Below are 144,179 nucleotides of genomic sequence, written 5' to 3'. Positions count from 1 at the left end.
GTTTTTAATAATATTAAAATTTTATTTTAATTAATAATTCAGATAATTTTATTATTGTATAGGTGAACAATTAAAATTTTCATTTTTTCAATTAATTCTGTTAAATAAAAAATTATGACAAGAAATTATTTGTAATTTTCCTAACCATAGGGGCAATTCGTATTTTAAGCAAATCTCAGGGGATGTATTTATAATTTACCCTTTAATATATATATATATATATATATATGTATATATATATCATATAAAATAATTATATGATAATTCAATTACAACAAATTTATATTTAATTTTTTCAATAAATTTTATATAGTTTCTATTTCTACATATTTTTATTTTCTAAATGAATATAAAAGAAAATTCAATAATTAGAATTACTTTTAATTTTATGTTACTAATCTTTCTTCTAATTTAACTATTATTTTTAATATCAAAATGAGTATATATATCATACAAAATTATTATATGATAATTACACTTTTATAATACGATAAAACTAAAATTATCAAAATATACAAATAATTTAACTAAAATTAATATATATATATATAAATATTCAAGTAATACTTTTGTACAACGATAGCACTAATATTATTAAAATAAATAATTAAAATCATACTTTAATTTTACTTTTAATTTAAAATTAAAATTATTCTTTTACAATATGCATTATATCTTCAAAACAAAAAAAAATTATAAAAAAATAACACGTGTATTGCACGGATTATCTGCTATTGTATAATTAGGGCTAGTTTGGCATATACTAAATAAGTCAAAAAGTCAAAAAGTCACTATCTTATTTAAGTCACACCATCTTATTTAAATCACATCACCTCTCTAACATATCACATCAAACCCAACCCAAACCCAACCCAAACCCACCAATAAGTCAAAAAGTGCACTTTTTTAGGACATCCCAAACCAACCCTTAGTTTCAACGGCAGTAGGATTATATAACATGATATACTTTAGTTGTTCAACAATTAATGATTAATGTGATTGCTTGCGAGGTCTCTCCACCAATCTTGGTACCAGTTACTGTGGAAATTGCTCTGTTAGTGCCCACAATAAAATATAACCTTGTTAAATTATGAATTTGTGCAAATATTTTAAAATATTAATACACCAATAGTTAGATTTAACTCTGTCTAAAATTATTATTTCATGTTGAAAATTGCTCATTTAATCAACAAATGTAAGTATGATAATATTAAATTATTAAGCTGTGTATAGGTTAATTAGATGAGGACCTTCGCTCAAAAAAAAAAAAAAAACAGACTACTGACAAATATTAGTTTGAGAAAAATGTCATTTTACCCCTAAAATATCACTCAAAAATTAATTCAACTTTTATTCTTTTAATAATATCAATTATGTATTTAAATTATTCGATTTTGCATCAATTTTACCCATACCTTCAATTGCCGTTTATAATTAAAAAAAGTTGCTAATGTAACACCCAAATTTTATTTAAAATTTTATTTTACCTTCCAAATTATCTCCAAAATATCAATTAAACCCCTAAATAAAGTGAATTTTGGGGTCTAATTGATATTTTAGACATAGTTTGGGAGTAAGATGAAATTTCAAATAAAATTTATATGTCACGTCAGCAACTTCCGTTTGATTATAAATAGGAGCTAAGGACATGGATAAAATTGATTCAAAATTAAATAGTTTATGTATAAATTGATATTATTAAATTATAGGGGTTAAATTGATTTTTGAGTAATAATTTAGAGGGCATCCATTAGTTTACCCCATTAATTATAAAAGTCGTACAGAAGGTTCTTTATAGAGAAAGTAAAAGTGATACATTTTTATAATTGAATTAATCAAAATATATATGTTCATAATTGATGCTGTCAATTGATACTCACTAATAGTTAGATAATTTGATGTAAATTGTAATTAACCTTAAACTGACTAATATAATTTTTAGAAGATGATAAAATAAAGAGTTAGATCTAATTTTTTTCAAAAATTCATAACCTAGGGCAATACTACATTTACTTAAAATCTAACTAGCAACCTACTAAAAATATCCATATCCAAATATCTTTGGATATTTAATTTTTTTTTTTTTACAACCAATAACATTTGATCACTTGTATTTTTGGTTAGTATGTGCATAATTATTCTTAGATATTACTTGAAAGATCTTAGAAAAATGAATCGAGTAATGCTAGGAGCCTCCACCACATGCAACCTACACCTATGTAATTGTTTAATAAAATATTTGATAATTCATTTAAAAATCTTTAACATTTTCTAAATGAATCCAACTGCCACAAGCTCAAATTTGATAATAAATAATCAACTGCTACATATAACTCCTTTCTATAATAAGAGATAAATAAATATCATATAATTATCAAACTTCACTTCATAACAATTGAATTTGGAAATCTTATACTACCTAGAAAGTGGAGCAACACAACTACTAGACCTAGTGTCCTAATTCTTGACAATTGAAACACATCTCCTTGATAAATGTATAGTACAAAACCTATATCTTTAATGAATTATTACAAAAGACAATCTTGGTTGTATTTACACAATAAAAACAACTCATTACACTCCAAAATTTTTTATTCTTTTATTTCAATTATATCCCTATCAAAAGTTACCAAATGTACTCAAAATCCCAATCAAAAGTTACCAAATGTACTCAAACTTTTAAATGTTAAAACCTTAATTTATTTTTTTTCCATCTCCTTTTTTTCCATCTCCTTTTTTTTTTTTAACATTTCCATTGGACCACCATTATTGTTACTCATTGTTAACACCCACTTCCCTCACTGTTGGCCCATTCGCCACCCCTTTCTATTGCTGTCTTAGCTACATGAGAGGGTAATTTATATATAAATTGGGCCGAGCTATGTAATGGGCCGTTCATTGGGCCACGGTAAGAAGGGCTGAGTAAAAAGGCCATAAAGTTATTCCGGTCCCAAAGAGCTTACGGCAAACTCGATCGTCACACACAAAGTTATCCCGGTTGGGACCACGTATCAGTTATCCCGGTCAAGACATACCATGGTTAGCACTGGGAGAAACCGGGGTAAGAGCAGTGAATGGAAGAGCCGAGCTAAATTTAGCTCGATCTAGTCTGCGGCTTAGCATAGCCATGCTTACCTCGGTCATATTGGAGTCGACCATGGTAAAACCATCTCACTTGGTTTAAGCAGTGATGAGGGTGTTGAAGGATAAGCATTATCTTTCAGGAGTATGACTCCTAGGAGGACTCTACATGGAGAAGTAGGAGTCCTACTAGGATTGTGCCATGTGAAACCCATAAAAGCTCACAACATCACCTGCAGAGAGGTAACACAACTTTGATTCTCGAATACATAGAGCTTTTGTCTATTTGTCTATTTTGCTAACTTAGGCATCGGAAAGGTATCCGACACACACCCGCCGGCTAGCTTACGTTTGTGTTTTCAGGGAGTAAAGCGACGTCGTACGGAGGAGCGCAGACTTGATCAACAAGATTATACGAGAAGGTTTATTTCTTTCCCGTACAATTGGCGCCGTCTGTGGGAACATCAGGACGAACAAAACCTCTTGATCAAGTTTTCCTCATTGAATGGCGCATAACGAAGATTTGCCACAGTCCGCCATCGACGGACAAACCCCAGAGGGGGGTGGGAGGCGAGAAGGATTGCCTTCTATCCCTCCTATGGCGGACTTAGAGCCCCAACGACAGAATCCCTAGAGGGATACAAGGGGGAGGCGAAACAACAGCCCCCGTCGCTCTCGCTTACAAAGTCCTGAAAGGCAAAGGCGAAGAATCGACCCTCAAGCTTTGGAGGATCGCGTAAAAGAGCAAGACGAACTGATAAGGAAGATGGCGGTGGACATGGAGGCCATGAAGCGCCAGATCAAGAGAAAAGAGGTGGCGACGAGAGAGGGGCGCAAAGGCAATACACCGCCTCGCCACTCTAAAGATCATGGTAGGCATATCACGCCATCGCAAGCAGAGAGTAGAAGCCTCAGGACAGGCAACACTCAATCAAGGACTTCCAGAACTCATTACTCCAGATCTGAGAGAACGAGATCATTGAGGTCTTACACAGAGGGAAGTACATATCGGCCCTCACACACGCACCATACATCATCCAGGCAAACGGAGTTGCCTAGATCGTCCGACTTACGGACTATGCTTGAAGAAAGGACCCGACAGAAGGAGGATGCTAGGACACGCGACCCACATAGAGTTTCATTCCTTCAGCGGTTGGCTCCTCGGACGCATGGAAATGTCAAGGTTGGGATACCAATACCGCACCTTGCCTACGAACCAACAGATAAAGCGTTGGCAAGACTCCATAGCTCGCCATTCGTTCCGGCAATTGAAAACGTACCATTACCCTCAGGCTTCATCCAGCCTAAATTTACCACATACGAAGGGAAGACAGACCCTTACATACACCTAAGCCACTTTCGTCAGGTTATGGCAGTATACCGGCGGAACGAAGCTTTAATGTGCATCCTCTTCCCATCAAGCCTTGGTGACCTAGGCTTGACTTGGTTCGAAAAACTTCCAGAAGGCAGCATAGCCTCCTGGGCGCAATTGGCGGAGGCATTCGTGACTAGGTTCAGAACGAACACCAAAACCCCGGTAGAAATTGATCAACTGCTCTCCATCGATATGGGCGAAAAATAGTCATTAAAATCCTACAATAGCCGCTACTGGGAGACCTTCAACCAGATTGGGGACTGCCCCACCAATCTCGCCATTGCACAGTACAAAAGAGGCCTTCCAGTCCGGAACAGACTAAGTGACTCAATCACTATGACACCGCCTCTCACGATGGAGGCCTTAATGGAGAGAGTGCACCAACACATTCGGGTAGAAGAAGATGGCGCCCATGCTAAAGCAAAGTATAGCACGACCTCAGTACCAGATAAAAAGACCGCGGCAAAGGTCAACGCGGTAGAATGTCCGAACAAAAACAGACGAGGCAGGCGGGACAACGGAGAAGACCAGGATAAAAGATGGTTGAGAGTCCGCACTGCCATTACCATGGTATTCAAAAAGCCAATCTACCGGATTCTAAGCGAGATATGCGATGAACCTTTCGTCAGATGGCCTGCCAAGCTAGGAGAGGCTCAGAAGGACTACGACGAAAGATCACGGTGCACCTTCCATAAAGAAAAAGGGCACCGCACTGAAAATTGTACACCATTGAGACAACATCTAGAGAAGTTGGTGGCGGCCGGTCACCTGGACAAATACATTGAAGGAGGGACGCAGCCAGCCCCCCAGAATGACAACCACCCGAACGGAATGCCAATCGATGCCCCACCTCAAGGCGTGATAAACGTAATACATGGGGTATTCGAGCCTGAGCGCGTATGTGAGCTCAGGGGCATGATAAAGAAAGCTGAGCACTTAAGGGAGGTATTAAGTGCCCAGCCCACCATTAAAAATGGGAAAATAGAAACCACGAACGTCATATCTTTTTCAGATAGAGACTTGGCAAGGATATACTGCCCTCACAATGATGCACTGGTCGTCACTCTCTAAGTCAAGGATTTCGACGTCAAGCGGATTTTGATTGACCAAGGGAGCTCATGTGAGATAATGTACCATGACATCTTCAAACAACTGAAATTGGAGGACAAAGACTTGGTACCAGCTGTATCCCCCCTGATCGGATTCAACTCAATGCTAGAGTGGCCAGTCGGCAAGATCATCTTTCCAGTCAGGGCAGGAAGCGTGACAAAACAAGTGGAATTTTGGGTGTTAAAAGTCCCTTCCACTTACAACATAATCTTGGGAAGAACATGGCTGCATGCTATGCGAGCGGTAGCTTCATCCTACCATCAAGTAATGCGATTCCCCAACGAAACCGAGGTAATTGAAGAGGTCTTTGGAGACCAAATTATGTCCAAGCAATGCTTTGTCACGGTTAATGGCAGCCGCACTGCCAAGGGATATGTTCATTCGGTGGAAGAACCTGAGAGCAATGAACTATTCGCAGATGTCGGCAAAGCAGCTGATCAAAAAATGGTGGAAGACTTGGTAGAGGTAAGAATAGACGAAAAGAACCTGGATAAATTCTTTTTGCTCGGTTCATCGTTGTCCAACACTGAGAGATTAGAGGTTTTGGAATTCTTAACCTTTAACATCAAAGTGTTCGCCTGGACACCCTACGACATGCCAGGCATTGATCCAAACTTCATCTGTCACCAACTTAATGTCCACCCATCCGCCAGACCAATCATTCAGCGCACTCGCAGATTGACACTCCACCACGCCGAGATAGTGACGGAAGAAGTGGGAAATTTGCTAGAGGCAAGAGCTATCAGAGAGGTGCACTACCCCAGATGGATTTCCAACACAGTCGTGGTGCCAAAGAAGACTAGCAAATGGTGTGTCTGCGTCGACTATAAGACAGTCAACAAAGCATGCCCAAAGGACAGCTTCCCCCCACCACGGATAGATCAACTGGTAGACCTAACGGCAGGGCACAACCGACTTAGCTTTCTTGATGCGTACAGAGGCTACCATCAGATCGCCATGTACGAACCAGACCAGGAGGTCATGTCCTTTACGACTCCAATAGGACTGTATTGCTACAAGGTCATGCTCTTTGGCCTAAAGAATGCAGGGGCAACATTTCAGAGAATGGTCACCAAGATGTTTGAGCCGTTGTTAGGCAGAACAATGAAGGCTTACATCGACGACATGGAGGTCAAAAGCAAGGATGAGAATGACCATCTAAGGGACCTAGGTGAGATGTTCCAGATTCTGAAGAGGCACAAGTTGCGCCTTAATGCATCTAAGTGCGCGTTCGGTGTAGGATCTGGCAAATTCCTGGTGACCAACGAAGGTATTGAGGCAGACCCCTCCCAGATCAAAGCTATTCAAGATCTGGAGAGGCCTAACTCAGTAAAAGAAGTGCAGCATCTCACCGGCATGGCAGCTGCATTCAACCGATTCATTAGCCGGTCGTCAGACAGACTACGACCATTTTTTCTAGCATTGAAAGCCAAGTTCGAGTGGGACGAAGAATGCGACCGTGCTCTGGAAAACTTGAAGGAATACATGTCTTGTCTACCACTGCTTGTCACCCCAATACCTGGAGAAGAACTCTTCCTGGACCTAGCAGTCTCTCAACATGCAATTAGCGCAGTGTTGGTCCGTGCGGAAGGAATCCAACATCTGCCCATCTATTATGTCAGCAAGACATTGCTGAGCGCCGAAACGAGGTACTTGCCACTGGAATAACTGGCCTTGGCCTTAATGATGGCCTCAAGGAAGTTGTCGCACTACTTTGATGCCCACACCATAGTCGTCCTCACAGCTTTCCCATTAAAAGCTTTGTTTGAGAGGGCGAACTTTTCTGGGCTAATCTTGAAGTGGGCAGTAGAGTTGGGACAATTCGACATCAAGTTCCAACCCAGAACCGCGATAAAGGCCCAAGCTTTGACAGACTTTGTCGTAGAATTTACCCTGGGAAGTCATCATATCTGCCCAGTCGACCTGACTAACGCAACCGAACTAGGGATGGAAGTTGACGCCAGAATAGCGCAACCCCTGGTGAAGGATACTCAGTCGGACCCCAAGGCAGACCAGGGTAAAGAGAGCAAGGCAGAAGCGAATCATGCTACACCAAGCCAAGACTCACCAACAAATAAAGACTTGGTTCAATCAGATAGCGAGGGGCAGACAGCAAGTATGGACCTTGAAGAAAACACCAGCAACATTCTTGATCCCACGGCATCATCTGATCCCTTCACTTGCTGAAAATTGTTCGTTTGAGAGATGTGGAAGCTCTTTATGGACGGAGCATCCAACCGGCATGGTGTAGGACTTGGCATAGTCCTCATCTCACCAGACGGCCTGGTTGTGGAGCAAGTAGTCAACCTTGGATTCCCAGCATCAAACAACAAAGCGGAGTATGAAGCGCTTCTTGCAGGTCTCAAATTAGCATTTTACATGAAGGCCACCGAGCTAATGGTCTACAGCGACTCGCAGCTGGTGGTAAACCAAATTTCTGGTGACTACGAAACGAAGGATGACAGGATGGCCAAGTACCAAGAATTGGTCAGAACAGAGATCAAGAAATTTGAAGTAGTAAGGATAGAACAGATTGGCAGGGAGAAAAACAACAGAGCAGACGAACTAGCAGGCTTTGCTTCAATAGCAGATACATCCATCCCTCGCCCACTGCTAATTGACTACCTACCAAGACCAAGCATTGAAGACCCCAAAATAGAAGAGGTATGTTGTGCCGAACTAGGCCCCTCATGGATGGATCCCATCATACTGTTCTTAAAAGACGGCGTCTTACCGGAAGAAAAGAAAGAAGCCAACAAAATTAGAGCAAAGTCGCAGCGATTTTGGCTCTCCTCATCTATGGCATTATACAAAAGGTCATTCTCAAGACCTTACCTAAAGTGTGTCCACCCCAGCAAAGTGGAAGCGTTCTTGTTCGAGATACACGAAGACGTGTACAGAAGCCACAAAGGAGGAAGATCGTTAGCCTACAGAGCCATTTCACAAGGATACTGGTGGCCATACATGCAAGCAGACTCGGAGAAGTATGTGAAGAAGTGCGAGATGTCAGAAGTTCGCACACCAAATACGTCAGCTAGCTAGAGAACTCCTACCATTGACCAGCCCATGGCCCTTCGCAATGTGGGGCTTGGACATAGTAGGACCACTTCCAACAGCACTCGGTAACAGGAAGTTCTTTCTCGCAGCAACAGACTACTTCACAAAGTGAGTGGAAGCAGAAGCATTGGCATCAATCAAGGAAAAAGATGTGAATAAGTTCGTCTGGCAGAATATCATTACTCGATTCGGCGTACCTAAAGCCCTAATATCAGACAACGGCACTCAGTTTGATGGCAGAATCTTTAGAGGCTTTTGTGAAGAATACAAAATAGAGTTCTATAATTCTGCATCGGCATATCCCCAAGCCAACGGCCAGGCGGAAGCATCAAACAAGGTCATCTTGGATGGACTGAAGAAAAGGTTAGAAAGAGCAAAAGGTAAATGGGTTGAGGAACTTCCACATGTTTTATGGGCCTAACACACCACACCTCGACGATCAACATGACAAACACCATTCTCCTTAGCCTATGGCATGGAAGCAGTAATCCCGCTGGAAGTTGGCCTCCCCACAATTAGAAGCAAAAATTTTGATCCAGACTTGAATGGAGAAGCCATAGCATTGGAGCTCGACCTCGCCGAAGAAAGAAGAGAAAAAGTATTGGTTCACATTGCCTCATACCAACAAGAGTTATCCAGGAAATACAACAAGACAGTACATCCAAGGCAATTCAAAATCGGAGATTGGGTACTGCGCAAAGTGATGGGAAACACCTTGGTACCAGGAGATGGCAAATTAGGGCCTAATTAGGAAGGACCTTACAAAGTGGTCGGATTAGCAGGAAAATGTGCTTACCACTTGGAAGACGAAGACAGTAAAGCAATTCCCAGACCATGGAACACTGCCAATCTCAAACTATTTTATTTTTAGCTTTTCTTTAGAATACTTGTAATTTTTCTTTTCCCTAATAAAACAAGTAGTTTTCTTTTCAGCATAAGCGTTTTTATTCTGTAAAAGTTGTTTTAGTAGACTAGGGGCATTGAAAGCATAGTTGGCCGAAAAAACTAACTTAGAGGTTGGCTAGAAAAACCAACACCCTTCCTAAGCCCAGGATAAGGATCCAGGCTGCAGGGCGTTTGGTCGGAATAACCAAACATTTTACTTTAGCATGGCTGGAAAAACCAATCTAAAGGTTGGCTGGAAAAACCAACACCCTTCCTAAGCCCAGGATAAGGATTTAGGCTGCAGGACGTTTGATCGGAATAACCAAACACTTTTCTCTGGGTTGGCTGGAAAAACCAATCTAGAAGTTGGCCGGATTAAACCAACTCTTGGTACTCTTCAGCCAAAGTAAGGATCTCGGCTAAAGGGTGGTTGGCTGGATTAAACCAACTCTTAGTACTCGTCAGCCGAGGTAAGGATCTCGGCTAAAGAGTGGTTGGCTGGATTAAACCAACTCTTGATACTCTTCAGCCGAAAGTAAGGATCTCGGCTAAAGAGTAGTTAGCTGGATTAAACCAATTCTTGATACTCTACAGCCGAGGTAAGGATCTCGGCTAAAGAGTGGTTGGCCGAATTAAACCAACTCTTAGTACTCTTCAGCCGAAGTAAGAATCTCGGCTAAAGAGTGGTTGGCCGGATTAAGCCAACTCTTAGTACTCTTCAGGTATACTTATAGTTGCAATGATTAAGACCGGAATAAAGTATCTCGGCAAGAGAATGTTGTACCTCATCCAAGACTTCAGCTAGAGAGTAAAATACAAGCATAGAGATCAACCGAAATAAGTGTTGAAACAAAAGAAGCACTCATTCAAAGTTCACAAGTACAGAAGGATGTTACTTCAACCCGGTTACAATTGTCCAAAGGTTAAAAAAAAGAAGAAAAAAAAAAGAAGAGAAGATCAAGCAAAAAGGTCGTCTATTTCTGCGTCAAGTACAACTCGGAGTCCGGTCTCATCTGGTATCTCGGTCGGCAGATCCTTAACCGATGGCTCCAAATCAGCTGACTGAACAGCAGGTTCATTAACGATCGGGGTATTATTTGGAACGACCGGGGCATTATTTAGAACAACCGGAGCATTGTCTGGCTCGGTTTCTTCTTCATCATCCTCAGACTGAAGAAACTGTTGCTGAACGGACGTAGCGTACTCCGTCATCGAACCCGGGATAAAATACGACAGAGGATTGAAAACCTCGATCTCTGGTCCATGACCGAGCTGGGCCACGGCCGCCCTCCATCCGCATTTAAAGAACAAGTCTTTGGCTGCCTCGCATTGCTTAATGTAAAGAGCCTCCCCCTTCTTGAAACCTTGAGCATCCATGTCATCTGCCTTCTTTTGCAGCTTGGCGATCTTAGCGTTCTTCTTGCCTTCAAGCTTGGCCAGCTCACGCAGGTATTTATCTTTCATCGCGGTCAGGGACCTTTGTTTGTCAACGTTAGCTGAGGTAATTAGTCCGATCAGACGGGTTACCTCGGCCTCTAGCTCGACCGTCTTCTGTTGAGATGCTTTTAGCTCGATCGTTTTGGCTTCAGCTTCTGCCATGGCCTGCCTTGTTGTCTTCCTAAGTTCCAACACTCGCTTGTGAGCAATATGGTTCTTTTGCATGGCCTGAAAAAGAATGGGAAGAGACTTGCAGTAAAACCGAGCAGAAAGTTAGAAAAATCAGCAAAGGAAGCTACTTACAAGCACCATGGATTTTGTGGCCGAGCGGATGGCCTTTAGCTCGGTCAAATGGTTGTGGTGCTCCATGTCTGCTGGAGGGCAAACACTCTTGGCAAGGTTGAATGCCATTAAGTGATCTTTTTCAGCGACCACTGAATCAGTGTCCTGAATAGCCCAGTTTTGGAAAAAAATCTTTGGAGCCCACTTAGAAGAGCTAGCTCGGTCCGAACGCTCCGGCTGTGGGCTCGATGGAGAAGTTGATAGAGTGGTTTGAGGGACCACGGTTTCATCTTCATCAACCAGACGTTGCTCGGTTGGAGTAGTCCGGGCACGCTTCCTTTGGCGGGATGATGAGGGTTGATGAGATGAAAGGGCCACCACGGTCTCTTGAGGTTAACCGGCTGGAGGTACCTCGGTTGGGTTTGTTTCGGTGAGAAGGGCTCGCACGGCTCTCTTTTTGGCCATTTCTTGTTCGGCAGTAAGTGGGATAAGGTTGATTTGAGGCAAGGATGGGTCCGGTTCAGGAGAGGCTTCTAGCAGGAAGTCAGTTACCTTGGTCCTTTGTTTTCCACTGTATCGGTAGGTCGGGTCAGTCCAACTCCGGTCTGGATATCGCAACGCAGTGCGAATCACGTTCAAGTTGGGGTAGCTATATTGGGACTTAAGAAAGTTCCTATCTGCAAAAAAGAAGACAACATTCAGTACAGTTCACAATTAGAAAACCGAAATAACGAGAAGAATGCAGTAAAGCCGAGGTAACCCTACCGACTACACCCTTGTTCCAGTTTATTCTGTGGCCTGGGATCTGTGCTTGGTGGTCTTCAAAATTCCCAGATACCCAAAAAAAATCGTCATCGTTCAAGTCTTTGTCTGGTGTGTCTTTTATTATTTTTTCACGCCGGTGCTTTATTTGTAAATAGTAAACCCAGCCATCTTCGGCTGATCCTATGGAGTATTGATGAAAGAGCTCAGCCAGGCCCAGGTTAAGGCCAGCCCGGTGGTTTAACGCAGCAATGCCGTTTATTATACGGTAAGAATTTGTGGATAGTTGGGTAGGACAAAGTTTGGTTTGCCTAAAGAATTCACAGAGTAGGGGCTGTACAGGGAAACGTAGACCGCACTCTACAATTGAAATAATGTTAAAGGGGACAAAACCTTGTTTTCCCCAGGGGACGGTGTCTAGCTCGGCCAGTGAAAGGTGGACATCATCTGGGATTTGGTAGTCCTTGCGAAATTCAGCCATTGCACCAGGTGAGTTAACTAAAAACCTATACTTTCCCATTTGTGGTTTAAGTTATGAATAAATTATACGTGGGTGTTAGCTCAGTTGAAGAATGGTGCTGAGTAACTCGGTTGAGCGCTCAAAGGAGTGCCTGGGCAACCTATGTCTGCAAAGTGAAAAACAAAGGTGTTAAGCACAGATCGTGAGACCGTGCTAAAAGAAACACAGGCAAGATAAATAAAGTCCTAGCTCGGCTATATGAAGTGCTTCGTGTCTTGGCTCGATTTGAGCAAGGGGACTGTTAACTCGGTTTTAGCAAGGGATTTGTTAGTCCGATTGAGCCTCTAGGGGCAACATTCTTAGTTCGGTTTGAGCTAAGAAGGCTGGTTTAGCCCCAAGTTGTAGCTCGGTCGTGGTTTAGGCTTTCAGGCATACTATTGCGCAAACCTAGTACGGATCGATAGCTCTGCTAAATTAAGTGAAAAGATGGTTTGACTTGTTGAAACTACTTGTAAAGCATGAAGAGTTAGTTCAGTTGGTTAGTCCGGCTAGATTGACGTTGGCTGCAAACAACTTCTTAGTTCGGTTACATGTTGATTTTGAATCAAAACCAGTGTTTCTCAGATTATTTCGTGAATTCGAGTGGGTTCTATTACAAGGTTTTTTTTCTTCAGAAAACAAAAGGCAGAATGAAAAATGGAAGCAAAAGTGGAAAATATGTTTTGAAAAGCAAAACAAGAGCTATATAACATGATTAAATCAACAGAAAGTAAGCGTCAAGTCCCTTACCAGACTAAAGAAAGGAAATTGAAGATGGGAGCAATGGCCGCAAAACCACGAAGTTTCCTTAGTTGCAGAACAATGGAGGCTCGAATAGTGGTGTGAGTGATTCAAAAGAGAACGAAAGGGTTTGTTTTGATGGAAGGCCCAAAATTTGGGCGGGACTGTTCAAAAAACAGGAGGTATGAAGACGGCGTGACAGCTACCTTCAGCCAATGAGAGTATGCCATGTGTCCTTGGGATAAGAAGCGATTCAGTTGCAGTGATTGAAGAGACACTTTGACCGGACAGATAGAACCCGGTGTAAATTTAGCTCGGCTGGAAAAGCTAAAGAGTTTTTGTTCGGCTAGAAAGGCTAAAGGGTTTTTAAGCTTGGCTGGAAAGACTAAAGAGTTTAGCTCGATCGTAAGGATAAAGTTTTTAGCTCGGTTGGTAACAGGTAATCCCTGTCATGCTATGCAGATGGAATTAAGGGGCAATTGAGAGAGTAATTTATATATAAATTGGGCCGAGCTAGGTAATGGGCCGTTCATTAGGCCACGGTAAGAAGGGCTGAGTAAAAAAGCCATAAAGTTACTCCGGTCTAAAAAAGGCTTGAAGTTACTCTGGTCCCAAAGAGCTTACGGTAAGCTCGGTCGTCACACACAAAGTTATCCCGGTTGGGACTACGTATCAGTTATCCCGGTCGAGACATCCCATGGTTAGCACTGGGAGAAACTGGGGTAAGAGCAGTGAATGGAAGAGCCGAGCTAAATTTAGCTTAGTCTAGTCTGCGACTTAGGGTTGGTTTGGGATGTTCTAAAAAAGTGCACTTTTTGACTTATTGGCTTATATGGGTTGGGTTTGGGTTGGGTTTGATGTGATGTGTTAGAGAAGTGATGTGATTTAAATAAGATGATGTGACTTAAATAGGATAATGACTTTTTGACTTTTTGTATTATTTAGTAGATGTCAAACTTGGCCTTAGCATAGCCATGCTTACCTCGATCATATTGGAGTCCGACCATGGTAAAACCATCTCACTTTGTTTAAGCAGTGATGAGGGTGTTGAAGGATAAGCATTATCTTTCAGGAGTATGACTCCTAGGAGGACTCTACGTGGAGGAGTAAGAGTCCTATTAGGATTGTGCCACGCGAAACTTATAAAAGCTCACAACATCACCTATAGAGAGGTAACACAACTTTGATTCTCGAATACACAGAGCTTTTATCTATTTGTCTATTTTGCTGACTTAGGCATCGGAGAGGTATCCGGCACACACCCACCGGCTAGCTCACGTTTGTATTTTCAGGGAGTAAAGCGACGTCATACGGATGAGCGCAGACTTGATCAACAGGATTATACGAGAAGGTTTATTTCTTTCCCATACACTACATATTTTTCTTCAAACCCTAAACCTAAAAACTTAAAGAGGAAAATATTATTTTACTTTCCAAACTTTTACATGTTTTTCAATTTGATCACCAAACTTCGATTAATATTAATTTTACACCTAAAGTTCTGAAATTTTGATCAATTTAGCACATGCTATCACATTCTATCTATAATTGAACGGAATGTATTGACGTGGCATTAAAATTCATTTGAAATTTTATTTTACCCCAAAATATTCCTTAAAAATCAAATTGCCTCTCATGTCAGCACATTCCGTGCAATTGTCGATAGAATGTAATGGCAGGGGTCAAATTGATCAAAATTTTAAAAATTTGAATGTAAAATTAATATTAATTAAAGTCTGGAATCAAATTAAAAAACATGCGAAAGTTTAAAAAGTAAAATAATATTTTTTCAAACCTAAAACTCTATCTCCTAGCTCTTTTATATTTTTTTGTTTTCTCGTTACGAGGTGGGTTTTACGGGAGTGGCATGTTGTGGAAGGTATAAGAGCTGGCATGTTGTGGAAGGTATATGAGCTGTGAAAGAGTAATCACAAGGTGAGGGAAGACCACTGGGAGGAATTAAAGTCTTGTTTGGTAAGTGATTTTTTTAGTTAAAAGGTTATTAAAAATATAAAAAAGTCAATAATTTATATCAAAAAGTTAAAGATTTTAATTTTTTTTTATTTTTTTATATATTTTTTCGTAAAAAGTTAAAAAATTATCTCAAAATATTTTTTTTTATATTATATTTTAATTAAAAAACTAAAAAATTACTAAAAATGTTTATTCCCAAACAAGTCCTAAATTGTGGTTACAAAAGGAGGGGTGTAGCCGGTGTAGTGGTCAGAAGATTAGGATTTGAAATGTTGGAGATATAAGAGCATCTCCAACGGTGTACCAAATTTTTCACCAAATCTGAGTGAAAAATGAGTCATTTCTTTAATTTGATACTTCGCGCTCCAACAGTTCAACATCAAATCCGTTTCATCAAATTTGCACTGGGCAACCGGTTGGTTGACCGGCCGGTCGACCGGCCGGTCAACCGGTAATGGCAAATTTTTTTTTTTTTTTTTTTTTTTTTACCGGTTTGAACCTTTTTTTTTGAACTTTTTCAACTTTTGGTGGTCGACCGGGTGGTCAACCAGCCGGTCGACCGGGTGGTCGACCACCTAGGCAAAAATTTTTTTTTTTTTTTTTTTGAGTCGTTTGAACCTTTTTTTGAACGGTCTGAACTTTCTCCGGGGCGACCGGTTGGTTAACCGGTTGGTCAACCGGATGGTCGACCCGCACCTTTCATCCCAACGGTTAGGAACAGTGATTTGGTTAAACGCTTCGCCTGCACTCAGTTTGGTACCATTTTTGCTGAATTCTAGATTTGATATCGATCTGATGAAACCGTTGGAGCTTAAAAAAGTGACTTTTTCACCAAATTTTAAATTTGATGCCAAATTTGGTTCACCGTTGGAGATGGTCTAACCGGAGGGTAGATTTTAAGGATGATGATCTGTTTGGAATTATAAAAAAAATCATGAGACAAAATTTTATAATTTTTTTTTCTTCTATGTAGAAATATGGTTGTCAAACGATTAGCTTGACTCATATTTAATTCATTAAAAATTTGTTAAACATAATTTTAAATTCAATAAATTGTCAAGCTTAGTTTGAACTACTACTTAATTTGATAAATTTATATTATATATTATACAAAAAAAAATTAAGTTACGCTAGGATTGATTTGAGATATTTTAAAAAAGTACACTTTTTGATTTATTGGCTTATATGAGTTGGGTTTGGGTTGGGTTTGATGTGATGTGTTAGAAAGATAATGTGATTTAAATAAGATGATGTGACTTAAATAGGATAGTAACTTTTTGACTTTTTGTATTATTTAGTTTATGCCAAACCAACCTTACTTGACTCATATTTGAAAATTAGTTTACTATGTAAATAAATCAAATTTAAACATAAATTTAAACTTAATAAATTTTCAAGTCAAACTCGAACGACTACTTAACTCAATAAATATCATATGTATTATAAAAAAAATCAAGTTACTCTAATTTGACTAATATTTCACTCGTTCAAAATTAGTTTAGAGGGTACAATTGGGTTTGTGGGGGCTCATCACGGGTTTCGTTTCGATAATCTGAACCGTTCAATTTGTAAAACTCATCAAGTACTATATTTCTTTAAAAAATCACGTTGATCGAATATCGATTACTATGTGATCAAATCAGATTTTTTTAAGTTGTTTATTTTTCATCATCCGTTATTTTCATTCAAAATTGATTTGATCACATAACTATCAAAATCCGATTAAAGTGATTTTTTATAGACATATAGTAATCGACGAGTTGTACATATTAAACAGTTTAGATTATTGAAACAGAACACGTGGTGGACTCTCACAAACCTAACAGTACCCTCCAATCTGTGATTAGACTAAAAAAAACTCATTCCTTTAAATAAACAAGTCAAATTTAAATATAATTTTAAACTCATCAAATCAAATCAAATCAAGTTAGAGCAAACATCAGCTCATTACAACCTTATTTAGAAAAGTTCGTCACGGTGGCCATTACTAAAATAAAAAATTGAATTAAAAGGTGAAAGACTTTTCAAAATGGATTTATTGGTAATTATTTAATTTTAAATATATAATATAATACATGAAAATTACTATAAATATACTAAGTGAAATAAAATGATGTAAAATGATAAAATAAAAATTAGATGACAAGAAGAGTTATAATTTATAAAGAGATATCTACTGTGACCCATCAATGTATTTGATTTCAATTTTTTGAATTTAATTTTTAAAAAATTAATTTTTTAATTTTTTTTTAAATTTTTTTATTATTAGTGAATATTTGTAAAGTTTTAAGTAATTTTTTATTTTTTTAGATGCACATTACATAAATGAATCTAAAAAATAAAATATTTTGTAAAAAAATATTTTAAAAAATCAATAAATACACAAGAATGCAAAAAATATATTGAATTTTTATATATATATTTTTTATATTTTTGATAGTTAGTGAATTTTTTAAAATTTACAAATATTATACCTTTTTAGTATATTTATGTTAGGTGTATTTAAATTTTTTAAAAATTACTTAAAATATTAAAAAAATTCAATAAAAATAAAAAAAATATGAAAAATAAAAAATTTTAATTTTCTAAAAATATAAATTCTGAAAATCTAAACCAGTTAAATAATTTTTATTTTTGTTTATTTTATAATTTAATAATTCAATGGAAATCGATCTTTTTTGGAAAAACCCTAATTCGGTCGATTCAGTTTTAGCCTCGTAATACCTATCTCTCTCTCTCTATCTCTCTGCCCCTTCTCTTCTCTTCTCTTCTCTCTCATTTCTTCAATCGCCTTTCCAACGAATTCACGATCTCTCTTGATCGCTCCGTCCTCTCTCTTCTCCGTTTCAGGTAAATCCTCTCTCTTCCCCCATTTTTGCATGGCTTTCTCTTTTCCGATTGATTATCATCATCATCTTTATTTGATTTGATATGATGTTTACGGATAACCATATTTGATTTGTGCGTTTCGTTGTTCGTGTTGTAGATAAAAGGAACCGAAATTGGTATTCTGAATTAGGGTTCTGTTGTTTTCTGAATTGAATTGGCTTTTAGGATGGATCTTGATGTTTTGTGATCTCTGTTGGTGGTTCAATTGTTTCCATGTTTATGGGGTTTTAATGGCCAATAAGAGTTCAATTAGGATTTTACAGAAAATGTTGGTTCAGTGTGACAACCAAATGGGTTTTCTTTGATAGGAGATTTATGGGTTGTATTATTTTTTTGTATCTCTGTGCTCGCAAGAAGCATTTTCCTACATGAATTAGAACGGAAAACCAACTTTCTTTTTTCTTGAAACAAAATGATTTTTATGGTAATTTATGAAAGAACAGTTTACTACATGTTACAACTAGTGTGGGTTTGGTGGGAATTTTTCCTTATGTAAGATTTACTGGTTCAACTTTCTTCAGTTGACCCACATGTAAAAACCCTGGCTTAGAATTTCACTTGATGTAATCATGTGTTTGTTTGGGTGCGTTCAGTTTTAAACCGATTGTGAAATTTATGAAATAAATTCTTATTGTGAAATCTAAGTGGGCAAAAATTATTTACACTTGGACTTGTGTATGTGGGGGATTCATGTTTAACTTTCATATGACCATATATAAATGCCTTAATGTTAGTTTAAATTCTTTGTAATGAACAATCAAGTATGACAATACACCAAGTGGGGTATCCCTATTATTCTATCTTAAAATGGGAAAGTTTAGTATTGCAGCACTGTAGATGTGAGAAAGTAATATTAAACTCTGTGTGTGTGTGTGAGAGAGAGAGAGAGATTGGGGGTGCGGGCTGTTATTTTAGTTTTATGTTAGGAATTAGTCGTAAGATTGTAAGATTTTTTATTTTGTAGTTGTATAAATTCTTTAGAAATATGGAATTTGAATCCTCCATTGTACTTTCCGTGGCATTTTAAGGTAACATTGTTGATCATGAATGGGGCTAGGAAAAAATTTGGTGTTGCTACCACTATTGAATATTGATCCTAATGTCTTTTAGGTTTTCTTTAAATCACATGCTTTTAGTTTTTGTAGGTGTTTGCATCTGTATTGTCCAGGTTAGGGAAGGTTCCACGGTTTTGAGTGCTACTGAACCCAATCTCAATGCATTATAACCACGACAACGAAATACTACAGGTTGAATATTTGGGTAGGATTTATTGGATAGATTGATAATCACACTCCTGGTGACACCACTTCTCAGGATATTTTCTATGCAAGTATAGCAGGCTACATTTTTGAACTTCTAAGAGCCTACTTCTTTCTTTTCTCGTCTTTTCTTTTGGATTTCTTCAGTGGAAGTTTAGTGAAAGTATGAAAGGGATCCTCCTTACAAAGATCACCTTGTAAAACCATATGATAGGAAGAAAAATTTGGACCTCTTTATTCAGGAGAACATTTGAGAAGTTTTCATGAATGTCGGTCCTATAAACCCTATAAATCCTTAGTTCCACTTGACAGATTGTCATTGAGTCAATTTTGTAGAGAGTTTAGAGTTTTGATTGGAATGGAGCAACTAAGGCCTCGTTTGAGAATAAGCTAATTTAGTAACTTTTTGGCTATTTGGCTAAAATACAAGCTAAAAAAAAACTAGTATGTTTGGGATGACTTTTTGATTTTTTACGAAAAGATGTACAAAAAATAAAGAGAAAAGAGTATCTTTGACTTTTTGGTATGGATTGTTGGCTTTTTGACTAATTTAGTAACGTTTTGGCATTTTAACTAAAAGGGAAGGTTCCCAAACGAGGCCTAAGTCTATTTGGTATCTAGAAAGATATCTTTAATATGAAGTTGGAAAGATAAAGGATCAGAAAAGGCAGTTTTATTTGCAAATTTTCTGTTCCTGTCCAGAATGTGGATAGATTGAGACATATTTTGTAGATAAAATACTAAAATGGTGAAAAGAGAATCTGGCCTTGTAGTGTGTCAAGGTTTCTGTGTTCTTTTCGGCTATTATCACACCAGTATGACTTATTGGAGTTTCCAAGATATATATATATATATATGTATATTTAGAACTTCAGTCTCCAGTATGACTTCTTGACTTGTGTTATCTTTTCATCATATTGTAATGTAATCGGAGCATCTTAGATTTGTTTACACGTGTTGGATTAGGAAAGTCATATAAGAATTTTATTATTCGGATTCTAAATTCTGAAAGTAAGAAGGAAGAACACAAGATTAGTTTTCTTGAAATGTGGCTGTGGGAAGATTGATCAAGTACATGGCGGGTACCCCCTTGGTGTCTATCATTTACTAGCTGCCCACATACGAATTTCTGTCAGGAAAAAATAGATTTAAGTTGAAATTTTTCTTTCACTAATATTGTGTTACAATGTTGTCAAATTCGTTTTGTACACGGAAAGCCTCCCCTTTTATGCTTTTTTAATACACTTTACTTGTTAAAAAAGCTAATAATGCATACAATGCCCAAAATTTTTTTGATTATCAATGATATATAAGAATCCTTATCTCATAACTTCTTTCACTATTTGAATCCTTTATCTCTATAAATCGCAGTTTCTAATTGCACTAAGGCTGGTAATAACTTAGTATTAACTATTATGTAGGGCAAACCTATAAAAAACAATTAACTAGTAAGTAGGGAGAAACACAAGCAAAATCATGGCGAGCAGATGATATCTATTAGATGAAAATAATCACATCCAAAAACAACAAAATGTTTGAGAAAAATACAAGAATAATTAATTATTTCTGTCATTTATATCAACATCACTTAGAGAACTGCTGATAAAAATAAAAAAAAATTAAAAAATGGAGAACTGGTTTTGCATGTTGAGTTATATCAGCTTTTCTTTTTATATGCGTAATTCTTTAAATTAACATTGTTACCAAGTCAGCTAGTCACTTCATTGATTAGGTATGATTTTCACGCTGATGAGAGATTACATGAAAAATATGAAGGAATTCCATTTGTATGGAGCCATATAATTGTTGCAGGATGATTGAACAAGTGGAATTGGGTTTTAAAAGTTTTTAGTGGGACCCAGATGACATGTGAGAGCAGGAAAAGAACGGTATTGTTAAAAGATTTGATAAAAAAATTTCAATGCATGTCTTTCAATGAGGAAGTTGACATTTAAAAAAATTAATTGATGGATGCCAAGCATACTGCTGTTCACATTTCCAGTTTTAATATATTATATATTAGGGGCAAATTACAAACACCCCCCTCGAGGTTTGATAAAAATACAGATTCCCCCTGCGGTTTGAGAAATTACAAATTGCCCCCTGAGGGTCAAATTTTCATAACAAATTAGGGGAAATTAGGGGGAATCTATATGAAAATAAAAACCTTAGGGGGCAATTTGTTATGGAAATATAAACCTCAGGGGGCGGGATGTAATTTCTCAAACCTCAGGGGGAATCTGTATTTTCACCAAACCTCGAGAGGGTGTTTGTAATTTGCCCTTTATAGTAGAAGATTTTTTTTGGGAAATTTTGATTAAAATGCCGCCAACCTTACTGGCAGTATTTGCTATATGGTACTTCCACAAATGTCATTTGAAATGAAAAGTTGTCTTATGAGCTTTCCTTTTAATTTACTTGCATATCTGAAGAATGTTAAGCGATTGAATATGATGACAGTTCCCTTCCCCTTGCCCATTTGCATAATTATGTAGATGTTATGGTACCGCAGTAGAAATTAGCATGTATGAAAGTATCTTAAATTGTTGATTGAAGCAAGAATGAATTATTGGTATGTGGGGGGCCATTCTTGCTTGCAAGTGGGTGTGCTCCTCCAAATGGCCCTGCCCAGGGCGAGTTTTTGGTCATAAAACAGAAGACTTTATGTTTGAGCACTTGAATGAATATCCTCCCTCATCATTTCTATGTTTATTCCCCCGCTCTCCCTACAATTTTCAGTAGATTGTATTTAATTGTTGGTAAAGTGGACATCGGGATTCACGACCTCATGCAGTTCATTCAATTTAGTTAGATTTTTCCCTTCATGGTTTTGTTATATGCTATGGTTTTTGAAAAGTATTGTTTCCAAGAAACTGGAGAATTTTTAATGGCCTTGAACCTAACATCTATTAACAAGAATGTTGACATCAACTTGCATTTTGTAGATTTACATGTTTCAAATTTCTAACTTTTTTGGTTGGATCTTCTTGTGTTGCTTTCTCATATCCGATATTTTTGTACTCGTTAATCCTTTCTTAGCACTTGTTTTCGTTTGATAAAATAAATTACATTTGGCAGGAATAAGATGATCAATCGCAACACTGGTTGTACATTTTCCCTATTTTTGCTGGTTTAACAAACTGGAAACATTTCATTAGTGAGCTCATAATTGGGTTTCTCTGAAGCGTTTTTTCTTTCTTTCTCTTTCCTTTTTTTTTTTTTTTTAAATTGTTTTTATTTGAATCTTTTCTGGGTGTGTGCTTATTCTTTCCATTTGACATCTTACGTGGTGTTTGATAAAGCATAAAGCTGAAAGCTATAGATTGAAAATTAAGTATTGAAAACTTAATGCTAAATTTTTCAAGCTGAAAAGTTGTTCGATAAAAATTTAAGTGTTGAATTAAAAAAATTTGTTTAATATGTATGAGATAAAATTTAAAATTTATTATTTTCAAATTGTATATTTTAATTTTTTATATTGTAATAGTGGTGGTGATGGTATGATGATGATGATGGTGGTGGTGGTGGCGGCGGTGGCGGTGGTGGTGGCGGTGGCATTGTCATGGTGGTAGCGGTAGCGTTGATGATGGTGGCAGTGGTGGTGGCAGTGGCAGTGATAGTGATAGTAGTAGCGGTAGCAATGATAGTGATAGTAAAATAATTATGGTGCTTACGACAACAATGACAATGGTGATGGTGGAGGTGGCATGGTGGTGGTGGTAGTGGTAGTGGTAGCAATAACGGTGGTGGTAATGCGTTTATAATACTGAGTTTAGTATTTATAAATTCAGTCAAAATAAGTAAGTTTCATATGACTTTTCTTTTTTTTTGAGTTTTAGTCAATATCAATTATGGTTATCAAACTGGCTTAATTGATTATCACTTAATACATTCAGTTTTAAGTACTGAATCAGGTTATCAAACACTTTATGGGTTGGTTACTTAACAAAATGCCTTGTGGAAGAAAAACTATTACCTTTTCTGAGTTTTTAATGTTTGGTCCAACCTGTTTGTCCTGTATAAGTTGTTTCATAGTAGTTCCGCCTAAGTCCTGATTGGCCCATTCTACCACAAGTGCATCCTTATTCGTCTGAGTAGGATTGAACAATGGGTTCGAGTCGGTGATTGAAAATTTCACTCGGCTTGAAGGGAAAAAATAAAATTGGGCAATGATTTAAGTATACTTTAGGTACTCCTTAGTTTCTGGCTGTAGAGAAAGTTCTATTTGGAAGAATAATTCTTACTGGAGAGTGTTTTATGGTTGCCGTATAGCTCATGTTCATTAATGGATCCTGTCAGTTTTGTTTGCGAGTATCCATGTACTTGAAAAGAAACAATCTTTTTACCAATTCATAATTGTGCGCTCTCATTTGTTGACACTTGTTGATATAGATGGCACGACTTTCACTCTATTACTCTCTTTCTCCCTCACACACACATTCAATTTTTTTTTTATTTTTTTTTTTACCTCCCATTAACATTACAAAGCGAGTGTACATGTATGGTTCATCATGGTTGAAGCTGTGAATAACTGTGTAGTTATTTTTTTTAGTTTGTACCACACGTGTTGCTCTGATGGTCCTATTTGTCCATAACTAAGAAAAAAATATCACTTTGAACATTGCAGATAACAATTTTCTATCAAGCAGATGTCTCCAGCATCCAAATCGAAGTCCAAGGACAAAAAGGCTGTCAAGGAACCTCAGAAGGCTTCTCCGAAGCCTTCAGTACATGCTAATGCAGCTAGTGGTATCCCAGTCAGTGGTTACAACCCGCATTTGGGAAAATTCCACACACTTGAGACGGCACCATTGTCTTCCGCTTCACCTTTGCACATAAATGGCCGTTTCCGGAATATAGATGACTCAGACGACCATTCTGGGAACTCAGTTGGAACTGGGATGGAATATGATACTGTTTCCAACAATGGTAGTTGGTCTGGTGAGTCAGAAGATCATAAAGAGAAAACATCTCAGCATCCTCTCCGTCAGGAGGTAATACCAGGAGCGGACAACGACAAAAGAGAGAAAATCCGCCAAAAGAACGAGAAGAAGCATCAGCGTCAAAAAGAGAAGCGAGCCCAGGAATTGCACGAGCGGTGTCGTGGCTTTCTCATGTCAAGAAAGCTGGAATCACTCGCCCAACAGCTTGTCTCAATGGGATTTTCTTCTGAACGGGCAACATTGGCTCTCATTTTAAATGAAGGGAAAATAGAGGAATCAGTGGCATGGCTATTTGAAGGGGGTGAAGAAGCTGATGACCACAATGAACACAAGCTTGATGGGGGTAATCTTAAAATTGACATATCAGAGGAACTAGCTCGAATTGCTGACATGGAGATTAGGTACAACTGCTTAAAGCAGGAGGTTGAAAGAGCTATTGTTGCCTGCGAAGGTGATCTTGATAGGACAGCAGAAACATTGAGAGCACAGAAGCAGGACCCACCACCCTCTGCCCCACCGAAGCTAGAAGAAACTGGTGATCCACCAATCATCAGCAACGGCAAACTTTCAGTATCTTGTAGTCAGAATTCATTGAGGCCTCAACCAAAGCCTAATTCATCTGCTATCATACAACAGAGGAGAGATGACAGAGATTTTAATTATACCAAAACAGTAGCTACAGTTGGAGTACCTGTGGAATCGGGAAGCAAAAATTCACAGGTGTTGAGGAAAATTCAGCCTAAATTGGAGTGGGCAAAACCACAACAACAGATTGCAATGTCTGCTGATAAAAGGTGGCCCCCAAGTGCTGCATCAAATCCTTCGGCCTCCTATTCTATGGCATCACCTTTGCAGGCAACATCTCCACCAGCCAAGACAGAAACCCGATACATGGCTCTCGGAAGCGAATTGAAGAATCTTCAACTGGGATCAGTTAAGGAACCAGTTGTAGTGATGCAACGACCCCAATCAGCGAATGTGAAGCAAGCCCCAACCACAAGCATGAGTTCATCTCCGTCCGGAACAGTCTCTGGTTGGTATCCAAACAATGTAGAAGTAGTAAAGCAGCCTAATGGATTATCACCGCATATTCCTAGTAGTACAAGAAGCCTTACTCCTAACAATTTGAATCAGTTGTACAACCAGTTTCATTATCAACAACACCCTCAATTCGTGTCGAGCAACGGTCCAGTGGATTCTCCTGGAGCGGCAGCACGGGGAAATGGTTTGTGGAATAGAATGAGTACATCTCCGACACTTGCAGCTGCATCCTCTCTCGGACTATTCTCCGGATTGGGCTCGAATGGGTCATCTGGGTCGTTATCTCCTGTAGACTGGAACACAGGTGGCTCAACACAGCAGTTTGATTATACTAACATAGATTGGACTTTGGACCGGAGTTCATCTAGGTCAAGTGGAATGTGGCAGGGAATGATGAAAAACAACAATCATGTACATGATTCGTATACTTCTGGACTGAATGCTAGGACAGCCATGAGACCGCCTTTGGCCAATGGTGGGCTAGCAGGATTGCAAGATGGCGGAGTAGTAGCTTCTGGGGAAACGTCAACGACTGGTGGTGGTTCTTCGCTTGAGTGGTCGTCTCCTTTTGAGGAGAAAGATCTGTTTAGTTTACCCAGACAGTTTGTTTCTTCGCCTTCCCTGTAGGATGAGCAGTGCCAACTCGGAGAAGGGTTTAAAAAAAGAATAAAAAAGAAAAGAAAAAAAAAGACCAGAAATTGTGCTTGGATTTATGTTGGTGTTGGTTCTTATGATGCTGCTGTTCAATGATTGTCATCGTCAATCTTTAGTGCAAAAAGCATCCAAGAGTCATTTTATTTCTGCTGCTCTTCTTCTTTTATTTATATTTATTTTATTTTCAGTTTGCTTGATTTATCATCCATTGGTTTATCATCCAGAGCGAGGTGATCTTTTTAGTTGTGTTTGGATCATTAATTTTGGTTAAGGAAAAGATCAAAAAAACGTGAATGAAATATGAACTTTAAATTCATAACCCAAACACAGCTTAGTATTGCTCAGACATCTGCTGAGCAACTTCAGTTTTGACCTAGCTAGCTTGTTTGTAACCCAAACAGGCTGAGCTCAAACTGTTTTTGAGTGATTGAATTGAATTTTTTAAAAACTTTCATTGAAAATAATACAAAATAAAAGGAAAATGGAATGGGATGGGAAGTTAAAAAATAACGACATTAAACTTTTTGAGAGAGAAGAAAGAAGAGAACCTTTGCCCTCAAAAGACAAAGCACACAAAGGTTGAGAAATTCAAACTGCAATTTCTCATTTCAGTGTATCTTTATACCCTGTACTCAGTGGTCTTCTTCCTGTTAATTCCATAGCACTCACACCCTGATCAAAATCAAATCTTTCTAAAATATTGTAAACATTTGATAAAAGAAAGATGAGACATGAATGGATATGAGGCAATTAACATATCTGTCTGTTGTTTTTATTTTTACAACAAGAAGGGACTACTCAAACTGGCAGCGAATGATCCACGGCTGTGCCAGCACTTGTTGAAATTGGTTCTTCTGTATACCATTGATTTGCAGCACGAGTGATGAAGCTGGCTTCTGCCAAAACAATATATTTGGTCAACATATCATATACAAATAATCATATATATATATATATATATATATAATATTTGGGATATATAGACTGCAAGGGTGGAATCAGAACTCTTCCATCGGAGGGCCCAAAAGGAAGGTTGATGATATTTGGTGGAGATTACTTTATGCTAAAAGTTGATAATCAGAAAATAAAAACTAAAAGCACTCCTCTCCTAGCTTTTGAAAGATCAGTTTTTTTAAGCTTATTTAAGCTATTTCTGTCTGATAAGTTATAAGCAGAAATTGCACCAAACAGTCTACTACAACTCCCAAATTAAAATAGGTTATAAGCTGCTTTTTTAATCCCTACCAAACACCCCCATAGACTGCAGGGGGAGGAGCCAAAACTCCTCCATTTGGAGGGCCAGAAGGAAAGTCTGGGGCGGATTCTGTCAGACAGATGGTGGATCAGGCTGCGTTACTTAATAGGCCAATTAGTCTGATAAAAAACTAAATAGAAGACTAGTCTCAATTTACACATGCTACTCACTACTCATATGCCTATGTAATTATTTCAAAATTATTCAATATTTTTAGGCTCATAAAGCTTCACTAGTGGTCCAATCAAAGAACTATAGGAACCCACATAAGAAACTAATCTCTTTTCACTAACAAAATTCAACAGCTTTTAGAAAGGGGAAAAAAATGTTCAATATGATGTCACACCATCAAATAGACTATACTTTTAATTACCAAAAAAAAGAAAAGAAAGTAGACTATATTTCTTGTTTATTGGAAGATTTTAATTAGGGTTCAATTCCGTAGATCTACTAGTCAGAAAATTTAATTACCAAAAAACAAAAGAGTAGACTATATTTCTTGTTTATTGCAAGATTTTAATTAGGGTTCAATTCCATAGATAGATCTACTAGTCAGAAAACTATGGCTGATATGTTATTTGCTCACAAGATGATTTTTAAAAGCTCTCAATAAACAGGCCTAATTTTCATGATTATAAGATCACTTATACTTCCACATAGTTGTTTTTCTAATCTATTCCAGAGTGATTTTTCCTAGGGACAGAGATCAGAGACCTGATATTTGAAACAGACCTTGGAGGGCAGATCATGACCTTCGTTCCTACGTGACCCGGGATTGTAAGCTTGACACTAATTCACGGATATTGTGATTATATTTGGTTGTATTATTGAGAAAATGAAAAACTATTTATTTGCAAGAAGCAAATTGGATGAAAAACAAGAAAGAACACAGGCTTGTAACTTACCTGAAAAAAACACTTCTTTGTATTCATCATCATCGTAAACAAATTGTGGGGGATCTGGAGAACCAATCCCGACTATAGTGCTTCCACTGCATCAAAGACATTGAGAAGACAGAGTCACAAAACAAAAGATTGTAAAATAAAATTGCAGTATAACTGCTCTATTGATGAAAGATCTAAAACTATTATCTTCTTTAGTTTGAGCAGTAACTCGCTGAAATATATTTGTGCAAACATATATTTGTGTGTACACATATAGATGAGAAGAAAAAAGTAAAAATAAGAAAATATTCAACACCTCAGGACAGGTTAAACAGTATTTTTCTATTCATTCATGATATAAAAATAAAATAAAAAAATAAAAAACAGCGCCCAATTAGTATACATTAACGTGTATTTGTGAGGGGAAAACTTAGATACACACCTAACCTTTGACATAATGCACAAAGTGGTTGTCCCGAGACTTGATCCTAGAACCCCAAGGTTATTAGGCCAAGGTTCTATTCATTCATTCATGATATATATATATATATATATATATGTTAAAATCCACCTACTCTCCACCTACTTCACCCACTTAAACCTACTCCACTAAACCTAACCCACTACACCACTACCACCTCACCTACTCCACTAAACCTAACCCACTACACCACTACCACCTCCACTTCACCTACTCCTTACCTACTACACACTCACCCTCTTCTATATATAGGAATCATGAATCATTGTAATAGAAATTAATATATTAATCAATAATAATACATACAATTTATTCTCTCTCTTTCTCTATACATTATTTCTTACATGGTATCAGAGCTGGTTTAAAACCTAGTATTTTCGCTTCCCCGGCGGGCGGCAACCTCACCTTAGCCGCCCGCCGGACCTCAACCTATTCCGCTGATAAAATCAACAAAGATTTGTGCAACTGTAGTCATGTGTGAGGCTGATGGAGAAGAATTCTTCACCTCATATGACGAGACAGTCTGGAACTGGAAACACTGCAACATTCTGCTCTGGAATTCTGCAGCAGCTAGATTATAGCTTGGTTGAGTGCCAAGCTTTGGTTCTTCCACCCACTCTTGAACTTGCCCAGCAAAGTGTGAAGGTTCATGCTTGTGTTGGAGGGACTAGTGTGCGCGAAGATCAGCGCATTCTCTCCAGTGGGGTTCATGTTGTTGTTGGTACTCCTGGTCGTGTGTTTGACATGTTGCGGAGACAATCACTTCGCCCTGTTTACATCAAAATGTTTGTCTTGGATGAAGCTGATGAAATGCTGTCACGAGGTTTTTAAAAATCAGATCTATGATATTTTCCAGTTGCTGCCACCCAAAATCCAGGTTGGGGTGTTCTCTGCCACAATGCCACCAGAGGCTCTTGAAATCACCAGGAAATTCATGAATAAGCCTGGAAAGAGAAAAAGCTCATGCTAGGATTTGCGAAGTGATTCGCTGCAGGAATTTTGGCTTTGGATGAAACCCTTACCATACTCCACTCATTCTCTCCAACTGTTCTAACTTTTTATTTTTATTATTATTATTATTATATCAAATAATCAATGCACTCATGTTCCCCACTAACAGTGTCCACTTTTGACCCAAACCATTTTCAATCCATCATTTCTCCTTCACCTTTTGCACCCCACTCACCGACTCTCTCTCCACTTTATCACATGGGTTTGTCCCTCTCTCTCCTCCATTTGATTTCAAAAATCACTTATTTTTATTTATTTTTTCCAAGTCACTTTTCCTCTTTTTTAAATACCCCACTTTATTTTGAAACAATCGCACTGATGTTTTTCATATAATCCATCTATAAATATTTTTTATCTATTTTCTTTCTCCCTTGTTTTCTTTCATTTTATTTTTATTTTTTCAACAAAACACTCCAAAAAAAAAAAAAAAAAAAAAAAAAACATTTTACAAACTTGTCATTTCTTCATGCCGGGGATCAACCCCGATCAGCATTTTACACCATAAAAAAAAAAAATAAAAAAAAATAAAAATAAAAAAACACAAAACAAAACAAAACACAACCAACACAAATCGGAACAGTGGGATTTTTCTTCTCGCCTATTCCGCCGGTCTTTTCTTCTTGCCACCGTCTTGGGCGGCCCTTGCCGGTGTTGCCTCCGTGTTTCCCACTCCACTGGGCATGATCACTACTCCCTGCTCCTCCACTGTAGCATATGGCGGCCCTCCAAATCGGAACATAAAACTGGCCTTCCGCTTCAGCTCCTTGTTTTCCGCCTTTAGCACACTTATCTCTGCTCGCGCATCCTTATACATGCGTTGGAGCAGAGCCAGTTGGGCGTTTAACTGCTGCACCTCATTTGTCCTACTCTGCAGCCGGTTCGACAAATTTGTAACCGCAGTCATGGTTTCCACACATGACTTCAAGGTATACTGATTGGCCTCCACATCCGACTGCACTGCCATTTTTTGCTCCACCGACCGCATCGGAAAGTTCAACGGAGCAAAACCAGAGGTGTTTGGTTGAGGTTCACTGGCCACCGCACCAGTTATTTCTCTTGTGGACTCGTTCAGTTCTGGAAAGAGCGTGAGCAGACCACGGGAAGAGGAGGCCATGTTCTGGGTAGCTGGACGGGAAGAAGAGGCCATGTTGCTGAGTGTTTCAGAGACGGGTTGGTTACAGAGTATTACAGAGTTTCTTTCTCAGCAAAGGAAGAGTTGTTTTCAGAGGATTTTCAGAAGTTTTTTTGTCTGCCTCAGCCTCAGCATCAACCTTGGTTAAATAGCGAGGCAGCCACGCGTATCGCGCGCCACTTGACGCCAGACGACAAACGGGCGCGCCAGTCAAGGCACTCACGTGCCTCGCCATCATGTCCGGCACATCTTTTTATGACTTGGGCTCGCTTTTTGATGGCACGCCTTTTGAAAGATTGGGCACACCTTTTGAGGGTGCGACTTTTTAGGGGTCCGACAAGACTCTGTAAACTGTCCCGACATTTGATTCCGGTTAGCTTTTCCAAGGGTCCGACAAGACTCTGTAAACTGTCCCGACATTGATTCCGGTTAGCTCCTTCATGGGTCCGACAAGACTCTGTAAACTGTCCCGACATTGATTTCGGTTAGTTTCTACAAGGGTCCAGCAAGACCCCGTAAACTGTCCTGCTACAACGGTCCGACATGACCTCATAAACTGCCTTCTACAACGGTCTGACACGACCACACAGTGTCTGCTACAACGGTCCGACATGACCCCGTAAACTGTCTGCTACAACGGTCCGACATGACCCCATAAACTGTCTTCTACATCGGTCTGACACCGCCATCCAGTGTCCTCTACACCGTTATGACACCACCATACAGTGTCCTCTACATGGTTATGACACCCCCATACAGTGTCCTCTACAACGTTATGACACCACCATCCAGTGTCTTCACCAATGGTCTGACACGACCATACAGTGTCTCTTATCCTCTTTTATTTTTATGTATTTTCTTGTTTTGTTACTCTCTCCAAACTCAAGTTGGTTAGTTCCTATCCCCCTTGAGTTTGCGGGGGGCTGTTAAAATCCACCTACTCTCCACCTACTTCACCCACTTAAACCTACTCCACTAAACCTAACCCACTACACCACTACCACCTCACCTACTCCACTAAACCTAACCCACTACACCACTACCACCTCACCTACTCCACTAAACCTAACCCACTACACCACTACCACCTCCACTTCACCTACTCCTTACCTACTACACACTCACCCTCTTCTATATATAGGAATCATGAATCATTGTAATAGAAATTAATATATTAATCAATAATAATACATACAATTTATTCTCTCTCTTTCTCTATACATTATTTCTTACAATATATATAATGTCACTTGGTAGCTCAAAGAAGAATACCTAAGGACTTGAAAAATCCAGCTGTTAAAACCGTGAATGTGAGATAACAGAATGTGAAATTCAATTTGAGCTCTGGTTGGCAATGGCTTAAATAACCTTTTTTTGGCTGTTCGAGCCAAAACGTGTTTGCCTGTTTGGCAATAGCTGACTTAGCCGACAATAAAGAAGAAAATAATTTCCCCACTCAATTTTCCTAATAACAAAAAATTAACTCTTTTAGTATGTGCCAAAAACATCAGTTTTTTAACAGCTGTTTTTTTCCCCCCAAAGAGTAAAAAACCAAAAAAACTAATAGAAAAGTATTTGCCAAACCACTTAGGCTGTCTTATTTCCGCTATTTCCCCCCCCCTTCTATCTTCTTTAGGCAGGCATAGAAAAGCCACCTTTCATGGTATGGATTCTTTCACAGACCCATAACTGTAGAGAACATGCTTTTTTAGATGCAAGCTAAAGCATTTTCATAGCAAGATTGACTTCTACGGATAACTGTTCCGGATTTAATAATCAAGATTATCAAATAATTAATCAATTATCACAAAGTAATAAAACAACTAAAAGCATGGATTATGAAAACAATGAACAAAAATAACAATGTAAATAAAATGGAAGATGGGAAAGAAAATAGTTTGTGAGACAGTGAGGCACAAGAAGTCATTGTTCTATAGACTACAGTCGTATTAGCCTCCCTTCATGTAGGTACTGAGGGACAAATATTGCTACAAGATACAACCCAAAAGTCTCAGTGTTTGACATGTTGCACCATCGGTGACAAACAGACGTGCCAAGTCTTTCTCATGTTGCCCAGAAAATCACCGTGTATTAAAGTAAAAAATAATATAGCAGTAATATGGATGAGAACAGTGGTCCTACATTATACGCCTCTAGGTACCTTTCACAAGAGACATGTCCCTTGGTACATGACTCTTACATTAATAGACATGCCTGTACATTTAAAACTAATAGTTGCCCTATTTATTATAAAACAACAACTTAAAATGAAGGACTGAATCTTAATTTCCGACAATTCGCTACAAGATTCAAGACTTAAATAATCAAATAATGTATAGTTATATAATTATGAAAGAAGACCACAAATGGACAACATAATGCCCTACAATGGGGTGTAGGTGTCTTACAATTACGTTCTTGAATCTCACTTAGTGTTGATTGTTTTCTTCTGAAGGAATTTCAGTGAACTGTGTCTCCATCTGGATCCCTTTGACCAAATAAACTTTAAAACCTGGGGAGAGGGCATTGGTCCCACTTCGCACCAAGGTAGGTCTGACCCTGTATTGTTTTCAACTTCTACTACTTCTATTACATTAAACAGGTATTTGACTAGGGGATGTGAATCACATGTTTGTCATTAATAGAGAAACCTCATCAACCTATGTTGTTAACCTTTAAATGGTGCAGGAAAAAATTACATAATTAATTCCTAAAATCAAGCCTAAATAAAAAATTAATTATGATCCTTCCACCCCCGTGTCACGTGATCACCATCACTACACCAGCATAATACTTTCAAAACGCACCACTTACCTTACAAAAAAATTGAAAAAAGAAAGAAAAGAAAAGGTTACATATGAAAACACGATGCTTAATGGCTTCCTTTGAAGAGAAAATTCCCCCACAATCAAAGGAAGCAAACCAAACAGCAAACATGAACCAGATATGGCTGAAAATACAATAAATTAAGGGATTCTCGAACAGCCCCTTGGGTTCCAAAAGCTAAAGAGAAGTTATCAATACTTGTTAAAAGATAAGACTTTTTCAGCATTCATCTCTTAGTTTCAATTCTGACTAATGCTAGGTCAAAATAAGGGCTGCATGGCCAGTAAAGTAACTGTAATACCGTTTGTTGAGTTCAGTACTTGAGAAAATTGGGTTCAAAATTTTATCTTGGATATTAACAGCTGCACCTTTTTCTAGGGTGTCAACACATAGTACAAGATTTTAATAGATTTGTTCGTTGTCTGAGATGTTTTGGGTGACAACTGACAATCATATTCAAATCTAAGATAATGCAGAATATTATGATATGCAACTAAGGTTTACTAGCTCATGAACTCTAACATTCATCAAAATCACTTTGAGTGTGAAGAGTCTGAAGACTAGGATTTTCTTGAACTTTGTACTAAATAAAGACACAGATTAACATTTTTAAACAGGCCTTCCCAAAATGTCTTTTTACCTTCCAGACATAAAAACAGCATCAAATTGTCCACGGCCTGCAGCAATGATGCGTTGTTTTAATCTTTTTAGAGATGGAAGCACTTCAAATGCAGGAGGTTCTGCAAGAGCACATGAAAACGTGTCAGATGACAGTACCCTGGACTTCGAAGTAACATGGCATTGCCATAGTGCCAGACCTATTTTAATAGTAATAGAACTCAAATCATTCTAACTCTTCCCCAGTTTCAAACAGGTTTGAAAGGTGTTATAGCAAATTTAAGCTATGGACACAGAATGGGTTGTTCTGATTGTCCTGAAAATATTAAAGAATTGTAAAACTGATCCCACACTTAACCCAGATTACCAGCGTAACTAGAACCAAGCCTGTTTATAAATCTACCAAACACAGCCAAAAGGGTCAATATTGGGTAAGCTACTCGATTAATCTGCCCTTTTACCTCCCTAACCTAATCAAACACCAAAATAAATAAATATCATATCCACAAGGCATGCTGAATATTTGTTGTGAATTCATACCCAGATCATTGACACAAACATCTTGAGATATTCCATTTCTTGAGATCTTCTCCAGTAAGGTTAAAGGATCAATCTTACTAGTTTGATCCAATTGAAGACGCTGACAAATCAAAAATTCGTACTTAGTGAGATGGTTTTAGGAAATGGTAATTGCTAGTGTTTTATTTGTTTACTGACTTTAAATCAGTATTACCTTGTAAACTTCAGCTGTGGAGCATGCCTGCTGAGGCTTTATAAGAACCATTGGAATGTCAAAAGGAATTGGTGAGGGAATATCTCGAACAACCTGGATAAACCAAAACATGATTCTAATTAGACCTTTCTGAAGGTGCAATACCATTTAAAAAATTATGAATAGTATACAAGTAACAGTTGCTAGTCTTTTCACTGACAAGTGTGAATGTGCATATTTTGGTTTTAGGTGCACTCTTTTCATCCAATAAGCATGTAGTTGTGTATACACAGACTCTTGTGGTAAAAAACACTATGACAAAGTCACTTCCGAGAAAATCATAGGAAAATAGCAAGAATAAGATATGCGGTAAGTAAAGTCAACCTTAATTATGTGAATGCTCTCACAAATACGAACTTCATGTCTACAAATTCAAAACATGTGGTGCATATGCATCCATATGACATAAATGTTTGACTTCAGCATGGAAGATTTATCATAATGCAGAACAAGAGGCATATAGGCATGAATATGAATGTGTCTACCTCTACTTTCATTCAAAAGTTCACCACATGGACATAATTAATTTGTTCACTCGTATGAAAGTTGATAACATGTTCAAGGTATGTGATCTATGTAAGTCAATCCCCGGTAACACAGTTTATGCAGTGTATGACATTCTCTTTCCTTTTCCTGATTCTTGAATCAAATAGATCCAGATCTAATTTGTAATTGAGTTACAAATATGAGAACTTACAACCATAAAATAAATGTATCGGTTCATAATAGAAAGATTTGTATGAACTATTTAGATTGAGGAGAGGAGGTCCAAACATTTACCTAGCAAATAAACCAAAATAATTTAAAAGCCAAACATGTAATGTTCTAATGAATACCAACAACAACAGAGGTGTCTCTTAAAGGCAAATAGAAAGGCATAAGCCTGTAGAGGCAAGGGTAAACAATGAAGGCTATAACATGATAGTGAGAATCCCAAATTAAAACAGTTTTCCAGAGTTTTTATCAGCACTTCCAGCTAGGATATCTGCCTTCTCATTTGCCAATCTAGGACAACATGAAAGAAGAACAAGCAAATCCCCGGAAGCATAAAGAATTAAGAAGAAAAAAAAAGAAGCCCCATGGGCCATTTTGCAATACTACTTCCCTGTTTTCATAAATGATTAATCAAAATCAAATATGCCAACTCATATATCCAACCGACCAAAATCTCTAGGTTTGGCAGATGCCTTTTTGGGTTGCCTTTTTTCAAATTTTCATCTTTAGTCAACTTTTTAAAATTTTATAAAAAATTTGTAATTTTTCAGGGCCCTAAAAGAATTTTAAAAAACTTGGATTGAATTTTTAAAAAGTCCACTAAAGACACCCAAAAAAAAAAAAAAGAGCGCCAATTTTCTGGGAATTTGTTGCCTTTTTCTTGTCTTTCATTTTTTCTTTTTCTTTTTCTTTGGTGAACTTTTTTCAAATTTCATCCTTTTTTTCTTAAATATCATTAGCAATCTGACAAAGTAACTCTCTTACTCTGATGAGCTCCAAAACATCATCCCTGATAGGGACTTTATTATTAAATGCAATGTCATTCCTAGTTTTCCAGAACATCCAGATTACAGCCATAGAATAGCTTCCTGATATTTTAAAATCTGAAATGAAACCATCATTCAAACAAATCCTTCACTTATCCACTCCATACCACACCAACCCAAGCAGACGGACCAATTACTTCATGCTTTTTCGACATAATAGCAACATATGATGCATTCAAATCATTGGACAATTTGCCTTTATTATTATATGCAATGTCATTCCTAGTTTTCCACAGCATCCAGATTACAGCCATAGGAATAGCTTCCTCATATTTTAAACTCTGAAATGAAACCACCATTCAAACAAATCCTTCACTTACCCACTCCATACCACACCAACACAAGAAGACGGACCAATTACTCCATGCTTTTTTGACATAATAACATCATATGATGCATTCAAAATCATTGGACAATTTGCCTTTGTACACAATGTAATGCTTACTCTTGATACAGTCTTGTACCTAAAAAGAATCACATCTCCAGATACACAGTGAACCCCCTGCAGAACCTTCTGCACCCACAGCAGCAAAATCACTATTCTTGAATGGCTACAGTGCCCTTATCAAACCCTAATGTTGAGTTTGGTTAAGTGGAATGAAAGTAGAATAGAGTGAAATAATCACTATTCCTTAGTCTCCATGTGGAATGACCATTCCCTTATAATGGTTAATAATAATTCCATTTGCAATATATTTTTCATCTTTTTTTAGTGAACCAAACTAAAATGGATATTCTAATGGAATGATCATTCCATTCCACCTTCATTCCAACGAACCAAACACTATGCTAGTGATAATCTCCTTCTTTGTTTCTTGTAATAGCAGAATTTCAATCTATCTATCCCCGACCAGTATCCTTCTCTTTTCATTTCATTGTTCCAAAACATCGATTCAGTGATGTTGGCTCCACATCTGCAGCAAGTAAGTACATGACAAAACCATACTTGTCAAAGGGTATCTCATATCTCTCCATACTTGTATTTCTTACCAACCATCTTACCTCGCTCACAAAAGCTTAGCTCAACCTGAATACATCCTCTTGGTTGCTCAACTATTTTAATTTAGAAATATCGTAAGCAGCAATGGTATCTTATGAAGATTGCACTTGTGCTTCCTTGCCCCCTAAGTGCACCAACCACCATTACAGTGAAAGAAATAAGGAATCAATTAGCAATCAGACTTCTTTTCCTTTGTTCTTTGGCTGCATTATTTCAATATCACCTAGTGTTACTTGAAAATGCTAATACCATAGTGATTTACATTTTGGAAAGCACATTCTAAAACATGGTACACTTTCATTCCGAAACCAAAAATTTAGTGATCCAAAGCGATGCCAAAATGTTTCCTATATATTAGCTTAAAAGTTTCCTATAGGAGGAAAAAAATCAAATATAATGAACAATATCTTAAAAAATAGAGTTCTTGCATGACCAAATATAAAACAAATGGGCCATAATGCTTCTAGAATTGTGTTTGACACTATATTCTATTGCACATCTAACTATTAAATTATAATTGCCATCTTATGTAGGAATTAGGAGTCTTTGAAATTCTAGTAGTGTAATCTATACAACTCTACCCTTATCATACCACATTTTAAAGCATGTGGCATATCATGTTCTCATTCCCATTTCTCGTATTGGAATGATCCCCATTCCAGATAATATAGGTATTACCCCCAATGCTCTCAGTTATAAACCAATATTTTCCTACACTGCATAATTACCACACTAGCTAACCCTTAGGAAGAACATCTTACGTCCTACTGACACTGAGAAACAGACCCATATGTCCACTCATGAAAGAATCAAAGCACAGTATCCCATACCCATTTTAGCATCAATAAAAGGGAAAAGATGCAGTCTTATAGAACTTAGAGAAAAGACAATTGTTATTTAAAGCATTAAAGAATGGTTAGAAGATGTAGAGGTCTACAATAAGGCATTCAAGAAATACACCCCTTCTTCATATACTTATGCTGAACTGAACAAATGTTAGCAGTCCAACTGATAGACAGCCTTGAACAAATCAGGTGAATGCTAGTCAACTCCAAAGTAATGATTTTAAGAAAGATCTCAAGCAAGTTAGGCTGATATACTAATAGATATGTACAGATAGCAAGCAATGAGAACAGAAGTCAAGGCCTGACAATTTTGAGCTGCATTTGTGTACTAAGATTTAAGCCATACCTCACCTCTACCGGTGCAATAGGCTGCTCCCTGGGAGAAAAAGAACGGAACATCCGAGCCAATCTCACTCGACCATTCTTGGAGTTCCTTTTCTGTAGCAAGACAACCACTGAACTGATTTGCAGCCCATAGAGCAGTTGCTGCATTGCTGCTTCCACCACCAAGTCCAGCACCAGTAGGAACCTTTTTTTCAAGATGAATCTGTCCACATATTTAGATGGAGAATAAACAAAAAACCAAGTCCAATATATAATGTTCTCTTGATTAAAAAATTTATCTATAATATTCTTAGGTTTTACCCAAAAGAAGTTGTCAGCTCCAGTCTTTTTTCTGTAAAGATTAAGGGCCTTGACGATCTGCAAGATACATATGTTACAAAAGTATGAACCAAATAACAAAAAGAACATAAATAAAACAACAAATAGAATTCAACTAAGCAAGTTAATGCCTGTACCAAATTTCTATCATCAATGGGAACTCCAGGCACATTGGTTGACAACCGATCCTTAGATTTTGAAGGGGACAAAGAGAACTTAATCCTGTCTCCTAGGCTGATTACCTGGAGGTGCAAAGGGTTACAATAGTATCATTTGAAGACAATAAGACATAAATTAAAAACACCAAGTAAATTCAATAATAAAGATAATACTGGATCACTGATTAAAAAATTCATCATGAGTAACAAACATATGGGTTATAGTATTTACATCCTTAAAACATATGTATCATATGCCGTAGTTACAAAGCCATATGGTCTTGGTTATGAATCATATGTTACTTGTGGTGGTTGGTTATGAACTTGGTATGGTAATAAGGTTTAGTGGTGGTTAGTTATGAGTCAAAGTGGGCCTTGGTTACCAGACTTTGTGGTGTTGTTGGTTATGAACCAAATTGGTCTTGGTTATGAGACTTTTGTGCTACTTTTGGTTATGACCTAATGTGATCTTGACCATGACCCAAAGCGGCAGAAGTTATGAAGCATTTTATCTAAAATTTTGGATGCATATGTTTGGCATGAGCGATTTTGGCTAAAGTAATCAATAAAGACAAAAAAGGCTAAAATAACCAATAAGGCAAATGGGATGTTTGGGAAGCCAAAAATTGACTTTTTTTGGCTAAAATTCACAAAAAGACAAAATAGGCTAAAATAGCCAATAATAAGAGAAAATATCATATCAAACCCATAACCATTTCACTTTTTCTCTCACAAACATCACATCCAACTGCAAAAAAAAAATCCAACTCTCTTCCCAAATACAAATATTTTAGCCTACTAAAATAGCTAAAAAATAAGCCTACTAAAATAGCCAACTTCCCAAACGAGGCCAAAATGTCACATCCATATCAATCAATCACTTGTCATCCCAAACACAACTTTTTTTCATCTCATAAAATAGCCAAAAAGTCAACTAAAGTAGGCAAGTTCCCAAAGGAGGCCACAATATGAAAATTACCATAAATTTGATAATGGTACTTGGAAGAAGAATTTGAAGCTGAAAACTACAATTGGAAGAACTTACATGAAAGAGTGATGCCAAGTCATGAAACCCATCTTCCCTCTTGCCAGTTATTCTCAGAAAGACATTTATCTGCACCTCACAGGATATCATATTCCACACAAATTAAAAAACACCACACACACACACACACACACACACAAAAGTATAATCAAAGTTTAATATTCGAAGCAATAGATGTTGATTATCTTACCTTGCAAGGTGAAAATAGTGTGAGCCTTGAAAGTCCAGCATTATCATCCACCTCATCAGCTAATTTATTCAACTTCTCATCAATATCATACACTATCTAACAGATACAACAAAATACCCACACACAACAAATAAAATAAGCAAAGTGAAAGATAAAATTTTCAATTTAAACGATAAATAACACAAGGAAAGAGAAAGAGAAAGAGAATTAAAACCTCGGCTTGTGTTTTCCCAGATTTGGAATCAGAAGACACTGCTCTGACAAATTGGGTTCTTTGAAATTGGAATTTCTTGTGAGATAAAGATGACCCATGTGGCCTGTATGAAGAAGTATAAGAAGAAGAAGAAGATAGAGTAGCTTTTCTGAGAAAATGGGTGTGGTGGTTTTTGGAATTGGAACAAGTGTAGAAGTGGTGACTGCAGAGGAAATGGGTGGAAGCCATAGCTGGGATGACTCTGGTCTTGTGGACTATCTTGAGTATATATACATATATGTATGCTGTCACTGCTTTTAAAGAGAGTCAAATTGAAGGAGTAGGAAGAGAATCAAATTGAAGGAAGAAAAGGGAGGAAGAGGAAGAAGCCAAATCTAAGAATCAAAGCTCAACTGCTCAAACAAATGCTTTTCATGTGCACAAATTTTCTATCTGGGTAGGTACATCTGAAAGCGCCAACACCCATGTAGATATATGGGAAAATTTTAGGGCAAATTACATATACACCCCTCGAGGTTTGGCTAAATTACAGATGCCCCTGAGGTTTGAGAAATTACGAATTCCCCCCTGAATGCTATATTTGCATAAGAAATTAGGGGGTAATTTGTTATGAAATATAAACCTCAGGGGGCAAATTGTTATGAAAATACAAACCTCAGGGGGCGGGATGTAATTTCTGAAACCTCAGGGGTATCTGTAATTTAGCCAAATCTCGAGGGGTGTATATGTAATTTGCCCAAAATTTTAATTGCGGTGAGTAGTTTAGTTAATTTTTAATTTTTTATTAAAAAATATATATATATATATATATAAAAAAGTGATGTAATAATTTTTAATTATTTTTTTAGTTCAAATCTTAAGTACCTGACTGAGGCCACGTGGATTTTAAAATATAGTTAGCGGTTGCCACACGGAATGCGTGTGCAATTCAAATAAATAAAAATAAAATAAAATATTTATTATATATTATGTATTAATTAGGTGGTAAAAGTCTTACTCATTTGACATAAGTCTAATGTTCAAATCTCCTCCTCTCATCTATCTAATTTTTTTTTTATTTCAAATAAAAAAGTAGACACATTGCAGGATAAGAAACAAAGGCTTCAAGACACCATAAGAGGGGTTTACTTTATAATATATATTAACGGTTGCCACACGCAATGCGTGTGCTATTCAAATAAATATAAATAAAATAAAAAATTTATTATATATTGTGTGCTAGTCAAGTGATAAGAGTCTTATTCATTGACTATAAGTTTAAGGTTCAAGTCCTCTCCACTCATCTATCTAATTTTTTTTTTTTAATTTTAAATAAAAAAAATGAACACGTGGCAGCATAAGAAACAAAACTTCAGGACACCATAAGTGTTCACTTTATAATAGATAGATAGATATGTATATAAATATGAATGAATAATAAATATTATACCCATTAATAATTAAAATTATAGTAAAATTTTTTCATGAGTATGTAATAATTGTCTAATTCGTCTCCAAGATGTATCAGCTCGAAATGTTATGGACTCTAAATAAATTCTTAAATTTTTTACTAAAACTCTCACATAGAGATGAGACTCACACAAATTACATATGTGCGAGAGATTTGATAAAAAAATTGATAATTTATTTAGAGTCCTTAGCATAACTCTATCAACTAAGCATAAAAAATAAGAAAATTAACAAATCAGTTCTAAAAATAAATTATAAATTAATGATAAATTTTATTTATATTAATATTAAAGAATTTAATTTTTTTTCATATATTTGTAATATTTTTTTAAAAAAAGTACCACTGAATAGTAATTTTCTTCCAGAAATAATAGGGCAATAAACAATTATAAAACAGAGGGATTTTAACAATTATTTACGGCAGGGCAGGGAACATAAATAAATAAATAAATAATTGGGTGTTTCATAAAGGCAATTTTTTTTTAGGATCTCTGTATTAAAATTTTATAATTTAAAGGATATTTAATATTTTCATAATATTTAAAATCTCTTAATATTGATCTAGAGAAATTTTAATTCAGAGAAATTCTGGACTTTCCAAAGAATTTCTCTGAATTCAAACCAAAGAAAATTTAAATTTCTCTGAGTTCAAATCAAAGAAAATTGAACAACACAAAGAAAATTAAATAGGGTAGAGAAAATTGAAATTTCTCTGAATTCAAACCAAAGAAATTTAGAGAAAATTGATGGTTGCGTTTGGTAGAGTTTTAAAATTATGATTTGAGAATAGAGTTCTATTTTGCGTTTGTGAGTTTTGAAATTATGATTTGAGTGTGAAAAATTTGTTTAATAATGAGTTTTGAAAATAATTTTGAATTAAGTAATGTGACATATGATATTTGATTCAAAAATTCACAACTCATAACAAAACACACAACTCAAAAAAAAATTTTTTTAAAAATTCCCAATTTTTTTTTTTAAAATATAAAAATAACAGGTGAAAAAAAAAAAAAAACCAAACACTGTTCCGGTCAACCGGCTGGACATCCGGGGAACATCCGAGAGGATGACCGGATAAATGTGTTTTGAAAAGCGAGTGTGAAATAAATTTTTGAAAACTGTAAACAAACACTAAACTGAAACCAAATGGTGGAATCACACTTTGAATGTCTAACCAAACACAATCGAAATTTCTCTAGTTTTATTCATAAATTTATTTAATTTTGTTCAGAGAAAATTGAAATTTCTTTGAGTTTCTTCGTAAATTTCTCTGTGAAAAAATGTGAAGAAAGCAACTAAAAAAAAATCTAAAAAATCAACTTTCCCACTAAAAAAAACCCACATTGTTTGGAAACAATGAAAGCAACAATTTATAGATTCTATAATATATATATATATATATAAACTAAAAAAAGTGCAGATAAAATTTGACAAAAGCCAGTGAAATACATCGTATGAATTCCAAGATAAACATTAGGGCGATGAGTTCCCCAATACAAGCTCTGTTTGTGATTACCTTGAAATTACAACAATTGATTCATCCAAATCTCAATAACACATACAACATCATACACATACGTACATATATACATATATATGTATATATATATATATATATATTGTATGAGTTCATTCAAATTGTAGATGAAAGTTTCACCTGAGAAAGATCCATGATCTTTGGGTTAGGAAATAGGGTCATGACCCTGGGTTCTGAGGATGTTCAACGGCAATTATAAGTCGATGAATCATGAAAAGGTCAATCAAGAACGCGATGATACCAAACCCTAGAAGAACTTTGAGATCAACATCTAGGAGGTGAATGAGATTGTGGTCTCTGCTTGCGTGCTTTCGGAGTTTGGGATTGCGAAGAGCGGTTCGATCTTCGTCAGCGTCTATATGGAGTTTGATTTTGCTTCTCGCACTTCATCACCCACTTCCAGCCATTTTCAAATTAGTAAGCCAAATTTCTATGTGATATATAAGTGTGGGGTTGAGGGACCTTAGACATCACAAAATAATATTATTGAACTTTTTCATTACTAAAAATGGGAGATGGACATTAGACTATTTTTCTCTTTCACAAAACTAACTCATTACATCTAATTTCTAATTAGACTGCACCACCAAAATAAATAACAATAACAATAACAATAATAATAATCAAATTTTAATTCTATATCCTTACACCCATTATAATACCAAATATACTCTCATTTTTACATTTCTTGTTTTTTAAACCCTAACTCTACAACCACCATTGCAACTACTATCGCAACTTCTAAGCACTAACCTCCAATCCTTCTCAACCTTCTCTTTTCTCACTGCAACTCCTTTTCACATTGTGAAACCCTCATTATTCATTGGTGAGCCATTCTTCCATTGTGACCTTTTTTCTAGCCCTCTACCACTTTCTACATTTGGGGTTTTAAAGAAGAATGAGAAGAACAAGATTAAGAAAATGATGCATGAGGATTTTAAAGATATGGGGTTTGAAGATGCAACAAGTAGGGTTTTCAGTTGGTGGTAGGGAGAAAGGAAAACAGTTGCGGGAAAAAGAGGGACTAGGAGGAGAGAGATGAAGAGGGGTGTAGACACCCCATTTTTGACCATCCTCAAGACTTAGACGTCATCGTTTGAACACTCGATGATCATCCATGCTCGTGTTCGTTTTGAATTCTCGGAGGTCTCGGCTACGCACCTTGCCTCATCTTAACTTGTTTGTTTTGTGCTTGGTTGTGAACCAGACACTTGTGTTTTCACTTCTAAGGGAAGAGGGTGGCTTTTTTGCCATGCCTTCAACCCACCAGCCAAGGCTTGAGGCCACCGGCCCTTTTTTCTTTCCATCGGCCAACTGTGTTGGCCGATCGGCACTGTTTTTGGTCAGCCGGCCATTGTGTTGGTCGATCGGCCATTTTTGCTGGCCGAACCCTGTTCATCTGCTTTATGCAGATATTTTGTGCCAGCTGACACCGCTGGCATCCACAATTACCCCCTTCTATACACGTGTATAGAGGGATTTGCACCATTTGCTTAGCTTCTCTTAGAAGCTTTGGATTGAACTTCTATAAAGAGGGAGCTCCTCCTCCCTCCTCAGAGGTTCAGAAAAATGAGGAAAGGAGAGTTAGATATAGTTTTGTATCTATACTCCCTTGTTTGATCCTCTTTTGTGCTCAAAAGTGTAGTATTATCTTACTATTGTACACAAACACACACTAGAACACCATCCTCTTGGAGCTGAGGTCTCTTGAGGTTGATTTCAGAGTTCTTGGGTTGGTTTGAACTCAGAAAACTTGCTGGAGCTTTGTTCTTGAAGAGGTTCTACAAAGGTGAGTTCCTTACTTTAGATACCCCTTTCTTGCTTAAGCTCTTAGCCCTTCTTCCTTATTGTTTTAAGCTTAGTTTATAACTGACAAAAATTCTAATTTTGTGTGCTTTAGATCTTTGTTTAAGGTCATTTTGAGGTTTGGATTTGTTTACCCCCCTCCAAGGCCTTGTTAGGCCTTGTTTTAGGCCATCCCTTTTGGCCCTTGCTTTGAACTTTGCATGACCCTTCCACCACTAAATCCAGAGGATTTTCAGTGGTGGAGAGGTGATTTTGGTGTCCTAAATAGGAGAGGGTCATTCTCTCTCCTTGTTGTCTTGAAAGCTTGCATAAATGGCCTATGTTTGTAGCATGTGTGCTTAGCTTGTTTTAGCTTCATTTCAATATATATTAGGCTTTGTTTTGTCATGATATAGCACTATTTTGACTTGGTTTAGACATAGCATGCATGCTTCATGTACTTGTCTTGTAATCCCATGATTTGCCTTGACATGCATCATGCTTTAAGCCATGTTTCTAGCATGATTTTGGCTCGACTCCATAAAGCTTTTAGTCTTGTTGTAACATGCTTAAGCTCTGATTTGAGTTGTTTTGACCATATATGCCATGCTTTGTATAGCCGCCATGCATTTTAGCATGCTATCTTTGAGTGTCCAAGTCACTAGCATGCTTTACTTGGCTCATTTCAGTGATTTGGAATCACTTGCTATGTTATTTCAGTCTATATAGTATGCTCATATACTTACATTTGTTACTCCTTTATTGTTTTGAAGGGTTTGTGTTTTATGCCTCATGAATGTGCCGTTGTGTATGCTATCATGCTTAGGTCTTCGGGATGCCATCTAAGTGGGTTTTTGGGCTTACTTTGACATGCCATGACTCTGATTTTGGCTGCTTAAGTCATGACATGTTTGGTTGTGTTAGGTGTAGTGTAACACCTCTTTCGTGGCCTTGCATGCCTCATGTTTTGGCATTGTGTTCTAGCTTGTGTTGGCTAGTTTTGAGCTCACTTTTGGTCTTGTTTAGACCTGCCTTGGGACTGTTTTAGGTCCCCTTGGCCCTTTGGGGCTTGCTTCATGTAGCATTGGTTTGAGTCCCTTGGCTAGTTTCAAGTTTTGAGCTTTATTGCATGCCTTACTTGCATTATTTGGTTGATTGGGCATCATCCCTAACATGATTTCAGAGCTTACCATGTTTATCATATGTCCATATTTGTCCCCTTTTAGGTGCGCTTAAGAGTCGCCCTTTTATGCCTAAGTGTTAAGTTAATTAGCATGCGTGTTTGTATGTGTATTTCATGCCTTTGTCGCATCATTTTGGCCATTGATTTGGGCCTATTTGAGAGCTGTCCATTTTGGTTTAAGTTCATCCTTCGCATGTTGTTGCATGCTTGCCTTGCATGTTATCGTATGCTTGTTGCATATTTAGTATCTTGCATGTTGTTGCATGCTAGTGTGTTGTATGTGTAGACACCCCATTTTTGACCGTTCTTAAGACTTGGACGTCATCGTTTGAACACTTGATGATTACCCTTGTTTGTGTTTGTGTTTGTCTTGAGTTCTCGGAGGTTTCGGCTACGCGCCTTACCTCAAGACCTCTCGACTTGTTTGTTTTGTGTTTGGTTTTGCATCAAACACTTGTTATTTTGCTTCTAAGGGTGGAAAATAGCTTGTAGGCCATCCCCACACCTCACCGGCCATGGCTTGAGGCCACTGGTCTTGTTTCCTTGCCACCGGCCATTGGTGATGGCCGGTCAGCACTATTGATGGTCGGTCGGCATTGTGTTTGGTCGACCGGCCACTGATTTTGGTCAATCGGCCACTTTTTCTGGCCAAGACCTTTTTTTGAGGGGGTTTGAACCTTTTGAACCCTTGGTTCTAGCTTCTTGAGGAAGCTTGAACCTTTTGAACCCTTGGTTTTAGCTTTTTGAGGAAGCTTGAACCTCTTGAACCCTTTGTCTAGCTTCTCCAAGAAGCTTAGCCCTTTTGTCTAGCTTCTCTAAGAAGCTTGGCCTTCTTGGCCCTTTCGCTCCAAGCTTCTAAGAGAAGCTTGGACCCTTCTTCCTCTATAAAAGAAGAGCTCCCCTTCTATTGCAAGGGTTCCAACACTTTTGTCTAAGACAAAACATATATCTCTCTTCATATCTCTACATCCAAGCCTGCAAAGTGCTTGGTTCTTGACCCCTTTGCGCCACAACTCCTAAGCACACACCTCCACCACTCATCTAAGGTTCTTGGAGGGTCTTGTGGGGACTCAAGACTTGGTTTTGACTCAAAAAAATCTGTTGGAGTGCTGGTTTTGAAGAAGGTCTTCAAGGGTGAGCTTCTAAGCCTTAAATCCCTCTTTCTTGCACAAGCTTTTAGCCTATCGTGCATGCTGTTTTGGGCTTTGTCATAAACTGAAAAAAGTTTTTTTTTTTAGTGCTTTAAATAGTTGTTTAAGGTCACTTTGTTGTTTGGGGTTGTTTGACCCCTCTTAGGCCTTGTTTGGCCCCCATTTTGTGTTATTTTGGTGAGCTCCGAGACCACCTTGTTTGGGCCTCCTCACCACTGAAATCTTGAGGGATTTCAGTGGTGGGGATGGTGCTTTAAGGTCCTAAGAAGGAGAGGGCCATCCCCTCTCCTTATTGTCTTCAAAATGTGTCATTTTAGCCTCATGTGTGAGCACCATTCTTGAGTTCATGTTGGCCATGTCTTAAGTGTTATTTGTGCTTATTTTTCCATGATATAGCACTTTTTTAAGTTGGTTTAGACACACCATGCTTGCTTTGCATACTTGTCTTGTAATGCTATGAAATTGCCTTAACATGTATCTAGCATTTAGACCACTATGCTTACTTGTTTTGGCTTGGTTTTGTGAAGCTTTTATACATGTTTTAGTGTGCTTGAGGACTGTTTTTGGTTGTTTGGGTCATCCACGCTTTGCTTTGTATAGCTACCATGTAATCTCCCTTGTAGGCCTTGAGTGTTGGACCCTCTAGCATGCTCTATTTGCATTATTTTAGTGGTTTGGAACCACTTGCCATGTCATTTCAGTCCTTATGGCATGCTTTTATGCTTGCATTTGATGCTCCTTTAATACTTTAAGAGGTTGGTGTCTTATGCTCCATGTTTGGCCCCTTTTGCATGCCTTTAGAATTAGGCCATTTAGATGCCATCTAGGTGTGTCTTTGACCTTGTTTTGGCATGATTTGGGGCTGTTTTGTTTCACTTTGGTCATTTGCTTCATGTGTCACATGGCCATAGTTTAAATCCTTGGGCTTGGTTCCGTGCCTTGCATGCTTGTTAGCTTAGGTTATGTGCCTAGTATACATTGCTTGCGCCCATGCTCATGTTGCATACTTAGCTCACATGCTTAGGTTGCATTTGGCATGCATGCCTTGCCTTTTCATTAACCATGATTGAGGTTGGGCCCTTTATTTGTTTGTATGCATTTCATTCTAATATTGAATTGCATGCTTTGGCTTCTTGAGCCATCACGCATTGAAATACGCGATTGGTGGTCCAGGGGTTGAGGACCATCCTCCTTTGAGTTACGAACATGATAAGGAGGGTGTTGGTGCAAACATTGCTTTGAAAATACTTTGCCATACCTTGTCTGTCCTCTGCTGCTGTCAAAACAGGTTTCTGCAGGAATCTTTGGCTGGCCGACCATCTATACTGCCGACCGACCAAATATTTGTGGCCGAGAGCTCCATAATTGGTCGATGACCAACTCTCTTTGGCCGGTGGTGATTCCCCTTGGTCGGTGGTGTTCCACAGTGTCCATGGAGTGTACCTTGGGACTTGTGCAATTTTCAGAGGAGCAGAGCAAGGAAAACAGAGGCAACTTGTGCATGGTGACGGATTTCCGAGCAAACCCGAGAACGCATGCATCGGACCCTCTTCCCGTGGCTATTTATTGCTTTCTACTAGTTAGGTGGTCTGTAATAATTAATTAGTTTGTAGGTTAATTAATTTGTATATTCTTTTGGTTCCTCCGAGCGAGGGCGAATTTGTAATAAGTGTGGGTGCGTGTGTGGATGTCTTCCAACCCCCACTTCTTTCAACCTTTTACTTACCTGCTTTCAATGGTTAGTATTAGGGCATGTTTCAATTAGCATACTTATGCTCGCATGTTTGTATCACTCATTTGTCTTACATGCACCGGGCTCGGCGCATCATACTAACTGCATTGTACTTTAATTCCAAATTGAATACATGTTATCTATACATCTCATATGCCATCTTAGAATAGTCGAGCCTATATCTTAGTTGCATTTTGCACGTGTTGCATTAGCCATCTTAACATGAACTAGGATCATGCATTGATTACTAACTAGTTTCTGTTTTGGCTTGGAGTACTCGGTAAGTGTTTATGCTTTAGCATCCTTGCATGCGTGTGAGTGACTGCCATGATAGCATGCTTACCATGAGGCTATATGCTTATGTGATATACCTGCCTGAATGCCTGTGGGTGAAGGTTGGGTTATTTGAATTGGAACAATGCATTGATTGTGAGTTTTAAGCCCACTTGAAAGTGGCAAAACCTTGTTTTCTAAGCCCACTCGAGGGTGGCAAAATCTGTATTTTAGCCTACTTACGAGTAGCAAACCGTTTTCAAAACAAACATGAAATGTTTTGTTCCAATTCAGGCGATCCCCTCTATACTTGTATGCTGTGCGCATCACATAGTAAATCTAGGCTAATAACCGGAATAAGAACACATAATGTTTTCAAAACAAGGTATCATGGTTAGTAGAGGCCGATCTTTGATCAGGCGAGCGGGGGTGCTCATAGCTGACCTTCCCCAATCGTACCCAAGTTCTCGAGCCGAGGCAACTTTGGTGATGACGGACACATGGCCTTAGGCAAATGAGTCAGGGTTTCCTAAATTTCTCAAAAATAAATATTTAGGTGACGACTTTGTATCTGGCAAAGCAGTCCATGTTTGGCACTTCTTTACAAAAATCTGTTTTTCAAAACGATTTGCCGGATTTGGACTCTTTGGTAATTTATCAATCTCACATTGCACATTGTGAGATCAGATTGAGAACCGTGACAATTTGAGTCCGAACTGTAGTGAGCCCAATTGAACAGAACGAGGATTTCCCTCCCGGGGTGTTCGGGGACGTCTACAGTATGCTTGTTGCATGCTTATCCCTTTACCATGTTATCACATGATTGTCTTATTTTGTATGTCGTTGCATACTTGTCCATCTTTGCATGCCTTGCATGCTTGAATGTTCATGTTGCATCTTGCATACTTGTTTAGGTTACAATGCATTTGGCATGCTTGTCGCCATTAGCTTTGTTTGGCATTGTCATTAACATGCTTGTGTTGCTTTGGATCTGCATCATGCTTGAGTTGCTTGCATGCTTAGGTTGCATAACATTGTATGTGCATCCCTTGCCTCTTGATCAACCATGATGGAGGTTGAGGCCCCCTTATGTGCTTTTGTGCATTTCATTTGATATTGAAGTGCACACTTGGCTCATTTGGCCATCATGCATTGGAATGCGTGATTGATGGTCCGAAGGTCGAGAACCATACTCCCTTGAGTTTGTAGCATGGTAGGGAGGGTGATTGTGCAAACATTGCCTTGAAAATGCATTGCCATGCTCTGTTTGTCCTCCGCTGCAGCAGAACAACATTCTGCAGGAAGATATGGCCGGTCGGCCATCTTCAGTGCCGGCCGGCTACCAACTTTTGGCCGAGAGCCCCATTTTGGGTCGATGACCATTTTTCCTTGGTCGGTGGTCATGTATTTTGGCCGATGATGCCCCACAACACTCAGGGAGCAGTTCAGAAACATCCTTAAGACTTGTGCAGTTTTCAGAGGTGCAGAGCAGTACAAACAGAGGCAACATGTGGCATGGTGATGGATTTCCGAGCGAAGTCATTCGAGCATGCATTCATCCCTCGTCTCGAGGCCATTTCAGTACTTTAATAACTTAGAATGGTTATTTATTTCGATATGGTTTTGTAATTAATTAATTAGCTTGATTAGTTAGTTAATTTGTATTATTCTTTCAGTCCCTCCGTCGAGAGGGCGCAATTGTGTAATAAGCATACGTGTGTGTGATGCATGTATTCCAACCCCCACTTCTTTCTCCCTTTTACTTAATTGCTTATGATGGTTAGTTTTAGGGCACATTTCAATTAGCATCCTTATGCTATGCATGTTTGCATTCATTCATCTGTATTGCATGCACCGGGCTCGGCATATCATGCTAACTGCATTGCATTTCAATTCCAACTTGAATACGTGTATCGAGTTGTCGCATTTCACATGCCATTCTTAGAATAGCCGAGCCTATTTCTAGTTGCATTTTGCATGTGTTGCATTAGTCATCTTAACATAAACTAGGATCATGCATGATTTTTAACTAGTTCCCTGTTTTAGCTCGGAGTACACTGTGAGTGTTTATGCTTTAGCATCTTGCATGAGTGTGAGTGTTGCCATGATAGCATGCTTGCCATGAGGCTAATTGCTTATTTAACTGCCTGAATGCTTGTGGGTGAATGTTGGATTACTTGAATTGGAACAATTCATCGAAATGCGAGTTTTAAAGTCCACTTGAGAGTGGCAAAATCATGTTTTCTTAAGCCCACTCGAGGGTGGCAAATCCACGTCTTAGCCTACTTACTAGTAGCACTTCAAACCATTTGCAAAACAAACGGATATACTATGCTTTGTTCCAAATTAGGCGATCTAGTCTATACTTGTGTGTTGTGCGCATCACATAGTAATTCTAGCTAATTAACCAGAATAAGAATATATGTGTTTTCAAAAACAAAATATCATGCTTAGTATAGGCTGATCTTTGATCGGGCGAGCGGGGGTGCTCATAGATGACCTTCCCCAATCGTACCCAAGTTCCCGAGCCGAGACAACTTTGGTGATGGCGGATACGTGGTCTTAGGCACGAGTCAGGGTTTTCTAAATTCCCTAAAATAAAATATTTAGATGGCAACTCTGTATATGGCAAAGCAGTCCATGTTTGGCACTTCTTTCTTAAAAATCAGTTTTCCAAAACGATTTGCCGGATTTAGACTCTTTGGTGATTTATCGGTCTCGCATTGCACTTTGCGGGATTAGATTCAGAACCGTGACAATTGAGTCCGAACTGTAGAAGCAAAGCCCCCAGGGTGCGTCTACAGTTTCTGGCGACTCTGCTGGGGATTTAGAGAACTTGACTCGAACTCATGATATCTTGTTTTGATTACACTTATGTGTCTCTTTGCATTGCATTTGCATTGGTGCACCTAGGACACCGTGTTTGCCATCTGCTATTCCTGAACGGTTCGCCAGAGGCTCACTTTGAGAAGCGTGCCATAAGGCTGACCGGTTACGGGCTCTACCACGACAGGAACACAAACCCCGATTTTTACCAGGGCACCTTTTTCGACCATTCGACCTAGTGCATATCGGAATCCATAGTGACTATTCCAAACTAGGATATGTTGCTTATCCGATTATAGGTTGTTTGAAACCGCTGCGTGCGTAGTGAAACCCTAGCTCCTGACAAAATAGGACAGGGAAACCCTACCCCAACATAGGGGTGATTTGGCTCTCATTTGCTTGTTACGTGCTTTTAGAGTCATGCCTCTATAGGGAATGCATATATCAGTTTGCAAGTCTGGGTATCAGGCCTATGGGCATTAGTATCAGTGTTTTAAGAATCAGTTATATCTGCGGGTATCAGATTCAGATTTGGGGCAGTGATCAGTAATAGAGTACAGTTATTCAGCTATTCTTATATCTGTTCTGATGAAATCAGGCTGAGATGTTGTTTGTTTTCTCTTTTGTAAGGTAGTCGTGGAACTATAGCTTTAGGAGGCTCCGACATCCCTCGGGTACATTGGACTTGTGCTGATAGACTTTGTCAGGTCAGAGATTCAGTTCAAGGGCAATCAGTGTTCCTTCGCCAGAGGCAGAGTAAAAAGGCCAGTCAAGCACAGATCACCAGTTCAACAATCTGCGGATCAATGGTCATTATCCACCTCACCTGTGCGCAATTGGGCTGAGATATCTGTTTCCACCTCAGAGAGGGAATACACACCTGTTCAGTCAGATCTGCAGTTTTCAGTTAATATGGAGGACATGATGCGTCAACTCCAAGAGACCATGCAGGCCATGCAATAGGATGCTGCCCGCCAGGCGGAGGTTGTGGCTCAGCAAGCAGACTTAATTGCCAGGCTTCAGCAGCAACAGCAACCCTAACAAGCCAGAGCATCTGCTTCGCACCCACCCCTTCCTCCACTTAGAGTTTCGATACTCGGGGACATTACAAACGTCCAGGAAGATACGGACGCCCCAACAGGACCAGTTCCGCCACCAGTTCTACCACAGATTTCAAAGGCACTGGCGTTTTCAACAGATACACCGTTTGAATCTGAGATGGACCTGACCGCCCTGAAGGTCATCAAGCTTGAAAAGTTATTCAAAAGAGCTCAAGGCGTTAACGCCATTCCGGATATAGAGGATGGTTATACCGACTCAGTGGTGACATTATCGGACTGGTTCAAGATGCCACATATCAATCACTTCGATGGCTCTGAAGACCCAATGGTGCACCTTCACCTGTTTTCTGATATCTTGAGACCAATGGGCTTGACCACAGCCTAGAAGCTGTCACTATTCGGTCGAACCATGTCTGGGATAGCCGCAATCTGGTATGCGAAATTGGAGAACTCTGTGAAACAGAACTGGGAAGAGATGGCTGAGGCCTTCATTGCTCAATACTCCTATAACACACAGATCGAGGTCATAACTCGTGATCTTAAAGTCACCCGCCAAGAGCCAAAGGAGTGCTTCTCCGATTTTGTAACCCGTTGGAGGGCCAAGGCCTCGATGATGACCATCAAGCCAATTGACAAAGACCAGATAAGGATGGTTGTGCACAACCTCCAACCCAGGCTGATGCAAAAGATGATCATCTTACCCCTTCCCACCTTTGCAAATCTACACGAGATAGGGGTACAGATTGAAGACGCAATGAAACAAGGTCTGATTGACCACGAAAGGGAGTCACCTAAGAAGGGTTACACACGCAGTTCGAATGTGACAGTCAGTGGTGACGCAGCTACAAGATCTTTTGAAGTTGGAATGGCCACCACCACTCCGAAAACAGCCACCCCCATTGTTGGTGCATCCAATCCAAACCCCTGAACTTCGGACTATCTACCCCGAGGCAAGAGGGTTTTCACCCCGCTTTATATGCCTCTGTCTAAAGCTCTAGGGTTCCTACTCAGGAAAGGACATCTGAAACCGTTAGAACAATGGCCTCTACCCAATCTTCTCCCTCCAAAGCATGACCCAGCTAAGTACTGTACTTTCCATCAATAAACCGGTCATGACACTGATAGTTGCGTCCATCTTCGCCACGAGATACAAAATTTGATTGACAACAAGGTCATCGCCGCACCAGTCTTGCAAAGTCTATCGGCACTGGATCAGTGAACTTGGAGGATAATGTGATGTGATTGAGGGATGAACCACCTGCGGGCGGCGCTCAGTTTACTCCAGATGTAGCGTATGGCACGCACTGTTTTGAGCATTTTGCGAATGCTAGTTTTTGTACTTTCTGACTTGGATATTGAGTCAATTTTATTATGTTGTTTAGAGTCTGTCTCGTTGTTTTGAGTCAGTCTTTTCATACTGAGTCAGTTGGGTCTGTCTTGTTGTATCAAGTCAGTCCTGTTTTGTTAGAGTCAGGTGATTTCGGGGGTGTTACCTCGGACATCACTTTCTTGTTTTGGTGTTTTTCTTTTACACTCTTTTGAGTCTGTTTCTGCCGTGGAGCCAGTTACACTAGAAGATCTGAATGAAACAGCTGTGGTTTTCATGCTTTTGTGTTTGTTTCTGCCTTGAATCAGTTGTGCCAGAAGATTTGAATGAAACGACAGTGCTTTTCACTTATTTTTCTGTGCCTTTTAAATCATTGTATTGACCTAAGTTTTTCAAAACTTTTTGAACACTGTGATGAAAACAAAGAGGAAGGAATTCCTCAGGATTTGCAAAAATTTGATCAACTAAGAGAAAGAGAGGCATGCTAAGCTTTTAATGAATGAGATCATGCTTGTTAACGTGAGTGCTGAGAAGGATCCTGACTTTCACCCTGGACACATAAGCTAACTTAATTCAATAGAGTCCATTACATTTCTTCTCTCAAACATGGAGTACATCCCCTTTCTTTTCTCAAACATCATACATTTACAATGTATCAAAGACATAGTCATATTCAATGACAACTGATAAGATATTAGTTTCAATTCACCAAATCCTCATGCAATTTCTACAACAATCATAGCTATCCTCCACTGATAGCCCACAACAGATATTTCTAAATAGATATACAATCTCCAAGACAAATAAATTATCCAAATTTCCATATGTGAGAGGTAACACATATTCAACTCCACCTTTTATATAAACATTCGTCCAATTTCATATTCCCAATACTAATTTCATTTATTTATACAAAAATAACTGTGTGAGACATTTTAGGGCAAAACTCCATTTTCTTCCAAAATCCACCTCGGGTATCAAAATCAACAAATTCATCACAAAACAACCTCACATCTGCTCTCATAACCATTTTTAATGTATACATTTGAAAACCACTCTTTTAATTTTAAACCAAAACCCTAGGTTTGTTCAAAATCATTCTAAATTCTAATATTCTTTGCACATTAACAAATAACTAAATTAAAACTCATAGAAGAGTGTAGAAAGTCCCTACCTCAAGCTTAGAAGATGAGCAACACAAGGAAGAAACTTCAAAGACTCCGAAACCAAGTTTTGTTCGGACCAAAGTGAAGCTCTTGAGACGCTCTACCTCTTTTCCCAAGACACTAAGGTAGAGAAACCAACGGATCTAGGTGAAAATGTAGAGAAAGAGGGAGTTTTAGAGAAAGAGTCTCTAGATCTAGGGTTTTGAGAGAAAAAGATGTGAAAATGTGATGTGAAAATGTGCTGCTGCGAATTGATACACGCACAGTCCACTCGAGTGCAAGAAGTGACACTCGAGTGTTAGACACAATAAGTTGTTCTGCTTGAGCGCAAAAAATAACGCTCGAGCATAGAATGCACACTCCCAGTAGTTTTGCAGACAACAAACCAACGCTCGAGCGCAAGAAAAGCCGCTCGAGCTGAGACCACTCGAGCATAAAAAGTACAGCTCGAGCGTAGAATACACTCTCCCAGTAGTTTTGCAAACCTACAAAAGTACTAAGAGTTTACAAAGCTCGCTCGAGCACAAGAAGTGCCGTTCGAGCGGAGAAGTAAAATTCTGGACAACAAAAGATTGAAAACCAAGCAACCAACTTGTTCCAAACGCGACCATTACAATCCAATAGTGAAACTCAAGGCAGTTTGAGGGGAAAAAGACATGAACAACACTACGACGCCACGAAACCCAAGTCCAAGATACAAAAGGGTCGTGTTAAAATCGAAATCGCTATAGAGGGTAAAGTGATATTTTTCAATAGATAGTTTAGGGGTTAATTTGTACGCTTTTATAGTTTAGGGGTTAAAGTGACACTTCTCATAGTTTAGGGTGTCACGACCCAACCCCAGGGGCTTAGGTTGGAATCGCAACCTACTAATTAATTCGGATCTTAACAAATTAAATGGCGCAAGCGGAGGCAGAATGGAAGTAAGAAAATAATTAAACAGAAAATTAACTTCATTATACTATTTTGATAAAAGAAAAGACATCCGTAGAGTTTTTATTATTTTATCATTTAGTGGCAGACTATCAGTAAAAATAAAAAATAAAAAAAAAAAGGAAGAGAAAGGAAAGAAAAACAAAATAACAGATCTGCATCAAATTCTTGTGCAGGTCCCACTACACGAGGTTACAGGTTTTCGTTATATCTCATCACCTGAAAGGATAACAGCTATAAGCACACAGTAGAGTGAGAAATATTATGTCCAGAGTATAGGGAACACAAAATAACCATGGATAGTTATTTAAGTTAAAACATTAACATAACTTAATTTGAGTAGACAAATTAAGTGGCAGAAACTGAAATATAGAAATTATGTAAATAAATAACCGTAACCACAGTATAGAACATAACAGAACATAGGTCACATGAGTGACAGTAAGAACAGAGGTCAATGGATCCATGACAAACAGAGGGTCACAAGGTGACCAATCAGAGGCCAATGGTTTATTTAAGTCTCCCAAGGCATGAGACTCCCGTGATGGTACTTACAGAAAATAATTGCTTATAAAATCATTGTCAGATAATTTCTAAAATTTAAATAAACATATCTATGGGTTTCAATTTAAGTAAAGAGAGTTCAGAAAATAATCAACGTAATCAAAATAGTAATATAACTTATAAGACACAAATGGCGTAAAATAAATTATGGTAATTCAAAATATACGTAAAATATATTATGGTGACTCAAGTTATAATATAACTCACTTTTTTTATTATTATTTCCCTACTCTCCCTCTAATTTTCCGAGCCCTTCTACCGCCATTGCCCGTTGTTTCTTTCCTATTTTCGTTGTTTCTTCTTTACTTCCTACGGGGTTCCTATTTATAGGCTCCAAACTTGCTTACCATGCAAGGTCCCTAGGCCAATTTGTTCCCATGTTGCTCTCGTTTCATTATTGCTTTGGATATTGCTTGGATATGTTTTGGATAAGCCTTAGCCTTATCCAAGCTTCCAAGCCTTATCCAGGACACGAACCAATTCTTTTTTTTTTTTGACCCTATAAAATCATATTTACATTTCCTTCCTCAATGTATACATATTGTCATATATATATGGTGATATTAACTTAGTGTTAAAATTGATTAAACATTTGGGGTGTCACACTTCTCCCCTCCTAAACAAAAGTTTGTCCTCAAACTTGTTGTACTTTAATTTTCAAAAAGGTGTGGATATCGGGCCCGCATTTGATTCTTTGTTTCCCACGTAGCTTCTTCGACACGATGATTTTACCATAAGACTTTTACCAGAGGTATGGTCTTGTTTTGAAGAACTTGATTACGACGATCGAGAATTTGTACTGGTTGTTCTTCATAAGAGAGATCTTCTTGAGCTTTTAGGTCCTCATAATCCACAACATGTTCTGGATCTCGAAGATACCATCGCAGTGTTGAAACGTGAAACACATTGTGGACATTGGACAGTTCAGGTGACACTGCAAGGCGATATGCCACAGGACCAATTCTTTCTAGTATCTCGAATGGCGTGATGTAATATGGGTTTAACTTTCCTCGCTTTCCAAATCGGATAATCCCTCTTGTTGGTGAGATCTTTAGGAACACTTGGTGTCCTAGTTAGAATTCCAATTCCCGTCTTCGTGTATCTGCATTGCTTTTCTGGCTACTTTGAGCAGTGTGAATTCGCTGTTGGATGAGTTGAATTTTATCACTTATCATTTGCACGATCTCGGGACCTAACAGTTTACTGTCTCCGACTTCCGTCCAATACAGAGGTGATTGACATCTCCTTCCATAAAGTGCTTTGCATGGTGCCATTCTAATGCTTGCTTGGTAGTTGTTGTTATAGGCGAATTCTACTAAAGGTAGTTGCTCATCCCAGTTACCTTTGAGGTCCAACACACATACACGTAACATGTCTTCCAAAGTCTGGATTGTTCTTTTGGATTGCCCATCAGTTTGCGAGTAATAAGCAGTACTAAACTTCAATGTAGTCCCCCAAGCCTCTTGCAATTTGTTCCAGAAGTGAGACACGAAGCAGGGGTCTCGGTTAGACACGATTGAAATTGGGGTGCCATGCAAACGAATAATTTCCTTGATGTATAAAGTGGAGAACTTATTAAGGGTATACGTGATTTTGATTAGCAAAAAATGCGCTGACTTCGTCAATCAGTCTACTATAACCCATATTACATCATTCTTCGAAACTAACTGTGGTAGTCTAACCACGAAGTCCATAGTAATGTGCTCTCATTTCCATTCAGGAATAGAGAGTCGTTACAGCATTCCTACAGGTCTCTGATGTTCTGCTTTAACACGCTAACAATGCAGGCATTTGGAGACGTGGCTTGCTATGTCTCTTTTCATTCCTATCCACCAGTAGTGTTCATTTAAATCATGATACATCTTTGTATTGCCAGGGTGGATTGCAAACCTCGAGCTATGAGCTTCTACCAATATCTTCTTTTTAAGTTCTGGAAAGTCGGGTATGCAAATTCGATTTCAAAATTTTAGCATCCCATTGCTTATAGTGAAGTCAGGATCGGGCGTACTTCTTTGCTCCTCATACTTTTTCTTTAAAAGTTTATCTTTACATTGGCGTGCTTTAATTTCTTCAATCAAAGTGAGTTCCATAGTTATATTGGCAAGCAAACCATTGATTTGGCAGGAAACAAGAGTGCACGCCAAACTTCTGGTCGTCTTTCGGCTCAGTGTGCCTGCCACCACATTAGCTTTGCCTAGATGATGATAGATCTCTACATCGTAGTCTTTCATAAATTCTAGCCACCACCATTGCCTTTATTCAGTTCCTTCTATGTAAACATATATTTAAGACTCTTGTGATCAGTGTAAATCTCGCAGGTTGCACCGTAGGGATAGGGGTGTTCGCGGATAGGTTTTGTGCGGTTTGCGGTTTGATTTTGACCCGCTCGCATCTATGCGGTTTGGAAAAAAGTCAACCCGCAACCGCCCGTAGTGCGGTTTGCGGTTTATGCGGATAGGGTTTGCGGATGTGCGGGCGGTTGCGGACGGTTTGCGGTTTACACTTTTTTCTTTAAAAAATAATTTTTGAGTTTTTTTTCCCTATCGAATTTAGACATCAGATTCATTTTATATATTTATGATTATTTGACAACAATTTTCTGATGAGTTTACAAATAAAAATTGAATATCAATGCATTAAATGAAAGTACCTAAAACAAAGAGACCTTACACTAGCATTTTTGCCATGAAAAAAATGTATATCAATGCATTAAAAAATGTATATCAATGCATTAAAGGTTGTACGCAATTAGAATTGCCAGTTCAGTAATCAATAATCAAACTAGAAGCTTTATCGACCACCAGAAGGAAAATTTTATTAGAAAAAAGTGGATGAGTCACCAATGAAAATATATAAGAAATCAAGTTTAGGACTTGATAATTCTACGGCATTAAGAAAGTTGAGAAATACTTAAAAATAAGGATCCTAGTGTCATAGAGAACATAATGGGGCTCATGTTAAAGTTACAAAGTTGATATATAAAAAAATAATAATAATAACAATAATAATTAAAGTGCGGGGGGTTTTTGTGGGTTGCGGGTTTAAACCGCGACCCGCCCGCAACCCGCAAATTTGTCATATTTCAAATCGCATCCACCCGCATTATATTTGTGAAACCGCCCATTTATATGCGGGTTGGGCGGTTTAGATAAACCGTTGTCCACCCCTACGTAGAGATAATAGCGCTAGATCTTGAGGGCGAAAATCACCGCAGTCAACTCTAGATCATGAGTTAGGTAGTTCTTCTTGTGAGTCTTTAGTTATCATGAGGCATAAGCAATGACTTTTCCGTTTTGCATAAGAACGGAACCCAAACCATTTCATCACTATAAATGACGAACCCATCTATTCCCGCGAGGAGTGCTAGTATAGGAGCTGACACAAGTCTACTTTTTAACTCTTGAAAGTAACGTTCTTGTTTGTCTGTCCATTCAAAGGGTACATTCTTCTGAGTTAGTTAAGTTAAAGGCGATGCTATCTTCGAGAAATCTTGAATGAAGCGTCAGTAATAGCCAGCTAGACCCATGAAATTTTGAATTTCTGACACATTAGTTGGTCGTGGCCAGTCCACAATTGTTGTAACTTTTTAGGGGTCAACCGAGATACTATCTTTGTTAATGATGTGACCGAGAAAGTGTACACTAGAGATCCAGAATTCGCATTTCTTCAACTTGGCATAAAGTTTGTGATCACGTAGTATTTGTAAAACTGTTCACAAGTGTTGTTCATGGTCTTTCGGTGACTTGGAGTATATGAGAATGTTATTAATGAAGACAATGACGAACGTCAAGATAGGGTTTGAACACTCGGTTCATGAGATCCATGAAGGCCCCTGGAGCATTTGTGACGCCAAATGGCATGACGAGAAATTCATAGTGCCTGTAATAGGTTCTGAAGGCAGTCTTTTCGATACTTTCCATTTTGACTTTTAGTTGATGGTAACAGGAACACAAGTTGATTTCGAGAATACTTGGTCGCCTCGAAATTGATCGAACAAGTCATCGATTCGTGGCAAAGGGTACCGATTCTTGATGGTGACTTTGTTCAACTCCTGGTAATCAATGTATAACCTCATCGTGCCATCTTTTTTTTTTTTTACGAATAGTACTGGAGCTCTCCAGGGTAAGGTACTAGGTCGAATGAAATCTTTGTCCGGGAGTTCCTAGAGTTAAGTCTTCAATTCTTTCAATTCAGTCATTGACATGCGGTAAAAGGCTTTTTATATTGGTTGGGTACCAGGTAGGTCTTCGGGAAAGACATTTGGAAATTCTCTATCTACGGGGATTGTATCGACGGTGGGGACCTCTTTTTTAGTATCAATCACATTACAAAAATAACTACAACAACTCTTTCTTAGAAGCATTGGGATGTTATGGAGGATATAAGACACGGAGGGGTGAAAATTTCAGTTCCATCAAAGACAAGCTCGAGTTGGTTTGGTAGTCGGAGAGAGACCTTTTTGGCTTTGCAATCAACAGAGGTGTGGTTGGCAACTAGCCAATCCATTCCTAAGATTATATCAAAGTTACCAATGTGAAGGGGAATCAAGTCCACGTATAAGGTTTGCCTTTTAGGGACATAGAACAAGATTTGTACACATTAGCACTAAGGGCAGAATTACCAAAAGGAAAAGACACAAACAATATATACCCGAAGGGTTCGGGTGTTGATGCCAACTTGGCAGCAAAGTGTGGTGCAACAAAAGAATGAGTTGAACCAAAGTCAATGAGAACATGAGCTAAATGACCGCAGACAGAAAGTGTACCTGACACAACGTTTTCGGCAACTTCCGATTTTCCAAGTACCAAGGCAAAAGCCCTTCTTTGGCGTTTTTGGTTCTTCCTCTCTCCTCTGGGTCCTGCGGGTTTTCTAACTGATCCAGAGGGGCTGGCTGTACGATTGGTAAGTTTTGGACAATCTTTTAACAAGTGGCCAACTTGACCGCATTTAAAGCATGCTCCCGTGTCTCAATGACATTGTCCCCAATGAGCCTTCCCACAAGTAGGACAAGTTGGAATAGTAACACCTCGGGGGTTAGTAGGACCTTGATTGCCTAACTGGTTGTGCTCGTATTTACCCTTTTAGGGGGCGCAACACCGGTTCTTCTGTTGTCTCTTTCTCAAAATCGCTTTTTTTGGCCTGGTTCCTTGGAGTGCGAGGCTTTAATTCCTTTTTTGCAATGCACGCTCGGTCTACCACTTCCGCATAAGTTGGCAGTTTCAAAACCTCAAGCCTATCTTTGATTTCAGCATCCAATCCTACTTCGAATTTTCTTGCTTTTCGAGCTTCGGTAGGGATGACATATGTCGCAAATCGAGCAAGTTGTGTGAACTTGCTCTCGTATTCGGCCACCGTCATGGTTCCTTGTTTTAGATGTATGAATTTTGACGCCTTTTGTTCTCACAGCGAATCTAGAAAGTATTTTTCATAAAATACTTCCAAGAATCTTGCTCAAGTCACAATTTATTATTTTTTCAGGGTAAGAAACCACCATTCCTGCGCATTATCTTTGAAAGTGAAAGTGGCGAAAGTTACCTTCTGTCTTTCGGTGCATGGTAAGGTGCAAAAAATCATTGGGTCTGGACCGTCGGTAAATGTGGTGGGTTTCAGATCCTGGAACTGTTTTATTGTAACCCGCTTTTCTCACCGTTCTAGTATCCCTTGTTTATGTTAGTCTGCAAAGCTTGCAAAAAGATGGTAACCGCTCTTTCTATGATTCTTTCCGTCGAATCAGTGCCACTGACTGATGACTCGCTTCCGTTACCATTATTGGCCATTCCACAAAGTGCAGTTTTGTGGAACTAATTTAATAAACGTGGCATCACATTTATAAAGCATCATATATATAAATTCTAGCAATATAATATAGTATTGGCATTACATCCTTGTCCCAAAAGTTAGAAGTGATATTAGTATCTAATCCTTTTGATTCAAAAACAAAACAAGGGATCAGAACCAATCATGGTTAGCTTACAAAAGAACTTTCTTCTACAAAATCTAGATTGGTGGGTCAAACAACCCTGGGAAGTAGTGTTGCATAAAAAGCTGAAATTCCCATCCTAACTGTACCACACCAAAACAAACCCACGCTGCCTGGACTATATAAATGGGGATAGACTGTAGGTATCCCTAGAACGCTCGATCAACTATCTAGCCGGGTGTCTCGACGTATGCTAAGTCATTGCTAAAATCACCATTCTGAATATTAATAATTTCCAAAGGGTTAGGGATGGTGGTGAATATGTAGTCTTCAGGGTAAACATTTCCCCTTTTCTCATCAAAATCTACGGGCAAAGGGCCCATTATGTAGTGAGGGCGGTCATATTCTGGGGCAAGGCCGAGTACGCGGGTGGGTCTGAGATATTGTGACGACCCCGCCACGTATAATATTTTATATTTGGTTAATTAAGGAGATTTGGGATTTTAATTAGTCTTTATCCTGATTTAATTTGGGATTTATGAGAATTGTGGAATCTGATTTGTGTATGATTCTATTGAAGATTTATTTAGAGGGTTTGAATTGGAGTTAATTATGTTAATTAAATTATGAGGATTGAGAATGGTGATTATTACGAATTAAATTTATTTATGGGGTGTCCAATTTGAATATGTAATTTATTGACGAAAATTTGGAGTCTAATTAGAAATTGAAGGCCTAAATGGTTTGGGAAACCAAAATTGATAATGATAATGAATTTAATTTAATATTTGAAACTTTTTGGGAGTTTGATTAAAAATCTGACTCAGAGTGACAAAATTAAATATAATTAATTGGGCTATAATAGAAGTCAAATTAGACTGATTAAATTATGTGTGATTTATGATTAGTTATGATTAATTTAATTATATGCTAATTAAGATTTGTTTTAGGCTAAGTGTTGCTCAATTAAATTAATCCTAAGCATAAATTGCATTATGGAACAAACTAGAATTTGTGGGCATGGGTGTGGGTGCACTGAGAAATTTAGGTGGGTGTACTAAGAAATCTGGTTGTGAATGTTGTGTTGGCAGCTTCAATCAATGTGCACGTGTGTAGTGTGAATACATTTAGAGAAGTTGTGTGTGCGTGTTTTATGTGCTGGTGAACTTAATGGGTAAATGTAATTCATTTGACCCAAAACATTTTGCAAAAAGAGAGAGAGAGCACCGAGAGTGAGAGTGAGAGTGAGAAAGAGAGAGAGAGAGAGTTCAAATCAAGTGAAATAAAGGCCCTGTTTGGTAGAGCTGTGAGAAAGTGCTTATAGCTTATGCCTAAACAGCTTATAGCTTATAACTATGAACATAAGCTGATTTCTGACTTATAAATTAAGCATCTCCTGCCCCACTCAAAGAATAAGCTGATTTCTGACTTCCAAAAAGTTATAAGCTATAAGCTAAACCAAACATATCAAAATAGCTTAAATTAAGATGAAAGGTGAAATAAGCTGCTTTTAAGTTCTGCCAAACAGGCACAAATAAGGGAAGACTTATATTACTCTTGCTAGAAATTGAAGAAAGAGCTTAAAGAAGTTGAGACCAAGTGAAGGAATGAAGAAAGCCTTAAGAAATTCAACCATTGAAGACTTGAGGTAAGAAATTGAGACTTAAATTTCATAAATAAATCACCTAAAAGCTGAAATTAAGAGATGATTGGTCTCAATCTCATGTAATTACAAAGAAATTAACAAATTGATAAAAATTGGGTCTTGCATGTTCAATCAAGTTAGGTTGAAAAATATCAGTTATGGCTCTTTAAATTTGTTATGTATGAGTTTAACTTTGGGAATCATGCTTGAATTGAGTCCCATAAATTACATGCAACAAGGATTATTTGAAGATTTGATCCATGCAATGGGGATAGGTTCAAATTTATGGAATAAATTTAGGAATTAATTATTTTGGGTTTGATTTTGGAATATCTTGCATGAGTCTAAGTCTAATTTCTACATGCATGGGAAATTCTACAAGTTTTAATACTCTAATTGTACATGCATCATGGATTTCTAATAATTGATTTCATGTTTTGATGAAATAAGAATTAAGTTGGAAAATTATGGATTTATGAACAATGAACTTAGTTTGTAAATTAAAGGAGTCTTGATGTAGTTGATTTAAAATTGATCATGTTTGATGAAGATGAGCATCAATTGTGTTATTTAAGTTGGAAGTGAAGCCTATATTTCACATGCATGTATATTTCAAAATGATATGGAAATTAATTTGCATGAGCTTTGAAGTTATGAAGTGAGTTTGATATGATTCGAGTTTATGAGATAGATTTATGTAAATTTGATATTCAAATCTTGTAGAATTGGCCCTTATGCTCATGTTAAAAGTTATATGGTGGAAATATGAGTCTTATGATATTAATTACATTGGTTGGAACCAAGTTTTGAAGCTCAAACATAATCTGGAAAAACCCAGAATTCGACCTGTCTGCTCGAGCGTGGAGAGTCCTGCTCGAGCATAAAATGCAAGCAACCAGTACTTTTGCAGACTAAAGGGGTCCGCTTGAGCGGCCAAACTTGCGCTCGAGCGGAGTGGTCTGTTTCAGAATATTTTAAAAAGCTAGTTCATATTTCAATTTCCATTCTCTTTCACTTCTAAGCACTCTTAGGCATGTACTGAGCATCATAAATGAACTATAGAGTTAGAAAAAGCCTAAGAGAATTAAGCGAATTAAAGAACGGAATGAATTGTATTGTGACCCGATTTCTATGTGTGTTACGAATTGTGTAGGGTCAAGTGCAAGGACAAATCAAGCATCGGAACGCTGTGAGTAATATCTTAGTAAAGAGATTTTCAAGTATGTTATTTTCCAAATGCTAATTCTGTATAAGCTCCATGGATTTGTTGATTCGAATTATGAATGAGTATTCTATATGCCTAATTTTCTATATAAGCTCCATGGATTTGTTGATTCGAATTACAAATGAATATTCTATATACCTAATTTTTGTACAAGACTCTATCAAGAATATGATTTGGGCCGTTTGAATATTTTGATAGGCCAAAGGCCATTTGAATATCTTGATGGGCCAAAGGCCGTTTGAATATCTTGATGGACCAAAGGCCGTTTGAATATGAATGTAATGGGCCAAAGGCCGTCTGAATGAAAAGTGATCATGATCATGAATATAAAATGTGCATAGATACGAATATGGAAATAACGGGCCAAAGGCCGTCTGAATGAAAAGTGATCATGATCATGAATACGAAATGCGCATATACACAAATATGGAAATAATGGGCCCGAGGCCGTTTGATATGTTGAAGTGTTTGAATTGGGCTTGAGGTCGTTTGAAGAGTCTGACAAGTTATACAATGGGCCTGAGGCCGTTTGACATGTTTGATACAATGGGCCCGAGGCCGTTTGATATGTTTGATAAGGATCTAAATTGGGCCCGAGGTCGTTTGACATGTGCAAGAAAACACAGAATGGGCCTAAGGCCGTTTGTATATGAAATTTACGGGTTCGATGTACTTAATATAAATCTCATTCGTATAACTTCTTTACTATGGTATTATTCATTGGGCTTTCGCTCACTCTTTGTATATATGTATATAGGTGAGCAATAGGATGCCCAACCCTAATCATAATGAACCCAAGAAAGAATGTCAAGCTTGTGGAGCCAACCATGACACGCCTCACGAACAAGGCCTTAGCTTTCAGAATTATCGTTTTGACCCTTTTGTCTTCTTTTGATGGTCATGTTTGACCTTATCTGTATATAAGCTATGGTTTTGTATAATTATGGTATTAAATGAATCTAGACATAGAATGTCTTTTATGTGGGTATGTTTGATGTGAGTTATTAATATAAGAAATGTTTTTATTTATTCCATTTATGCACAAGCTCATTGGACAATTATTATCTTTTGCTTCCGCTTTTGGCCCCCATATGATAATTTAAAATTTGTTTTCCGTTTGAGGCCGTAGGTAATCTAATGATTACTGGACGGTTATGATCCTAACCTGTAGGGGCGGATTCGGGTCATGACAGATATTGTCCGTGCATGTAGGCACGGCTCTGCATCCATGATAAGTATGCTACATCATTAGGATCAGCCTGTACATATTGGATGACCCATCGATTGGGCAAGGCCTAGATGTAGTTGCCTAACTATGTCTTCCGAGTCTCCCCATCCTTCCGATGAGGCGGGGGCGTGGTGCTCTACTAAGATGTCCTCCAAATTTATAGCCCCGAACTCCTTCCAGAATGCCTCATTAAGATTCAACTCGGACATTCCTACATCACTAGAGTTAGCCATAGTACAAATGTACAAGGACTAACATGGCAGGTAAAAGATTTATTTCTTTATTTTATTTTATTTATTATTTCTAACCATTGCTTCGATATCACCTTTGTCACGACCCAACCTCAGGGACTTAGGACTAGAATCGCATCTTACTACTTAATTCTGATCTTAACAAATTAAATGTTGCAGATGAAGGCAGAATGGAAGTAAGAAAATAATTAAACAAAAAATTAAATTCATTCTACTATTTTGATTAAAGAAAATACATCTGTAGAACTTTTATTATTTTATTATTCAGTGGCAGACTATCAGTAAAAAACAAAACAAAACAAAAGGGAGAGAAGGAAAAGAAAAACAAAATAAAAGATCTATATCAAATTCTTGTGCGGGTCCCACTACACGAGGTTACAGGTCTTCATTATATCTCATCACCTGAAAGGGTAACAACTATAAGCACACATCAAAGTGATGAATATTATGTCCAGAGTATAGAGAACACAAAATAACCATAGATAGTTATTTAAGCTAAAACATTAACATAACTTAATTTGAATTAAGTGGCAGAAACTGAAATACATAAATTATGTAAAAAAATAATCATAACCACGATACAGAACAGAACAGAGGTCATATGAGTGATAGTCAAAATAGAGGTCAATGGATCTATGACAAACAAAGGGTCACAAGGTGACCAATCAGAGACCAATGGTTTATTTAAGTCCCCCAAGGCATGAGACTCTCGTGGTGATACTTATAGAAAGTAATTGCTTATAAAATCATTGTCAAATAATTTCTAAAATTTAAATAAACATATCCATGAGTTTCAATTTAAGTAAAGAGAGTTTAGAAAATAATCAACGAAATCGAAATATTAATATAATTTATAAGACACAAATGGCGTAAAATAAATTATGATAACTCAAAACATACGTAAAATATATTATGGTGGCTCAAGGTATAATATAACTCACTTTTTTTTTATTATTATTATTTCCCCGCTTTCCCTCTAATTTTCTGAGCCCTTCTACTGTCGTTGCCCATTGTTTATTTCCTATTTTCATTGTTTCTTCTTTACTTCCTACGGAGTTCCTATTTATAGGCTCCAAACTTGCTTACACGCAAGGTCCCTAGGCCAATTTGTTGCCACATTTCTCCCCTTTCATTATTGCTTTGGATATTGCTTGGATATGTTTTGGATAAGCCTTAGCCTTATCCAAGATTCCAAGGCTTATCCAGGACATGAACCAATTCTCTCTTCTTCTTTTTCTTCTTTTTTTTTTCTTTTTTTTTTTAATTTTATAAAATCATATTTACATTTCCTTCCTTAATGGCTACATATTGTCATATATATATGAGAGGGAGATTTATGAGCTGGAATGGGCCATGGTAAAGGCGGGGCAAAATAAGTGGCCGAACATGTTTAGGCCGTGATAGCTTGGGCTAGTCCAGATAAGGTTTTGCTCGGTTGAGGCCCAGGACCATGTTGGGACCGAGTTACTTGGGCTTGTCTATGAAGAAAATCGAGCTACTTGAGTTGCTCGGCTGAGATGATTGCCTGCCATGCTGGATTCCATGGTTCACGCGTTTAGCGCGGCAGGAAGGCCTTTGGTTTGCTGGCTTGACCTATCTTGAACTCGGCTTTGCCGGAATGCAACCGAACTGGGTCGTTCTGGAGCTCGGCGAGTGGAACACTCGGGTACGCTACACAGCGCGGTCGTGAATGATCGAGGTGGTTCCGCCGGTCTGCCGGGCTCCGCTAATTTAGCCTGACGGTTTGGTTAGGTGGTGATTGCAGGATTTGTACTGATAGATGGGAGAGCAGCACCACGTGTCAAGAGACTAATGGGAGCAGATTTGGGCGCAAAAAGTATATAAGCGTGTCTGCGCTCCCCATGCTGCGGATGGAACATCATTTGGTGAGAACACCCTAAACATAAAACTCTCTCCTCTCTCTCTAGATCCCTGAGTGTGTGCTAACTTGACCGTCAGAGGGGTTTTCCAGCCACACACCGCCGGGCAGCTCACTGCCATTGTGTTCGCAGGTCGATCGGATAGACAAGGAGCTTGGACGAAAAGAGTACGGGCTCCGCGAAATATTTGCTCCCCGTACAATTGGCGCCGTCTGTGGGAATTTGTTAGACAAAACCTTGTCCTCCAAGCTCCTCTGATCGCCTTTCATGGCGAACAACGACGAGATACCGTTGTCCGCTATCGACGGAGTTACCCCGGAGTCAGCCAGACGGAGAGATGGGCTCCCCACCATTCCACCCATGGCGGACCTGGAGACTTCCCCAAGAGGACATTCAAGAGACGCGCGGGATAAGCGCGGAAGGAGTTTTGGTCACTCACGGCGCCCAGACGAACACTGGCGGCGGAGAGAATCACACACCAGACGTCTGGAGCACAAGTTGAGGGACCAAGACGCCGTCATCCGAAGAATGGCGGCAGAGATGGAAGATCTCAAGTAGCATGTCAAAGGGAAGGGTGTTGCTGGAGTGGGAGACCACAGTGAGCGCACCCAACCACACCATTTAGGCAGTCAGAGCCAGCGGCACACTCTCTCCCTTTCTATTACTAGAAGTTTCAAGGTTGGAGATTCCGACGTGCCTGTAGAGAAGTTAAGTGCGCAAGACAATACCTATCAACCCTTGCGTCTGGCGACGACATCGAGGTATTCCTACTTCGCGTGCTCCGAGGACTTGCGAGCAGTGTTGAAGAAGCGGGCTCGCCGGCGAAAGACTCAGAGGGTGCCGGCGCTCCAGCGGCTATCTTACGGGGGTCATGCTAGTGAAGAGGTCATAATGCCACCACCCCGCCCAGCCGAGCCTCTCCCTCTAGACGTAGATTTGGCGAAGCTGAGCGCCACCCCCTTCTTCCTTGAGATAGAAACCACTCCTCTTTCTGCGGGCTTCCACCAACCCAAGTTTACCCTCTACGACAGAAAGACCGATCCATACATGCATGTAAGCCACTTTCGGCAGGTCATGGCCGGACATAGGCGCAATGACGCTCTTATGTGCCTTATCTTCCCATCAAGTTTAGGTGAGCTGGGCTTGAAATGGTTTAAGAGGCTGCCAGAGGGAAGCATCGAAAGGTGGCAATAGTTGGCGGAAGCATTTGTGACTCGTTTCAAGACCAATACCAAAACACCGAAGGAGGTGGACCACCTTCTCAGTGTCAAAATGGAGTCGAACGACACAGTCAAGGCATATAACTCCAGATACTGGGAAACCTTCAACGATATTTTAGATTGTCCGATCAACCTGCAATCACCCAATATAAGCGCGGTCTCCCGGTCGGACATAGGCTGCGGGACTCGCTTACCATGGACCAACCGACATCCATGGGCCAACTAATGTAGCGCATCAATGAGCACATCTGGGTAGAGGACGATGCGGCGGCATCCATCGCGAAGATGACTCCGGTGGTAACAGACAAGAGGTCGGCTAGCAAGGTACACGCAATCAAACAGGAAACTAACCGGTCAAATGATCGCGCTGAGGAATCTGACCGAGGGTCAAATCGTCGAAACCGGGAAAGGAGTCGTCGGAATGACCGAGATAAATACCCCCACGATGACGTAGCTGATGCTAACAGAAGGTTGAAAGCTCGGATAGGCATCACACCGGTCTTTAAGATTCCAATCTATCGCATACTTAGTGAAATCTGAGACGAGGATTACGTCCGGTTTCCTACTAAATTAGGCGACGCACAAAAAGGCTTCAATCCGTGGTACTGCTGCACATATCACCGGGAGTGAGGACACCGAACAGAGGACTGTTTGCCTCTGAAGCAACATTTGGAGGAATTAGTCGCAGTCGGACACTTGGAACTTTACATTGACGGGGGTGTTAAGGCCACACATCCCACCCCAGCTGAGCAGCATGGACCGGATGACTTGGAGGCGCCCCCTCAAGGAGTGGTTAATGTGATCCACGACATAGTGGAGTCGGCGCGTGTATGTGAGCTCTGAGGGATGATTAAAAAGGCGGAACACATAAGGAAAGTGTTGTCGGTCCAGCCCGCGATCAAAAGGGGCAAGACCGAGGAGAAAAAAGTGATTAGTTTCTCCACGAGGGACCTAGAGCGCATTCAAACGCTGCACAATGACGCCCTAGTGGTCACACTCCGCGTCAAAGAATTTGATGTCAATCGCATCTTGATCGACCAGGGAAGCTCGGTTGAGATCATGTATCACGACGCGTTCAAACAACTCAAACTCCGAGATATAGACTTGGCTCCGAAAACTTCTCCACTGGTTGGTTTCAACTCGCAACCGGAGTGACCTTTGGGAAAGATAATTTTACCGGTCAAAGCCGGATTCGTGGTCAAGCAGGTGGAGTTCTGGGTATTGCAGGTGCCGTCTATATACAATCTGATCCTCGATAGGGGATGGCTTCACGCTATGTAGGCTGTGGCGTCGACCTACCACCAGGTTATGAGATTCCCCTCAGCTATGGGGGCAATTGAGGAAGTTTGGGGCAATCAAGTCATGTCGAAACAATGCTTCGTGGCAGTGAATGGGAGCCGAGTTGCCAAAGGTTTCGTCCAAATGGTTGAAGGACCGGAAGACCGTGGGGTCCTTGAAGATGTGGGCGCCAAGGCTGAGGACAAAGCTGTTGAGGAGTTGGTAGAAGTGCGGATTGACACTGAAAGCCCGAACAAGTTCTTCTTGCTCGGCTCAAGCCTTACCACCCAAGAAATGACCGAGATGGTAGAATTCTTGATGGCAAATATCGAAGTCTTCGCATGGTCGCCCGACGACATGCCCAACATCGACCCGAGCTTTATTTGTCATCACCTCAATGTTTTTTCCGGTGCAAGGCCGGTCATTCAGAGAACCAGGAGATCGGCGCTGCACCACGCCGAGGTAGTCGCGGAGGAGGTAAGAACTTGCTTGAAGCTCGGGCTATTCAGGAAGTGCGCTACCCTCGGTGGATTTCAAACACGGTTGTAGTACCCAAGAAGAATGAGAAGTGACGAGTTTGCGTCAACTACAAGACCATCAACCGAGCATGCCCTAAAGACAGCTTTCCCCTGCCCAGAATAGACCTGTTGGTGGATCTAACGGCCAGACATAACAAACTCAGTTTCTTGGATGCCTACCGCAGCTATCATCAGATTGCCATGCATGGCCCCGATTATGAGATCACCTCTTTCACTACTCCACGGGGACTCTTTTGCTACCGAGTCATGCCTTTTGGTTTGAAGAACGCCGATGCAACTTTCCAAAATGATGGTGACCAAAATGTTTGCTCCTCTGCTAGGCCAGACGATGGAGGCTTATATCGATGACATGGTAGTTAAAAGCCGGCGTCAAGCAGACCACTTGTCCGACCTAGCTGAGATGTTTACCATCCTTAAACAGCATAAGCTACGCCTGAATGCGTCTAAATGTGCCTTTGGCGTGGGATCCGGAAAATTCTTGGGTTTCCTAGTCATAAACCAAGGCATCGAAGCAGACCCCACACAGATCAGAGCCGTACAGGAATTGAAGCAGCCCAACTCAGCTAAGGACGTGCAGCATCTGGCCGGGATAGCCGCCGCGCTTAACCGATTCATAAGCCCGTCATCAGATCGCTGCCTCCCTTTCTTTTAAGCCTTGAAATCCAAGTTTTCGTGGGACGAGGAGTATGGCCAGGCTCTGGCCGAACTCAAAGAGTATTTGTCTTCTGCACCACTATTGGTATTGCCCAAGCCCGGCGAAGAACTCTACCTTTATTTGGCTATGTCCCAGCATGCAATTAGTGCAGTGCTTGTCTGGTCAGCAGGTATCCAGCATTTACCTATCTTCTACGTGAGCAAAACCTTACTACCGACAGAGTCGAGATACTTGCCGCTGGAAAAACTTGCCTTAGCATTGATGATGGCCTCCAGGAAATTGGCACACTATTTTCACGCGCACACAATTATCATTTTGACCGAGTTTCCCCTCAAAGCCTTGTTCGAACGGGCGGACTTCTCCGGTCGAATTCTAAAGTGGGCAGTCGAGTTGGGACAATTCGACGTTAAGTTTCAACCCCAAACGGCTATAAAAGCTCAAGCATTGGCAGATTTTGTTGCCGAGTTCTCGCCCAGGATTCACCAAGTATGTCCGATGGATCTCACCACAGTTACCGAGGAGGCCAACGAAGATTCCACCAAAATTGTACAGCATGGCGGTGTTGGCGACGCGAAACTTGCGCGCCCCACCATAGAACCTCCAGCCGACATGTCATCGCAGCCCAGCGATACGACGACGGACTTGGGCATAACAGACCAACCCGTTGGGTCCAGTGCTGCGTCGCCGATGGGGGAGGAAGTGGAACCGATCAACATTGAACCTGAAGTTGAACAGCCGACCGACCGTGACCCCATCAACCTTCAAGCCTCCCAGGACCCCTCAGAATGTTAGAAGCTTTTTGTTGGCGAAATGTGGAAACTTTATGTAGATGGGGCCTCGAATCGTCATGGTGCCAGGCTAGGCATAGTCTTGGTCTCGCCAGATGGTCTGACCATTGAGCATTTTATCATCCTCGGATTCCCTACATCAAACAACGAGGCCGAGTACGAGGCGCTACTAGCCGGACTTAAAAGCGCAGTCCAGGTGCGCGCATCCGAGTTGATGGTCTACAGCGATTCCCAACTAGTTTTCAACCAAGTATCTGGGGTTTACAAAGCTAAGGATGATAGAATGCCAAAGTACCAAGCTCTGGTAAGGGACCATATCAAGCGAATCCAAGCGATCAGGGTCCAACAAATTGGACGGGAAGACAACGACCGCGCGGATGAGCTGACTGGTCTGGCTTCCATGGTCGACCGAACCTCTCACAATCCTCTCCTGATTGAGTTTCTTCCAAGGCCTAGTATAAAGGAACCGGAGCAGACAGAAGTACTCTGCACCGAGCTTGGCCCTTCTTAGATGGACCCTATTATCCTCTTCCTGAAAGAGCGGACAGTTCCGGCCGATAAAAAAGAAGCGCATAAAGTCCGGGTGAAGTCAGAGAGGTTTTGGCTCTCTCCATCTGGCGCTTTATACAAAAAGTCTTTCACCGGTCCTTATCTCAAGTGTGTACACCCAAACTGTGTGGAAGCTTTTCTCTACGAAATTCACGAAGGCATATGCGGCAGTCACGTATGGGGCAAATCTTTGGCCTACCGCGCTATCTCGCAGGGATATTGGTGGCCGTGTATACAAGCGGGCGCTCAGAAATATGTTCGCAAATGTGAGAAGTGCCAGAAGTTCACCCACCAAATTCACCAACCGGCAAGAGAACTCCTTCCCCTCACAAGCCCCTGGCCTTTTGCGATGTGAGGACTAGACATAGTGGGACCACTCCCAACAGCACCGAGCAACTGAAAGTTCTTCATTGTCGTTACGGATTACTTCACCAAGTGGGTTGAAGCTGAGCCCCTAGCAACTATCAAGGAGAAGGACATCAAGCGGTTTGTCTGGCAGAATGTGGTAACGCGGTTTGGCGTCCCTAAGATTCTGATCTCTGATAATGGCATCCAATTTGACGGCCGCTTATTCAGAGGGTTTTGTGAAGAATTGAAGATTGAATTCTACAACTCCACCCCGGCTTACCCGCAGTCTAACGGCTAAGCCGAAGCATCAAATAAGACCATTCTTGCTGGGTTGAAGAAAAGACCTGAGAAAGCCAAAGAAAAATGGGCCGAGGAACTATTAAGTGTCCTTTGGGCATACCAGACGACCCCGAGGCGATCTACCGGGGAAACTCCTTTTGCCCTGGCGTACAGCATGGAGGCGGTCATCCCATTGGAAATTGGCATGCCTACCATCCACAGTGAAAATTTTGAGCCCGAGTTAAATTCTGAAACAGTTGCCCTGGAATTGGACCTTGCTGAAGAGCGCCGTGAAAAAGCTTTGATTCACGTGGCTGCATACCAACAAGAATTGTCCAGGAAGTACAACAAAACCGTACACCTCAGATCGTTTAAAGTTGGCGACTGGGTTTTAAGAAAGGTTATGGGCAACACCCTGGTGCCAGGCAAAGGCAAGCTAGAGGTAAACTGGGAATGACCCTACAAGATAACCGGTCTGGCGAGCAAGGGGACATATCACTTGGAAGATTTGGACGGCAAAGGCATACCCTGGCCATGGAATGCAGCCAACCTCAAACTGTACTATTTTTAGTTTTCGTAGTTTTTATGTTATTCTTTTGAGCAAAGACTTATTTGCCTTACATTTCAAAATGTAATACTCTTTTTGTCAATATAATAAAAGTGACTTACCTTTGTTGAAGCATTATGTTGTTTTCGATGCTTATTTTGTGATTATAACCGAGATGATTTACTCCGGTCGAATGAGTTGATGATTTACTCAACTTCTAGGTTTCAACCGAGATGTTTTACTCCGGTTGGTTGAGTAGATGATTTACTCAACTTTTAGATTCCAACCGAGATGATTTACTCCGGTTGATTGAGTTGATGATTTACTCAACTTTTAGGTTTCAACCGAGATGTTTTACTCTGGTTGGTTGAGTAGATGATTTACTTAATTTTTAGATTCCAACCGAGATGATTTAATCCGGTTGATTGAGTTGATGATTTACTCAACTTCTAGGTTTCAACCGAGATGCTTCACTCCGGTTGGTTGAGTTGATGATTTACTCAACTTTTAGATTCTAACCGAGATGATTTACTCCAATTGAATGAGTTGATGATTTACTCAACTTCTAGGTTTCAACCGAGATGTTTTACTCTGGTTGGTTGAGTTGATGATTTACTCAACTTTTAGATTCTAACCGAGATGATTTACTCCGGTCGAATGAGTTGATGATTTACCCAACTTCTAGGTTTCAACCGAGATGTTTTACTCCGGTTGGTTGAGTAGATGATTTACTCAACTTTTAGATTCCAACAGAGATGATTTACTCCGGTTGATTGAGTTAATGATTTACTCAACTTTTAGATTCCAACCGAGATGATTTAGTCTGGTTGATTGAGTTGATGATTTACTCAAGTTTTAGATTCTAACTGAGATGTTTTACTACGATTGAATAAGTTGATGTTTTACTCAACTTTGTGATTGAAACCGAGATATTTTACTCCGGTTAAATAAGTTGATAATTTGGTCAAGGGCGAGTTGATGATTTGTTTAGCCGAGGTCGTTTGCCCGGCTGAAGTTGTTTAGCATAAACACAGTGCAAACACTTGACGAAAATAAAACTTTTCATTGATGAGGAAAAGCATTACAAAAGATGGGGCACTAGCCCGGTTACATTTTCAAATGACAAAGAAAAAAAAAGAAAACTAAACTAAGGGGGACAGGTCTGTGAATTCATCCCCGGTCGCGGTCGCCTCCAGGTCGACCGTGGTTGTGGTCTCCTGGACACTGGTCTGCTTCTGGCCGGCCTGCTTTAGGCGGTTGTCACCCTCAGTATTTTCCTCGGCGTTTTCCGCTTCTTCTTCCTCGGCCTCAGCTTGCAACGCGCTGAAGATGTCATTGGCATATGGCACAAGGTACGTCAGCAGGAAGGCAGCTGGGGGAGAGGCAAACACGTCGGTCCCAGATCCTTGGTTGAGCTGTTCACAAGCAGCCTTCCAGCCCGCCCTGAAGAAGATGTCTTGGGTGGTATAGACTTGCTTTGTGTAGTTCTCCTCGGCCTCCTTGAAACTGGCGTTATTGGCGTCTTCCAGCTCCTCCTTCCTTAACTGCTTCAACGCCTCCAGCTCGGTCTGGATGGCGTTCCTTTCTTGCTCGGCGACACCAAGCTGGCCGAGCAACCTGGAGTTGTCAGAATTTGCTATCTCCAGCGAAGCCTTGGATCGTCCGAGCTCGGCTTGAAGGTGTTCAACCTGGCTGGCAGTGTCGGTTGCCTTCTGCCAGAGTTGGTGGATCCTCTCCATCACCAAGTGTTGTTTCTGGATGGCCTGCAAGAAGAAAACTTTATTAGAGAAAGGAAATCAAGCAAACACTTAGAAAAATTTGAACAAAGTACGCAAAGCTCTTACTCAGGTCATGGACTTGACCGAGGACTTCACCAGCCGGGTGTCCGGTACGTGGTCGCTGCCGACCACGTCGCTCGGTAACAGCAAGGCTTTGGTTAGGTCAAAGGCGAGTAGATGCTCCTTATCACCTTTGACCGAGACAGTCGCCGGGATCTCCTTACCCCGGTGCCTAAGCTGTGGCTTCCATGGCGGTGTTGGGTCAGTTGTCACCGCTAGTTGCTCGGTGTTCAACTCCGCAACTAGCTCGACAGAGGGGTCGATAGGTGGCCTTTTCCTAGCTCGGCGGCTCTCTTTGCTTGCCTGCCCAGCGGCAGGAGATGCCAGTACAACTACGGTCCCATTCGATTGACCGGTAGCGGCTGCGCGGGATGGGATGATCTGTAGCTCGGTGGAGGTAGCAGTTGGGAGGTTCTTGATGTAGCTTCTTTTGGCCATCTCTTCTACCTCGGTCAACCAGATGAGTGACACGTCTGACAATGTGGGATCGGGAGGGGGAGATAGTGCACGGAGGAAGTCTGTAACCTTACTCCGGCATGGAATTGAGTATCTGTAGGTTGGCACGTAACTGAGGAGTTTGTGGCAATTCCGGTTGCGGTAGCGAAGCACGGTTCTGATGGTTGCTTCGTTGGGATAATGGTAGTTGGCTTGCAAAGCTTCGATCGTTACAAAGAGGAAAGGAACAAAGCACATTAGTACAAAATGGTTAAGGAAAGTAATCTAACTGAGCAGTTAGCGCTGCTTACATGTTTTGCCAAAATTCTTACTGATAAACCAGCCCGGCACGTCGGCTGTTTCGTAATTACTGGACACCCAGAAAAAGTCGTCGTCATGTAAGTCCTTGTCTGGGGTACCGGTCACTATTTTCTCTTTGTCCGGTCTGATCTTTAAGTAATAGGCAAGACCATCGCCTGTATGCCCGAGGGTATATGTAACAACCCTCATACTGTTTACTGATTAGGGACTGATTGATTACCGATAATCACCGATTACTGTTAAACGAAACGGATAATGACTGATAACTGACTGATAATTGAACTGAGTAAAGTACTGAACTAACTGATTGAAATTGGAATCTGAATTAACTGAGTATATGATGGTTAATTGCATTCTATCTGTTTGATTGTCTGATTATCTGTTCATGTTTATATGTTTAAACTGCTAATTGAAGGCCTTATCGGCGGCCGAATTAGAAACCGATTGATGTTCCGTGACCCTCATAATTAATGTGATTTTATGGTATATTTATCTGAAAATTGATTAGGTATGATTAAATTAGATTAAATAAGCTAATTAAAGAGTTCGGTTTATTTACCATATTGCCACCCTTAGTGGCACACTACCTAGTGATGCTAGAGCCTTGCACACATTGAATCAAAACATTTCATCAGCCTTTCTCCTTGCTTTGCCGACTTAGAGAGAGAGAGAGTGAGAGTTTGTGTAGTTCTTGGGATTTGGCTTAAACAACTTAGAGAATTGAAGGTTGATTGTTGCTTTGTGGTCCTACACTAGTAATTGAGGCTCTAGGTAAGAGAACTCAACCTTTATTGATGTGTTTGAGCTAGTTCTTGCATGATTCATGTTAATTTGTAGAGCTAAGTCATGATTTGGTCCATAAATGATGGATTGAAGATCATTTCTTGCATGCATGTTGGTATTGTTGCAATTTGAGGTTGATTACATAGACATTAGTGCATGCATGCTCATATTGTTGTTATAGACCATGTTTCCATCTGATTTGAAAAGAAATGAGCTCATTTGATCAAGCTTTGGAGCTTTAATTTGGTTTAAAACTCATGCATGACATGTTTGAATGTTGTTCTTGAAAATGGGTTTGAATATGGTTTTAATTGACTCACCTTTGGGGCTTGAATTCATGAATTGAGCTTTGAATCTTGTTATACATTGAATTTAGTGGTGTTTTCCAGAATTTGAGCCCAAGAGGTCGAGTTTGGAGTGGTTGAATGCTTGGTTTGAGCTTGGGAGGCAAATCTGGAAATTCCAGATTTGGCTTCCTCGCTCGAGCGAAGGATTCCCCGCTCGAGCGAGCACCTTTGTCCAGGGCTCCGCTCGAGCGACCATCGAGCGACAATCGCGCGTAAAATTTCAGCATCCAGTACTTTTACTGTTTTGCAGACCGCTCGAGCGAAGGATTCCTCGCTCGAGCGAAGCCTTTGATTTTGGACTTACGCTCGAGCGTAGAAGGTCTCGCTCGAGCGAAGCCCCTATTTTCAGCAAAGTTTGCAAAATGTTTTCTAAGTGTATTTTTGCACCCTCATTCCATCCTAGGCATTCTTAGGCCTAGTTTAAGACATTTAGATGAGGATATCATTGTAGAACACACCAAGGCAAATTAGGGATTAAGTTATAAGATTTCCCAACTGTGTAGCTTAGTGTGTGTTCAACCTGTGAACTGTGTAGGGTTGGCAACTGGGGAGACACGCTCTAGCATACTGTAGCCCAGAACTCTGTGAGTAACAATTGTGTAAAGATATGTTCAACTGATTATCTTCTGAATACTGAACTGAACTGTTTACTGAACTGGTATTATTTACTGAATGAATGTATGTCCTTTATTTCTGAACTGTACTGTGGCATCCTTAGTATCTACGGTTTACTGTTACTGTTACTGTCACAGAGATCTCTGTCGGTTCCCTTGTGGAACCACTACTGTTTACTGACTGATGGCCATCATTACTGTTCGGTCTTTTAAGACCTACTGTTACTGTTATGCTAATGGATGTACCACATATGACTGTTTACTGTACTGAGCAACTGAATTACTGATTGAAATGAACTGTTTTCATTACTGTAAGGACATTCATTCTAAACCCCTTTACGCTTTAAGTTATTCACTGGGCTTTAGCTCACTGCTCATATATATATGTAAGTGTACAGGCACCAGACCGCAGCTAGAGGCGTCAGGGTTACTCCAGTTTTGTCAAGCCAGCCTTTGTGCCTCACTGTGAGGTTCCGAGTTGCCATGCTATGGCTTGGGGGTGTTTTGTCTGTTTTTCCCCCTTCTGTACTGTTTTACTGTTTTGTATAGACCGTACTGTTTTGTACAGACGGAATGTTTTCTGTACTGTTCTGTAGGGTTGAGTCCCTAGTTGAATGGATGTGAATATTGTGTATACTGTTCTGTACTGTTTATGTATAAATGTGTGAAAAGCCTTTTTGCATACAGACTGTCACAGCTCAATGGACACTATTTATTTACTGTATTGGCTTCCGCCAGGCCCTGTACTCTGTTTTACTGTATTACTGTTCTGCAGGCCTTCGGTAATCTCGGATTACTGGCCGGTTACGGTACTAAACCCATAGGGCCGGGTTTGGGTCGTGACAGAGTGGTATCAGAGCGATACTTAACCACGAGTTATACCGCACACACGTGTCCAAATGAGCTATAGGGTGTCCTAGAAAGTGATTAGGGCATCTCATGAGCATGTTAAGTGTGTGATTACGTTATGACTGAATATCTGCTAATGTGTTAAACTGGTAAGCAAATGACTGCTTATGTTTAAAACTGTTATAACTGCTTATAGTGAAATGGACAATGCAAATGAACCCGAATCCTCGTCTACCGAGGCAAGAATGGAAAGAATGGAAAGAATGATAGAACTGATAACTGCTAGACTTGAACAACAACAGAACCAACTGCCCCCACCTCCTCCTCCTCCGGTACAGCCGGAACCTAATGCGAATGTGGATGATGGGGATATTATTGCTCTCACCCATAAATTCAGCAAGATGAAACCGCCATCCTTCCAGGGAGGCCTTGAACCGTTAAAAGCTGAAGCTTGGGTTCTGGAAACAGAAAAATTATTCGAAGTGTTTCCGTGCTCAGAAGCAAACAAAGTATTGTTAGCTACCTTCACCCTACAAGAAGAGGCTAGAAGGTGGTGGATGTTAATCCGTGAAACAAACACTGTTATGACTTGGGCTCAGTTCAAGGAGTCCTTCTTTGAAAAGTACTTCCCTCAGTGTGTTAGGGATAGAAAAGTGACTGAATTTGAACAGCTGAAGCAGGGCACAATGACTGTTGCGGAATATGAGACGAAATTTACTGAGCTTGCTAGATATGCACCGCATATGGTGGATACTGAATATAAGAAGGCCAGGAAATTTGAAGGTGGGCTTAATGTGGCAATACTTGACCGGATAAATGTTTTGAAATTACCGACTTTTGTGGGTGTTCTCGACCGGGCATTGATGGCCGAGTCGAACATTGCAGCAGTGAAACAATCTGAAACACCAACAACTGAATGGCCTGGAAAAAGGCAGGGTTTCAAATTCAAGAAAGGCAAGCACAACCCAGCCAACAAGAAACAGAATACGAGGTCGACAACTAGCCCCAGCCAAGGGAGTGGTTTCATACCACCCTATCTTGAGTGTGGCAAGAAGCACAAGGGGGTCTGTTACAGAATATCTGGAGCCTGTTACAGGTGTGGCAAGGTGGGCCACATGGTTAAAGACTGCCCCTCTGCTCCACAAGCCAGTGGTAAAGCTGCACCAAGCGCAGCAGCATCAAATGCTCCATCAAAGCCTAACCCTAAAGCTACCGGTAAAGAGCCTGTGAGGCAAGGCCGAGTGTTCGCACTAGTACCGGGAGATGTGCAGAATACCGAGACCGTTGTGTCAGGTATTCTCTCTATTTGTGCACAAAATGCATATGTATTAATTGATTCGGGGTCTACGCATTCTTATGTATCGCATGCTTTCTCACGGAAATTGAATAGACCCTTAGAACCTATGAACTATCTGCTAGCCGTATCATCACCCGTAGGGGGATCCATGACATGTGCTTATATGTACCCCGCATGTGAAATCATTGTTGGGGATATGCATCTGTTTATTGATTTACTGCCATTGAACATTGATCATTTTGACGTAATATTGGGGATGGATTGGTTACAAAAATATCATGCCACTATTGACTGTGTGACCAAGCAAGTTGTTTTCCGTCCACCTGGTTTGCCTGAATTTGTGTTTAATGGGAGTGGAGTAGTACCTCCTCCGTATTTGATTTCGTCAGTGAAAGCTGTTAAATTAATTAGAAAGGGGTGTAAAGGATATCTGTGTTCTGTACTGACTGTGTCTACTGATGATAGTGTTAAAACTGATGTGAATTGTATTCCTATAGTCAGGGAATTTCCAGATGTTTTTCCAGATAATCTTCCAGGAGATTTGACTGATAGGGAGATTGAATTTACCGTTGATGTGATTCCCGGAACACAACCAGTTTCTAAAGCTCCCTACCGAATGGCTCCAACTGAACTGAAAGAACTGAAAGTGCAACTGCAAGAACTGTTAGACAAAAAGTTTATCAGACCTAGCACTTCACCATGGGGTGCTCCTGTTTTGTTTGTCAAGAAGAAAGATGGCTCACTGAGACTGTGCATCGACTACCGTGAACTGAATAAGGTAACTGTAAAGAACAAATACCCTTTGCCACGCATTGATGATTTATTTGACCAGTTACAGGGTGCACAAGTGTTTTCTAAGATTGATCTCAGATCGGGGTATCATCAACTGAAGGTTAAACCGGAAGACATTGATAAAACTGCTTTTAGAACAAGGTATGGACATTATGAATTTCTAGTTATGCCTTTTGGAGTCACGAACGCACCAGCTGCTTTTATGGACCTCATGAACAGAATTTTTAAACCGTACCTTGATGACTTTATTGTTGTATTTATCGATGACATATTGATTTACTCCAAAAGCATAGAACAGCATGAACATCATCTGAGACTTGCCCTACAAACCTTAAGAGAACAGAAACTGTATGCTAAACTGTCTAAATGTGAATTTTGGCTTGACCATGTTATGTTTTTGGGGCATGTTGTTAGCAAAGATGGAATTTCTGTTGATCCGCAGAAAATTGAAGCTGTGGTGAACTGGCCTAGACCAACAAATGTGACTGAAGTCCGAAGCTTTTTGGGACTGGCTGGATATTACAGAAGATTTGTCAAAGATTTCTCCAAAATTGCTCTACCATTGACTCAGTTAACTCAGAAGGGGACATCATTTGACTGGACTGACCAAAGGGAATCTGCCTTCCAGGAGTTGAAAACTCGATTAGTGACTGCACCAGTTCTTACCCTACCTTCAGGTACGGATGGTTATACTGTATTTAGTGATGCTTCTCATAAGGGTCTGGGGTGTGTTTTAATGCAGAATGGGAAGGTTATAGCTTATGCTTCCCGACAACTGAGACCACATGAAAAGAACTACCCAACCCATGATCTGGAACTTGCTGCAGTAGTATTTGCACTGAAAATCTGGCGTCACTATCTGTATGGGGTGACATGTGAAGTGTACACCGACCACAAGAGCTTAAAGTATTTCTTCACACAGAAAGAACTGAACATGAGACAGCGGAGATGGCTGGAACTGATTAAAGACTATGACCTACAGATATTGTACCACCCGGGAAAAGCCAATACCGTTGCCGATGCATTGAGCCGGAAATCGATTGGAAACTTAGCCTGTTTGCTTACAGGACAGAAAGAGTTGCTTTGTGACCTTGAAAAATCTGAAGTTGAAATTGTTTTGAGAGAACAAGGTGGAACCTTAGCTGCTATTTCTGCTCAACCGGCGCTGATTGAAGAGATTAAAGAGAAACAGCAACTGGATGACTTCTTGAAGAAGATCATCGAAGAAAGAGAATCTAAACCGAGACCGGGATTCAAATTCGAGAACAATGTACTGAAATTTCATGAAAGACTGTGTGTACCAAATGATACTGAACTGAAAAGAAGAGTTCTGCAAGAGGGCCACAACTCAAGATTGTCTATCCATCCGGGGAATACGAAAATGTATCAAGATTTGAAACAGAATTTCTGGTGGCCGGGAATGAAGAAAAAGATTGCTGATTTTGTGTCCAAATGTCTTCATTGCCAACAGGTCAAAGCTGAACATCAGCGACCTGCCGGATTATTGCAACCTCTACCCATACCAGAGTGGAAATGGGAGCATATCACGATGGATTTTATCGTTGGGTTACCTCGCTCCAGAAAAGGTATGGATTCAATTTGGGTTATTGTTGATAGACTAACCAAATCTGCTCACTTCTTACCTGTCAAGACGATTTATAATGCGGACAAATTGGCTGTTATCTATATTGATGAAATTGTTAGACTGCATGGAGTGCCTGTGTCTATTGTTTCTGACAGGGATTCGAAGTTTACATCGAGGTTTTGGCAAAGCCTACAGACTGCATTGGGTACTGAATTGAGGCTGAGTAGTGCCTATCATCCTCAGACAGATGGCCAATCTGAAAGGACCATCCAAACTCTGGAGGATCTACTGAGAATGTGTGTCCTTGATTTTCAGGGAGACTGGGAAAGCCATTTGCCCTTAGCTGAATTCGCCTACAACAACAGTTACCATTCGAGTATAGGTATGACGCCTTTCGAGGCATTGTATGGCAGGAAATGTAGGTCTCCAATTTGCTGGGCAGAAGTTGGAGATGGGCCTTTGCTTGGGCCCGAGATTGTGTATGAAACAACTGAGAAAGTGAAACTGATACAGCAAAGACTGAAAACTGCACAGAGTAGACAGAAAAGTTATGCAGATGTCAGAAGACGGGACAGAGAGTATGAAGTGGGTGATCACGTTTTTGTGAAAGTGACACCAATGAAAGGCCAGACTCGTTTTGGAGTCAAAGGCAAGTTAGCACCGAGATACGTCGGACCTTATGAGATTATTGAGAAAATCAATCCGGTGGCGTATCAAGTTGCGCTTCCTCCTGAAATGGAACACATGCATAACGTCTTCCACATTTCTATGTTGAGAGACTATCTCCGGGATCCCTTCCATGTAATAGAGCCTACCCACGTAGTGTTGAGTGATGACTACACTTACGAGGAACGGCCTATACAGATTGTAAACCGACGGATCAAGAAACTGAGGAACAAAGAGATCCCGTTAGTGAAAGTTGACTGGCAGAACCATGGTGGCGTGTACGCCACTTGGGAAAGGGAAGATGACATGGCTAAAAGATATCCTGAACTGTTTCCACTGAATCCTGTTTTCTTCCAGAATGAAGGTAACTCGAGTTTAGAGGACTAAACTCTTTATAAGGAGGGGAGACTGTAACAATCCTCATACTGTTTACTGATTAGGGACTGATTGATTACCGATAATCACCGATTACTGTTAAACGAAACGGATAATGACTGATAACTGACTGATAATTGAACTGAGTAAAGTACTGAACTAACTGATTGAAATTGGAATCTGAATTAACTGAGTATATGATGGTTAATTGCATTCTATCTGTTTGATTGTCTGATTATCTGTTCATGTTTATATGTTTAAACTGCTAATTGAAGGCCTTATCGGCGGCCGAATTAGAAACCGATTGATGTTCCGTGACCCTCATAATTAATGTGATTTTATGGTATATTTATCTGAAAATTGATTAGGTATGATTAAATTAGATTAAATAAGCTAATTAAAGAGTTCGGTTTATTTACCATATTGCCACCCTTAGTGGCACACTACCTAGTGATGCTAGAGCCTTGCACACATTGAATCAAAACATTTCATCAGCCTTTCTCCTTGCTTTGCCGACTTAGAGAGAGAGAGAGTGAGAGTTTGTGTAGTTCTTGGGATTTGGCTTAAACAACTTAGAGAATTGAAGGTTGATTGTTGCTTTGTGGTCCTACACTAGTAATTGAGGCTCTAGGTAAGAGAACTCAACCTTTATTGATGTGTTTGAGCTAGTTCTTGCATGATTCATGTTAATTTGTAGAGCTAAGTCATGATTTGGTCCATAAATGATGGATTGAAGATCATTTCTTGCATGCATGTTGGTATTGTTGCAATTTGAGGTTGATTACATAGACATTAGTGCATGCATGCTCATATTGTTGTTATAGACCATGTTTCCATCTGATTTGAAAAGAAATGAGCTCATTTGATCAAGCTTTGGAGCTTTAATTTGGTTTAAAACTCATGCATGACATGTTTGAATGTTGTTCTTGAAAATGGGTTTGAATATGGTTTTAATTGACTCACCTTTGGGGCTTGAATTCATGAATTGAGCTTTGAATCTTGTTATACATTGAATTTAGTGGTGTTTTCCAGAATTTGAGCCCAAGAGGTCGAGTTTGGAGTGGTTGAATGCTTGGTTTGAGCTTGGGAGGCAAATCTGGAAATTCCAGATTTGGCTTCCTCGCTCGAGCGAAGGATTCCCCGCTCGAGCGAGCACCTTTGTCCAGGGCTCCGCTCGAGCGACCATCGAGCGACAATCGCGCGTAAAATTTCAGCATCCAGTACTTTTACTGTTTTGCAGACCGCTCGAGCGAAGGATTCCTCGCTCGAGCGAAGCCTTTGATTTTGGACTTACGCTCGAGCGTAGAAGGTCTCGCTCGAGCGAAGCCCCTATTTTCAGCAAAGTTTGCAAAATGTTTTCTAAGTGTATTTTTGCACCCTCATTCCATCCTAGGCATTCTTAGGCCTAGTTTAAGACATTTAGATGAGGATATCATTGTAGAACACACCAAGGCAAATTAGGGATTAAGTTATAAGATTTCCCAACTGTGTAGCTTAGTGTGTGTTCAACCTGTGAACTGTGTAGGGTTGGCAACTGGGGAGACACGCTCTAGCATACTGTAGCCCAGAACTCTGTGAGTAACAATTGTGTAAAGATATGTTCAACTGATTATCTTCTGAATACTGAACTGAACTGTTTACTGAACTGGTATTATTTACTGAATGAATGTATGTCCTTTATTTCTGAACTGTACTGTGGCATCCTTAGTATCTACGGTTTACTGTTACTGTTACTGTCACAGAGATCTCTGTCGGTTCCCTTGTGGAACCACTACTGTTTACTGACTGATGGCCATCATTACTGTTCGGTCTTTTAAGACCTACTGTTACTGTTATGCTAATGGATGTACCACATATGACTGTTTACTGTACTGAGCAACTGAATTACTGATTGAAATGAACTGTTTTCATTACTGTAAGGACATTCATTCTAAACCCCTTTACGCTTTAAGTTATTCACTGGGCTTTAGCTCACTGCTCATATATATATGTAAGTGTACAGGCACCAGACCGCAGCTAGAGGCGTCAGGGTTACTCCAGTTTTGTCAAGCCAGCCTTTGTGCCTCACTGTGAGGTTCCGAGTTGCCATGCTATGGCTTGGGGGTGTTTTGTCTGTTTTTCCCCCTTCTGTACTGTTTTACTGTTTTGTATAGACCGTACTGTTTTGTACAGACGGAATGTTTTCTGTACTGTTCTGTAGGGTTGAGTCCCTAGTTGAATGGATGTGAATATTGTGTATACTGTTCTGTACTGTTTATGTATAAATGTGTGAAAAGCCTTTTTGCATACAGACTGTCACAGCTCAATGGACACTATTTATTTACTGTATTGGCTTCCGCCAGGCCCTGTACTCTGTTTTACTGTATTACTGTTCTGCAGGCCTTCGGTAATCTCGGATTACTGGCCGGTTACGGTACTAAACCCATAGGGCCGGGTTTGGGTCGTGACAGTATACTGGCGAAGTATCTCGGTCATTCCTAAGTTGGTTCTTAGCCGGTTGTTTAGCTCGTGGATCCCGTTAATTATGCGGTAGGTGTTGGTTCAGACTTGGGTTGGTGCTAGCCCGGTGCGCCGCAAGAACTCGCACAGTAGGTAGTTAACCGGAAAGCGGAGGCCACCTTCTATTATGGAGAGCACGGTGAAGGGGCACTGGTCTAATCTGCCCCATAGGGTCGTGTCCTCAGCACCGAGCTCTAGGTGAACGTCGTCCAGGATACCATACTCTTCCCGGAACGCGGCCAGAGCAACCGGCGTGTCGACCAGGAAACGGTAGCGTCTCATGTGTGGCCGGCTGGTCTTAGCGCGGCTGAGGTAATTCGGCACAAACTCTGGTTTGATGGCTGTTCGGTCTTTGAGAGCCTCGGTGTTGGTATGTGGTCCCCTTGGACTCTGCAAGAAAAGGAGGGTAAGTGTAAGCGGGAGCGCAAAACGAGCTTGACTTTAGCTCAGTCAGGTAAAGTGCCAGACCACCTCGGTCACGAAGGTAAACCTAGGAGCTCGGCCGCTCAAGTGGACCAGATGTTAGCCCGGTCGAGCGGTCAAGTCCTCTGCCTACCTCAGTTTCTACGGGGGTTTTGCAAACTTGCAATTTGCTCAGTTTAGATGTTTTTTGGGATCAAAAGAAAACCTGGATCCCGGTCCACTCCAGATCTTCTTGTGTTCATCACTGGAATTGAAGAACAGCGAAAAGAACAGGGGCAGGAGAGAGTCTTTGAGGGGGTATATCCTAAAACCTATGGACTTTATGCCCTAGAGTGTGAAATACCAAATAAAAAAAAGAGCAACAAAGAGGATTCGAAGAACTTACCAGTTTGGAGGCAGAGGCTACTTCTTCAAGCACGAATGAAGAAGAGGAACAAGAATGGAGGTCAAGCACTGTAGCTCAAAGACGTCAAGAACGGAAGAGAGGCAGTAAGAAGAGAAATTGAAGGGGAAATGGCGTACTTATAGGAGTGAAAGGACGCCTAAATTTGAATATGAAGGGACGTCTGGGTTGGCTGCCCGAGGCCAATAAATGCACAACGCGTGTTCATAATGGCGGCGACGTCAGTTCTGAAGAGACAAGATGGCAGGTTGAGGCAACGACCGAGCAAGCCCAGAAACCGGGCATAGAGATTAGCGCGGGTAACATCTTGCAAACTTGAGACCGAAGGAGAGTCTACTCCGGACGGACCATGTAATCCCAGTCACGCTTGCGCGGACGGAATTAAGGGACAATTGAGAGGGAGATTTATGAGCTGGAATGGGCCATGGTAAAAGTCGGGCAAAATGAGGGGTCGAACATGTTTGGGCCGTGATAGCTTGGGCTAGTCCAGATAAGGTTTTGCTCAGTTGAGGCCTAGGTCCATGTTGGGACCGAGCTACTTGGGCTTGTCTATGAAGAAAACCGAGCTACTGGAGTTGCTCGGCCGAGATGATTGCCTGCCATCCTGGATTCCACGGTTCACGCGTTTAGCGCAGTAGGAAGGCCTTCGGTTTGCTGGCTCGACCTATTTTGAACTCGGCTTTGCCGGAATGCAACCGAGCTGGGTCGTTCTGGAGCTCGGCGAGTGGAGCACTCGGGTACGCTGCGTAGCGCGGTCGTGAAAGGCCGAGGTGGTTCTGCCGGTCTGTCGAGCTCTGCTAATATAGCCTGACGATTTGGTTAGGTGGTGATTGCAGGATTTGTGCTGACAAATGGGAGAGCAGCACCACGTGTCAAGAGACAAATGGGAGCAGATTTGGGCGCAGAAAGTATATAAGCGTGTCTGCGCCCCCTATGCTGCGGATGGAACATCATTTGGTGAGAACACCCTAAACATAAAACTCTCTCCTCTCTCTCTAGATCCTTGAGTATGTGCCAACTTGACCGTCGGAGGGGTTTTCCAGCCACACACCGCCGGGCAGCTCACCGCCGTTGTGTTCGCAGGTCGATCGGATCGACAAGGAGCTTGGACGAGAGGAGTACGGGTTCCGCGAAATATTTGCTCCTCTTATAATATATATATATATATATATATGGTGATATTAACATAGTGTTAAAATTGATTAAACATTTGAGGTGTCACACAGGGGGTCTTCATGCAAATAACCATAATCGTAAATGCACCTAAAATGTAAAATTTGTGAAGAAAACTAAAATAAAAAAATACTAAAAATAAAAAGAGAAAAGTGACACATTTTTCATAGTGTTTTGTTTTTAGTAATTTAAAAAAAAAAATCATAAATATCTTAGTTTGGTGTATTTGACTAAAATATGAAAAAATACAAAGAGTTCATCGAAGATTGAAACAAAAAACAAAAATAAAAACTCGAAAATAATTTTAAAAAATTAAACCAAAAAAATCTGATAAGTGTATTTTTAATAAAAATTAATTAATTAATTATTAATAATTTTTGTTACATATGTACTTTCTATGCAAGAATTTAAAATACAATTTTAAAAATCTTTCCATATTGTTTTTCTTAAATTATGTTGTCATAATTGCAATGCAATATTATTTGAAAATAATTCCCTTATCATAATTGCAATGCAATATTATTTGAAAATAATTCCCTTTGTATTATTTGCAAATAATTATTAATTTGGAAAAGAAAACCCTACACTATAAAAGTCAATTAATCAATTATTAATGACTGAACTAGTGTACCAATTAATATATTAAAACTTAGAATTATGCTAAGGATCCTAAATAATCTACCAAATCTCTCACATGGGTGTGGGATCCACACATATATAGGTTTGTGTAAGTCTCACACCCATGTAAGAGATTTGGTAGAAAATTTAGTGGATTATTTGGACTCTATAGCATTTTCCTAAAACTTATTGTATCTTAGTTGATATATTAATTAGTGTTTATAACATTACTCTTAATGACTTTACAAATTTTTCTTTCATTGTATTGTTTCCAAAACCTAATATGGAATGATTTTTAAAATTGTATTTTAAACTATGGAAAGATTTTGGTATTAGATTTCTTTTTCCAAATTAAGAATTATTTGCAAATAATACCAAAAAAAAAATATTTTCAAATAATATTACATTGCAGTTATGGTGATACATTTTAAGGAAAAAAATTTATAATATCAATTATCATATCTAAAATGACACTTTTATAGAAGTTTAAAATTTAAATTTAAATTTATATAAATCTAATTTTGGACAATCATAGTAAGACATAATGATATGTGAAATATTTAATGGTGTAAAATTTACAAAATAAAAAAAAAAATAAAAGTCTCAAAAAGTAAAAAGTAAAAACATTCATTTCTTAGTTATTTAAAATAATTATGCCTTATAAAATATATGTTACACCAAACACTTTGACACAAATTTTTAAAACATATATATATATATATATATATATATAACTAAATAAATCACATCGAATACGGGCTATATTCAACAAATACAAAATTAAACTATTTTTAAAAGACTGTGTAATCCTAAATATATATTTTAAAAAAAAATACTTTAACTTACTAATTTTACATAATTTCCTATAATTAAACATAATCATGATTGATTTTTAAAATCTACTAGAGTCATGCATAACTTGCTGTTAATAAATAAATTGAATAATGCTTGGGACCCCCTTTTGGGGGTCACCCCCTCACCCCCCCCTTTGCCACGTGGCAGGGGGTGATTGGAGGAGTAAGAAAAAAAAGAAAAAGAAAAAGAAAAGATAACCAATGAGAGAGAGAGGGGGTCAAAGGGGGTAGGGGGAAAAGGGGGATGAATCATTACTCTAAACAAATTTAAGGCATTTAAAAATATTTATGAACGGGGTTATAACCTAAAAAAAAAAAAAAAAGTACCAACATGTTATAGGGAAAACAATTAAAGTATTTATTGTTAAAAAAATATAATGACACCATTTATTTTTATTTTTTAAATGTGAATACAGAGTTACCTTCTTTACATACTAAATCGTCACAAACACTCCATCATGTTTCTCCAAAAAAAAATTAGAAAAATTCCAAAACATTAACTTTTTTAATAGAATACTTAGCCAATAGGAAATATTGTAACAAAGATCATACCTTGGTAATAAAAATTTATCAAATGATAAATGATTTTGGAGCCTATCTACTTTAGATTCGTTGATGTCGCCCTCGCCTCTCCATCCCACGGCTATCACATCTTCCTTTACTATACCACACTTAGCCTTGAATTCTGAAAAAAAAATTGGGACATAATTAATAGAAAATAATAATATTAATTAACCTTAAATATCTCTGTCAAAAGAGTTTAAAAGTGTTACGGTGATCTAGTATGAAATAATATTTTGAGCGATAAGCAAGTTTTATATAGTGTGAAAAAATGTTCAATTGTGTAACAACTAGGGTTTTGTGTAGAGAAAGAATAGATAAGAGAAAAAATAAATTTAATCTATCATTTTGAATTTTTATAAGAGAAAATAAATTTGGGCAAATCAAGAAAGAGTTTCTTTTTAACTTTCCTTTTAAAAAACATAAATATGGAATAATTAGTATTTTTATAATTATTATATTAATGTGTTAGCCAATAACATTTTTTAAAATTATTTTTTAATTTAAAATTTTAGTTGGAAGTTTTGAAACTCCCACACAGCTCATCACGAAAAGTCCCCTTGATATAATATACAATATATATATGATACGTATTATTTAGTCTTTCCCATTTTGAAAAGTTATTTTAATAAAAAAAATCAATTTTCTTCTTATATTTTTACACTTCTTTTGTAAAAGGATAATTTTATTTACACACCACTAATCCTCTCAATACATACTATTACTTAGTACACACACAAAATAATTTTTAGGATTTAAAAATATTTTAATTCACACTTGATCTTTCCATTACTACCTTATGGTAACACATCATTTGTCTATTTCAAAACACACCACTACACATACTAAAAACTTTCCATCTTCACCAGTACACATACCAAAAACTCTCCATCTTCAGAACAAAGACCATCTTTGCTGGTGTTGATCTCCATCATCGGTATTGAACTCCATCGTTGGAGGAGGGTTTCATTCGGCCTCCATTTTCACTAGTATTGATCTCCATCATCAATGTTGAACTCTTGTTGGGTCGTGTCTCGTTGTTTCAGATTGTCGATGGAGGGTTTCATTCGGCCTCCATCTTCGCTAGTGTTGATTTTCATTGTCGGTATTGAACTCTCGTAGTCGTTTCAGATTGTCATTCTCACCCTTGATTCACATGTGTAGTCAACAACATAATTAATTTCAATATTACTACATTGGGTGGGCATAGAATTCTATAAAAAAAAAATTAGCCAAAAAAAAAAAAAATTAGTCCTGTTCATGAAGAGTTGAACAAATTTAGGGGTTGTTTGGGATGTTCTAAATAAGTGTACTTTTTAACTTTTTATGAAATATGGGTTGGGTTTGAAGTGATGTGGTAGAAATGTGATGTGACTTATATAAGATGATGTGACTTAAATAGGATAGTGATTTTTTGACTTTTTTAGAACATCCCAAACTTAGCCTTAATGTGTTCAAAAAATTATATCTGAACAAAGAATAAAAATTTAATTTATTTTAACCGAGTTAACTTAAAATGTTCAATTTTTAATGTATGAACATTTAATATTTGGTCAATCTTAATAAAAGTTCAACTCTGATTATTCGAATATATGATGAACAAACTCATCTTCCTAACAAATGAACGAGACACACAAAAAAAAAAAAAAAAAACTAAGTCATAAACTAACATTTCAATGTTCAAATCAACATTTTCAATGTTTATATCGGCACCAATCATCTTACTGTCATCCATGGTGTGCAAATTTTCAAAGGCAATAATATTTTGAATTAAAAAAAAAAGTATAATGGAGAAGAAAATTAAGTGAGCTAATTGAAAATAAATGATATCATGAGTGTAGTGTGTTAATGGTGAAGATTATAAATAAATGCAGTGTTTATATGTTTAAACGCTAAACCCTAAGGTGATGATGATGTGTGAAGAGTATTTTATATTTTTAAAGAAAAAATGCTTGGGAGCACTAGAAATGGAGCACTAGAATAAGCACTAATGATGTGGCAGTGGGCCCCGCTCACTTTCTATGCCTTGTTTCTTTTTTTTTTTTACCATTCCCAATGCATTAGTGTTATTAGTGGTATATTTTTTAGTGGTCTAAATCATTGTTGATTTTTAAATTTGAAAATTTTGAATAAGTAGAATATACTCTCATATTGTTCTTAATGGTATTTTCATTTGAGAATATTATTAGAATATAAATTTAATCTGTTAATGATTTGTATTGAGAGGATTAAAGGTTATATTAGTGGAATATATACTCTCACTACTTTACCGTTTTACACCCTCCATCTCAATACACCACCTAAAAAAATGTGATTCTCATTACACTCGTTATACTACCAAAACTAATCTTAAACTAAAAATTCTTCAAAACCCTTTCAGTTTTGTCTCTTTACACCGATAGTTTTTGGTAATATAATGCTAAAGAATTTGAATTATTCTAGTGCCATGTTACTAGACAAACTAATTTTTTCCAGTAATTTGTTATCGTCCAATTGGATGATTTTACTTTACTTTAACAAGAAATTAGCTGGAGCCCATTTGTCAAGTGTATGTTTGGTGAAACAAATTAGATTAATTCAACCGCCTATCACTTTACATGGGAGGTAGATTATCTTCATTGTCGTTGCATTAAGGCATCCCTTCATTTTAATGTAATCAATATCTCTTTTGGTCGTACCATACTCTTTGATATGTTAACTAATAAGGATGTTTTCTCCTTAGATAATCTACTAGCAAACGAGTGCCCTTTAAAATGTTTAGAAGTCGGATGATTGTAGTTGCATTGCTGCAATAAGGCCTTGTTTGGCATACAACAGTTTTAGCTTAAAAATAAAAAATTACTAAAAAAAACCAAAAAACCTATAACCTATACCAAAAAATCAAAAATTTCATTTTCCCTCTACTTTTTACACATCTTTTCGTAAAAAATAAAAAAGTCATTCCAAACACATTATTTTTTTTTACCTCATATTTTAGCAAAAAAGTTACTAAAATAGTTTATTCCCAAACGAGGCCTAAATAGAAGTATAATCCTTCAAATCAAAAAAATAAAATATATATAAAAAATAAATTTGAAAATGCATGGTAATGAGTAACCGAATAAAAAAAATATTCGGCATTGGAATACCGGAAATGTATCTTTTATTTGGCAGTGGGTTATTGGGCATATATTTTTTGTTCGGTAATGTGATTCCGAACTATTTTATTTTGTTCGATTTTGACACACCGAACAAAAGTTGAAGAACTCTCTCAAAAAACGAAACGAAAGCCTACCAAACAAATAAAAAAACTCACAATTTCACTTTTTTTTTTTTTATAGTTCTTCACCACTGTTTTTTCATCCATTGTTTCTTCTACACTATGATTATCACTTTTTGAAAAATATATATGCATGAAGGGGTGAGAGATATGACAGAGGTGTCAGAGAATCAATTTGGGTTTATGCCCCGCAGGTCAACAATGGAAGCGATTTATCTTTTGAGAAGAGTAATAGAAAAGTATAGAGAAAATAAAAAAGACATTCATATGGTGTTTATCGACCTTGAGAAAGCATATGATAGAGTGTCCCGATATATAATATGGTGGGTGTTAGAGAATAAATGGGTGACAAAAGGTTACTTTGATGTGATTTGGGACATGTATGAAGGGGTGGTGACCATTATTAGATAGCCTATTGGAGAGACAAATGAATTTCCTATCATTGGTGGGTTACACCAATGATCTACCTTACGCCCTTATCTTTTTGCTTTAGTTATGAATGAGTTGACGATAAATATTCAGGATGACGTGCCATGGTGTATGCTTTTTGCAGATGATATTGTGCTAGTGGATGAGATTAGAGAATGAGTTAATACAAAGTTGGAGATTAAGAAAAAAGCTCTTGAATCTAAAGATTTTCGGATAAGTAGAAATAAGACAGAGTACATAGAGTGTAAATTTCATAACAGTAACAATAAAAGTAGAGGAGAAGTGAAGATTGAGAACCAAGAATTGCCTAAGAGTGAACATTTTCGTTATTTAGGGTCGATTATCACAACACGGGGGAGATTGAAGCGGATGTGGCCCATAGGATTAAGGCGGGATGGTGTAAGTGAAGAAGTGCGTCTGGAGTACTATGCGATAAACGAATACCCACTATACTAAAATGTAAGTTCTATAGAATGGCTATTAAACAAGCAATGTTGTACGTGACGGAGTGTTAAGCAACCAAAAAACAACATGTAGATAAGATGAGTGTAGCTGAGATGATGATGCTAAGGTGGACACGTGGCAATGCTAGACAAGACAGAATTAGGAATTAGTGTATTCAGGAATGGGTAGGAGTAGCACCGATAGAAGATAAGTTGAGAGAAAATCGATTAAGATGGTTTGGTCACATTCAACGGAGACCAACAGAGGCAGTAGTGATGAGATGCGATGCTGTAATGGTAGAGGAGAGTGTTAGGGGACGGGATAGGCCTATATTAACATTGGCTAACGTTGTAAATAGAGATATGGATCTACTTAATTTGACTAACGAAATGGCCTTTGATAGGACCGCGTGGAGAAGAAGGATTCATGTAGCCAACTCCATTTGATGAGACTTAAGGCTTGGTTTGGTTTGGTTTGGTTTAGCAGAGAAGAAAAACTGAGAAGGAAATAAAAGCAGTAAGAATTGAAGAGTAATGAGTGTAAGAAGATAATAAAATATATTTAAATTTAGTACACATGAGTAAAATTGAAAAAAAAAAAAAAAATTCATATGAAGAGTATAAAGAAGTGAACTAGTAGTATAAGTAGAATCACTTATAAATAAAATCTCTCTTTGTAAATTTTTTTTTTTTGAAAAAAAGGGCTGGCTTCCCCTTAATGTGTGATCGAACTGGAGAGTACTGTTAAGTCCGTAGAGGCCCACCACGGGTCCCGTTTCGATAATCCGAAGCGTTGAATATGTATAACTCGTCGATTACTATATATTTACCAAAAATTATATTGATCAAATATCGATAACTATGTGATCAAATCAGTTTTATATAAAAAAATGAATGGTGAAAAAATAAACAATTGACAGAAATCTAATCTGATGAGATATCTATTGATATCCGATCAATATAAATTTTTATAAACATATAATATTAAACCAGTTTTACACATTAAATAATTTAAATTTATCAAAACAAAATCTATATTCCCTTCCCATCCGATCACCGAGGGCAGCCAGCCCCCAAAAAACAAATCACCAAAATAATCCAATTCCTAAAACAACCCTAATAATCCAATTCCGAAAACAACCCTAATGAAAAGAAAAGAAAAGAAAAGAAACGAAGAAAACAGATGATACTCGGATGTTATTGCATGTTGGGTGGTTCACAGTGACTGAAAGAAAAGGAGACATACAAGCCATGGCCATGGCCTGTTCATCATCATCGTCTACTTGTTCAATTTTCAGTCCAGATATGCGAATTCTTAATGTGCCATTATTATCAAAACCTACAAAAAAATTCAATCACATTCATCATCATCATCATCATCATCACGATGAGCGTACAGTGGGCGGTGTTGGACGCCCATTGCTTCTGTATCGGCGCTTCCAAAAGAATCCATCATCATCATCATCATCACCAACTTCCTTGTCAGTAAAATGCTTCTCACATCGTCAATCTACCCAACAAGAAGAAAAAGATGAAGAATTCCAATTAGAAAGGCTCTTCTCTAACCTCAATCAAGCCACTCTCAAGAGGGAGCCTGGTAACTACTATTCCCCTCTCTCTCTCAACAAGTAAAGTAAATTAATGATCGCTTGAAATTGAAATGTTAATTAATTGCTTCCATTTATGATTTTATTTTATTTTTTTACCTTTGTTTCCAGGAAGCCTTTCCAGTGCAATTCTTCTCGTCTCTGGCACCACTGTAAGTATGCTCTCTCTCTCTCTCTCTCTGGCATTATATATATAGGAAAATGATATACAAACACACTTTCTAAACCCATTTCTAGAGTCAATGATGTGTAAGTGACATGACTGGTTGATTGGTTGATGATTATAGAAGATATGAGAGAGTGTTATCTATAATATCGTAATTCATTGTCATGTCATTGGGTGAAAAATTGGGTCTAATTTTTGGTTTTGAATAGCAATGCCCTATATATATATATATATATTGTCTTTACATGGTTTACTCATTCACATTAGAAACCCCCAAAACAAGGTGGATTTCTGGTTGCAATAAAAAAAGAAAAAAAAAAGTGAGTTAGTGCGTGAGGCTCTCACTAAAATATAGAATAAATTGAAATGTTTAAGAGTTGGCCTCTTGCCAAGAATTTGGTGCCAAGAGGGAAAAACTAGGAAATATTTAAGAGGAATTAGTTAGTTTCTGCTAATCATTTGAAATTTTTTGGTGGCCCATGTTTGACAATATTGTATGATATAAATGAAAAGCTCCTCATTTATAATTTTAGCTAAACCCTTGTTCTTATTCTATGAGTGAGCGTCACATGCATGCATTAACATTGCAATTGAATTTTATAAACAGGTTGGTGCAGGGATCCTTGCAATTCCTGCAGTGACACAAGAATCTGGATTTCTAGCCTCTGCGGTCACCTGCATTGTTTGTTGGGTATTTATGGTAATAACCTCAGTGTTCACCACAACATTCTATTTCATGCAAATTATTTTTCATTTCTTCTTCTTTTTCTCCTCCTCCCCCCCTCCCTCTCTCACAACAACAGATATCTATTCTGTATGCGTGATCAGTAGGTGGGCAATAAGCTATAGATCACAAACACTTCTAAGAAGGTGTAGTGTCTGTGTCAAACACGTGTTAGACACCAACACTCTCCTAGACTCCTCCAAGTGTGTCCTAGTTTTTTGTTAATTCTTCTAGTATAGAACACGCTTTGGACATTGGGATGATGCACAAGTCCATCTCCTAGGCATGTGTAACACACAACGTAAGTTTAAAGAAAATAACTTGGGAACCAATGATTAAAATCCAAACAATGTGAATTTTTTCGTACTAATTCCTCTTGTTTTTATCTTTTTTCATTTTAAGACTTTTATGCCCTAAAATTTCCATTTATTTATGAATAGAGTTGTTCTTTTTCAATATGTGAAATGTGAAAAATGAATGATTTATTACTATTATAATGGAATAAAATATATATGTATGTTGTAACATAACAAATGAAATAATTTTTTTTCATGTATGTGTAAAAGCATATACTTATTTGTTGCCATGCCCTGTCGTCCTGATTTTTAAAAGAACTTTCTTGGTGACGTGACTATATAATGTTGTATCTGTGTTTCATGCTTGTATTGTATCTATGCTTCTTATGCATAAGTCATGTCCTTGGAATTCACAATGCACGGGACATGTTACGATGTCATGATGATGCACCCATTCCAATGGCCATTCCTTTACTCTTGGGATTTTTTTTAAATTTTTTTATTAACACGAGATCTATTATTGGCTCTAGATCAATTGGTGCTATATTAAGGCCCAACATTATAATCTTGAAATCATCATTTTATTCCAATTTCATAAGAATAGGTTCCCCTTAGTCATTTTTGTGTAGCCAATTTCGCTCCAGTATTAGAGGCTGTAATCTTTACTTTTTATCTTAGTTTGAGTCCTCGAGCAGTTCTAGTTCGATTCTCATGGAGACTCAATTGAAGCTTGGCACATACTCGTCATACTCTAACGGATGGTTCAAAGATTTCATGAAACTCAGGGCTATCCATGTGTAAAATACATTCATGCATGTGCATGCAATACACACTTGCAACGAGTATTATTTCTGTAATTTTTGTTTGGTTGTCTTTTGACCATAATTGATTTAGTTTTGCAATAGTCTAAATTAATTAATAGTATGTGACCGTAGGACCCTTTGGGTTGGTTTTCACTTAGCTTTTTTGAGCTTAGTTTTCATGCATAAATAGTAGCATTTCCATTTGAATACATTGGCTGTCGTTTGAGCAAGAACGAGGTCCAAAGACATCATTTGTTTGAACACTCTCTTCCGTTTGAATGCATGTTGATTTTTAAGAAAATATGACCTAGTTCACTGAGTGTTTCATCCTTAGTGGTTTAGGTTTTCTTGAGGGCTATATATAGTTGTCCTTTAACCATATGTATGGGTGATTGATAGAGAGAAAACACCTTTGAGATTTCCAAAGTCTCTAAAGTATTTTGACTATGAGGTAAGGACCTTGGAGAGCATTGCACAATCATACTAGATCACACACAATCATTGCTAGGGTTAACAGCATTTGTGGGTCTAGAAGGCTGCCGACTTGATCGTGATTGTGGTTGGCATGTATGGGCTTGGAAGATCATGTTCACGTGGTTGACGTGACTAGTGAAGATCTAAGGTACAAGTGAGTCTTGGAGATTGGCTAACGTGGATAGTAGATTGCTATAGGAACTGCCCTAGGTGTTGAGTATGTAGGATCTATGCGTCTGGATTTTGGTAAGCGTCATACTTCATTTTTATTAGTGGAAACGTCAATGGGTTTTTACGTTCAAGTTTGAAGCATTTTCCCACTATAAATCACATGTCTTCTTTGTATGTTTTTTATTGGATAATGTTGGAGATAAGATTATACTGTCAAAGATATTAGAAGATATGGAAGATATCAGAATATTTAGAGATCCCATGATTTGTGTTTTTCATGATGTTTTGTATCTTTGATTTATTTCAATTCCTTAACTGAAGGGATTTCATTGTATCCCCCACTCTATATATATGGTGTATTATGTAAATAAGAGTATCAAGTTGAGTGAATGAAAGATGTAAGCCTATATAGGGCTTTGTGTGTGTGGACGTAGGCCAAGATTGAATGAACCACGTTAAACCTTTGTTTTCTTTCTTTATTATCTCTCCATATTCAATCTTATTGTCTTATTACAAAATTCAACTGATATCTCTATCATTGAATTCATAAAATTAATTTTGAAACGATTTTCTTCAACCATCAAGTGGTATGATAAACGGTCCTTGAAATAAACAATTTTTATTTCTAAAAATTCTTCTCACATTCATGTGTCTCTCTTCCTCTCTTGGTTTTTGTACATGTTAGTGAATTTGCCACAAATGGTAAAATGATGCAGGTTGTTACAGGGCTGCTTATTGCTGAAGTAAATGTGAAGACAATGTGTGAACTGGGTTCTGGTGGTGTGTCATTGGTAATTTCATTGTTGTTTCCTATCCTGAGCTTACAATTTACACTGCAATACATGTTCAAGATCTTCAAGGGGTAAAAGATTGGTAATTTCATTGTTGTTTCCTATCCTGAGCTTACAATTTACACTGCAATACATGTTCAAGATCTTCAAGGGATAAAAGATATTAACATTTCATAGGTAAAGTTTATAACTTGAATAATTCGTGCAGCCTTTTTTCCTTTCAAAGAGTGATGGACTCATAGTGGAGGATCTTGATATAATTATGGCATGGATGTTCTTCTAGAATAAATGCTTGAATTCGGTTAATTTCAATTGTCATAAAATAAGTTGAGAATTTAAATGATTTTCTGTTCTCCTTGAATTTACAACACTTTGTTCTGCGGAAGATTAGTCTTCATATCTATGGAGATAGAAATGAACTCTGTTGGCGTACACAATTTCCTGGAACTCGCTGTGCATATCCCAAGTGTTGGTGTGATTGCAATTCCGAAACCTTTATATATAACATATTCTGCCTTTGCAGTTAAGCAAATTTAATATGTTCAATCTTGATTTAAAGGAATCGTACCAAAAGCAAATTACTAAATGCACATTTCTTGTCTTAATTACCTGTGTCTTATTTCAGGTATCAATGGCCATGAGAACTCTTGGGACAGCCGGAGTTCAAATTGCATGGTAGGCAGATTTATTTCAGGTATCAATGGCCATTAAAAGTGTCCGATGAAAGTATTGGACCATAGTTGTCAAATCGGAATTCGTATCGTGAATCGAAATGGTCTTGTACCAAATCGCGAAGCGAATCGAATTGTGAATCGTAAAGATTCGGTCACTTTTTCTAAATTACTTAAAAACATATATCTACACATTTAGATGTTAAATATATCTTATGAATATAAAATATTTAGACTTAAATCAATGAAAATATTATTTTGAATAATAATCATGTAGTTTAATAGGTAAGAAGTTAACAAAGGTTCCTATGTAAGATCACCATCTTATCTTTTTTCTTTTTTAGATATTTCTTATTAACAATTCTTAATAAAGATAATAACCAAATAGACAAACTAGCAATTTCCAAAGTAACAATAATTAACAACAATATTGATATTTGGACAATAAGCATACATACTTTTCTAAATAACAGTGAGCAAATAATAAGAAAGAATTATTCAGAATATTTTATTTTAAAGCCTAAAACATTTTAAAAGGCATAACTGACCTCATATATGTAATATTCAATTTAATAAAATAACAATAGATAATTCATAGTGTAACTTTAATCTTAAATTTCTTTAGAATGTATATTATGATTTTTTAAAAGGAGAAAAAAAAAGAAGAGAAGAAAGGTTAAAAATATGTTGGGTCTGACTGAATTTGATTGGATCCTATTAAAAACTCCATGATCACTCTAAAATAACAGCAAATTATGTATATATGTTGGTTATTTTATTTTGGTATTAAACGCTATTAGAAATTGTATTCTGTCATTTTCACTAAAAAGATGGAGAGAAAAAGAGTCGAAAATATGTTGGACACAATAATTTTAAAAATTACATGAATCATAAAAGGTGAATCAAATCGTGAATTGATTGTAAATCATGCGATTCATTAGAGATTCACTTCCAAAATAGATTCGCCCATAGATTCATATCGATTTTGCAAAAATTACAAATCAAATCATGAATCGAATCGTGAATGGCAAGTTTCTGATAACAGAGTATTGGATACATATCTCACACATGAAAAGTATAGGACAATGCTTATATACTGTATTTAACAATATCATTATATGTATATATTATTGTATTATTGGTATAAAATAAGTAAAATGCCATTTTGACATTATATGTTACATATAAAACTATTTATCTCACATAATAGATTAAAAAATTGTAAATTTGAACCCTTTCTTATCAAGTTTGTGTGCCCTTAAATTTGAGATTTGTTGGGTCTAACCTCTAGATATGCACCCGCACCAGACGCCCGTTCCTGAGTCCATGTAACATAGATGAGTATGTATTAGTTGAATACGGACTTATCGTCTGACAAAAGTTCAGTTCCTTTGTTGCAGCTGGTCGTATATCTTCATACATTACGCCCTTCTTGTTGCTTATGTGGATCGTTCTTCAGATATTTTGACAAATTTCCTTGGCATTCCGCTGTATGAATTACAATCTTAACTTCTGATTACAACTCTGTGACATAATCTATGCTTGTTGATGCTTTCACCATATATTGTTCTGGAAACTAGTCTTGCCATATATTCTATACAGTCGTCATTTTTTTGATTGCACAATCTGTTTTTAAGATGATAAATCCTGTAAAGGAATGAAAGGTCACATTTTAATGAACTGACAATTTTCATTCAGTTGAAAATGAATTTCCAATACAATGTCATTATTATGCTTTGGTGTCATTTCTCTTTGTTGCCAACATCATGGTGATTTTCTTGTCATCAAATGATACGCAACACTTGCAGCTGTCCTTGCAACATATGAGATCAGTTGTGTTATTAGATTTCATTATTATCTAAATTCATAATTATTATTTCATTTACATGTATATCACTAAAATGCGATAAGTTAAGGGAGAACTACAAAAAACCCATGTTTCAGAATTTTATTTCATATGCATGGTTTTGAGCCCAGTATTCCAACATCCAGATCATGCATCTATAGTTTTCTGCAAATGTATTTTACTTCTGAATCGATAAAATCAATTTTTATTGAGGAACTTGGATTTGTACTTGGACTTAATGTTCTGGTTCCAGCTGTCTAGTTCCCATTATCTCGATCAGATTAAACTCATATTTTAGAATAATAAAAAATATACTCCCTCCGTCCTAAAATATTAGTCTCTTATTCCATTTTTCATTTCCCCAAAATATTAGCCCCTTTTCAAATATCAAGTACAAAAATAATATAAATTTCTTATTTTGCCATTCTTTTAAATTCATTAACAACAAAAAAGTACAATTATGACATTGATATTCCCTAAAAAATGTACTATCAAAGGGTAATTTTGGAAAATTAATTTTTTAAAGTGTAATAATTGTACTACCAAAAAAAGTTAGATTCCCCAAAAGAGACCATTATTTGGGACAGAGGGAGTAATTTGCAATTTGAACCTCAGTCTGGCTTCACCACAATGACAATCATAATTCGTTTTCAACGTTTGGTGAAGAATCTGCTTTTCATAATGTCATTCCTCTTATGGAATTGCTGTTTCAGACATATATTGATGTGGACCAATCTTGGTGTTAATGCTCTATATAGGAAATCTTATCTTCTGCTTGGTTTTAGTTTCTAGAAACTTTCTTTTAAACTAGGATAGAATAATATTCTCAATTGCATGCCCATGGGCTCCTGAATGTAAAGCAACAAGGCACAAACAGTATATTTTCCTGCGAAAGTGAAGAAAGGTTTAAATTTTGATAGGTTGACCACATTGTTGATAGTTCTTATGTAACTATAAGCGAACTTTTAATTGCTGATTTTAAACAATCTAGATAGACACAATTGGAGAATGATATCTTCCATGACAGAGTACTTGTATATAGTTAAAGGTGTTGACTGGAAGCATTATTATTACAGATGGGAAAATGCGACATTGTTTTCATTGCTTTTTGGAGGCATTTGCTTCTTCGGAAGGTTGGTATTTCTTCTTCTTTGTTTTTGTTTTTGATTTTGTTTTTGTTTTTGTTCTTTTCTTTTCTTTCTTTTTGGTGGTGGCGGTGGTGGTTTATTCCTTGCTCTACTATGAGACTGCATGTATGTCTCTTCGTCAAGGTTGCTACACCAAACAAGTATAATTTGACTTGTTATATCAACAAGATGGACTTTTGTTGCTACTTTGGGAATAAATCATAGAATAATTGCCTCATAACTGGAGTTGTCCTCAGCAGCATGAAGATTAAGCCATTTGTTGGATTTTGTTGTGTATGGGCAAGATGATTACCGTATTGAATGGATTTTCATTCATATTCTTGTTTGAGCTTGGTTGCATCTGTGTGCACTTCATGCGTGGATGTTTTGTCTCATTTGATTATTCTCCATTGCATTTAACGGACCGATAATATTCCCAGTTATCACTTTCTAATTTTACTATAGTGCAAATGTGTTATTTTCATATTAGGAGTTCTATAGGCTTTGGAGCAGAGATTTGGTAATGCACTGAAGAAAATAATAAGATAGAGAGAGATGGGCTCTTATGTCCTAAATGAAAATAGAGATGGACTAACCTAAAAAAGATAAAAGGACAATAGGAGATTTAGTAGTTCCTTTTTGCTTTTTCTTCTTTCATTACTTATTTTGATTACCTTTATAAATAGATGCCTTTTATATCTTTGGAAAGAAATTTTCAGTGATTCCAAATTTATACTTTATGCAGCCAGCGGTTTATTGGAGCAATAAATGGTGTTCTCGTATTTGGAATCATCACTTCTTTCACAGCTCTAGTGGTAATTCTCCTTCTCGAACTATATAGCTATTAATATTGTGTTCCTAGCATAAAACTGCAAAATACTTTTACTTATTATGACGAGAGTTTCATTTGTATGGAAACAGAAGTTATTAATTCCGTAAATGTGAAGGACAAAAATCCATACAATGTGACTCTCTCTCTCTCTCTCTCTCATGAGATGTCAATATTTAAGAGGTTTCCATGTAGGAGCACATAATAGTGACATTATGTGGCCTGGATGCAAAAATTTACAAAAATTTAAAGCTTTGTATAATTGAAATCTATGACATAACTTTTGACAATAATGGAAAAATAGAATATTTGTTCTGACCTATGGGTGGGATGCTCCAAAGTTGAAGGTTATGTTTGACAGAAAGTGGGCCCAAAAATAGAGAGTAGGGAATACAAAAAATAATGAAGAGAGAGATTCTCAGTAATGCTTTTATTCAGATGGTGATTCTGTTGTAGTTTACTTACTGAATACTGTCTCAGTTAAACTTATCCTTGTTACTTTGTATGGACACAATTCAGATAAACAAATGTGAAACAAAGGGAAAACCATCATTCTTAATGCATTGTTACCCTTGTATTAATTCCATAAGTACTTATCTGAATTTCTCGTAAAATTTATTTACTAATGAGATTATTCAAAATTTATTTGTCCTGGTGGCTCCTTTATGTTTTTTGTCTGTATATATATATATATATATTACGTTATGCGGATTTATTTATTTATTTATTTCCTACTAGGTAGTTGCAAGTAGTGACTTGCATTGGAATGCTCTTCTGAAAGCCAACTTTGGAGCTGTTCCTGCGAGTATACCCATAATAGCACTTTCTTTTGTTTATCAAGTAATAGCTGCATCCAAATCCTTCAGTAATTCAACATTTTAAGCCATTTCAGCATTTTTGAACTGTTGGTTTATCCAATAATTTCAAACCTGATTTGTTTCAGAACGTAGTGCCTGTCATTTGTACGAATCTTGAAGGAAATCTGTCAAAAGTGAGGTGAAATTTTTTGTTATTCATGCTTCTGCTTGAAACTAAAGTGAACATGTTGTACATATAGAGGTGCTGATTTCTGATAATTTAGTTTAATCATAATTCAATGTTTGAAATGAATGGCCATTCTCATCATGCTCAAGTTATATGTGAATGACAAAAAATTAGTTCAAAAAATAGAAAGAAGTTACTTGTACTACTTGATTTAAATCTTTGAGGAATGGATGTGTTGCTATATAAAAAGAACCACAAGTGTTGATTGCTCTCTAGACATAGGCAGTATAATAATAATGCATTAAAAATGTATTCTCAATGGGGTCATTATATGTTGTAATCCAAGCATTAGCCAAATTTGTTATGGCAATGTGACTCATCTCATCTTACCAATATTCCATTGGTGGAATTTGAGCCAGTATCTCTCTTTAGCTCTTGACATGCAGAACTTTTCAGTTGACTAGAAAAATTGAACAGGCAATTATGCTATGAAGCTAATCAAGAGAAGCTAAAAGATTAGAAGAGATCTCTTTCCAACTATACATTAAATAATTTAGCATGATAACAGATGCCTAATGATTGAGCTAGGACTGGAGCATGTCTAAAATAGAATGGATTAAACCAGAAAAGTAAGGGGAGAGCTTGAAGTCGATCCTTTCTTGATATGTCCACATGAGTACTTTGCTCATCTTGCAATATTGTGTTAAAGAAAAGATGGGAGGTGGAGTGGAGGATGCTTCACATAGATATTGAATTATAAATTTTAGATGATATCTGCAAGTAGATTTAGTTTTCTGGGTTATGTTACCAAACACATTGTTCTTTAATGTTTCATAGACTTAAGCGCATCACTCTGTTACCATCATTTTGCGACTGATACTGCTGTCCTCTATTTTCTGTGTGTGTCCACTTCTGTTTTCTCGTGGAAGGTAACTCTGGCTGTGTCTTGAATTTCATTCCTTTCATGTAGCTGGTGTTTTAGTTATGTTTTTGTCTACTTCCCTCTCCACCTGCAAGATGGGAACACGCGAGGGAGGGTGTTAGCTTATTTACATTGTTGGACTCATTCTGAATAGTTTAAGATTTTTGGACAATTGGTTATCTAGCAAAATGTAACCAATCCATAGTCCATTGGTAAAGTTTGTAGCATCTTGCAGACAGGTGTCAAAGACTAAACTGTTCAGTGCAAGCCACAATTAAAGCCTGAATTGACACATTTACATATTATCATTAAAAAATGGTACAAATATCTCTTAACACCATGAGTTTTACATTTGGTTTTTGAGAATTAAATCCGTAGGAGGCTGTTCTGATTTATGAAATTTTACTTTCCCTCTGTTGTTTGCCAAAACCGATTTGCTGTTTGTGCTCATGGCGCTAGGTACAATGTTTTGTTATAACTAAAATTTGTCAAATGCTTGTTTGGAATTTGATGGTGGACATCATCAATATGTCAATCCGCAGGACTGCAATTGTCCTAGGCACTGCTATCCCCCTTGCTCTGTTTGTTGTCTGGAATGCTGTTATTCTCGGATCAATCACAAGTTTTGATATAGGCTCTGATAAGATTATTGACCCCTTACAACAATTGCAATCTGCCAACCGAGTTGTTGGGGTAAGTAATTCCATGTACAAGAATCGGAATTTTGGGTGGACAAGTTGACCGATGGTAAATGGAACATTCATCTGAATATTATATCACTTATTTGTGATAATTATGATGTTCTGCAGCCAATAGTTGATGTGTTCTCACTTCTTGCAATTGCGACTTCCTATATTGGGTTTGTTTTGGGCCTTGCCGACTTCCTTGCTGACTGTGAGTGTGTTTCTCTCTTGATTTTCAAAACGGATGGTTTCTTGTCCATTTTATTATTATGACTGTTGTTGCTGTTGGTATTTTGATATGGAAAATGCTAAAATACAGAATTTTCATACAAAAAAAACATACAGAATTGTATGGGGGAGAAATATTCATTGTCTTCCGTATGCCTTACTACCAAGCTCGCCTTGCTCTGAATGGACTCCGATTCATTGCGAATAGAACAGAGGTGAGCTACCTAGCGGGTGGTTTGCCCAAAAACCCCCTGCGACGGTCAAGTTAGTTTAGTTGAGGAAGAGTATAGAGCGCTAGAGAGAGAGAATTGTTAAAGTTTGTTTACCCTTCTTTGGTAGTTGATGTGCGCTTTATCTATGCTGGCCATGCAACCCCAGATTGTGCGTGCACTACTTCTGTCGTCCTTCTTTGGACGGGTGACTATACTGCCTTCTCTTTTACTTAGAAAATATGAGGAAGAAGAACTCCGAAAATATGAGGAAGAAGGAATATATTTCTGTTATATTCAAAACTTCTTATTTTACAAGACCAAATGACACTCCTTATATAGGAGATATTACAAACATCATTATAACCCATTATATGCCACTTACATATTATATATTACCACTATCTACCACTATCATATTATATACATGCCACTATCTACCACTAACACCACTATCATATTCTATGCATTAACACAAATTTCCAGCACTCCCCCTCAAGCTGGTTTGAAGATATCTTCCATAGCCAGCTTGCTAGTCAGCTTATCAAATTGCTTCTTGTGTAGTCCCTTCGTTAGCACATCAGCTAATTGTTCACCTGTTGGAAGGTAGATCATACAGATTATGCCAGCATTGATTTTCTCCTTGATGAAATGTTTATCCACTTCTATATGTTTTGTGCGATCATGTAGAACTGGATTATGAGCTATAGATATAGCTGCTTTGTTGTCACAATAGACCTTCATAGGTGTCGGGTGAGAAAGTTTTAATTCTTCAAGAATTCTTTTAATCCACATTACTTCACAGATTCCATGGGCAACAGCTCTGAACTCTGCTTCTGCACTACTTCTAGCTACCACATTCTGTTTTTTACTCCGCCATGTAACTAGGTTCCCACCTACAAAGGAGCAGTATCCGGATGTTGATCTCCTGTCTGTAACACTTCCTGCCCAGTCTGCATCTGTGTATACTTCAACTTGAAGATGTCCATGTTTCTTGAACAGTAAGCCTCTCCCTGGAGTTCCTTTCAAATATCTTAAGATCTTATAAACGGCCTCAAAGTGCTCTGCCCCTGGTGAGTGCATGAACTGACTTACCATGCTGACTGCAAAGGCAATATCAGGCCGCGTATGAGACAAGTAAATCAATTTCCCGACAAGTCACTGATATTGTTCCCTCTCTTTGACTTCTTCAGCCTTAGCAGCTTGTAACTTCAAGTTAGGCTCGATCGGAGTCTCCACCATCTTACAACCAAGCATACCTGTTTCTCCAAGGAGATCAAGAACATATTTTCTCTGATTAACGAATATACCTTCCTTGGATCTTGCAAATTCCATTCCGAGGAAATACTTGAGAGCTCCCAGATCCTTAATGTGAAATTCTTTTGCGAGTTTCTCTTTGAGGGCTGCTAACTCTGCTTCATCATTACCAGTTAAAATGATGTCATCAACATAAACAATCAAAATTGCAATTTTACTGTTTTTTGAATGTTTATAAAATATTGTGTGATCTGCTTGACTCTGCGAGAAGCCACAACTGATAACTGCCTTCCCAAAGCGTTCAAACCACGCTCTTGGTGATTGTTTGAGTCCGTATAATGACTTGTTCAATCTGCATACTCTGTCGCTTCCAAGTCTCTGCTCAAATCCCGGCGGTAGGCTCATGAACACCTCATCTTCAAGATCACCATTGAGAAATGCATTCTTAATGTCAAGTTGATGTAGAGGCCAATCTGAATTTACTGCAAGAGATAACAGTACTCTGATGGAATTTATTTTAGCAACAGGAGCAAACGTCTCCTGATAGTCGATCCCATAAGTTTGAGTGAAGCCTTTAGCCACCAGTCTCGCCTTGTATCTCTCAACGCTTCCATCTGCGTTACATTTTATCGTAAACACCCATTTACACCCAACTGTTTTCTTGTCTTTGGGTAGATCAACTATCTCCCAAGTACCACTTCTCCTTAAAGCATTCATCTCCTCCATGACTGCTAATTTCCAATTCGGATCATCCAATGCTTCCTGTATATTTCTTGGAACAAACAAGTGTGAAATCCTAGATGTGAAAGCTCTATGGTTTTTAGATAGTCTTTGATAGGAGAGGTAATTTGCAATAGGATGTTTAATGCAATTTCGGACACCTTTCCTAATTGCTATAGGAACATCAAGGTCGGAAATAGAAGGAATAGGATTACCTAAAATTTCGATGCCAGAACTAGGGTGGACATTCGGGTCATTAGGATGGACATTCAGGTCATTATTCTTCAGATGAAATCGCTTCCTAGTATAAACCTGAAGCTCAGGATTTAGATCATTTTGTAGTACTTCTCCCCCTAAACAAGAATCTTCTTGACTAGGCACCATAGAACTTGGTTCTCCTAAGTGATCATTATCAGACAGATGTGGTTTTTGTGTAGGATAAATGACATTGGGGAGCGGGATAGAAATATCCCAAAAACGGTCTTCTACTCCACTTGTCTCCCCCTGAAGAGAAGTGTTGGGGAAATAGGATTTTGTTTCCACAAATGACACATCCATACTCACATGAAATTTCTTGGTTTGAGGATCGAAACACTTATACCCCTTTTTGTTTGAGGAATAACCCAAAAAAACACATTTTATAGCACGGGGGTCAAGTTTTGAACGAAATTGACTAGGAACATGAACATAGGCAGTACATCCAAAAACTTTGGCGGGTAAATCAGAAAACAACCTCGTGTCAGGAAAAAAAGCTTTGAGACAATCGAAAGGTGTTTTGTATGTTAACACCTTTGTAGGCATCCTGTTTATCAAATAAGAGGCTGTTAAAATTGCTTCACCCCATAAATATTTAGGAACATGCATGTAAAACATTATAGCACGTGCAACTTCAAGTAGATGTTTATTTTTTCGTTCTGCAATGCCATTTTGTTGAGGGGTATCCCGACATGTAGATTGATGAAAAATTCCCTTTTTTTCCAAAAACTCACCCAACTGCTCATTGAAATATTCTGTTCCATTATCAGAATGTAAAATACCAATTTTGGTTTGAAATTGGTTTTCAATCATATTGTAAAAATTTGTGAATAAATTTTTCACGTCAGATTTTTTATTCATCATATAAATCCAACATAAGCGGGTATGGTCATCAATAAATGTAACAAACCATCTTTTACCAGAAAGAGTAGTGATTTTAGAAGGGCCCCAAACATCACTATGAATCAAATAAAAAGGTTTGGAAGTCTGGTAAGGTTTTGGCAAATAAGTAGAGCGATGAAATTTTGCAAAAATGCAACTTTCACAATGAAAAGAAGAACAATCAATCCCTTGAAATAATTCTGGAAATAAATGTTTCAGATAAAGAAAACTAGGATGTCCTAGCCTATAGTGCCATAGCATTATTTTTTCTCGAACAAAGATTGAACTAGTACTATTAAAGCTCTGAGCTTTTTTATTACTAACAGGTACTTCATCAAAGTAGTAAAGACCTTCAAGCATCCTAGCACGCCCAATCATCATCCCCGAGTTCTGGTCCTGAAATTCACAATGGGATTCAAAAAATGTAACACGACAATTAGAATCCTTAGATAGTTTACTGACAGACAAAAGGTTACAGGCTAAGTTGGGGACGTGAAGAACAGCATTGAGATTAATTTTCTCAGTTAGTTTAATAAATCCTTTTCCTGCAATAGGTGAAAAACTACCATCGGCTATTCTGATTTTGTCATGACCAGAACAAGGGAAATAGGTACTAAATAAATGGGAAAAACTAGTCATGTGATCGGAGGCACCGGAATCTATGATCCACGGAGAGAAGTTTAGGCAAGAGAAGGCTTTAGGATTTCTACCTGTTTGTGCCAACAAAACACTAGGAGTACCGGATGAGGAGTTGGATTTTATCAGCTTTAAGAGTTGATCAATCTGCTCTTTGTTGAAGGGACCTGAATCGGCTTCATTAGCGGTAGGAAAGCCACGATTCTTCTCTCCTTGTTTGCTGCTTTTCCAGTTGACAGGTTTGCCATGGATCTTCCAACACGTTTCGCGTGTATGGCGAGGCTTGTTGCAAAAATCACACCAGACCCGTGGCTTATCATCAAACCTACGCTGGTAATTTGCAGCCTTGTTGGCCGCAACATCGCTAATTAAAGCAGAAATTTCAATTGATTCACCAGTACCTTTTTTCTTAAGCATGACGCTCCTTCGGCTCTCTTCCCTTCTGACTTCGGCAAATACTTCGCCAATGGATGGGAGAGGAGGTCTGCCAATAATTCTTCCTCGCACTTCATCGAACTCAATGTTGAGGCCGGCAAGAAACTTGTAAATACGGCTGTCTTCCACAGTTTTCTTGTGGTGGTTGCAGTCGTCAACCGATTTCCATTCGTATGTGTTGAAGATGTCAAGATCCTGCCACAACCTTTTCAACGAATTGAAATATTTGGTGACGGAATCATCTCCTTGACGAATCTCTCCCAACTTCAAAGTTAATTCGAAAACTTGAGATTGATTTCCTAGGTCAGAATACATCTGACTAACATTATCCCACAATTCTTGTGCAGTAGGATAGCACATGTAATTAGAGCTTATATCCTCCTCCATAGAATTGACCAACCATGTCATAACCATGGAGTTTTCAGCGTCCCAACTGTCGAACAGCGGATCATTAACAGCAGGAGCCTTCTTGTCACCAGTGATGTAACCGATCTTTCCTTGCCCACGGATATACATCCGGACAGATTGTGACCATCGGAGAAAATTATCACCATTTAGGCGGATGGTGGTGATTTGGACAGAGTGAGAGTTGGACGTTTTCACCGGAATGGCAGCGGCAGGGGTTGAAGTGGTTTCGGACGTGACTTCCGACATGGCTATGACGGTTTTAGGGCTGCTGCGTTTTTTGTTGCTCTGATACCAACTTAGAAAATATGAGGAAGAAGAACTCCGAAAATATGAGGAAGAAGGAATATATTTCTGTTATATTCAAAACTTCTTATTTTACAAGACCAAATGACACTCCTTATATAGGAGATATTACAAACATCATTATAACCCATTATATGCCACTTACATATTATATATTACCACTATCTACCACTATCATATTATATACATGCCACTATCTACCACCAACACCACTATCATATTCTATACATGCCACTATCTACCACCAACACCACTATCATATTCTATACATGCCACTATCTACCACCAACACCACTATCATATTCTATGCATTAACACAAATTTCCAGCACTTTTCCTTATACGTGTACTCGCTAATATCGCCAAACAACATTAGCCAAACTGTCAAACGGTATTGACATGTCCCTGGAGTGGATTTCCCTCCTTTCTCCATTGGACCATGTGGAACGCCACAACCGAGCAATCACTTGTGTCATACTCAGAGCGCTAGCTTAGGCCAGCCCTGTGTCGAGCTGAATTAGGCCGATTTTCTAGCTGACTTTTGGCTTGGTCAGCCTCGCAAGGGCATTTTGTTTCTTGGGCGGTCAACCAACTTCGCCGCTCTTCGATCATCAGCTCAGCTACAGATCGCGGCCTAAACCCCGCCCAGCTTGGCCCACCGTAAGAACGCATGTCCAGCCCTAGTTCGATTCCACATCGGCTTGGCCTATGCCTGCGGCCCAAGCCCAAACTAGTTCGGCACGACGTCGAGGCCCATGGGCTTAGCTCGGCCCAACATCTTGGCCTGTGTTGATTTAGCTCGGCTCAACATCTTGGTCTCTGTCGATTTAGCTCAGCCCAACATCATGGCCCGCGTTAGTTTAGCTCGGCCTAGTTGTTCAGTACAAATCCCCCTCTAAATTGCCCCTTAATTCCATTTGCTTCGGCATGCCTGGGATTACTCTACAAACCGAGCTAAACCCCTAGGCTGGTTCTCGGAACTTGCACCTACCGCCTGGCTAATCCATTAGTCTATCGTAGTGACGACTCGTCACATCCATGCCACGTGGGGCCTCCTCAGTGGTTTTGTGCAGCTCTCCAGCCGTCAGCATAATCTTCGAAAATTCAAAAAGTTGGTGCCTCTTTGTCTTTGTCTATATATAGATGATACATGTGTCTTAGCCCCTTCACTGTTCATCTTCTTCAGAGTGAAACCCTAGCAAATAAAGCCCAAACCATCACTACAACGACTATCCGACGAGGATCTCAACTATTTCTTCACATCGGCCGTCTCATCAGCTAGTGAAAGAGCAGCCTCATTGATCGGATTTCAATCTAACGCCATAATTCGTGAGTTTTCCGAATCTCTCTACTTTTTCTCTTTGATGTTCTTCGTGTTCTTCGTATTCCCCATATGCTGCATTGTTAATTGCCTCTTTATATGCTGCCACGACATTAATCTATACTGAAATTCGCGTAAATGGGGCTTGGGCCCGAGTTAAGCTTCAAAACGACCCCAAATCCGTCATCACTTAACACGTTGCTTGACTCTTTGAGATGAACACCCAAAAACCTAGGCTAAACCAGGTGAAAACCCAAGTAATTGATCCAAAATCAAAACCAAACCGAGCAAACTTCCTGTTTGTAGTCTTTCTGAGAAAGTGAATCGGGCTAAGGCCCAACCACTTCCTAACTGATCTACGGCTGGGGAACCGAGATGAAATCCAAGCTTACTACGCGGACCGAACCAAAACCGAGCTTAATTTCGTGGTTGTGCTAAGGTTGTGGTCTCAGTGATCACTCTAAGACCAAGCTAAGGTTGAGGTCCAGCCCAAAAACTAAGGCAACATCTTTGCTCCTTGTTCTAAGACCGAACTGAAACCTAAACGACAACCTAAGCTCAATAATCGAGCTAGAATTAGGACCTAAGCCACACAACCGGGCTACCATCGAGCCTTAAGCTCTACAACCAAGCGAGAAACAGGCTTCAATTCGATGGCCAAGATGAGTTTCACACTACTGTCGTGCCCCTTGTTACCATGCTAGAACTTAATGCACTTCATTTTTCATAATGTAGACTGAGCTAGGACCGACCAGGCACACCTTAACCGCTAGCTGGTGATGCTCAAAGACCGAGCAGTCACCTTCAATTCGTGTCTTACGTAATAGCCGAGCAATAATTTCTCCAATAAGGTAGCAACTAAAATAAACCATGCTACATGGGGAATTGTTGCTTTGTGGTCAGCTTGCCAGGAGCTATTGTTGAATTCCGCAAAGAGTTTGGTATCCCAAATGATGTGCAATGGGTGATCTTGACTTTTGCCCCTTTACCTTAGTATCAATAGTAGAAGGTAAGGGTGTGCGCGGTGTGGTTCGGGCGGTTTGAGAGTAAAATTATAAACCGAATGGTGGATTAGCGGATTGGCAAATTGCGGTTTGAGCGGTTTTGGACGGATTGGTAGATTGAAGAATATTCTAACCAATTATCAAGCCTTTGCATAATATATAACACTAATTTGCATAATATTTTTTTATATATATAACATAAATAAATTTTACATAATATTTTTCATATATATAATGTACGGGAAGCAAATATTTCAGCAAGCCCGTACTCCTTTCTTCCAAGCTCCGTTTATGTCTGATCACCTTAGGGAGAGCAGATAGAGAGTTTGTGTAGGAGTTCCTTACAAAAGTGTTCGTCCCCCTATATGGGGGGCGTAGACATGCTTATATACCCTTCTGCGTCCCAAACCTGCTCCCAATGGTCCCTCGACACGTGGCTCTGCTATCCCATTTGTCAGCACAAATCCTGCTGAGCGTCACCTAATCTCAACTGCCCGTTCACTCTGCTGGGAGCTCGGCAGCCGAGCTGCACCATCTTGTCCGCCAACGGTCGTGCTGTGCTTCATATCCAAGCACTCCACTAGCTAAGCTTAATAAGGACCGGGCTAGGCAACATCTCGACAAAGCCGAGCAAACAGGTACCTCGGCGGACCACGCCTTTCCGGGCGCCGGTCACTTAACTTGACTGGCTTCGCCTCCGTCAAACATGTAGCTCGGTCCAACCAAGCGTTGCCTTAACCGAGCAACTTCTTCCCAAACTGGGCCACACATCCTCGGCCCAACACTCTGTCCGGCCCAAATCTGTCCGGCACAACTCTGTCCGGCCCAAATCTGTTCGGCCTAACTTTGTATCATTAATCTCCCTCTCAATTGCCCCTTAATTCCGTTCGCAAAAGCGTGACTGGGATTACTCACTTTGACCGGGATAACATTTCTTCGGTCTTCAGAATGCTAAATGGCGACCGGGCTAGGTAGCATTACTGTCTGCAAACTTGCCCGGTTATACTCCTCGGCTGACGTCCTCTTTTTTGAAAGTAGCCCGGTTGGCTCCTTAAATCTTCAACCTGTCTCTTCAGTTCTGTCGACGCCATAAATGGGGTCACGTGGCGGGCTGCCATTGGTTCTCGAGTAGTCAACCCGCCGTTTTGCCAGAATTTGAATTTGGGCGGTCTCTTTTCCTCTATAAACATGCCCCTGCCCTCTTCCTTCCATTCTTACTGCCTCTCTTGCCTATCAAGCTTCACAGAGCTCCTGCCCCTTATTCCTTGCCAACGCTGAGTTCGTGCTTGAAGAAAAGGACCCTGCCTTACGCTCGTAAGTCCTCAAACTTCTCTTTTGTTGTCGTTTTCTTTGATATTTCACACATTAGGGCATGCAATCGTAGCTTTTAGGCCTTGGGCTCCTAAAACCATCCCAAACCCTCCATTGTTAACGGTGTTCTTCATTTTTCCTGAAGAACACTGAAGAACTGGGGTGGACCGGGCTCCTGGTCTTCATTTGATCGAAAAAACCAATCTAACCGAGCAAATAACATGTTTGTCTCAACCCTAGCAAAAACCGAGATAGTAAAAGGAGTTGGTCGCTCAACCGGGCTAACATCTGGTCTGCTTGGGCGACCGAGCTCCTTAGTAAGCTTAGACGACCGAGGTGGTTTGGCACTTTTAATGACCGAGCTAAAGTCCAGCTCCCTTCGCGCTACCGTGCTCACACTTACACTTGCCATCATTTTCCTGCAGAGTCCAAGGGGACCACTGTCCATTCCTGAGGCTCTCAGGGCCGAGCAACAACCAATTACCACAGTGCTAAACCCCTCAGCCGAGCTATCCTAGGTCGGCAACAAATGGGGAAATTCCGCTTCCTAGTGGATACTCCGGCCGCGCTGGCTGCATTCAGGGAGGAGTACGGCGTACCGGCCGATGTCCACCTGGAGCTCGCAGAAAAAGAGACCACGCCTTGGGGTAGAACAGAGCAATGCCCCTTCACCGTGCTGTCGATCGTCGAAGGAGGCCTGCGCTTCCCACTCAATCCATTAATTACCGAGTTCCTACGCCGAACCGGGCTGGCACCTACCCAAGTGTCCACCAACACCTACCGGATAATAAACGGTGTGCACGAACTAAACAATTGGCTAGGCACAAACTTAGGCTTAGCCGAGATACTGCAGCAGTACACCCTTGGTCATACCGGCGACGGCCTCGCCTACTATCTTAAGATCAGGTCGGGCAAGGAGAAAATTGTAACCGGCACCCCGGACAAAGACTTGCACGATGACGATTTTTTCTGGGTGTCGGGCAATTACGAAACAGCCGACGTACCGGGCTGGTTTATAAGCAAGAACTTCGGTTCCTCATGTAAGCCGCTCAAACTTGCTCGGTCAGCCTACCTCTATGTTGTGATTGACCAGTTTTCTTGTTTCTTTTGCAGCGATTCAAGCCTTGCAGGCCAACTACCAATTTCCCAACGTAGAGGCAATTCGGACCGTGCTTCGCTATTCCCACCGAGATTGCAACGATTTGCTCGGTTACACCCCAACCTACAGGTACTCTGCTCCGCGCCGGAGTAAAGTAACAGACTTCCTCCGTGCTCCATCGCCACCTCCAGACCCTACCCTTCCTGACATCCCCTTAATCCGGTTGACAGACGAACAAGATATGGCCAAAAGAAGCCGAATCAAAAACCTGCTCACCGCAACCTCGGTCGAGATATCGAGCGTCGTCGCCCGCTTCCCCGGCTGCCGGTCAATCAAGTGCCGCCGTGATCACCTTAGCTTCTCCAGCCGCCGGGCAGTCTAGCAAAGAAACACGCCGGGCTGGCAAAAGACCACGGGCAGATCCCTCTGCCGAGCTTGTCGCCGAACTAACAATCGAGCAACCTGCTGTCACGGTCAGCCCCATCCCAGCATGGCGGCCGCAGCTGAAGCACCGGGGCAAAGAGATCCCGGCCAATGCTTCGGTCAAAGGCGACAAGGTGCACTTGCTTGCCTTCGATCTCTCAAAGGCTCTGCTGCTGCCGAGCGACGTGGTTGGCAGCGACCACGTTCCTGACACCCGGCTGGTCAAATCCGCCGTGAAGTCCACAACCAGGGTAAGAATTTCAATCTTCTGCTTCAATTTTCACAAGTGTTTGAACGGTTTCTTCTCTGATCAAATTCTCATTTTGCAGGCCATCCAAAAGCAGCACTTGGTCATGGAGCGCATCCACAGACTTCGGCAGAAGGCGAGTGATACCGCCAGCCAAGTCGAAAGCCTCCAAACCGAGCTTGGCCGAGCAAAGTCATCGCTCGAAGCCGCCAATTCCGACAACAACAGGCTGCTCGGCCAACTTGAAGCAGCCGAGAAAAAGAAGGACGGGATCCAGGCTGAGCTTGACGAGCTGAAGAAGTCGAGGAAAAAAGACTGCGAGGACGCCAATAACGCCGGCTTCAATGAAGCCGAGGAAAACTACAAGAAACAAGTCTTCGCCACCCAGGACATTTACTTCAAGGTTGGATGGAAGGCTGCCTGTCAACAGCTCGGTCAGGGTCCTGACACTGACGTGTTTGCCTCTCCACCGGCTGTCTTCTTGCCGACCTACCTCATTCCATATGCCAATGACGTCTTCAGCGCGCTGCAAGCTGAGGCCGAGGAAGGACTTGAAAAAGAGGGCGAGGCAGACGCTGAAGGAGAGGACCAAACCGAACAGGAACAGGCCGGCCAGACTGGGACCGGTGTCCAGGACCCAACTGCCACGGTCAACCTGGAGGCTGATGAGGAATTCCCTGATCTCTCCCCCTTAGCTTAGGTTTCTTTTTTCTGTTTCTGCAAATGTAACCGGGCTAAGTTCCCCATCTTTTGTATTAACTTTTTATCAATGAAAAGCTATGATTTCATCAAGCGTTTGGACAGTCGTCATCAATTCCTTTTTCAGCAAAACATCTCGGTATAAATTGTAAAATTGAACATAAAACCCAAGTTGATTTCACCAACTTTTCAACCGGAATACCCATCTCGGCTGAAAATAACTATGTTGGACAAAACATCGACGTCTTCAGCCGGGGTAAAGCATCTCGGCTGGAAATAACAGTTGAACAGATCACCAACTTCTTCAGCCGGAATGAATCAACTCGGTTGGGGATCCTAAGTTGGGCAAAACACCAACTCTTCCAACCGGAGTAAATCATCTCGGTTGGGAATCCAAAGTTGGACAAAACACCAACTCTTCCAACCAGAATAAATCATCTCGGTTGGGGATACGAAGTTGGACAAAACACCAACTCTTCCAACCGGAGTAAATCATCTCGGTTGGGAATACGAAGTTGGACAAAACACCAACTCTTCCAACCGGAGTAAATCATCTCGGTTGGGAATACGAAGTTGGATAAAACACCAACTCTTCCAACCGGAGTAAATCATCTCGGTTGGGAATCCGAAGTTGGACAAAACACCAACTCTTCCAACCGGAGTAAATCATCTCGGTTGGGAATCCGAAGTTGGACAAAACACCAGCTCTTCCAACCGAAATAAACCATCTCGGTTTTTACATTAAAACAACAGTCCAAGTGTTAAAGCAAAATTACTTCTATATATTGACAAAAAGAATTACATTCTGAAGTGCAAGCCCAAAAATTCCTTTGCACAAAAAAAGAAAGCAAAAGCTTAGAAATAATACAGTTTCAGGTTGGCCGCATTCCATGGCCGGGGTATTGCTCTTCCCTCTAGATCCTCCAAGTGGTAAGCGCCCTTGCCCGCTAGACCGGTAACCTTGTAGGGTCCTTCCCAGTTTGCCTTCACCTGGCACCAGGGTGTTGCCCATAACTTTCCTCAAAGCCCAATCACCAACTTTGAACGGTCTGGGGTGCACCGTCTTGTTGTACTTCTTTGAGAGCTCTTGTTGGTAGGTGGCCACATAGATGAGGGCCTTCTCCCGACGCTCTTCCACTAGGTCCAGCTCCAAGGCAATAGCCTCGGCATTCAGTTCGGGCTCAAAACTCTCGCTTCTTAGGGTGGGCATGCCAACTTCCAAAGGTATGACCGCCTCCATGCCATAAGCCAAAGCAAATGGAGTTTCCCCGGTAGATCGCCGCGGGGTTGTTCGGTATGCCCAAAGGACGCTGGGTAATTCCTCAGCCCATTTTCCCTTTGCCTTCTCCAGCCGTTTCTTTAATCCATCCAGTATAGTATTGTTCGATGCCTCGGCTTGACCATTGGACTGCGGGTAAGCCGGAGTGGAGTTGTAGAATTCAATCTTCAAATCTTCACAAAATCCTCTGAATAGGCGACCGTCAAACTGGGTGCCGTTGTCAGAGATCAAGATCTTGGGGACGTCAAACCGCGTGACCACGTTCTGCCAGACAAACCGCTTCACGTCTTTCTCTTTGATTGTTGCCAAGGGCTCAGCTTTAACCCATTTCATGAAGTAATCTGTGGCCGCAATGAAGAATTTTCGGTTGCCTGGTGCTGTTGGCAGTGGCCCCACTATATCTAGCCCCCACATGGCGAAGGGCCAAGGACTGGTGAGGGGAAGAAGTTCCCTAGCAGGCTGGTGGATCTGATAGGCGAATTTCTGGCATTTTTTGCACTTGCAGACGTACTTTTGTGCGTCGGCCAGCATACACGGCCACCAGTATCCCTGCGAAATAGCTCGGTAGGCCAAGGACCGGCCCCCTATGTGGCTGCCACAAATGCCTTCGTGAATTTCGTACAAGAAGGCCTCCACACTACTCGGGTGCACGCACTTTAGATAAGGACCAGTGAAGGACTTTTTATACAACGCACCAGATGGAGAGAGCCAAAACCGCTCTGACTTCACCCGGACTTTGTGTGCTTCTTTCTTGTCAGTTGGTAGAGTCCGGTCTCTGAGGAACAAGATTAAGGAGTCCATCCAGGAAGGACCTAGCGCGGCGCAGAGTACATCCGTCTGCCCGACGTCTTCAATGCTTGGCCGTGGAAGAAAGTCAATAATCAGGGGGTTTGGAGACGTACTGTCTACCATCGAAGCGAGGCCGGCCAACTCATTAGCTCGGCTGTTTTCTTCACGGCCAATCTGTTGGACTCTGATTGCCTGAAACTGCTTGATGTGTTCCCTGACCAGAGCTTGGTACTTCGCCATTCTGTCATCCTTTGTTTCGTAAATCCCAGAGACTTGGTTAACCACAAGCTGGGAATCACTGTACACCAGTAGCTCGGCAGCCTTCATTTGAATAGCGCTCTTGAGCCCGGCGAGAAGGGCCTCGTACTCAGCCTCGTTGTTAGATGCTGGGAAGCCAAGTGTGATAGAATGTTCAATGGTTAGGCCATCCGGGGAGATAAGAATGATACCTAGGCCGGCACCATGACGATTGGACACTCCATCAACAAAAAGCTTCCACATTTCCCCCACAAAAAGTTTCCAGTAGTCTGATGGGTCCTGAGAGTTGCGAAGGGCAATGAGATCACGGTTTCTTGGCTGTCTGGTTTCAAGTTCTGTGTTGATTGGTTCCACTCCAGCCCCCCTTGGTGATACGGCACCGGACTCAGCAAGTCGGTCTACAATGCTTAAGTCCGTAGGCGAATCACCAGGTTGCGGTATTATGTCGGCCGCAGGCTCTGTGCTGAGTAGTTCCATTACTTCACCTTCTGACGACGTGGTACCGGACAGATTGGGTGGGACAACAATACCCGACTCCGTCATCGCGTCACCGGTTGGTTGAATTGTGCAAGTTGAGGGTACTACGGTGGGGCGGGCAAATTCCGCTTCGGTAACTCCACCCAGTTGTGGTATCTCGGTCGGGCTTGCAGTCCCTTCTTCTGCCGCGGCAATATCGACCGGGCATACCGGATGAGTTCCTGGCGAGAATTCAGCAACGAAATCGGCCAGAGTTTGGGCCTTTATGGCTGTGCGCGGTTGGAACTTTACATCAAACTGTCCCAACTCGACCGCCCACTTGAGAATTCGGCCTGAAAAGTCCGCCCGTTCAAACAAGGCCTTAAGGGGAAACTCGGTCAGTACGATGATGGTATGGGCGTGAAAATAATGTGCCAATTTCCTTGAAGCCATCATCAATGCCAACGCAAGCTTTTCCAGCGGCAAGTACCTCGTCTCAGCTGGCAGCAAGGTCTTACTGACATAAAAAATTGGGAGGTGCTTGATCCCTTCAGCGCGGACGAGCACCGCACTGACTGCGTGTTGAGAGACGGCAAGGTAAAGGTAGAGTTCCTCACCCGGCTTTGGTGTAACCAGCAGTGGCGGGGTAGAAAGATATTCCTTGAGCTCGGTCAAAGCTCGGTCACACTCTTTGTCCCACGAGAACTTTGACTTTAATGCTTGAAAGAAAGGGCGGCAGCGATCTGATGACCGGCTTATGAACCGATTAAGCGCGGCGGCCATCCCGGCCAGATGCTGCACGTCCTTAGCCGAGCTGGGCTGCTTCAACTCTTGCACGGCTCTGATCTGAGTTGGGTCTGCTTCGATGCCTCGGTTCGTGACTAGGAACCCCAAAAATTTTCCGGATCCCACGCCAAAGGCACGCTTTGACGCATTCAAGCGCAACTTGTGCTTCTTTAGAATGGCAAACATCTCGGCTAAGTCGGACAAATGATTTGCCTCATGTCGGCTCTTTACCATCATATCATCGATGTAAGCCTCCATTGTCCGGCCAAGCAAAGAAGCAAACATTTTGGTCACCATCCTCTGAAAATTCGCCCCGGCGTTCTTCAGACCAAAAGGCGTGACTCGGTAGCAAAAGAGTCCCTTCGGTGTAGTAAAGGAGGTGATTTCTCGGTCGGGGCCATGCATGGCAATCTGATGATAGCCGCGGTAGGCATCCAAGAAACTGAGCCTATTATGTCCAGCCGTCAAGTCCACAAGCTGGTCAATTCGCGGCAAAGGGAAGCTATCTTTGGGACAAGCTCGGTTGACTGTCTTATAGTCGACACAAACTCGCCACTTTCCATTCTTCTTGGGCACCACTACTGTGTTGGAAATCCACCGAGGGTAGTGTACTTCCTGAATTGCTCTTGCCTCAAGCAGGTTCTTCACCTCCTCTGCAACTACCTCGGCATGATGCAGTACCGATCTCCTTGTTCGCTGGATGACTGGCTTTGCTCCAGGGAAGACATTGAGGTGATGGCAGATAAAACTTGGATCGAGGCCCGGCATGTCGTAAGGCGACCATGCGAAGACTTCGATGTTGGCCATCAAGAACTCAACCATCTCGGTCCTCTCTTGGGCAGTAAGGCTGGAACCGAGCAGGAAGAACTTATCCGGCCGCTCTATATCGAGTCGCACCTCAACCAGGTCCTCCACAGCTTTGTCCTCTGCCTTAGTGCCCACGTCCTCCAGAACTCCTCGGTCTTCCGGTCCTTCTATCATTTGCACGAACCCTTTGGCAGCCCGGCTGCCGTTCACCGCCACGAAGCACTGTTTGGACATGACTTGATCCCCCCAGATCTCCTCGATTGCCCCCATAGCCGAGGGGAATCTCATCACCTGGTGGTAGGTCGACGCTACAGCTTGCATAGCGTGAAGCCATCCCCTTCCAAGGATAAGGTTGTACGTCGAAGGCACTTGTAGCACCCAAAACTCCACTTGCTTGACCACGGATCCCGCTTTGACCGGCAGGATAATCTTTCCCAAGGGCCACTCCGGTTGCGAGTTGAAACCAACTAGTGGCGAAGTTGCCGGAGCCAAGTTTGTCTCCCGGAGTTTGAGCTGCTTGAACACATCAAAATACATGATCTCGACCGAGCTTCCCTGATCGATCAAGATCCGTTTAACATCAAATTCCTTGACGCGTAGTGTCACTACTAAGGCATCGTTGTGCGGCGTCTGGATACGCTCTAGATCCCTTGAGTTGAAACTAATCGCGTCTTTTTCTTTAGTCTTCCCCCTTTTGATGGCAGGCTGTACCGACAAAACTTCCCTTATATGCTCTGCCTTTTTTATCATGCCCCGGAGTTCGCAAACACGCTTCGGTTCCACGATGCCGTGGATGACATTAATAACTCCTTGTGGTGGTGCGTCTCGGTCATCCTGTCCCCTGGGATCGACCGGAGCCTGATTCGACTTTACGCCGCCATCAATGTAAAGGTCTAAGTGCCCGGCCGCGACCAGCTCTTCTAAGTGTTGCCTCAAAGGCAAACAATCCTCAGTCCGGTGGCCTCTTTCCCGGTGGAATGTGCAACGATACTGCGGATTGTAGCCCTTCTGTCCATCGCCTAACTTAGCAGGAAACCGGACATACTCCTCGTCTCGGATTTCACTGAGTATGCGATAAATTGGAATCTTGAAGACCGTGGTGATGCCAGTCCTTGCCTTCAATCTTCTGTTGGCATCCGCAACATCATCTCGGGTGTAGTCATCTCGGTCGTTCCGACGTCCTCCACCCCGGTTCTTACGATTCGAGCCACGGTCTGATTCCTCGGCTCTGTCACTTGAGCGGCCGGACTCTCGCCCAATTGCGTGCACTTTGCCTGCCGTCTTCTTGTCTATTGCTACCGGAGTTGACTTCACGGTAGATGCTGACGCATCATCCTCGACCCGGATGTGCTCATTGATGCGCTGCATGAGCTGGCCCATGGACGTCGGTTGGTGCATGGTGAGCAAGTCCCGCAGTCTATGTCCGACCGGGAGACCACGCTTGTATTGAGTGATTGCAAGGTTGACCGGACAATCCAAGATCTCGTTGAAGGTCTCCCAATACCTGGAGTTATATGCCTTCAGTGTGTCGCTCGGTTCCATCTTAACACTTAGTAAGTGATCGACTTCCTTTGGTGTTTTTGTGTTGGTTTTGAAGCGCGTCACAAAGTGTTAAAAATGATGTATTATTGATTGATATTGATATCTATTACAATGATTCATGATTCCTATATATAGAAGAGGGTGAGTGTGTAGTAGGTAAGGAGTAGGTGAAGTGGAGGTGGTAGTGGTGTAGTGGGTTAGGTTTAGTGGAGTAGGTTTAAGTGGGTGGAGTAGGTGGAGAGTAGGTGGATTTTAACAGCCCCCCGCAAACTCAAGGGGGATAGGAACTAACCAACTTGAGTTTGGAGAGAGTAACAAAACAAGAAAATACATAAAAATAAAAGAGGATAAGAGACACTGTATGGTCGTGTCAGACCATTGGTGAAGACACTGGATGGTGGTGTCATAACGTTGTAGAGGACACTGTATGGGGGTGTCATAACCATGTAGAGGACACTGTATGGTGGTGTCATAACGGTGTAAAGGACACTGGATGGCGGTGTCAGACCGATGTAGAAGACAGTTTATGGGGTCATGTCGGACCGTTGTAGCAGACAATGTTGTGACAGTTGTTGTGACAGTTTACAGAGTCTTGCTGGACCCTTGTAGAAACTAACCGGAATCAATGTCGGGACAGTTTACAGAGTCTTGTCGGACCCATGAAGGAGCTAACCGGAATCAATGTCGGGACAGTTTACAGAATCTTGTCGGACCCATGAAGGAGCTAACCGGAATCAATGTCGGGACAGTTTACAGAGTCTTGTCGGACCCTTAAAAAGTCGCACCCTCAAAAGGTGTGCCCAATCTATCAAAAGGCGTGCCATCAAAAGGCGTGCCCAATCCATAAAAAGACGTGCCATCAAAAGGCGTGCCTAATCCATAAAAAGACGTGCCATCAAAATGCGTGCCCAATCCATGAAAAGGCGTGCCAGATATGATGGCGAGGCACGTGAGTACCTTGGTTGGCGCGCCCGTTTGTCGTCTAGCGTCAAGTGGCGCGCGATATGCGTGGCTGCCTCGGCTATTTAACCAAGACGGAGGCTGAGGCTGAGGCTGAGGCTGAGGCTGAGGCTGAGACAGAAAAACTGAGAGAAACCTCTGAAAAGTTCTTCGTTTTGCTGAGAAAGATACTCTGTAACACTCTGTTGCGAGAGATATTCTGTAACACTCTGTTGCCCAGAAAATGGCCTCGTCTTCCCGGAGTCTGCTCACCCTCTTTCCCGACCTCAACGAGTCGACAAGAGAGAGAACTGGTGCGGTGGCACTGGAACCTCAACCAAGCGCCCCGGAGTTTGTTCCGTTGAACTTTCCGATGCGGTCTGTGGAGCAAAGAATGGCAGTGCAGTCGGATGTGGAAGCCAATCAGTATACATTGAAGTCATGTGTGGAAACCATGACTGCGGTGACAAACTTGTCGAACCGGCTGCAGAGTAGGGCAAATGAGATGCAGCAGTTAAACTCCCAGCTGGCTCTGCTCCAACGCATGTATAAGGATGCGCGAGCAGAGATAAGTGTGCTAAAGGCAGAAAACAAGGAGCTGAAGCGGAAGGCCACCGTGATGTTCCGATTCGGAGGTCCGCCATATGCTGCAGTGGAGGAGCAGGGAGGAGGCAACGTGCTTGGTGGTCTAGGAAACACGAAGGCAACACCGTTAAGGGCCGGTCAGGACGGAGGCAAGAAGAAGAGACCGGCGGAAGAGGCGAAGAAGTGAGGTTGGTGGGTGGCCGTATTTCAGATCCACTAGTCTTCGCTGCAACAAGAGATGGATTCTGAAACATACAGCGTGCCCTATTCCCTTCACCGTCAACATATATCTTTTGTATTATCTAAACCTTGGGAATCGCAGAGTCGTGGTCGGGATCAGTCACCGGAGCCGTGGCCGGATTAAGGGGGAGATGCGCATCGGCGACCATGAGGAAGTTTGGGAAATCATCAGATGTATGGGTCCCTAGAATCAGCTTGTGTACAGCGAATAATCCATCTGTGAAGACGGGTAGCGGAGGCGATGGAAGCCAATGGACGGTGAGAGATGGCCATTCGAGTGAGTGCGAAACGATCAGATCGTAGAGAAGTGGAGTGTTCTTCTTCCATACCGTGAATGCGGAGAGGGCGAGAAGGCCGAGGAGGATTGACACTTGGAGGAGGAGACGATGGTGGCTCGATGTCGCCATTGATGAACAAATATGTGTGAGGCAGAGAAGAGTTCAGCTATGACTTTCTAGCAGCGGAGTGAAGGTATGTGTAGAAAATAAGCGGACTAGATTGAGGTCCGGCGGGTAGCTAAGGTGAGTTTGCCGCTCGCCGGGGAAGCGAAAATATTAGGTTCTAAACCTGCTCTGATACCATGTTAAAAATGATGTATTATTGATTGATATTGATATCTATTACAATGATTCATGATTCCTATATATAGAAGAGGGTGAGTGTGTAGTAGGTAAGGAGTAGGTGAAGTGGAGGTGGTAGTGGTGTAGTGGGTTAGGTTTAGTGGAGTAGGTTTAAGTGGGTGAAGTAGGTGGAGAGTAGGTGGATTTTAACACAAAGGCTTCGGCCAACTGATGCCACCGTTGTATGCTCCCTTCCGGCAACCTCTCGAACCACTTCAAGCCCAGCTCACCTAAACTTGACGGGAAGATCAGACACATAAGTCCGTCATTTCGCCTATGTCCGGCCATAACCTGTCGGAAGTGGCTCACATGCATGTAAGGATCGGTTTTCCCGTCGTAAAGCGTGAACTTCGGCTGGTGGAAGCCTACCGGAAGCGGTGTTGTTTCTATTTCCTGGGCAAAAGGGGTGGCACTTAGCCTGGCCAAATCTGAATCCACTAGGAGCGGCACTGCTTGGCGGGGTAGAGGCATTCCGACCTCCTCGCTGGCGTGAACCCCGTAGGATAGCCGCTGGAACGCCAGTATCCTCTGAGCTTCACGTCGGCGAGCCCGCTCCGTTAAGACCGCCCGCAAATCCTCTGAATGAGCGGAGTGAGAGTACTTCGACGTCGTCGCCGGACGTGAAGGCCGGTAAGTGCTATCTTGCGCGCCAGACTTCTCTGCATGCACGTCGGAATCACCAACCTGATAACTTCTGGTAATAGAAATGGATGGAGTGCGTCACCGACTCTGACCGCCTGAACGGCGGGATGGGGTGCGCTCACTGTGGCCACCCACTCCAGCTACACCCTTCCCTTTGACATGCCGCTTGAGCTCCTCCATCTCAGCCGCCATTCGCCGGATGACAGCGTCTTGGTCCCTCAACTTGTGTTCCAGACGTCGGGCCTGTGATTCTCTCCGCCGCCGATGACCGTCCGGACTTCGTGAATGACCATAACTTCTCCCGCGCTTATCCCGCGCGTCTCCTGACTGTCCTCCGGTGGGTGTCTCCAAGTCCGCCATTGGATGGATGGCGGGAGGTCCTTCTCTCCGTCGGGTAAACTCCGGGGTTGCTCCGTCTATGGCAGACAACGGAAACTCTTCGTTGTTCGCCATGGTCGGCGGTCAGACGAGCGTGGAAGACAAGGTTTTATCTGCAAGTTTCCCACAGACGGCGCCAATTGTACGGGGAGCAAATATTTCAACAAGCCCGTACTCCTTTCTTCCAAGCTCCGTTTATGTCCGATCACCTTAGGGAGAGCAGATAAAGAGTTTGTGTAGGAGTTCCTTACAAAAGTGTTCGTCCCCCCATATGGGGGGCGCAGACATGCTTATATACCCTTCTGCGTCCCAAACCTACTCCCAATGGTCCCTCGACACGTGGCTCTGCTATCCCATCTGTCAGCACAAATCCTGCTAAGCGTCACCTAATCTCAACTGCCCGCTCACTCTGCTGGGAGCTCGGCAGCCGAGCTGCACCATCTTGTCCGCCAACGGTCGTGCTGTGCTTCATATCCAAGCACTCCACTAGCTAAGCTTAATAAGGACCGGGCTAGGCAACATCTCGACAAAGCCGAGCAAACAGGTACCTCGGCTGACCACGCCTTTCCGGGCGCCGGTCACTTAACTTGACTTGACTGGCTTCGCCTCCGTCAAACATGTAGCTCGGTCCAACCAAGCGTTGCCTTAACCGAGCAACTTCTTCCCAAACTGGGCCACACATCCTCGGCCCAACACTCTGTCCGGCCCAAATCTGTCCGGCACAACTCTGTCCGGCCCAAATCTGTTCAGCCTAACTCTGTATCATTAATCTCCCTCTCATATAACTACTAATTTGTAATAAATTTCACATATTAAATCACTCTCACACTTATTTTTATTTTGATATTTCATTATAGGTTAAAAAATATATATGTATTAACTATAGCGGAGCAGAGCGGAGCGGTTAAATTTTAAAATTTAAACTGCGGTTAGCGGATAGAGTGGTGCGGATCAATGTAGATCGGTGTGGTTTTAGTGAACTGGGCGGTATTTTGCAGAGCCCTAGTAGAAGGGAGGCTCCGCTTCCCGATCCAATCCTTAGTTTGCGAGTTCCTTAGGCAAACTAGGTTGTGCCCTACTCAAGTGTCAACCAATACGTATAAAATAATCAATGGCGTAGCTGCGCTAAACCGCGTGTTAGGTTGAAACCTAGGGCTAGCCGAGATATTCCATCAGTATTCACTTAGAAAAAATAAGGGTGGATTCTGCTGGTACCTTAAGGTGAAAAAGGGCCGAGCAAAATTGATTGACGGCACACCGGACAAAGAGATGACGATTTCCTGTGGGTGTTTGGTAATTATGAATATATCGAGGCACGGATACCAGGCTGGTACACAAATAAGAAAAAAAGGGAGTGCAGGTGGGCAATATAACTCGGTCCAATTTCTTTTATTTTAGAATAACTTGCCGAGCTAACACTCTTTTTGTTTGCAGATCACGGCCATTTGGCGGAGAGCTATTCCTATGCCAACCAAGACACAATTAGAACCACGCTGAAGCATCTGAACCGTGTTTGCCATGAGCTGTTAGGTTATGAACCAACCTATCTATACAACACGCCACGCAAGAGCAAAGTACTGATTTTTTGCGTAAGCCTTCTCCGAAACCAAATCCAAATCTTCCAGAAATCAACTTGGTCCCACTAACAACTAAGGAAGAAATGGCAAAGATAAGAGCTATCAAGTCTATGATCACCGTTGGACCGAGCTCTTTTTCCCAACCGGCCGAAACAAGCGAAGGCCAAACCACCCAGCCAACTGTGCAAGAAATTGGCCCGGTGTTGGCCTTGGCCACTGCACTAGCTTCATCTCGGCTAACTAAAAGGGTGAGGCAGTCTACCACTAAGCAACACATGGTGGATGAGGACTCAATCGAGCTGCTGGTGGCTGAACACAGAGAGCAGATAGAGCAAGTTGTCGCCGAACAGCCTGGCCACATCACTGCCCCCCTAGTGTGGTCACTCGAGCTGAAATACAAAGGCCGAGCTGTGACCACCACTGACTCGGTCTATGTAGACAAGGATAACGTGCTGGGCTTCAACCTGACTAAGAGTCTACTCCTCTCAGCCGACATGAAGAAGCACGAGTAGCTATCTGACTTGAAATCCATCAGATTGGCCTCCAAATCTATAGTATTGGTAAGGGCCATATTTTATTTTGCTGAACTGACTGTCCGGTCCATGAATGAGGCCAAGCTGTGACCACCACTGACTCGGTCTATGTAGACAAGGATAACGTGCTGGGCTTCAACCTGACTAAGGGTCTGCTCCTCTCAGCCGACATGAAGAAGCACGAGTAGCTATCTGACTTGAAAGCCATCAGATTGGCCTCCAAATCTATAGTATTGGTAAGGGCCATATTTTATTTCGCTGAACTGACTGTCCGGTCCATGAATGCTTAGCTTTTCTCCTTTTCAGGCCGTGCAAAAGAACTTCGTTGCTCACGAACGCATGATAGAGCTGAGGAAGAGTCTTCGCAATGCCATTAATGACAACAAGTCGAAGCAGGCCGAGCTGGGAAAGCTGAAGGCTTCACTTGTTGATATCTCAGCCGAGAGAGATTAGTTGGCCGAGCAGTTGAGCAAGGCGGATGAAGCAAAGAAGAAAATTGTGGAGGCCAAGAAGACAAGATATCTAGCCAAGCTGAAAAAGAGAGGGCAGTATAGCCACCTGTCTAGAGAAGGATGATTTGTCAATGGTATTTCTACAATTATGATTCATGGTGATGGGTTTTTTTGCTATCCAATGAATGGCTATAAATGAGCCACATCATTTCGTATAAATTTTTTATATATAAATTTTGTTCGTGTATCATTACTCTTTTGATATATGGGCTAGGGGTCAATGATCTTCACAGTTGTATAGTTGTCGTCATCGAAGAAAATATGCGGCCCTATTTGGTAATTGTTAGAATACTTATTTTTGTTCTTTTGTTCTCTTGTTAATATTTACGTAAGTTGAGGGTACGATGGTCATATTGCTGTGTTAGGGTTTCTATATATATTTGGCTGATGTAAAGTTGAGGGACAATGATTATTCAATATATATAAAATTTCTCTCTTCTTCTTCTTCTTCTTCTTCTTCTTCTTCTTCCTAAATTCCAACCCTAAATTCCATCTTTTTACATTCTAACTTGGTATCAAGGCAATCTACTCTTCATTAGAAAGGTTTCTATAGACTCTAGAGATCGATTGGAGGTGACCGAGATGTGCTGATGTCATCAGCCGTACAATGACGTTAGCATGACATAAGCATTGTACGGACGGGTCCTCCATCCCTAGATTCGAAATATATTCCTTAGATTTATAGTGATTTTTGTGGAATTTTTTGATCATCCCTTATGTGAATTTTCTATTTTCGAATGTTTTTCGTGTTTTTTGGTGTCAATCTACAAATCTAGATTTGGAACTGTTTTTTGTTGAATCTACTTGCTGGAATCCTATCTTTGGGAGCCGAAAATCACTCATTTAGTGTTATTTGCTATTATTTTATTGATTTACTACTGTTGGGTTGATGTTTGATTCGATTTTGGACTCTTTTTGGTACTATACACAGTTGGCAGTGTTATTTTCCAGGCTCTACCTACTGAAACTTACTGTATAGGGGCTGAAAATTATCTAGCAAGGTCTGGTTGATCTTAAAGTGTTGATTTGTGTTGGTGGGCTAGTGTTTTTGGTTGAATTTGAGTCCAAATCTGTTTGGTAGACATAGGTTCTCCACTAATACCTCTGTAATCTTGGATTCTTGTTGATTGAACTAGTTCCAGTGGCTATACTCATGGTCGTAAGTGCTGATTGGTGTGGATAATTCCTATTTGCAAGAATTCTGCTGCATTCATACTCTTGTGTTGAGTATTTTGAGTGATTGATTGTCATGGCTGAAATTGAGACTAAGGCAATGGCTGTGAATAAAGATGATGACATGCCCAAATCTATTACTACCATGAATGGTGCCAATTATTTGGCTTGGGCGCATGTTGTAAAAATTTTCTTTCGTGGTAAATAGAAATCCCGCTTCATTAGCGAACTCTCTCCTACCACTGATGACAAAGCTTATGATGACTGGTGTAGTGAGAATTCCTGTGTTATGGGTTGGATCTGGCATAGCTTGGAACCACAGGTTGCTACTACCGTGAAATTTTGTGATACCTCTAAGAAAATTTGGGACTCCCTTGCTGAATCCTTTTCGAATTAGAGCAATGTCTCTCGGGTCTATGAGCTATATGAGTAGATTTTTGCTATGCGTCAATTTGGCCGGTCCCTTCCCGATTATTATAGTAGTCTCAAGACCTTATGGGATCAGTTATTGCAGCATCGGCCCTTCACTACTGATGTAAACAAATAGAAGCAACATTGGGAGTAGTTTATGATGGCTTCTTTACTCTTTGGCTTAGATCCTAAGTTGCGAGGGTTCAAGGATCAGATTCTTGCCAGTGAGACTACCTTCTGCTGCCAATGCCTATTCTAGGCTGTTATGCTCTTCGTTGGGACAAGCACAATCCACCTCTGGGTCCTCTACTTTATCATCTTCTACGTTGGTTTCTAGTAGCAGTTATCATGGGTCTACTCGTGGGGGTGTTCATGGTTCATCTGGTCCCGGGGCTCTTATTCTAGTTCACGAGGTTCTCATGGAGGTGGTTCTCCTAGTGGTGGCTCACGTGGTGGAGGTAGTAGTAGACTTGGTTCTCGTACACGTGGTGATCGCAAGTGTACTCATTGTGGTTCCCAAGGTCAAACTGAACCTTGGTGTTGGCAGAAGTATGGCAAATCTAATTGTGTCCATCAGGTTATAGATGTTCTATCTTCACAGTCTTCCTTGTTGTCCACTGGCTCTGATGCTTCTCCGGTTAATTCGCATGAAACACTCACTACTCAGATTCGTGAGCTTACTGCTCTTGTCCAGTCTCTCCGGCCTAGTCTACCTTCATCCTCTACTGCTACCATGGCTAGTTCAGGTAATATTGCATGTGTGGCTAAGTCCTCTCAAAATTGGCTCCTAGACTCTGGTGCTAGTTTCCATGTCTCTGGTAATGTCTCTCTTTTTGATACTCTTAGACCTATTGATCATACCATTATACTTGCTGATGGATCTTCTCAACCTATCTGTGGTCAAGGTCCTCTTCATCCCACTTCATCCCTTTCTTTACCTTCTGGTCTTTATGTTCCTAAGTTTCCATTTAATTTGCTTTCTGTTAGCCATTCGACTCAAGCTCTCCACTGTTCGATAACCTTTTCTCCTACTTCATGTGTTTTGCAGGACCTCTAGACCAAGAGGATGATTGGTTCGGGGCATGAAAAGGATGGCTTATACTTTTTGGACGTTGAGACCTCTCCTCATCCTTCATCTACTGTGTTGAGTGCTACTGTCTCTCCTCTTCAGTGGCGTTTTCGCTTGGGTCATCTCTCCTTGGCCAAGCTCAAGTTAGTTGTTCCGGGTTTGAGTCATGTTTCTCAGGTTGAGTGTGAAGCCTGTCAATTTGGGAAGCATCACCGTAGTTCTTTTCCTAGTTGTAGTGTTAGTCGTGTGTTTGAGTCGTTTGCTCTTGTCCATATAGATATTTGGGGTCCTTCTAGAACTCTCACTGTTAATGGTTTCTTTTATTTTGTTATTTTTGTGGATGATTACTCTCGGATGACTTGGTTGTTTTTAATGAAACAAAGATCTGATTTGCAGTCCCCTCATGCTTGGTTTGATCGCTTCAGTGTTGTTGTGCTTGCTTATGGATTTCACCGTTCCATCTTTAATCACTTTGTTTTTGTTCGCCACTCGTTTACTGGAAGGTTTGTTCTTATTGTCTATGTGGATGACATCATCATTTCAGGCAGTGACTCCAATGGTGTTGCTGATTTGAAGCAGTATTTGGGATAACAATTTCACACCAAAGACTTGGGCCATCTTCGGTATTTTTTTGGGATTGAAGTTGTCCGCTCTTCTCAGGGCTTGTTTCTTTCTCAACGGAAGTATGTTCTTGATCTTCTTACTGAGACTGGCCTCTTAGGCACTCGGCCCAATGATACTCCCATGGCGTCTAGTGTCAAGCTTGATGGTGACTGGAGACTTATATCCCGATATTGGTCATTATCGTCGGTTAGCTGAGAAGTTAATATATCTCACTGTCAGTCGTCCAGATATTACCTATGTCATGGGTGTGGTTAGTTAGTTTATGCATGCTTCCCGCCAATCCCATTTTGTGGCTGTGTCGTATCTTGCAATACTTGAAAAGTGCTCCAGGTTGGGGTTTGCTCTATCGCCCATCTTCCTCTTTGTCTGTCACTGGCTTCAGTGATGCTGATTGGGTTGGTAATAAGACTGACCGACGTTCCACCTCGGGCTATTGTACTTTTGTTGGTGGTACTCTTGTTACTTGGCGTAGCAAGAAACAGACTGTTGTTGCTCGTTCTAGTGCCAAGGCTAAGTGTCATGCCATGGCTCATACTGCTTATGAGTTGCTTTGGGTTCAGTCTCTTCAAGATTTTGGCTTCTCTGTTCCCACTCCTATGAGCATGTCTTGTGACAATCAGACTGCTATTTTCATTGCTAATAATCATGTGTTTCATGAACGCACTAAACATATAGAAGTTGATTTCCATTTTATTTGTGATCTCTTACTCCGCAAGCAACTTGTGACTCCTTATGTTCGTTCTGCAGATCAATTGGGTGATATTCTAACCAAGCCTTTGGCTCGGCCTTCGTTTCATTGTTTATTTGTCAAGCTGGGCATATTCGATCTCTATACTCCAGCTTGAGGGGGAGTGTTAGAATGCTTATTTTGTTCTTTTGTTCTCTTGTTAATATTTATGTAAGTTGAGCGTACAATGGTCATATTGCTATATTAGAGTTTCTATATATATTTGACTGATGTAAAGTTGCGGGACAATGATTATTCAATATATATATAATTTCTCTCTTCTTCTTCTTCTTCTTCTTCTTAAATCCCAACCCTAAATTCCATCTTTTTACATTCTAACTGTAATGTTTATGCTTTACATATTCTGTTTATATTTACTAATAAAAAAAAAAAATTGAAAACTATAAAAAAATAAAAACATCATTTGTTGTCTATTTTCATTTTTAAAATTTATAAATAGGTTACAAAATTTACTAAAAGATCATTTGTTTAAAAAAAGAAAAAGAAAAAGAAAAAGAAAGAAAAAAATCATTTCCTCTTCCTTTTCCCACCCTCTGTAACCATCATCCGTCACTTATCATCACCATCCCCGCTGAAAGTGACATTTTCCAAAAACCACCTCCAACCACCACCTCCTACAGTCGCCGCCAACCGACTCCCACTAGTGACAATCACTTTCAGCCACCACCTCTTGATAGACACCACCTTCATGCACCACTTTTGGTGATTTACTCTGGCGGTTAACAACCACCTATAGCCACCATCTTCAACTGTTGATGTAACGCCCCTAAATAATAGACATAAAATAGACATGATGATTTCATTCACTAGACGATCCTACTATGATTAATCAATTCTCTCAGTTTGTATTTCATTCCTAAGAGAGGTATACAAAAGTGTTCACATGCAATACATATTCAATCTCCTAAAAGGTTGAAACCATAGCATGTGTAATAATATAAAAGTAAAAGAAATAATAGCAAAGTAAATGCCCAAGGGCTACAAGTTCTAAGGCTTACTTTTGGTTATACAAAAAGGTTATCAAACCCCTACACATTAAGCCCTTGGCTTGCCATAAGATCACAAAAGGAGAGAGAGAGTCTCTTGCTCTCAAGACGTTCCACACCTTCAACTAGGCGGGATCATTACATCTTTTGCTGCACAAATCCACCAGGGGTGAGCACAAAGCCTAGTAAAGATATCTTAACAAAGTATATATGTTTAAGCAATCTCATATATGTGAATGCAATGCCATGTCATATTCAAATGTAAAAATTTTCCATTTCTTTTGAAACACAAGCAATGTTTCTTTCGAAAAGTTCATTTTCTCCAAGAAATTCAAAAAATGACAATGGGATGGTAAATACTACTCAAGTAATCCCTAGGCTAGTGTCTACAAGTAGGCATAACAAGCACTACCAATCCCCCACTTTACCGGCTCCTAACCGGAAGGCATGTGGTACTTCCTTCGCGCGTGTTTTCCGCCTTTCACTCTGCACACTCAGGCCAACTTGAACAATACCAACTACACTTTCCATCTGGACTTACCACACATATTTATACCAAAACAACAGTTTTCTCGAAACAATGAATTAATTTCCAAGGCCTAACCGTAAATGAACAATATTCAAAACGATGCAAACGAGTGAAATGAAAGGTAACTACATATATGTATTTCATTTGTGCAATATTTTCATGATTGTCAACACTTATTCAAGTGAACTAGTGTTCAATAGTTCCCCAAATCATGACAAAATACAAATCCATGTGACATTTATGCCATTTCGTGTTCACAATCAATATTCATTTCATAGTCTCATTTATACTATTTCAAAATCTTCAACATTTTCCAACAACATTTATTCATTCCATGGATATCTCTACTACACAATCAACACAAGGAGGGTTCTTTCAATTCATGAGAAATTTAACAACAATTTCATGGATATCTCACAAAATCTACTTTGCCCCAAATTTCTTCAAAACTAGTGTTTGATCCAAAAAGGTTTTTCCTTCATTTTTCATGGAATCTCCTAACAAGGTACTCCCAAGAGTTTTACGATTTCATAAAATATTTTTAATTTGAACATTCTCACAAGGAAGCCATTTTCTTTAACATTTTCAAAATCCACACTACAAAACCCAAACCCTACATTCAAATCCAAAAAAAAAAAAAAAAAAGAGGCTAGTCTTGCTAAAATCATATATATAACTCAAAGACTCCCTACCTTAAGATTTGGAATGAAAATGTGAGAAAAGTTCCAAAATCAATGGCGTCGAAAATTGATCTCCACCACACACAATGTTGCTCTTGATAAGCTCTCCAATAATAATGAAGGCACTAGGGTCAAAAACCCAATGGATTTGGTTAGATCAAAGAAATAAATTAGGTGCCTGGAAGGGTTTCTAGAGAGAGGGATGAGAGAAAAGAGGGAAAGTGTAATGTAGAGAGAGTGTTAAAATCCACCTACTCTCCACCTACTTCACCCACTTAAACCTACTCCACTAAACCTAACCCACTACACCACTACCACCTCACCTACTCCACTAAACCTAACCCACTACACCACTACCACCTCACCTACTCCACTAAACCTAACCCACTACACCACTACCACCTCCACTTCACCTACTCCTTACCTACTACACACTCACCCTCTTCTATATATAGGAATCATGAATCATTGTAATAGATATCAATCTATCAATCAAGACATCAATCAATAATACATAAATTCTTACATGGTATCAGAGCAAGGTTAAGAATTTAATATTTTTTCGCTTCACCGGCGGGCGGCAACCTCGCCTTGGCCGCCCGCCGGACCTCAACCTAGTCCGCTAGAATTGTCTACTACATACCTACCTCCTCATCATATCTTCATAACATCTCATTCTCTCTCGGCATCATAGTAGCCGTGATACTGCTCATACTTCTGGACAGCGGAGAGAACATCGTCTTTCTCGATCTTTCCGCCGACGCCGGTGGCGAGATCCAAGGCTCCGGCTTTCGACATCACTCTCCCCAAATAGTCCATAGCAGCTTCTCCACCGGAAAGATACTCCTAACAGCAGCGGAAAAAAGGTGTTTCCCTCAGCCAAACAAGGCTCAATAGCTGTGGTCCTCATCAAAATACGTGTAATTGCTACTCCTGAACTTGGTTTCCCTATCCTTGCTAACAAGCTTCTCAAATGCTTCCGGGCCATGTTCTTCTATGTACTTCTCAGCAGCAGTTAGAATGTCATCTGGCTTACTGAAGATGTCCTTCTTCCTTGGGACATACTAGACGTTAACAGTCTGCTGTGGGTTAAGAAAGAAAGGCCTCAAATAATGCTCATAAACATATGCAGCACCACTGATACTCTTTATGATGGTGGATATTTCAATGCCATTACAACACAGCACCTTGAAATTTATTTTATTTTATTTTCTTATCTCTCTTTCTGACCATTACAACACAGCACCAGCACACTTGTTCCCACCTTTCATCATGGTCTCCACTTTCTTTTTCTTTTTTTATATTTATTTTAATCCATCTTTTTGAAAACAAAATCAATATCACTTTTTTTAATTCCTTAATTTATTTTAATAACATGAGTGGCCTCTCTTTTCCACCATCTCCCTCTTTTTCTACACAATATTTTTGTACCACCGCCCACTCCATGATTTCCATATTAATATTATTATTATTATTATTATTATTATTATTATTATTATTATTATTATTTTCACAAAAAAAAAAAAAAAAAAAATTCATTCCAGTTGATTTTTCTGCCTTACCACACCTACCATTCGAGTTTGCCAAACACACTTATTTTATTCATGTCAGGATCAACCCCGATCATAATTTTACACGAAAAAAAAAAAAAAAAAAAAAAAAAAAAAAAAAAAAAAAAAAAAAAACCACCATAACACACCCAACACCCACAGTGGGATTTTTCTTCTCTACTCTGCTGCAGATCTCTTCTTCTTTCCTCCGTCCTGGGCGGCCCTTGACGGTGCTGCCTCCGTGTTTCCTACGCCGCCGAGCACGTTCACTCCTCCATACTCCTCCACTGCAGCATACGGCGGACCTCCAAATCGGAACATCACAGTGGCCTTCCGCTTCAGCTCCTTATTTTCTGCTTTCAGCACACTTATCTCTGCTCGCGCATCCTTATACATGCGTTGGAGCAGAGCCAGCTGGGAATTTAAATGCTGCACCTCATTTGTCCTACTCTGCAGCCGGTTCGACAAATTTGTGACCGCCGTCATGGTTTCCACGCATGACTTCAGAGTATACTGATTAGCCTCAATATCAGTTTGCACCGCCATTTTTTGCTCCACCGACCGCATCGGAAAGTTCAATGGAGCAAAACCAGAGGTGTTTGGTTGAGGTTCACTGGCCACCGCACCAGTTATTTCTCTTGTGGGCTCGTTCAGTTCTGGAAAGAGCGTGAGCAGGTTCTGGGTAGCTGGACGGGAAGAAGAGGCCATGTTTTTGGGTTGCTAAGTGTTTCAGCGAAATAGCAATTTCAGACTGGTAATGTTCGGAAGGGTTGGTGACAGAATGGCAACAAAGTGTTCCACAGTTTCTCTCTCCGCAGAGGCAGAGTTTTTTCAGCGAAGGGTTGGTTTCAGAGGTTTCAGAATGGTATGCCTCAGCCTCAGCCTTCGTCTTGGTTAAATAGCCGAGGCAGCCACGCGTATCGCGCGCCTCTTGCCGCCCGACAAACTGGCACGCCTTTTCATGGCACATCTTTTGACAAAGTGGACACGCCTTTTGATGGCACGCCTTTTGATGGCACGCCTTTTGACAAAATTGGGCACACCTTTTGAGGGTGCAACTTTTTAAGAGTCCGACAAGACTCTGTAAACTGTCCCGACATTGATTCCGGTTAGTTTTTACAAGTGTCCGACAAGACTCTGTAAACTGTCCCGACATTGATTCCGGTTAGCTCCTTTATGGGTCCGACAAGACTCTGTAAACTGTCCCGACATTGATTCCGGTTAGTTTCTACAAGGGTCCAGCAAGACTCCGTAAACTGTCACCACAACTGTCACCACATTGTCTGCTACAACGGTCCGACATGACTCCATAAACTGTCTTCTACATCGGTCTGACACCGCCATCCAGTGTCCTCTACACCGTTATGACACCACCATACAGTGTCCTCTACATGGTTATGACACCCCCATACAGTGTCCTCTACAACGTTATGACACCACCATCCAGTGTTTTCACCAATGGTCTGACACGACCATACAGTGTCTCTTATCCTCTTTTCTTTTTATGTATTTTCTTGTTTTGTTACTCTCTCCAAACTCAAGTTGGTTAGTTCCTATCCCCCTTGAGTTTGCGGGGGGCTGTTAAAATCCACCTACTCTCCACCTACTTCACCCACTTAAACCTACTCCACTAAACCTAACCCACTACACCACTACCACCTCACCTACTCCACTAAACCTAACCCACTACACCACTACCACCTCACCTACTCCACTAAACCTAACCCACTACACCACTACCACCTCCACTTCACCTACTCCTTACCTACTACACACTCACCCTCTTCTATATATAGGAATCATGAATCATTGTAATAGATATCAATCTATCAATCAAGACATCAATCAATAATACATAAATTCTTACAGAGAGAGAGAGAGAGTGAAGTGAAAAGTGAAAGAAAAGGGTGTAAGGGTCCAACTTTTAAGTGATTGGACAAATTTTTGGAGCAGATTGCGGACAAATCGCTCGAGCGACTAAACCTGCACTCAAGCGAATAATTCAAACTCCCAGAATCTCCCTCCTCCCTGCAAAAGACCGCTTGAGCAACGAAACCTTCGCTCGAGCAAAGAATACAAACTCCTAGGAGTTCAAACTGCAAAACGAGATACTGGAAAGTCGACGTTACTGCTCGAGCGACGAAAGTACTGCTCGAGCGGTCTCAACTCAAAGGTGAGACAAAACAACCCTAAAGCCTTCCCACCATTCCCAGATTCACTCCAAAAATTACAGATTAATACACTCAAATTGCTTTAAAAGGACTCGGAACATCATAGTTGACCACCACTTTCAAGCAACTCCAACCACCTTCCACCGGCAAGCAACTACCTTCATTCACCACCTCTCATCGAAAACCACCTCCAGCCACCACATTTAGTGGCCGTCAACCACCTATGATTAGCACCTTTGGCGGTCAACAACCACCTCCGGCCACCATCTCTGATCATCAATAACCACCTTCGGCCACCCTTCATTTGTTTTCAAAACAAGTTTTTAACATACGTGTATATAAAACATGTTTTTTGTTTTCGTTTCTCACCAAAAACAAACACAAACATGTTAAATGTTTTCTGTATACACTAAAAATAGTAAACCATAAACGTCAGCAAACAACACCTAACATAATGTCCAAACATTTTGTTTTCTATTCCTGATATGGTTTACATCACCTCAACTATCAGCTTTTTGTTGTGGCTGAATAGGTTAGAGAGCTGTTATATGAGAACACAAGGTTCCTTCTCAAATGAGATTATGAACCAGTTTGGTACCAACCACTTTATGGTCGGAGTACGAGGACATGGTATGTAAGTGTGTGCATTTATGCACTTACAATTCCTTGCATGATTGCAAATGTCACAATAGAGAACTTTACATGATAGTCGAGTTAAAAATTAGACACATGAATGATAATCAGTGCCCTCGTGCATCAGTGCATTCCAAATGAAAGATTGTGGAAAAACATTAAGAGGGTTTTTTAGTAAAAATACTTTTACTAGTGTTTTTCCTCAAAATTCAGAGACAAATAGAAGTGGACATGTTAGCAAGTACCCGAGTTGTTAAACTTAGAGTGGAAGCTTGTCCTATTAACAAGTAATATGTAATCATTAGTTGATGACAATATATATATATATATATATATTTTTTGGTGTGTAGCTGAATCATTAAATAAATGTCTACTTTGTTCAAGAAAAAACGAAGTTTAGCAACACAGCATATGCTTTCTTATATATGTTAAATTTGTAGTTGATGATGGTTTGGGTTGATTACAACCATTATTGATGACGATATTGTGAGCTGAATACATGTTTATATAAATGTTTCCTTTGTTCAAGGGAAAAGCAAGTTTTTTTATAGCAATTTTTTAACCAATTGGTAAATTTGCAGTGCTGAAACTCCCATCTGGCCAAAACAAGCCTCTGCCGTATCTACTCACTTTGATTCCGCCACTCATATTGTCGTTGCTTGACCCAGATATATTCTTCAAAGCATTGGATTTTGCCGGAACATATGGAGGTATTCTATAATTGAACTTCACTTACTTCAGAAATCTATCATCCAAAAGGTTGAACGACAGGCCAACTGTACAAGTTGGTGAATTGATTACTGCCTTGCATATGTTGTAATCAGATGCAAAATAGTTTCTTTTAAACCATGTATTATTATTTTTTTAAAATCTCTCTCACTTTGTTTCATCTTCTCTTTGTAGTGCTAGTACTGTTTGGAATTCTTCCTGCTGCAATGGCTTGGTCAGATAGGTACTCAAATTCATCTGAGTCGTCATCGAAACTACCCTTGTTGGTTCCTGGAGGAAAACTCACCCTTTCGCTCGTGATTGGAGGTGCAGGATTTGTCATATTCTCAGAATTGATTGAGAACTTTGCTCGTGCACATTAATCAGAAACGCAAGATATTCTTTTCTTCTTCTTTTTTTAAACATTATTGTTCTTTTAATTTTCCTATTTTAAGCTAAATTAGCGGTTGAATGGAACCTTTGTCACCTCTCCCAGCTTGCAAACTTTTCCTCGTCACCAGAGGTTGTGCAGTCTGATGTGACTACAACGCAATGTATCAATAATCCAATTAGTTTTCAATTGCAAATGCTCGTCTCAAGGTTGAATTTGAACTGGACTAAGTAGTCCGAGCTTACCGAATGTTGTGGCAAACAAAAATGTGAATTGTCTTTACTCACTCATGCTCAATATTGGGTCTTTATAGGTTGACTCAAAAGATGTTGGCAAGTGTGATTAGATATGGATAAATGCAGACTATCTGCTTGTCACAGAATGCCGATTTAGTACTTGGATTGTTCGGTCCATTTCATAGTTTTTTTTTTGGGTAGGTGTCCATTTCATAGTTGAACTAGAGGCAAATCGAGCTCTTTTCAATTTATATGAAAACCATATGTTGA

General features: G+C 40.0%; 4 protein-coding genes and 1 long non-coding RNA gene across 11 annotated transcripts; 3 read left to right on the top strand and 2 right to left on the bottom strand.

Annotated features, from left to right (window-relative positions):
• The first annotated feature begins 17,827 nt into the window (after positions 1 to 17,827).
• On the top strand, positions 17,828 to 26,136 carry LOC145807716 (uncharacterized). The gene is made up of 2 exons (XM_082906402.1): positions 17,828 to 18,053; positions 23,979 to 26,136. Exon 2 carries the CDS (start codon positions 24,001 to 24,003, stop codon positions 25,960 to 25,962), a length of 1,962 nt encoding a protein of 653 aa, XP_082762528.1. The 5' UTR covers positions 17,828 to 18,053; positions 23,979 to 24,000; the 3' UTR covers positions 25,963 to 26,136.
• A 432-nt stretch (positions 26,137 to 26,568) lies between these two features.
• On the bottom strand, positions 26,569 to 41,112 carry LOC114275276 (4-diphosphocytidyl-2-C-methyl-D-erythritol kinase, chloroplastic/chromoplastic). Of its 2 annotated transcripts, none has more exons than XM_028217319.2 (11): positions 40,625 to 41,112; positions 40,411 to 40,506; positions 40,221 to 40,289; positions 39,155 to 39,259; positions 39,000 to 39,056; positions 38,701 to 38,901; positions 34,930 to 35,022; positions 34,737 to 34,836; positions 34,219 to 34,318; positions 28,150 to 28,235; positions 26,569 to 26,885 (listed from the first exon to the last, which is right to left on the bottom strand). In XM_028217319.2, the coding sequence occupies exons 1-11, from the start codon at positions 40,850 to 40,852 to the stop codon at positions 26,788 to 26,790; spliced, it is 1,233 nt and encodes a 410-aa protein (XP_028073120.2). In that variant the 5' UTR covers positions 40,853 to 41,112; the 3' UTR covers positions 26,569 to 26,787. The 2 variants fall into 2 exon arrangements, with proteins under 2 accessions (XP_028073120.2, XP_082762529.1); XM_082906403.1 differs by having other exon boundaries at positions 26,569 to 26,882; positions 40,625 to 41,098.
• Positions 31,592 to 31,900, bottom strand: LOC145807717 (uncharacterized). The gene is made up of 2 exons (XR_014351016.1): positions 31,841 to 31,900; positions 31,592 to 31,798 (listed from the first exon to the last, which is right to left on the bottom strand). It is a non-coding gene; the product is annotated as an uncharacterized LOC145807717 (long non-coding RNA).
• A 33,150-nt stretch (positions 41,113 to 74,262) lies between the features above and the next one.
• On the top strand, positions 74,263 to 74,751 carry LOC145806828 (uncharacterized). Its single transcript, XM_082904657.1, has one exon. It carries the CDS (start codon positions 74,263 to 74,265, stop codon positions 74,749 to 74,751), a length of 489 nt encoding a protein of 162 aa, XP_082760783.1.
• Positions 74,752 to 97,650: 22,899 nt separating this feature from the next.
• Positions 97,651 to 143,959, top strand: LOC145807715 (uncharacterized). Of its 6 annotated transcripts, none has more exons than XM_082906397.1 (14): positions 97,651 to 98,124; positions 98,246 to 98,286; positions 98,908 to 99,000; positions 101,485 to 101,559; positions 102,185 to 102,234; positions 103,631 to 103,720; positions 105,153 to 105,209; positions 105,949 to 106,018; positions 106,771 to 106,872; positions 106,976 to 107,028; positions 108,481 to 108,631; positions 108,748 to 108,832; positions 143,156 to 143,284; positions 143,478 to 143,959. In XM_082906397.1, the coding sequence occupies exons 1-14, from the start codon at positions 97,722 to 97,724 to the stop codon at positions 143,663 to 143,665; spliced, it is 1,587 nt and encodes a 528-aa protein (XP_082762523.1). In that variant the 5' UTR covers positions 97,651 to 97,721; the 3' UTR covers positions 143,666 to 143,959. The 6 variants fall into 6 exon arrangements, 5 of the variants coding, with proteins under 5 accessions (XP_082762523.1, XP_082762524.1, XP_082762525.1 ...); XR_014351015.1 differs by lacking the exon at positions 143,478 to 143,959 and adding an exon at positions 136,025 to 136,175 and having other exon boundaries at positions 97,655 to 98,124; XM_082906398.1 differs by lacking the exon at positions 102,185 to 102,234 and having other exon boundaries at positions 97,662 to 98,124; positions 106,775 to 106,872.
• The last annotated feature ends 220 nt before the right edge of the window (positions 143,960 to 144,179 follow it).

This window comes from Camellia sinensis, chromosome 14 (assembly GCF_055761805.1).
Source record: "Camellia sinensis isolate YWXY chromosome 14, ASM5576180v1, whole genome shotgun sequence".
Lineage (NCBI taxonomy): Eukaryota > Viridiplantae > Streptophyta > Magnoliopsida > Ericales > Theaceae > Camellia > Camellia sinensis.
This window is presented reverse-complemented; position numbering and strand designations above follow the sequence as displayed.

What these genes read in the sequence shown, in the direction of transcription:
- LOC145806828 (XM_082904657.1), top strand. Translation starts at nt 74,263, where the DNA reads ATGTGGAAACTTTATGTAGATGGGGCCTCGAATCGTCATGGTGCCAGG.
- LOC145807716 (XM_082906402.1), top strand. Translation starts at nt 24,001, where the DNA reads ATGTCTCCAGCATCCAAATCGAAGTCCAAGGACAAAAAGGCTGTCAAG.
- LOC114275276 (XM_028217319.2), bottom strand. Translation starts at nt 40,852, where the DNA reads ATGGCTTCCACCCATTTCCTCTGCAGTCACCACTTCTACACTTGTTCC. An exon ending in CTGGGAAAACACAAGCCGAG is followed by an intron (nt 40,507 to 40,624) that starts GTTTTAATTCTC and finishes TGTATCTGTTAG; the next exon opens with ATAGTGTATGATATTGATGA. An exon ending in CAAAGAAGTGTTTTTTTCAG is followed by an intron (nt 26,886 to 28,149) that starts GTAAGTTACAAG and finishes TTGTTTTGGCAG; the next exon opens with AAGCCAGCTTCATCACTCGT.
- LOC145807715 (XM_082906397.1), top strand. Translation starts at nt 97,722, where the DNA reads ATGTTATTGCATGTTGGGTGGTTCACAGTGACTGAAAGAAAAGGAGAC. An exon ending in CTGCCAACCGAGTTGTTGGG is followed by an intron (nt 108,632 to 108,747) that starts GTAAGTAATTCC and finishes GATGTTCTGCAG; the next exon opens with CCAATAGTTGATGTGTTCTC. An exon ending in TGCCGACTTCCTTGCTGACT is followed by an intron (nt 108,833 to 143,155) that starts GTGAGTGTGTTT and finishes GTAAATTTGCAG; the next exon opens with TGCTGAAACTCCCATCTGGC.